General features: G+C 33.9%; 3 protein-coding genes across 5 annotated transcripts; 1 reads left to right on the forward strand and 2 right to left on the reverse strand.

Annotated features, from left to right (window-relative positions):
- Window positions 1–18,138: 18,138 nt before the first annotated feature.
- Window positions 18,139–19,959, forward strand: LOC127729589 (uncharacterized). Its single transcript, XM_052237403.1, has one exon. The coding sequence runs from the start codon at window positions 18,180–18,182 to the stop codon at window positions 19,842–19,844; it is 1,665 nt and encodes a 554-aa protein (XP_052093363.1). The 5' UTR covers window positions 18,139–18,179; the 3' UTR covers window positions 19,845–19,959.
- Window positions 19,960–31,360: 11,401 nt separating this feature from the next.
- Window positions 31,361–36,850, reverse strand: LOC127729590 (cytochrome P450 2C20-like). The gene is made up of 4 exons (XM_052237404.1): window positions 36,380–36,850; window positions 34,913–35,428; window positions 34,087–34,527; window positions 31,361–32,179 (listed from the first exon to the last, which is right to left on the reverse strand). Exons 1-4 carry the CDS (start codon window positions 36,705–36,707, stop codon window positions 32,001–32,003), a joined length of 1,464 nt encoding a protein of 487 aa, XP_052093364.1. The 5' UTR covers window positions 36,708–36,850; the 3' UTR covers window positions 31,361–32,000.
- Window positions 36,851–39,057: 2,207 nt separating this feature from the next.
- On the reverse strand, window positions 39,058–71,871 carry LOC127729591 (cytochrome P450 2U1-like). 3 transcript variants are annotated; one of them, XM_052237408.1, is made up of 4 exons: window positions 71,335–71,871; window positions 69,614–70,135; window positions 41,204–41,647; window positions 39,058–39,484 (listed from the first exon to the last, which is right to left on the reverse strand). In XM_052237408.1, the coding sequence occupies exons 1-4, from the start codon at window positions 71,474–71,476 to the stop codon at window positions 39,309–39,311; spliced, it is 1,284 nt and encodes a 427-aa protein (XP_052093368.1). In that variant the 5' UTR covers window positions 71,477–71,871; the 3' UTR covers window positions 39,058–39,308. The 3 variants fall into 3 exon arrangements, with proteins under 3 accessions (XP_052093368.1, XP_052093367.1, XP_052093365.1); XM_052237407.1 differs by lacking the exon at window positions 41,204–41,647 and adding an exon at window positions 67,076–67,519; XM_052237405.1 differs by lacking the exons at window positions 39,058–39,484; window positions 41,204–41,647 and adding exons at window positions 63,965–64,454; window positions 67,076–67,519.
- Between the last annotated feature and the right edge of the window lie 49,352 nt (window positions 71,872–121,223).

The raw sequence follows: 121,223 nt of genomic DNA on the forward strand, positions 1-121,223 counted from the left end.
AATGACATGGATCAAGATTGTATTATAGGTTGGTACTCAATATACCACTTGTAAAGTTTATATATTTGATACAAAAGTTTATATTTGTTTATATAAAAGTTATATTTAACTATAATGGAGCTAAGTTATGAATTGTCACTGCAAATATAGAGCTTGTGTTATGTCAGGGTTTTTTTTAAGCTTTATCCTATATGGCCGACTAGGGCACCATGCCGGCGCAATATGAAAATGTGAAAAAAATGTGTGATCAGCCTGGTGATGATTACTGGAAAATGAAATTCGGATATATGTCAACCAAATATGAGCACTCCAAAATGTTTATGACACCCTAAAACCACAGTAAACGGTACAATTTTCTTCCTCTGTGCAAAAGCAAACTTCGACCATTTAATATCCACAACAGGAAGTATCACACTTCGGTGAGACCATCGCACTTCAGAGTCCTACATATATATATATAACCAGTGTTTAAATGACTAAAGACAACATTTGATAAATGATAAATATCTTTATGAAAACATGCATTTATGTTATTTCACGCGTTAAATGCCCTTTTCAGGATTGGCACCCTGCCCCTTTTTGGCCCCAAATTCCGAAATTGTTTGGGCCATAACCACCAAAATCAATCCCAAACTTCCTTTTGAGGAATGGAACCTTGTGGTACAATTTCATACAGGTCCATACACTTATACTTAAGTTATTGTTCTGAAACAGGAAAAATGCTTGTTTTGCCCCCTTATTCCTAAACAGTTAGGACAATAACCCCCAAAATCAATCCAAACCTTCCTTTTGTGGTATGGAACCTTGTGGTTCAATTTCATAGAGATCCATACACTTATACTTAAGTTATTGTCTGGAAACCAAATGTTTTCGAACAATGACAATGACGACAATACAGGCTGATACCCAGTTGAAATTAAACAAAAGAAATGGAACTTTTTATTAGAGAAGGTAAAAAAGGCAAAGTTGGTATATTTGAATTTTTTACATCTGTTTCTATGGGATTTAAAAGTTTAATGTAGGTGCATAGTTTAGGATTGTATGCATCTTATATATACGTGCTTTTATTTAAATTATAGTATGGAGGTTCCAGATATTTGTAAACCTTTAAAGTAAAGACTATATTTTCACAAAACAGTCGATTGTGGTAGGTGCAAATACATGTGAATCTTTTTTGTGCATAAGTATCAATTCCGCAGAAAGATAAAAGATTGATCTTTTTAAAGCATTAGTTTGTGTATCTGTCTATTATTTTTATATATTTAGGCTACAGGTTGATATAATAACATTAAAAATTCACAGTACTAAAAATGAAATATATGGGTAAAGTGAAATACCTTTCTAATGAGTCATCACAACAGAGTAAGTGTGTTTGAATATTATAATCTTACTAGTAGAGAAATGAAGTACTTTTCTGATAATGATAAAAATCCAAATTATACTGGACTGCTCAAATCTCTTTAGGGAAAATGATGGACAAAGCAACAGAAACATAAGCATCAAGATTTTATCTGCATTAGAATTTTAGTGTCGCAGATATGTGTATAACATTCATAGAGCAAGATATGGGATGCTGTCTGATATGAAAAACAGGAAACAATAGGGTCTCTTAAATGAAAATGCCTTAGAATTTATCATAATGCTAACTTTCAACTATACCCCATTTTAGATTTTAATATTGAATGTCATTTTTTTTAAATCATTAAATAACAAAGCATATATTTTTATTTTAAAACATTTGAATTAAAATTTGAATCAGCTTAAGATAGGCAGGGCAAATATTTTTAATTTTGATATATATATACCTCACATGTATGAGTTCTTAAATGTTGGAAGAAATAACTAACAGAAAAAGACATTTTTATATGCTGTACATAGACAATATGTTTTTAAGAATTCTATGTTGTAATGTTACACTACCATGACTACTGTTGCAGGTTAGGGTGAAGGTTGGCGCCTGTTAAAACGTTTAAACCCGCTGCATTTGTTTGCACCTGTCCTAAGTCAGGAACCTGTTGTTCAGTGGTTTTGTTTGTTGATGTGTTTCATAAGTTTTTCTGGTTTCTCGTTTTTTTTATATAGATTAGATCGTTGGTTTTCCTGTTTTAATGGTTTACGCTAGTCATTTTGGGGGCCCTTTGTGGCTTGCTTTTCGGTGTGAGTCAGGGCTCCGTGTTGAAGGCCGTACTTTGACCTATGATGGTTTGCTTTTACAAATTGTGACTTGGATGGAGAGTTGTCTCATTGGCACTCATACCACTTTTTGTATCTATAGACCGTTGGTTTTCCTGTTTGAATTGTTATACACTAGTCATTTTGGAGCCTTTTATAGCTTGCTGTTCGGTGTGAGCCAAGGCTCCGTGTTGAAGGCCGTACTTTGACCTATAATTGTTAACTTTTTTACACATTGTGACTTGGGTGGAGAGTTGTCTCATTGACACTCATACCACATCTTCTTTGTTTCAATATATGATGTTTATACATGTATATAATTATATGGTGATGAACTATTTTTCAACATAATGGTGCATGGAAATTAAAATTATTGTTAACCTATACTTTAAGTGAGAAATGACTGATCTATAACATATATAAAGGAGGTGTGAAAACAAGATACAGATACAGATTTTCCGTTCGCTGATGTGCGATGATCTATTTGACGCATGATGACTAGTTTAAAATCTACAGCTGATGTGCAATTATTATGAAAATTATATTTGTTAAAAAGATAGTTTATAAGTTTGAATTCATTATTGTCCATAAAATACTGATGACATTTTGGTATCGTTGATATGTATGATTGTAAGTTTATAAGCCCATTATTAACTTACTCCCATGTTGAATATACATAAAATATTTGCGACTGGAATTTAAACATCAGCCGTCCATCATTCGGGTCAATTTCTAAACGATTGTATGAACAGTGGCTTATTTTTGTCAAAACCTATTTACAAAGTAAACTACAGCAATACAGTCATGAATGGAAATACGATGACTATTTATCGGGACTATTTTAAATAATAATAATTTATTTTATTAAAGTGTCACATACTTGTCTACAGATTTTTATACAGATTATATAAAATACATTGCACAACAATAAAATAAGACAAATACCCAGCCTAGACAGGCTTATGAGACACTATATATACAAATATATAACTATTTAACAAATGCAAATTGTAAAACGTAGTAAAATGTCAAAAATGTTTAAAATTATCCGAATTTTTCACAATTTTTTCATTAATTAAATAAAAAAAATAACTTAAAATAGAAATGACACAATTAAGTATGACGTAAAAAATAAATGATATGTGATAAATAAAATAAAAATGTTTTAAGGGGGTTATATAAACAGAGGGTGGCAAAGTGGGGACCTGAACACGGAAACACGTGAAATAAAAATCTAAAAAACGTTGCACGGAAAATAAAAATCGGGAAAAACGAAACACGAGAAATTAAATCGTAAATATTAAGGAAAAACGTACTAGAAGTTATTACTCAGCCGTTCTTGGAGATCATGCAGTCATTATTAATGGAGATGAAGACCCTGTGGTCACCTTTTAGCGTCCGCTAGTTGCATCTGATTTGAAAAAAAAAAAATATTATTCATAGTAATTTGATGGACTTTATTACATACCATACATATAAAATATAGAATTGTAAATATCCGAGGTGAATTTGAATTAGTCCCGGTTTACTTTTTAATCAAACGCGGGACAAGCACGAGCAATTTAAAGTACCCAAACACGAGAAAACAAGAAATAAAACGTCAAAACACGAAAACACGTGAAATAAAAAAGCCGAAAACGTTGCACGAAAATAACCCTTTACCACCTTCTAAACAGATTGCGAAGAATAAATTGAAGTTTATTTTAATTATTTTATTTTAAAGCCTCTCAATAAAATAGTAAATAAATAAAACATGAATAAAATGAATTAGAAAAATGAATAAATTAATTGTAACTTTGACTTTTACGGAAATATACAATCAAGCGTGTAGATTGCTTTTCAGTGCGCGACGTCTTCTTATCATATTATGCACCAAGGTAGATAACTCGTATTGTAATCCGACATTCTGTATTAAAAATACAAATTGATTAAAAAAAAAAGGATTATCCATGACCATAGCTCTGTGAAACAAATTAAACCTTAAGTCACTGTAAATGTCACAATTAATCAAAAAGTGTATCTCATCTTCTATAGCATTATTACAAATTCTTTCTTCTAAAGGTATCGGTGGTTTCGTATAACGACCCGTCTCGACAGACAAATGTAAAGTTCCACATCTAAGTTTACATAAATAAGTTCGTATGTGGCGTGGCAGTGCGTGGCATTGCCTTGCATTGCGTTAATAACATAGCGTTCAGGTTGAAGGTCCTTCTTGTAACGTCTATATAGTCTCAACTTGTTTCCATTCACATTCGAATTGTCAGTTCCAAAGTTTGGTAAACCACAACTGTTCATGTAATATTCGTAATTTACTTTTAATCACTTTAAAAAATAGTTCTTTGCTTATTCCGGGCTGCATTAAGTATTCTACAGACATGTTGCGAAACAATTTAACCACATTAAAGTTCCAGGATCTACGTTTTCGTTTCGACCATAGATGTATCTTATACAAAATACGAAAATTCAACGGGTAACATTCTCGATGATTTACTTAATTAACATGAAAATCTGCTTCTGGGAAACAAATTGACTTCTTCGTCGATGTGAACATGAAAAACATTGAAAATATAGTTGATGTAACCCATCGCACTTCAGCGTATCCACCGTCGCACTTCGGCGTAGCTATCAACAAGATAGCATCACAATGCCACCATCGCAATTCAGAGTGATCAAAAACGCACTGCACAGCGTCAAACCATCGCACATCAGCGTGACCATCGCGGTTCGGAATACCATCACGGTTCAGAGTCCTACATATATATATACAAGCTACAACATGAATGCAAATTACATAACTGAATTAGCCCAGATAGAAGTCTATCTTTCTACTTTTTATGCTGAAAAAATTATCAAAACCCTTGTTACACAAGGGTGGAGGAGAAAGGTCAACAAGTAACATACTTAATTATTCAATTTTAGTTGCCTAATGGAAGACCATAAGGTATAGAAATGATGAAAAAACTTTAAAAAAAGCACATTTAGTTTTTTTTCAGAATTCAAAAGCCATTTCAAACAATTCTGTTCAAACAAGAAAATTCAAATTAATATAAAATGACAACATGGACAATTAATACATTTAATATAAAATGATAATTTAATATTATAAAATCTCCCACCTCTCAAAAAACAACATCATAACTATATGATGGATGTTAAGTAAGTATATACTAAGTATTTCCAGTTTCACTCTTGTATCCAGATAATATCATTCTGTTTAAATGGCACGCCTCCGATTTCAGTTGTTAATCAGATTGAAATTCTATAAATAATCAGTTACAGTCAGGGCCGTAACTACCGTTGAGGCAGGGCAGCAACTGCCTCCCCTGAATTTTCTACACCAATTTTTTTTTTGAAGTAATAAAATGAAATATTGACAATATGTACACGAAGAACTTGAAATTATATGATAAACAACTTTACAGTTTTTAACAGTGTTATCATGATACCTGATATATCTGTCATTTTCGGGATTTTTGATCGAAAGTGAACCGGCGTTGGCTTAATTATTATCTTCTTGAAGTCTTCCCGGGAAAAAGTTGCAGTTTTAAAATTAAGTTACTAAGGTAAGTCAAACACATAACAGATAAACCATAATTATGATAAACAAGAAATGTTTCAAAGAGACAAAATCTACCAGACTGGAGTCAGTGAACTGTTCGCTCAGATCAAAACATATCCCTCAGACCAGCCTGCCATGAAATGGCCTTGCAATTCCCTATTTCAGTATTTGTCTTAGTTTTTTTTTTCGTGTGGCCGTATTCAGTATTTCCTATGTCGTACGAGAACACATATGAAACTTTGCTTTCGACAATTTTAAATAAAACTTAACAATTCACATTTATTTAGGGGCTCAATTAAGCAGAGGAATTTCCCTTTGTATTGTAAATCTTTTACGATATCGGAATTTCGTTACCGGCTGAATCAGCTGTAGGATCATTTTTTTTAACGTGTCTAGTCAGACAGTACGTCTCCCGATCGTACGAGAACATTATGGTCAATGCCTTAGTAGTTAAACACTCCCATTCGTCGTAGTTATATACATGTCTGTTCAGCTTTCAACAATATTTAAATTCAAGGTCCTCGATAAAAAAAAATATCTTGCGTTCTATGATCTTGCTTTATATGTTTTTTTAACTTACCAGTTTGATTTCTAACAAAAATATCTTTAAATAGTACAGATAATAATTATTTATGTTTGCAGTTATGTAGTTTAAACAGTCGAAATTGGAGACGTTTTTCGGTAAAACTACACGTAGCCGCGAAGACTCAGAAGAATCCACTCAACCTTCTTTATCCGATGCTCCTTCAACTTCAATATTAACGAACATTCAATCTACATCATCTAGTTCAGTCATTTCCTTTCCGTTTCACCATAAAGAAGATCCAATAAAATTCATCGACAAAACTCTTCCGGAAGACGAACGCAAACAAATTTTGGAGCATAAATGGGTACCGGACAATAAGTTTGAATATCCTGTGAACGATAAGGGCAGAAGGTATAACCTTAAATGGGAAGAAAAACGGCCATGGTTACGTTGTTCGCCATCAAATGACAGTGTATTCTGTGCCTGCTGTATTGCATTTCCGGTCGCCGTATCAGAAACACATCCAGAATTTGTAACAATTGGCTTTAGAGATTGGAAAAATGCCACAGGAGACAAACGAGGCGCACTAGAAAAACATTCAAAAAGAAATTTGAAAGTCATCAATTGTCCCAAATAAAAGAGTGAAATGTTTTTGATGACAGTCAAAGGAGAGAGTATCCCAGTCACAGAAAGCATCAGTAAAGCGTACCAGGAAAAGGTTCAGAGAAACCGAGCTTGCTTAATGTCAATAATCGATGTAGTTATCAGATTAGGACATAGGAACATTGCATTTCGTGGTAATTGGCTAAAAGATGAAGGAAAAGAAGACGGTAATTTTCAATACTTTATTGACTGGAAGGCAAATTTCGATGATGTCCTGAAGTTACATATGTCGACTGCACAGCACAAATATTTATCGCCAAAAGTTCAGAACGAATTTATTCATTTATGTGAACTTGAAATCCGTGATGCTATCAGAGATCGTTGTGGAGAGTCTGAATTTTTCAGTGTGATGCTCGACGAGACCACAGATCTGGCGGAAAAGGCACAGCTTTTGATTTGTGTAAGATACGTCAATAAGGAGAGAGATCGGTATCAGGTTAATGAAGATTTTTTAGGGTTTGTAGAAGTTGAGAGAACTGACGCAGAAACGATGTGTAATGCAGTTTTGCGCAATCTTGGATAGGAATGTGGTTTTGACTTGACGAAGTTGAGGGGACAGGGTTATGACGGCTGTGCCACAATGACTGGTGCGATATCTGGAGTTCAGAAAAGAATTCAAGATGCATGGCCGGAAGCTAAATATTTCGTACATTGCAATTCACATCGTCTTAATCTGGTAATAGTGAACACGTGTAATAAATTTGTTGAAGCTACAAATGCACTAACCATACTTGGTAAAATAACATGGTTCATATGTGGCGTGAGCAAACGGAAAGCCTATTTAATGAAAGAGGTTAAACAAGGGAACAAAGATTTAGATTTCGACTTACTCTATGACAATGAAGAAGCCCTGTTTGAAGCTGCAATGAGACAGACCTTGATGCCGAAACTATCAGAGACGAGATGGACGTCTAGGGTAGACACATTGTCTTGGCTTTTGGCTCACTATAAGTCTCTCCTAAATGTTCTTGAAAATGTACAGTCAAACTCTAAAGGTCAGGCCGCAGCAGATGCTTCTTCATATCATGCAGTGCTACTCAAATTCGATTTCATCCTTGTTACAGTAATGCTACAATACACCCTAGGCTATATCAGACCGTTGTCCATTCTGCTTCAGTCTGAGGCTTGTGATCCAGTTAAAGCTCATTAAGAGGCTACGAGTGGAGCGCATCAATCGCAACTGAAAATGAGATTGTACCAACAAAACCAAGAAGCACGCAACGGCAAAGGCACAGAACAAATGCTCCAGTCGAAAGCATTGAAGAGCATTACCGTGTAAACTACTTTCTACCGTTTATTGCCCATATCATTTCACATTTGGATTCGAGATTCCCGGAAGAGCTGAAGGCAATTTTCTATGGAAACTACCTTGTACCATCGCTTGTGGGAAAGATAAAAGACGAAGTGGTAACTGCAATGAAACAGGAATACTTGACTGACTTGCCATATCCAAATGATTTTGGACAAGAAGTTGATAGATGGGTGGCAAAATGTGATAGAGACAACTTGCAGTTAGTAACGACGCTTACAAGCGCCATTTCTTATGCGGACCCCGGCTTGTATCCAAATGTCCATGTGGTATTAAAGTTACTTCTGACTCTGCCGGTCGGCTCGTGTTCGTGTGAGAGATTTTTCTCTGCTCTCTGACGCTTGAAGACATGGTGCAGAGCTACAATGACAGAAGATCGGCTTTGTGGTTTGGCATTACTCCATGTACACCGTAATGACAATGTAGGGCAAGTCGAAGCAGAAGCAGTATCAAAAAGATGGGATTTGAGTGGAAACAAGAAGATTCACCTTGCGTTTACCGCCGATTAAAATTTCAATAAAACATTTTCAGAAGCCAAAATTGTATGTTTTTATCGAGGAAACATTTACCAATATTACAATATGGATATAAGAAGATGTGGTGTGAGTGCCAATGAGATAACTGTTACTCTCCATCCAAGTCACAATGTATTTAAAGTTAATAATCATAGGTCAAAGTACGGCCTTCAACACGGAGCCTTAGCTCACCCGAACAGCAATCTCAGTTTGTTTTGCATGTTTTGCATAAAAATTGCTTCCAGGTTCAAGCATTACTGATGAGTCTTTAAGTAAGGAAATCGAAGGAAAACGGGTCATTTTTAGCCATTTTATTGAGAAAAAAAAAATCGGCGGTCACAATGTATTTAATGTTAATAATTATATAGGTCAAAGTACGGCCTTCTACACGGAGCCGTGGCTCACCCCGAACAGCAATCTCAGTTTGTTTTTGCATAAAAATTGCTTCCAGGTTCAAGCAATACTGATGAGTCTTAAAGTAAGGAAATCGAAGGAAAACGGGTCATTTTTAGTCATTTTACTGGGAAAAAAATCGGCGGGGGGCTGCGCCACCCGCACCCCCTCTGTACGGGGCCTCAATCGGCGGCCCCCAAACCCCTGCCTCCCCTAAATTCGAACCCTAGTTACGGCCCTGACAGTGTTGATATAGGAAATTTCACATATTTTCTCTCCAAAAATCACATGGCTGCCAACAAATGTAAACACACAGCTTGCATGTGATCATGATTCCAGTCTGATTAAAATCAAACCTCTCACTTGATATGTCGCGCGTGGGCGATAGTAAATGAAAGGAATTGATTTGAATCAGACTGCCATGATTCTTTTCTAGTTCTTTGCACGATAACTGCTTTTATTAATTTAGTTTGGATATAGATATTAAGGTACAGTCAGGCATTTGCATTTATAGAATAGTTAACAATTTATCCTTGGTTCACCTTGTCTAACCATGCGTGAAAATGTACATAAATGCAACTGTCAGACTATGGAAAGCCAACGGGGTCAAAATTCTTAATTCGTAAATTGTCAATTGTGTTATTTCAAAATTCTTAATTCATAAATTGTCAATTGTGTAATTTCAAAATTCTTAATTCGTAGATTGTCAACTTTTCGTAAATTGTCAATTTGTAATAACATAAACGGTACCAATTGTTCTGCACCAGATGCGCATTTTGACAATCAATGTCTCTTCAGTGATGCTCGAGGCCAAAATATTTGAAAATCCAAAGCTTATTAAAAATATGAAGAGCTATAAACAAAAAAGGACCAAAACGTATAGCCAAAGCCAGTCAAGGAATCAGAGCTTTGCATGAGGGAGATACATTCCTTAATTTTAAATAATTTCCAAAATTTGTAACTTGTAACTGTGTAATTTCAAAATTCTTAATTCGTAAATTGTCAATTTGCCACTTGTAACTGTGTAATTTTGTATATTGAAAATCTGTATTTGCAAAATATTTAAGTGACGTGGTTATACAAATGAAGAATGACAAAATAAGAAATAGTATACGAATGTTAGATTTAATGAATTACAAAGTCGCAAATAAAGAATCTCAAAGTTACAAATGTTGAATTTCAAAGTTGCAAATACAGATTTTCAATATATGAATTTTGAAATTGCACAGTTACAAGTGGCAAATTGACAATTTACGAATAAGAATTTTGAAATTACACACTCTGTCAGTTACAAGTTACAAATTGACAATTTACGAATTAAGAATTTTGAAATTACACAGTGTACTTATTAGCTATTAGCGACAGGTAAACCTTTTCATGCTATTTTTCCTGTTCAGAAGATTACGATGCACGCGCAGTATTGACAAGGAATATTTATTACGCAATTACGGATCATAACAAAATGAACAAACTAAAATGTAATCGATCTTCAAAAAGGCATGGGCGCTATGAAAAAGACAAAAGGCGCCCTGGAAACTGTAAAAAGGGCACAGGTCGCTGCGCCGTCGAAAAACGGAGTGTCTATTGTTCCGGCTAGCCGGAAGAATAGTAAAAAATCTCTATTTTTTCCGCCATCCGTTGGCGGATGCGCAAGTGTTCAATATCAACAGAAGTGTCACGTGGCGCGGAAAGTGTCCCGGATGAGGTGTCGGATTTCAAACAATGTACGTTTTGAGAATTGGAGATCGTGATTTATATTTAAAGATGTCCTGGAGAAAATTAGAGAGAATGTGGCTGCTTTAAAACAAATATCTATAGGACAGACTCTAGAACAATAGCCATAGGCGGATCCAGGGGGAGGGGGGCGGGCCCCCTCTTTCGTGGAAAAAATTTGGTTCATTATATAGGGAATCACTGAAGCATGACTGTAGTTCTACTACAACGGAGATCAATGAATATGCACTTATATGCCTGGACTGGGAATAGTATACCAGGGTTGGGGTAAACCCCCCTTTTTTATTCTGTTATATGTATTATCTCAATAAAAAAAAATAATATGTTTTTGCTATCGTAAACACAATCTTAATTTACGGGCAGTTTACATGTGCCTACCCTTTTCTCTTATTTTTTATGTGTTAAAAATCATTTGACGACTTCATTGGAACCAAACTTCAATCAGAAACGATAAATTCATGATCTTTTTTAAGAATCATAGATCCATTGAAGCCATAAATCAGTGGTATGACTCCAAACCTTGCAGGAAATTCATAGGTAGAAAAATAGGAGAGGCATTTTTGCCTCCCGCCCCCTTTTCCCAAATTCTCAAAGAATAAAAAAAATATCTGAATATGCTGTATACTATGAAGTAATTTCATTTGCATTTTGATTTGTTTTAGTGAATGAATGGAAACTTTTTTTGCACAATTTTTTGTCAAATCTATTAGTGACTTCAAAAGTTGTATTTGCTGCATATCAATCGATCATGATATTCTTCTTTTTATCTCATTTGACAAGCTGTTTATATTTACGGGGAATCATAGAACAGCCAGTATAGAAAAATAAATCAAGTTTGTACTTGGAGAGTTTATTCCCATAATAATTCGGTTTTACTTTTTTTATACATTATTACTATTTTTCAGAACGTTTTATCTTGAGTTTATTATCAGTAACGTCCGCTCGGAGAACGTGCAATAAACGAATAGCCCAATTCATAGTGTTTGCATGTGAGGAAATTTGTTGCCACTACATTCTCCATTGGATGCTACAATAACCACTAACCAAGAACATATTCATTATTCATTGCTATGTATGGCCGGAATTATAGCACAATAGCAGAGAAAAGCTATTCTTCCGGGTGGCTGGAAGAATATCCAATGTCGTCTGAAAACGGCCTAGATGGATGGATCATCTGTATGAAATTGTACCACAAGGTTCCATACAAAAAAAAGAAGGTTGGGATTGATTTTGGGGGTTATGACCCTAAACGTTAAGGAAAAAGGGGCCAAAACAATACTTTTCTAATACTTTGTAAAAATTGCTTATTTCTTGACCAATTTCAAGGGGGTTTAATTCAAAGTCTTGAATTTTTTGTTGGGTTTCTTTAATATGCTGAATCTAATCGTGTATTTAGAATTTAAATATTGGCCCAGTTTTTGTTTGGTCCACGTTGAGGTCCAAAGGGTCCAAACATTAAACTTTGTTTGATTTCTTCAAAAATTTATTTATTGGAGTTCTTTGATATGCCGAATCTTACCATGTATTTAGATTTTTAATTTTTGGGCCCCGTTTTCAAATTGTTCCACATTAAGGTCCAAAGGGTAAAAAATTATACTTTGTTTGATTTCAACAAAAAATGAATTCTAGGGGTTCTTTGATATGCGGAATCTAAGCGTGTATTTAGTTTTTTGATTTTAGGTCTGGTTTTCTAATTGGTCCACATTAAGGTCCAAAGGGTCCAATATTAAAATTAGTTTTATTTTAACAAAAATTGAAGTCTTGGGGTTCTTTGATATGCTGAATCTAAACATGTATTTAGATTTTTGAATTTTGTCCCAGCTTTCTGCGGTTGTATCAAGCTGCGCCCTGCGGATCATTTTATTTTTCTTATTTTGTTTTTTTGACAGATTTCAGATATATTTTATTTCTGTTTTATCATGTTTATTAATTTCTGTAAAATCTATATGATCTACCTTGTGATCCCCCTTTTTGATAGATTAGAATTTATTTGACCTTTATTTTGTTGATTTGTCGTGTGTAACATCTATATGACTATCAAAACTTCTATGAGAAAACCCCATTTTTTGTTAGATTTACTTTATTTTTATCTGTAATACTAGTATTCATTTTTGTAACATCTCTCAGATCGACTTTCAGGAAAGCCTCTTTCTGTTAGATTTCCATCTAATTGATATGTATTTACTTGACCTATATGACACTTTATAAACTAATCTACCTACAAGGTGAGAGTATAAATCTGCTGTGTTAATCACCTCATTAGAGTAACAATATTCAATCTTTCTGTAAACAGAAGGTAGTATATGTCTCACTCTGTACTCATTTTATATAGACAATAATAGTGCATTGACTTGACAAATCAACATATATTATTAATCGAATATTTTTAAGGATTTGTGATTCGTTAAAACTTGATCACATGTACATTTGTATTTGCTCAGTTTGCACGCCAATACTGTTGTGTTTAGCTTTTCGTAGGTCAAAAACAGCATATTGCACGGGGCATACAGCATGTTACTAAAAATAGATTCTAGAAATCCCCAATTTTACATTGTTCATGCAATAGTTGTTGATTAATAATATAACAATTGTAGCCTTTGGTTGAGGTCAATACGATGTTATATCGACCCAGAGAAGCATATCGACCTCGGACTTCGTCCTCAGTCAATATGCTTCTCTTAGGTCGATATAACCTCGTATCGACCTCATACAAAGGCTATAATTGTATAATAAGGATGAGGCTTAGAAACGGGGAAATGCGAGGCTCTGTCGAGCTTTTTCCCTGTTTCGGGCCGAATCCTTATATCGTTGATATGTCAAGTCAATGCACTATTATTGTCTTTATACTGCAATCTAAAAAAAAACATTTTCAATTGTTGTTTAATGTGTTAATTTAATGTTATTATTTGATTTAAATGTTTGGAAACTTCCCCCTTTTATAAAAAGGCCTCATCTATTGCAGGCGGAGAAATATACAACACAATGAAATGTACATTACCAGAAGTCCATTACTAGACAGTCTAGTAATGGACTTCTGACATTACCTGTTGAAACCCGAAATCGATGGTGAACGAATTTGTTTGAGAATGAACTAAAATATCAACAATAAGCATAAAACATAATGATTTATAGTTTGCAAACCAAACATATTTACAAGTGAAATATGTTTTTTTTCTAAAAATTTCAAAAGAAATAAGTTTGAGTCGTTTTTTACATTGGAAACAAGAACAGGTTGAATAGGTCGTATGAATAATTAATTATAATTTCGGCAATTTCTATTTAAATATTCATGAGGAAAAGTGATATCAGGTCAGTGACTGTATTATTATAAACTTACTGTATATGACATAGAAATATACGATCAACGCATTTTGACTGCTCAAATAGAACGAGTGCAGTATAAAGACTGTTATGTATGCTGAAAGTTATAGCAAACATTTTACTGTTACAGTAATAAAGTAGAAAATGGCTACGAATTATTGAAAAATGTTTGCATTTACATGTAGGTCTGGGACTATTATACTGTATACTATGTCTCAGATGTAGGTCCACTTGGTGAAAACATTTAAATGCAGCAACAAGTAGAGTGGTAACAAAATCACAAACAAGTGTTAGTGTATATTGAAAACACTTATTTGATATGTTCGTATAAGAAACTACTGCATACAAATCTTGCACGGTGCTTTTCTTTTGCCCCAATTGGCATTTCAATTTAATGCGCCAATAAAAATCTTTCATTTACGCAACAAACCATATTTCATTTGCGCCAATAACACAGGTATAAATAGTGTAAATAATGGATCTATATTGATATTAATAATTATTTTACAACATAGTTTTGGTAGCATAATATAACATATGCACCATACATTACATTCATCAAAAATGACATTCAGCAATAAACAAAAATTAAAAACATTAAACACGGATAAGTTTTAGAAATATTTTGGGATACATCTATACGATTTGTCTCCGTTTTTAAATACATAAGATATCCTAAATGTTAGGTCCTATAAATTACAGACGTATTACCTCCTCTATTTGTCTCCGAATGAATTATGTTCATTTTTGTCACCTCGAACATGTAAACACCATACATTTTTATACCTTTAAGTGATTTCAGTTTTGTATGAGAAATGAATATGAACTCACATACTTCCCCTATGGGGGAATACTCTACAACATTTCTTATACGAACCTGCCTCGTATTCTAGATACAGCTTTAATAATAATTTTAACCTTTTCCATTACACAACAAGTGAGGAACAATACTAGATGCTTTTTAATTGACATTTCCACCAGTAAAACACTTCAACATACCAACTCATTGTTTGTGTCCACAATAATCAACTGGAACCATCTAGAGGACACAGTTGTGTGCGCAACAAGCGTTGAGAGATTTAAATCTGCTCTCACGAACCGTCAATAAATCGACGGTGCCTTCTCCTCGTTGTATAAAAGCTAGTATTGGTAGCTACATACATACAGATATAGATACAGATTATATTTTATCTGTAAATTGGCAAAAAACAGTATATTTGGCGCAAAACAGTATTTATATTTGGCGCAAAAACAGTATTTATAGTCAGCGCAAATGAAATACAACCCTGTGGCACAAATGAAATACTGCATTTTTGCATTTGCGAAAATATTTGAAAAATGCAGTTTTTCATTTGCGCCACAGGTTTTTTATTTCATTTGGGCCTATAATGGCATTTTAATTGACTACTTATGGCCTCAATTAAAAGTCTATTGTCTAATCTAATGTCTTTACAAATCAATAATCAAAACCCATTTAATATTTACCAGAAAATAATAGAAACAAAAACACTAGAAAACATTAGTTAATATGACATATATCAGATTTATATGATTTTCCAATCATATGTCCCCATTCAAAAGTATTAATCGTCAAAAAAAAGAGAGTTCCAACCCCCGGAACCTCCCCCCCCCCCCCCCCCCTCCCCCTGGATCCGCCACTGCATGAAAATGAAAACATAGGAAAACACCGTGATGCTTTTTTCATAGGTTATAAATATTTATACTTTGTAAGACAATCCAAACGCAACAAAAAAATTGAAAAACAGAGATATCCAAATCAGTTATTTTCGATTAATATTGATTTTTAAACACACGGGAATCTTTATCTCGGGGGCACTTCGACCTTTTTATGGTAGGGGTGAGCAGCTGAGACATCCAATACCCTACCCTTTTCATACATTTTGAATAACAAAATTAAATACTTTAGCTATCATATAATTTTTTACAGTAAGTATGCCTACATATAGCTATGATGGTTACACTAATTCATGGGGAGATAAATAGTTTTGACAAATATCTGAAGTATTTACGGCAGTGATTTTAATTGCATCAGTCTGTAAAAAATATCCATATCTGATTAGTTTCAGATTCAATCATCAACCTTGTCTTATATTTCACCTAAATTTCTCGACCTCATCAAATATCATGAAGCTTAAAATAGTGACCTATTCCAGCGGCTCATCCCTACCACTCATTACATAATAAGTGTCCCCCTTCACACACCCCAAGATCTTTAGGGTTTGGGCTGGGTTGGACGTTGGCTCTCCCTAGCTCTTCCTATCAAGATAGCAGACGTTGAAGAACAGAAGACCAACAAAATTAAAAGGGGAATATAAGAGGAGAATAAAAAAATACTCTCCGACGATAAAAGCAATTATGCATGTATGCTAACATATTTTAAGCAATGCATAGTTTCTATGAATGATTTTAAAGGAGAGTGAAGTATACATAATTAAATAAGACAGCAACCCAATTAAACATCAAACAAAACAATTTACTTCTAAAGTTCAACCTACGGTCTTCTACAAAGGGACATATCATGGCAATATTTTAAGTTTTTAATCCTCCCAAGTCTAGCTTTAATATATAGAATAGTTGTGAATATACATGTAAAAAAATATCTTAATAGCAAAAAATGAATTCAGATATTACTTAAAACCATGAGCATGTCAGGAACAGACTTCTAATATTTGTTTTGATGTTTATTGACTATTTATACTACATATGCTATATGAGAGAAAGAGAAATAAAAATAAAATTATAAATTTAAAAGACGAAAATACTGTTGGCATTTCTTTAAAAGATTATTCTAAATTGTATGTTTTCTACAAGAATTGTAAAACAAGTATAAACATAAATATACTATGATCATAAAACAAAAAGACATTAATATGTCAACATACTAACGGTCTCCCACAAAAAAATATGTCAATCCAGTATGATAATTAAGCTTTGAAGGGTACAATGTAAGTACGATAAGTACGACACCAAACATTATATGGTATAGTAAATAAATGTGAAGACATGTACAAGTGAAACAATTACAAACGATACAGGGTCAAACATGTATGCTTAATAACGTTTTTGGTCAAATTTGTTGATTATATTATGTGGATGGCCTCATAGTGAAATCTAAAATAGCATTGCAGAACTCATCACCTTCTTTATAACCAATGACATTATTATAATTTGATAAAGAATGGCGAAACTACTATGTTTTTAATTTCAGGCGCTTACAATAGGTCTTATATAACAAATTGCCCTTTTGAGTATTTTTTCTCAAAAAAGTATATTCAAGAAGTCCAATAAAACCAAATAATCTCAAAAGAGAACCATTTAATTGTAAGGATACTCATTATTCAACTATAGAAAAAGAGGCGTGGGGCATTCCACAATGCAGTTCAACTACAATGAATAGAAAAGATCTTCCACGACATCAAAAATGACCATACCTATGTAAAGCTTTACAATTTAAGGATCATTTTGAAAAGATCGATGTGAGAAACCGTTGGAAATATACGTTTTTGTGTTCTTACATGTTTAAATTTTACTACGTTTCACTATCTACACTTTTCGATGCCTATTATGAATGAAAAATGTTCAGGTTGAAGCGGCCATACTTTTTTAACACAAAGAAAAAAAACAAACAACTGATGAAAAAGTAAACGAACAACATAGCTGTTTGAAAAAAAAACTGAAAATCGATAAAAAGGTACAAACGCAGATGCTTAAGACATTCACAAAAAAAGAATTAGGTAAATCTAAAAAATTGTATTAGCCTTGTATAATTTTTGTAATCCACTACAATTTATATACAAGGCTATTCTGAAAGAATTAAACTACAAAGCGAAAACATTTTCCCCTTTCATCAGCTATGAGACGGCTAGCTTTTTAGAAAAGCTATTACTTATGAACTGCATTTAGGTCAATATATCAGTAACAAGGAAGTAAAATCCGGCAGACATATTAGATTTTTACAAATTAGTTATGGCCTGTGGAGATGGGCAGGTTCCAGTTTCCTGTAGTCTTTGTGAGGAGGACTCTAATATCAAATGGAAGTGCATAAACTGTGACATGTTTATGTGTGACAAATGTAAAGAGAAAATTCATGTGAAATTCAAATTTGCCAAGGACCACAAAGTTGTTTCTATACGGGAGGTAGGGCTTCATGACAAAGAAATAGATTTTTCCAATATAAGTTGTCAAAATCACACAGGTCAAAATTATGTTTTGTTTTGCAAGACATGTGACTGTTTAGTATGTCCACTATGCATCTCTGAAACCCATAATGGCCATGGTTTTGTAACCATCAGAGAGGGATATGAAATCCTGATAGGCAAATTAAAGACAAAAGGAAAGAATATCGGAACTTATATAGATGAATTGGAAAAAAGAAAAGCAGAAGTGAAGGATGTCAATAATGCCGAACTTTCCAAATTTGAAAACACTTTGAAGAAAATCAAGGATCAGAATATCCAGCTTAAGAAGAAAGTGGATCAACATACTAAAACAATGGAGACTGAACTTATTAAAAAGTGGGAAGACTTACATCGGTGTACTGAAAAAGAAGAAAAAGATGTGTCCCTCCTCATTAGTAGTCTGGCATCTAAAATGTCTGAGGTTGATGGTATCATCCAATCCATTGATGCCAAAAAAGTCTTTGTGGATGGTTTGGGGTTATCAAAATCAATAGAGAAAACTGTCACATCGCCTGGCACAAAGTTTGATTCTATTCCAACATTTCTTCCTGGACAATTAACTGCTTATAACATAGGTTCACTAGAAAATGTTTCTACTAAGGGTGAAATTAAAGCTTTTAAACGATTTGACACTGAAATCTCAGACGTTTTTTCAATGATAGCCTGTTCTGAAGGTACATTGTGGATTACAAACTTTAAAGTACTGCAAAAAGTTGAAATAGAAGGGAGGAGATTGAAGATAATTAATCAAAAAGAAATTAACATCTGGGATATAGCATGTACTCCATCAAAAGATCTCCTTTTGGCTGATGGTGGATCTATACTTAAGCAGATAAGTGACCAAACAGGTGAAGTGACCAAAACTAAGTATGAGGTAAAGGGTTTACATTTATCAGCTGTTTATGTGAACCAAGATGGAAAAGTCACTGTTAGTGCTTTTAATGGGAAATTAGTTTATCCAGCTGTTGGAAGACGGGTTGTGACCGTAATGGATGGAAGTGGGAAACATGAAACTATATTTGAATATGACAGACAAGGCAGGCCTATATTTTCACATGTTCTCAGCATAACCAGAACAAAGAATGGTAATATCTTTGTAGTGAACAAGTTATCTGCAGATCACAGTGGCAGAGTGGTAATTTTGAGTGAGGATGGGGATGTTCTGAATACCTTCAGTGGCAATTCAGAAGTTAACACAGACGAAATTCTTTTCCAACCATTGCGTGTATTCACTACTCCATCTGACAATATTATCATTTCCAACTTGACCCATAGCATTTTATATTTTCTAAATAATTCAGGAAATTATATTGGATGGCGTAACACAAAAAAAGTAGGAATAATATACCCACGCTCTTTCTGTAGTACAGAAGCTGGACATACTTATGTAGGATGTGTCACATCTGAAGACAGTAGTGACAATGCCAAAATATATGAAATTATTATTTCTTGATGGAAACATTTCAGTTCAACGAGGAAAGAGATATCTTTTTCAATAGTAGTAGAGACAGTGTCTGGCTTAGTAGTTGTTTCTGTCAGATTGTAAATAAATATGCTTTAAACGGGCATTAGCTGTCAAATTCATGTTCACCTATTTGACTCAAATTCTCGTATTTGATTTATAACATAATAAAACGTATATCCAAATTACAAAAAGTCTAAAATAAGCAATTAATGAAGCATGGACTCGATAATATGCATCAACATTTCATGTGTATTTTTGTCTAAACGTCATCTAATTAATCACCGAGACGACCCCCGAAGACTGCCGACGGTCATATAACCCGATGTAAACATAAATATAAATAGATAGGAAACACGTGCAATTGGATTTTTCTAGGTCTGTTTGATTTCATATTGAAGGTTAAAAAAATATGTTTATCATCGTTTTACCTGTATAAGAATGATTTTTTGTGGATCGAACCAGTCAACCAAATGGTTCATCCTTGTTTCACTTTCAATGTTGACATTCTTTTCTTTTTAATAGCTGAATACGTTGCGTAACCCATCTCCAGGTAAAGGGTTAAATTGAAGGTCACATGAATACGAATTCAATGAGGTCGAATTATTCACTTGCAAGTGAACAATTCATCAGCGATGTTTCTTAACTTATTTTGACAAAATTGAACCAAATTGGCTGCTTAAAGCGAATTATTATTTCACTATTTCACTTTCATTAATGATTGAACAAAAAAAAATCTTTTTTTTTTTATATCTCGTAGCTTATGCCCCTTTAAAACTATTTGTTTTTCGGTATGAATAAAACGAGATTTGGGGTTAACGTCAAAAAAGAAATCAACAAAATAAGTTCACCAAAACAAATCATTATAAGCTTGATCATCATAATTATGGTTGCTAAGGGATAGACAAGTTTCTCAACCATTTAAAAAGTTGTATCCTCAGAAGTTGCAATTTAAATGAGGAGTTCAGAGACATCAAGAGCAAAAAGAAAATAAGCATATATATTGACATTGACGTCTAAGAAATCCTCATGAATATAATTTTCTTAATCACCGAATTGATCCAAATTTGTCCTAGTGCATTCCTAGCAATAAATCCATTCAGTAATAGTTATACACCGAGGGATAGGTGTGTCTGGATAAGAAACCCCGACGGCCGGAGACCGGAGGGGTTTCTTATCCAGACACGCCGTATCCCGAGGTGTATAACTAACTTACACCCCATGCTAAACCCTATATTTCTTGAACATTGATTACTAAATGAAAAAGAATGGATATCTTATTTATTTACAATATCAAACCATGATTTATAAGAATGTTATTTAACATGAAACCCCACTAGTACCCTTACTTTGGCTCTCTTCGTTCAAACTTTGACAAGTGAGTAGGTTTTACAAATGTCAAAGTTGCTGTTTTGCATATTCCCGTTAAATCCTTGTGCTAATATGGATCAGCAGGTCAAGGTTGGCCGTTTCGTGCATTCTTATTACAAAAATACATCATGCTCCTTGTATGTAGTTGTCAATATGGACGGGTATAAGACGGACGACATTTTGAGTCAAGCGTTGGATATAGTAGACATGGTAGAAGAGACTAAAGATAAAGGCAATATTATAACTCAAAGTACTTACCTGTATCAGTTTGATGAAGGTAATCATAAATGTATTTTATATATTACGGTTTTATAACCCCCCTCTATTTTCAAGTATAAACAAACATTCATATTCGGACATACTGCGGATAGGTGTGTCTGGATTAGAAATCTGAGGATCGGACACGCTCAACATACAAAAATACAGATCGAATATTTAGGAACTCCCTTTTTTGTGAGGCAATCCAGGGATGGAGGTCCGGGAGTTAGAATCTCTGTTTATTTAAAGATCAATGCTTAATATTAGAGACATATGACAGCTAGGATCATTGGCGGATCTAGGGGGGAGGGCTCTGGGGGTTGGAACCTCCCCTTTTTGTGACGATCAATGCATTTGAATGGGGAAACATGGTTGGAACCCCCCTTTTTAACCTGGGTTGGGACCCCCCCCCCCCCCCTTCTTAAAAGTGGCTGAATCCACCCCTGGGGATCAAAAGTTTTATTTTCAAGCAAAGGAGTATTTAAAGGATTTTTTTTTTATTCAAAATAGATGCTTAATACTTTTTTCGCTATTTGAATTTCAAATATCGAAACAATTTTTAAGAAAAATTGAATTTCCTAAAATGTGGTTTTTTTTTTAATATCTTGAAACAACTTGTATTGAACACTATTAGTAATTTCTTTTGTTCATGCTTTTTAAAAAAAATAATCAATTTCTATTGTTATGAATAAAAATGGACTGTGTTTTCGGGATGTAGAAGCAGGGGTTTCCAGAAACCCCGCTCGTCACACCCTGTGGTCAAAATCCATTGTTCTTCGTTACAATAGATCTATTCAATTTACACTTGTTTCAGAAACAGAAACTATGAAGTATAACTATAGAACTGGGGTGTAAGTGTTGATATGGACCATCTAACATGACGATATGTATTCTATAGAATAGAACTAGTTTTGCATTATGGGAACTCTATAGTTTTTTGTCGAGCCTGCGACTTCTGTCGCAGAAAGTGAGACATAGGGATAGTGATCCGGCGGTGGCGGCGGCGGTGGCGTTAACTAACTACTTAAAAGCTTAACATTTCAGAAGGTAGAATACCTGGATGCTTCATACTTTGTATATAGATGCCTTATGTTATGAAGTTTCCGTCTGTCATATATTCATTATCCTTGATCTCATTTTCATGGTTCATGGTTCAGTGATTACTTGAAAAAAATTTTAAGATTGTTTGTAATGTTAATTTCTTAATATGAGTAATATGAGAACTATATTTGGTATGTGCGTACGCATGCCTGTTAGACAGTTTTCACTTGACCTCGACCTGATTTTATGGACCTGGGAACAAGGTTAAGTTTTCGTGGTCAAGACCATATCTCGGATACTATAAGCAATAGGTCAACTTTATTTGGTGTATGGAATGATTGTAAGGTGTACATGTTTGTCTGGTAGGTATCGTCTGACCTTGACCTCATTTTCATGGTTCATTGGTCAATGTTAAAGGGGCACTAGCTACGAGATATATAAAAAAATCTAAAGTATGATTTTTTTTTGTCCAATCATTAATGAAAGTGAAATAGTGAAATAATAATTTTGTAGCCAATATGGTTCAATTTTGTCAAATTAAGCTAAAAAACATTGATGATGAATTATTCACTTGCAAGTGAATATTCGACCTCATTGAATCCGTATTCATGTGAACTTTGATTTAACCCCTTAGCTAGAGATGAATAACGCACAAAGTGTGCGTGTTCGGTTATTTAAAGGAAAAGAATGTCAACATTGAAAGTGAAACAAAGGTAAATCATTTGATTGACTGATTCGATCCACAAAAAATCATTCTTATACAGGTAAAAACGATGATTAACATATATTTTTAATCTATAATGGCCCGAGAACACAGTTATTTCGTAGTGCATTTCTTTTAGACAGTAAATTCAAATTAAAAAAATCGCACCTGCTCTATCTCAAAAAGATTTTTACAGTGTAGTGTACTACTATTGATACAAATAATATCAAAATTATAGAAACTTCTACCAGCTCTAACTCAAAATATTGACAATTCTGTGTTAAGGGGGGCTAAAATTCAGTTTGACAGCTTCAGACATTCTAATTTTTGACCTTTTTTAACTGGACCAAATCACTACTTAACATAAAGATTCAGCACCCAAATTTTTTTAACATGTAATTTCATCCCCTTACTTAATATTTCATGCATAAAATATCAAGAAATAAATTGGGAAAGTGTATCAAAAAAAAATGCAAGTTATACACTGTTCACACTAGGGACTATATTCGTTGTCAACGAAAACCAAAGGACGATAACTGTGTCCTTGGACCTAATATGAAATTAAACAGACCTTGAAAAATCCAATTACACGAGTTATTTTTCTATTTATATCTATATTTATGTTTATATCGCTTATATGACCTTCGGAGGTCAACTCGATAGTTAATTAGATGGCGTCAAGACTAAAATACACACGAAACGAAGCTACATATTATCGAGCCCATGCCTGGTAAATTGTTTATTTTAGACTTTTTATAATTTGGATAAATGTTTTACATGGTTATAAATCAAATATGAGAATTTGAGTCAAATCAGTGAACATTAATTTGACAGCTAGTGCCCCTTTAAGTTTTCCTGGTTAATAGATATAGGAAGATGTGGTATGAGTGCCAATGAGACAACTCTCCATCCAAGTTACAATTTATAAAAGTAAACCATTATAGGTCAAGGTACGGCCTTCAACACGGAGCATTGGCTCACACCGAACAGCAAGCTATAAAGGGCCCCAACAAATTACTAGTGTAAAACCATTCAAACGGAAAAAAAGTTTGTTTCTTAGATACTATATGCAATAGGTCAACTATATTTGATCCATGGAATGATTGTAATGTGTACATGTCTGTCTGACAGGGTTTATCTGACCTTGACCTCATTTTCATGGTTCATTGGTCAATATAAAGTTTTCATGGTTTGGTCTGTTTCGTGTATACTATAAGCAATAAGTCAACTATATTCGGTGTATGGAATGATTGTAAGGTGTACATGTATTTCTGGCTTGGTTTATCTGACCTTTACCTCATTTTCTTGGATCATCTTAAGTTTATGTGAAACTTTATATTTAGGACTATCAACATATAATCAATGGTCAGTAAAGCAGGCGAGACATTTCAACGTGTGCACTCTTGTTGCAGTACTGATCAATCAAGATGTCATTTATGAGGTTGCTCAGAGACTGTATAATTTATTTTATGTGGTACTTTCAATTTGAGCATGGTGTAATGTTTAACACCAACTGTAAATTTATATTTAAAAGATATATGGAGTAGATTTGACCATTTTTACGAGAGTTGTGAGACTTTGACCATATTTTTATACGACCGCAAAATTTTTGCGGCCGTATAGTGTTATGGCGATGTCGTCGTCGTCACCTTCGTCGTCCGAAGACATTTAGTTTCCAGACAATAACTTGAGTATAAGTGTATGGATCTTTATGAAATTTTACCACAAAGTTCCATACCACAAAAGGTTGGGAGTGATTTAGGGGGTTATTGTCCTAACTGTTTAGGAATTTGAGGCCAAAAACAAGCATTTTTCTTGTTTCGGGACAATCTCTAGTGTTTAAGTGTATGGATCTCTATGAAATTACCACAAGATTCCATACCTCAAAAGGAAGATTGGGATTGATTTTGGTGGTTATGGCCCAAACCGTTTAGGAATTAGGGGACAAAAAGGGGCTTAAAAACAAGGATTTTCTGGATTCCGGACAATAACTTAGGAATTGGGGGACTAAAAGCAATACTTTCCTAATACTTTGTATAAATTGCTTATTTCTTGACTAATTTCAATATGGTTTAATTCAAAGTCTTGAATTTTTAGGGGTTCTTTAATATGCCGAATCTAACCGTGTATTTAGATATTTGAATTTGGGCCCCGTTTTTTTTAAATTGGTCCACATTGCGGTCCAAAGGGTCCGAAATTAAACTTTGTTTGATTTCATCAAATATTGAATTGTTGGGGTTCATTGATATGCCGAATCTAACCGTTAACTAGATTTTAGTCTCGCCTTGGCGAAGTCAAAAAGCGAGACATAGGTATGCTGTTTCCGGCGTCGACGGCGTAAACAATGTATTAGTTTGTGATTAGGTCAGTTTACGGGGAACCACTGGTGGTATGTCATTGATATTCGGTATGCAGTTGTATTAGCAATGGCACATCTCATTTCCATGGATATTATTTGGACCCACCCCTCAGTCACGGTCTATTGACTTTGAAACTTTTCCTTAGTTTACATGTATTAGTTTGTGATTAGGTCAATTTATGAGGAACCACTAGTGGTAGGTCAATGATATTTGGTATGCAGTTGTATAAGCATTAGCACATCTCATTTCCATGGAAATTAATTGGCCCCGCCCCCTCAGTCATGGTCTATTGTCTTTGAAACTTTTGTTTAGTTTACCGATGTATTAGTTTGTGATTAGGTCAGTTTATGGGGAACCACTAGAGGTAGGTCAATGATATTTAGTATGCAGTTGTATAACCATTGGCTCATCTCATTTCCATGGAAATTATTTGGTCCCACTCCTTCAGTCATGGTTCATTGACTTTGAATATTTTGCATAACTTACATGTTAAAGTATTGCTATTTTAATTTCAACATTTGCATTTTTTTACCAAAATAACAAAAAGGCGATACATATCTCTGTGTTAACAGTTTATTTATTTTGGGCCACATTAGGGTCCAAAGGGTCCAAAATTAAACTTTGTTTGATTTCAACATTTCTTGGGGTTCTTTGATATGCTGAATCTGACCGTGTATTTATTAGATTTTTGATTTTGGACCCGGTTTTCAAATTGGTCCACATTAAGGTCCAAGATCCAAAACTTAGTTTTACTTTAACAAAAATTGAAATCATTGGGTTCTTTGATATGCTGAATCTAACCGTGTATTTACACTTTGGACCCTGTTATCACATTGGTCCACATTGAGGTCCAAAGGGTCCAAAATTAAACTTTGTTTAAGACCACATTCATTCTGTGTCAGAAACCTATGCTATGTCAAATATTTAATCCCAATTCAAATTCAGAGCTGTATCAAGCTTGAATGTTGTTTCCATACTTGCCCCGACTGTTCAGTCTTGCGGTCGTATCAAGCTGCGCCCTGCGGAGCATTTTATTTTATTTTGTGGAGGAAACTGGATTATTCATGAGAACCACTGACCTTCTGTAAGAAAACTGTCAATAATTGTCAATTGAGAACTAAGTCATATACTGACCGACTTTAGAAACGCAACACTAGATTATTTTTTTTAATTCTCATTTTCAAATATGCAATTTTTGTTAAACAAATGTAGGAACATAAATTTCATTCATTACTTCATTGTCTACAAAAAAGTTTGCAGTTCGAAAGTTGAATTGATAACGTCATTTTTAATGTTCAAATCATGTGGTATGCACTGAAACCCCGGTTTCCCCCTTATCAATGGATGTGTCACCGTCGAAGGCAATGACTGCCTGTAACCAACGCCAAAATGATTGTCAGAAAGGTCAACCAATTCTGTTGGGCATGTTTTGAGTTCTGTTTTGTAGCTCCTGATTTTGCCTTTGTCCCACCCATTACAGTGTGTTTTGGTAATTATGCAGTTTAAACTTAGGGCTTTAAATGTTTTTCTGCAGTCGATTCTTTGGAATTTCAGTATGCGGGAAACATTTATGGCATGAATCTGTCTGCCATGGAATTCGGCGATTTGATTAGCAGTTGACATTGTGTAATCAGATTCTATTGACTTGGCCTACATATTGATCTGGTCATTAATGGTCATCAGCAAATCCCGTATGCCTGTATCGTTGTTGGAATGACAGTAAGACGAGTTTCTGACGTGAAATTGTCTGGTTACAGCACGTTCACGTTTTCCTGCCTGCAATATTCTTATGGGCTGATTCAGATTTGCATTGCTCAGTCTCGGCAATATAGAGATGCAACATTTTTTAACTGATTTAAATGTGGGTATGGATTAAAAGAATTGTTTCACGAAGTAAAAAATCCTTAAAAAATCATTTATGGGTTTCAAATTTCGCTTTAAGAAATTCGTGCGACTTCAATAATCCGGTATGTTCAATAACCTCAGGTAAGTCAGATATTGAATTTTTCAAAACAGAAAGAAGTATGGTAATCATGAATAGTAGTTATATGAGGATCAACCATGATTTGGTAAAAAAAATCAACAAAATGTGTGTTGCGTTTTTAAAGTCCGTCAGTATACCTTACTAGGAGAAGGGGAAAGAAATCTCCCAAAACTCGAGACCAAAACTGTGAAGTTAAAAAGAGCATCACCTTGGATACATAACATTCAGCATTATCTGCTACTTGAAATTCAGGGAAAGGGTTACAACTTGTTGAAGTAAGATTTAGTCTACCTCTGATCAAATATGTCTGTCATACAGGAAAGGGAGGTTTTATTAACTAGCATGATGAGTAATTTCACAGTTCCTACATGTATTTTGGCAGGTTTTCATCAACTCTCTTCATTTGCTTTGCCTCATTAGTTATCAAAAGAAACATGTTTTAAATGTAAACTACTTAAGGGATAAAATGCATTGGAAAGAAACAGGTATATATGTATATGTGTCAGTCATAAAATTGGAAAAAGTATGATTGTTTGAAGGCACTGAAAATGTATATTTTATGTGTGGTGAAGGGTTGAATTGGACTTTCTAGAAAGCTTATGGCTGTTCTGAGCTCAGATGTCTTATCAAACTTTATATGCATAGTAGGTGTCAGAAAAAAAATCTTCCAAAAGCTCCAGGTGGCATAAATGGGAACTAGGTAGACGTACATATGTCAATTGAATTGTATAAAAAAGTCCTGTTTGTTTTCTACATCAATTCAGCCAAACTGAAGCAAACATTGTAGGAATACAATTTGGAAGGTCCTTTAGATAAATATATTGTTTTTGATAATACACATGGCCATGCATAAGACGAAAAGATGTTTTAATGCCAATGTCTTCTTATTTTTTTCCCTATGAAGGATTGACTCTACAAAGCCATGCCTTTTCCAGCTTTCAAGAAATAATGATTATAAGACTCAAAAAGACACATCATTTTTGTCTCGCCTGCTTTGGAAGTCACAGAATGCGAGACATAGGGATTACATTCTGGTGGCGACGGCATAAACTATTTGCATAAAGCTTTATATATCAGAAGGTAGCAGATCTGGATGCATCATACCTTGTATGCAGATGCCTTGTGTTACAAAGTTATATTTTTATAAATGAAATTTACAACTATTATTTGTTATATATCGTTTTCAAACTCATGTTGATGTTGAAAAATTATTCTAATATGCACCAGATTTGTTGCTCTTTACTTGGTAATGTGTTTGCTGCATCTTTGTATGTCTTTGTGACAATCCTACTAATAGATTTTATACCAACTAAATTATTTCATTGATATGATAGTAAATGGTTCGATAATTTGTTCCAGTCCCGCAAGGCCTCCCAGCACGTGTGTTTTTGTCTGTATATCTCGTCTTGCTTTGAGATTAAAATACCATCTATTCCCAATAAAATGAGAAGAACAAAAACTTGAGCCACAAGGAATACAAATTTACATAAATCTATTCTATCAGATGTAGTATGTAGTAGCTTTCCGAAACTAGCTTCGTAGCGTACTTGATCTGTTTATCTCATTCGAAAATCGTTTCCAAAGTTACAGACCTCGGTACACATGCAAGAAGGGCGGAAGGAGTAAAAGCAGATATATATATGAAAACTGCCAATTTCATAAAATTTCCAAAACATTTTAAGAGTGAATCAACTGGTACAATATGTACATGTACATGATGTATACGATTACTAATTTTGAAAATCTGAAAATAATTGTTTCAAACAAAATATACATTATTTTGACCTTTTTAAATCGCCCCACACGAGTTTTTTCACCGGATTAATAGTTGCATGAGGAACACAGCAGGTGCCATCTTTGGAACAGGAAATGCTTAATACCCTTCCGGAGTACCTGATGACAGGAACAAAATTTCTAAGCTTATTTCGTTTTGCCTCAACACACAAGTGATAGACATTGAGCGGCACGACCTTTTGATATTGGTTTCTTTGAAAATTTATGTGAGGCTCAGTTATTTTTAGTTTATTATATAATACTATCTCCTCTATTTTCTTTCATTTCTATATATTCAATCTTATTAAATGAGAGAGAGAAAGGTTCTTCATTTCTGCATTCTTTAATTTTTGGACTATTTTTCTATATTATAAATTTTGCATGTTATTCTCTATTCTTAAAATTTTAGCACCCCGATATTCTCTTTTCTTTATTTTTTTGTCTAAATTTCTCTATTCTTTCTTTTTTTTAATATTAATTTTATTCTGTGCATTTTGCCCATTATTATCTTTTCTGTAAACCTTCATAAGTGAACATACTGGTCAATACATGTGTTGTTTCGGTGACATTTTAAAAATCGGATAATACATTTAGTTATGTAAATATTCGGTATGATCTAACAAAAATGTCATAACGTACTTTAAAAGGTTATTTACAGTTGAAATGAACATATTATGTATTATTAATAGCTGATGTAATCATTTCTAGCCAAATTTCATTTAAAATCTATTTTTTACTTCTAAATCTGAATAAAAGATTTAACAACAATAAAAACTTTTTATAGCTGACTATGCGGTATGGGCTTTGCTCATTGTTGAAAGCCGTACGGTGACCTATAGTTGTTAATTTCTGTGTCATTTAGTCTCTTGTGGAGAGTTGTCTCATTGGCAATCATACCACATCTTCTTTTTTTATATTTTCTTAAACTGTTATCATCACTTGATAATGTGTGTGGTAATAATGAATTGTAGTGTTTTTATTTGTACGTGCATTCATAGTTGAATGTCAGTTTTCTCTTGACAGAGTGGCTTCGACTGGAACATGATCACTCAATGCATTTCCCTTTTATATTTTCCCCTGGAGTAAGGGAGTAACCATTTGTTGTTGGTTTTATTTTTGTGGATAGGAGACGTGGTAACATTTCATGTTTTCTTCCTGAATACTCCGATTCATTCTCAATTTGGTACTTCGTAGTTTGTTGTTATTATTTTGGATGTAAGACGTATCCAATTCTTGGCCCTTCATTTTTTCTAGTTGTCTATGTTGTAAAATGTGCTCTCTTCATTTAATAAAAAAAAATGGATTTGACAACGCAAACTTTACTTCTTTTATTTTATCATGTTAATATACAAGTCCTCTACTGGTCTCGGATGACTGTATTGCATCACATGTGCGAGACGAGATTTTTTTTTATATATGTAGTGTATTACGTATATACATATATATATTTTTTTTTAAATCTAGTCTAGCACATGTATATTGCATTTGTAGATATGACCACTAATAATATATATAGGTTCCATTTTTCGTCCTTTTTTTCCATGTTGGTGATTTCATCGATCACCAAATTGGATTTATCAACGGATTTATGCTTATCGTGATCAACATTTGAATTGATGCTACTGTGGATTAAAAATTGCGTACCCTTCCAGATTTGCATCTGGGTTATGAATTTTGTTAGGGGTTCGTGTTTGTCTCTTGATCATTGTGTTGTATGCTTTGTTCGACTTCTGATTTTTTTTTATTGCTGCCTTATTATTATTTTTACTTTTTACTTTGTTATTGAACATGTTGGTATAAATAATTCTATTTACCTTGTCCATGATCGGCGACATTAGCAAAAAAAGAACTCTCAAAGGAAAGTTTCAGTGTATTGGATATTTACCATTTCGACATATATGCTATTGTACGCAAAAAGTATATGTGTTTATGCTTCGAAACGTGAATGAAAATATGATTACGCGAATAAATTGTATTGCACAAACACATGAAACTAAACACAAAAAACTACAAAATGTTTAAAAGAAAAAAGTTTACTTTAACTATAATCATGATAATATACAACTTCTAGTATATGAATATATGTACTAGTAATTAATAATTCTATAATTAGTCGCCTGCTAACTTCCAGGACTTAGTTTATCTATTAAGTTTCAAGTCTATGAACATGTAAAAATGAAAAAAAAAGCAGACATTAAACATTAAACATAAACATGAAGTAAAACTGTAATAAAAGGCTTATCCTTGAAAAAGTGGAAAAACTTGAACTTTTTTTTATCATGTGTGCACTGTACAAATTCTGGTTTGATTATGAATATTCTATGTACGTTTCAATATGATATAAAGTATATTAACCAACTAATCAACACCATAATAAGCTTTTGGGGCTACTTACAAACCCAAATAATTTCCACATGAGTTATTCCATCCAATTTGAATGTAAAACATCAAAATAAGTGCAAACACAACTTAGGTAGATGAAACATAGACATGTTAGAGAACTAATTGTGACTTTTTCTTTTATTGACTCCGTACTTGAAAGTTGAAAGAAATACCACAAATTACACAAATGTCAGACCATGCATGATGTATTACTATTTGTCATTTATACATTTGCATCAGCGGTCACGAAATTCGAAATCAATCCGACAAAGCCATCACCATGGAACACATCGCACATTAAATGGAAGCGGTCCGTGGGTAATGCCGAGACTTCCAACTGCTGTGGGTGGCTGTTCTCCCTGTGGAGGTAGGAACTTAAATTTTTGAACCATTGATGTTAAAAATAGAAACAATTCCATTCTGGCCAAAGATTCGCCCAAGCAAACACGTCTTCCTGTAAAAAAATGAAAGGAGATTTGTTTGAGAATTTTTCAGCGTCATTTATTCGTTATACATGACATCATCAATAGTAGTTTACACATGTAGATTTTTAATACTAGTAATCATGATTGATGACCAGTGCATATTTTAATTTACCATTATATTAGATTTTATATGATCATTGATGCAAAATGAAAACAACACGCTATAAATTTAATGCCTCCGAAGCGCTTTTCTGGATTTGTCTTCCATCCGGAACGCTCAAAGCCAAATATATGAAAGCCAAGGATGTATAAGAACCGAAACCACTGAAGAGCTATATGATCAAAAGGACCTAAATTTGCAAAATCCATCTAAGGTCAACTTTGCCTTTATAGTGAATTGAAACCTAGTTTCTTTTTTAATTTCAAAATTTATAAACGGACAATTTTAGAAAGGTTTTTTTTATAAATATCATGTCAGTACCTAAGTACCGATTACAGAGCTGATGATACCTTCGGGGACTGATTGTCCCCCAGCAGAGGTATCGAACCAATTGATATACGAACAAGAGAGAACAATATATTTATTATTTCATATTGATCTTTTATCAAAAATAAAAATATCCACAAGAGCTCAATGACTCAATGACATCAACTACTCCGAGTGTCATACTATACTATTAATTTCAGGGTAGGGACCTAGTACCAAACTAGTAATAATTCTACCGAAACTCTCAAATGTTAACTGGCGTCCTGAGATATAATTCTTTTGTTGCAATAAAATAATAAATGGTTGGTGAAGTTTTTTAAAAAGCTTAAACTTGTTAGTTCGAAGTCCACTGTTATAATATTTGGTAAAAAAAAATCGTATTAAGAATTTTTTCATTTCATATTAGGGCATTGCACGTTAAGCAATCTTAAACAATGCGACTTATATTTGCAGTGGTTTTGGTCGCTACATTCAATGACATATTCAGATTGCACCATTTTTTTCTCGGGTTCCACAGAGCAGAGTCTGTAGAAGTCCGTTAGAGTCGGATAGAGTTAAAAGGCCTAATATTGGTTTATTTGATTTAATAGTAATATAATGATATACTTATAATGTGATTTTTTATAAATATTAATAAGTGTACGTCAATTATCAACGGTATGCGTGGGTTTATGATACAATAACCCCGAATACCGGACTTCCCGATCACCGGTTATGGCGACCTTAGAGTTTGGTAAAGTTTTGTTGCTTAAAACAAGTATATATAGCTCTGATGTGAATATTCATAAAATTAAAAAAAAAAAACAAACCCAAAACACGTGATTTCATCATAGGTGCTTGAAGACAGGACTCTCTTTTGAGTCCCCATAGTCCCTCTCCCTTCATTATCATAAAACCTCGATTTTTGTATTAATTACACCTTATATAAGAATGCCGCGGTACTATGATAGTCTCTACTTATCCTCAAAATTATGCATAAAAATGTTTATGGATTACAGCTTACTAGTAAAAAAACAAATTTCACATCACCTGCATGTCCTGTGCAGAGAGTTTAAATCAAAATCTATTCGGTGTAATTAAACAGATATGTCATGTTATGGAGGGGTATTTGCGAAAAATACCAGTCTCGGGACCAAATTTCCCTCGCCTAGTGGCTCGGGAAATTTTACAGTCCCTTGACTGGTATTTTTCGCAAATACCCCTTCATAAAATGATATATCTGTTCAATATCACTTTAAAATTTGTACCATATGTATACCAATATACCATATTTTTACTCTAATTATGTAAGTTTAATATCAACGTGCCACTCGACTATCTAGCGCTATCGGTACAAATAATCTAGGATTTATGATAATGACGTGGGAGGGACTAAGGGGGGCTCAAAACAGGGTCCTGTCCTCAAGCACCTATGGATTTCATGTACGATCCTTTGTAAAGAGGACATACCTAAAGAAAATGGCATGATCTTATCCTGATTACAGTACTTTCCCTCGTTGTTAATGAATCTTGTAGGGTCAAACTTTTCTGGATTAGGAAAGTTGTTCTCGTCATTCTGGACAGAATCAAGCACAGGAATAACAATCGCTCCCTTCGGTATTCGTCGATTCTCCAGAACGAGATCCTCTGTGGCCATGTGGAACAGAGACAAAGGAACTATATTCCCCAATCTCTGGGTTTCAGTAATCACAGCATTACAGTATGGTAAATCAGTTTTGTCGGACAGAGTTGCCTGTCGATTTGATCCGACGACGTTTTCGATTTCTTCGTGCATTTTTTCTTGTATATCCATATTTTGCATCAGGAATAATACTGCCCATGTAATTGTCGTGGAAGTTGTCTCTGTTCCTGCGGCAAACAAGTCCAGTATGGTAAACTGCAGCTGGTCATCTATAAAAGATAATTTTGATATGTCTTCTATAATTGAAAAAATAAAATCTTTTTGTGTGGTTAACATGAAGTATGCATTCGATTTTATATCGGTTATATACGTGGAGTGTAAACTGAAAAATATGATAGCGCTTACCCTTTATGTCATATTTCTAGTTGATACTTTGTCAAATGAATATTTGTTTGTTTCATATATTGCCTCACGTGCACATGGATAGGATCTAAAGAATGAACACCTCCCTGTACTATTTTGTATGTACTGGTACTCATAATACACAGACAGAAAAAGGGATGAAATATTGCTATTTGTTCAAGGGATTCGATTGCACTTTATGCAACCTTTACACAATAGACAATAATCAAACCAATCCTCACGACTACAAACCTTCAAAATCAGTTCCCTCCTCCTCTTTGTGCTTCATCTCTTCTAACAAGAAAGCGTCAATAAAATCTCTTGCGTCGTTTTCATCCAATGTCTGCTTGTGTTCTTCTATTTCTTCTTTAACAGCTTGCTCCAGTATGGCTTTGTTCTTAAACGAACGGTTAATGAGGAACATATCACCAGGAACGTACTGTAGAAATGGAAGCATATCAACAAGTGGTGCATACGGATTTGAAATTTCCTCTCCAACAAGGTTCACCGCTTGAGTAAAACCTTCATCATCGTAACTGAAGGTCTTACCTACAGTTATAGAACATATAACATTAGACACACTTCTGTTGATTAGTCCAGCAAGTCCCATAGGTTTCCCATTTTCCTTTTCTAAAATTTCAATAAAATTTTTATTTTCTTCTAAAATCTTGGTTTCCATACTTCTCTTGCCAAAACCAAATGCTCTCAGAGCTGCCAGAGCGAAAGTCCTTTGTCCCTTCCATCGATGTCCATTGGAGGATACAATTCCTGAAAATATAGTAAAAAGCTCAATACATGGGGAAAATTTATACGACAAAAACCGCATCCGCTAGCACGTATTTGCAGTTCTTATTTTTATTGTCATGCCGAATCTGAAATTTAATCCAAAATTAAACGTAGTCTTTAACAGAAATAAAACAAAATTAATATACATTGTATCAAATCAAATTTAGCATGCGTAAGTTAACTTGAAGGGTGCTTAAATCTCGGACATGTCATTAACAATGATAAAAATGATCGAATGTTTGAATACATATTCATAAACAGGACATTCAAATCGTTCAACTTCATGCAACATTTTTGTTTGTTTTACAATAAAACCACACTACGCCATTTTGTTTTCATTAACAGCTGATTCTTCTTTCACAGGTCTCCACAAGAATGCTAAGTTATAAATAAAAGGATATATGAAGATAAACGCCAATGAGACAGCAACCGAACAGCAAAAACAACCAAAGACGTCTAGGTTGAAACATGCATACAGTCTTCAACAACAGACATTTGTCCATAAAATATATCAAGCTCTATTGAAATCAAGAAATCGTCCTGAACTATAAGTTGTAAAAGTTGTGATGTTAAATGACAAAAAACAATAAAAGATCTGTCATCAACACCAAATTCTCAAACTAAAAAATCATCCATTAAGGTATGACATACACGGGTCGCCTCTTCTAGCTTAGATTTACGCTTAATTTACGTATACTGACGGAAATCATTACGAGCTTCCGAAAGAAAGGAACATCTTTTCTAATTGCTTAGACAAAAACCGCCGCGACGAGCACATCATATTAAACAGTGATTACAAAGTTCAAATAGTAATTTAAATATTACGTTTCTAAGAAACAATCATGTATACTGTACAAATATAGTCGATATTTAGTTGTGTAATAAAATGACCAATAGCAGGATAATAAAATTATATCCAGGTATTCAACTTACCTCGCCGTTCTGACAACACCTTTATGCTGAAAGTATCTGGTCTGTCTGATAAAACGTCGGCATTTTTAACAAACGCCTCTTTGAGAAGATCATAACCATTGACAAATACAATCCAATAAGGTCCAAGAGACAAGCTGTACAAATCACCATATTGTTTTCTCAAATTTCTCGAAACTTTCAATAAATCTCCTCCGAATAAAGCAGGAATATTTCCAATCAGTGGAAGAGGCGTTGGTCCCGGGGGTAAATCGCCAGGTCTCTTAGATCGGATCCATAGGAAAGTTAAAAGAACTATTAAAATCACCAATGTCAAACTTACTCCGTCCATTTTTTTTTCTATCTGCTTTCTTGCAGTAATAAATTCAGCACAATATTTTACAAAATATTTAATATTCTTTTCCACGCATTTAGCTCAATTGAGGCTCGCGAAATTCCTTTGTTTGCAAGCTATTTTGTAAACAAAACTTGTAGGTCAATGAACACTAATGTGACCGACCACTCGATGTCAGCATGTAGTGGTCATTTAATACGGTCAGCTGGATATAATAATATCAAGGTCAAATATTTATGTCATTATGTAATGCCAGTCATGGTACACACACATCTGGACATAACTTTATCTACGACGTCGATCGTGTGAAACATAAGTAGCTGCCTTTTCATTGTTTGCTACTTATATTATATTAAGAACAGAAAGATAAATATCGTTTGATGAAATTAAATCAAAACAGATTAAATAGTTATGTGAATAAGAATTAAAAGAAAATCTCCAAACAAGAGGAACGACTAAACTATCGCATAATGATAATTATCGATCTTATCGTTGCAGAAGAAAACATTTATAAATATTTTTTTTAATCAATTTCTTATCACATTTGTCCCATGCTGAATTTTCATTTTATAATAACCTAATAAATGTTTTATACAACTATTTTAGATTGTATATGTTAATTTGAGGCGAGACATATTGTCTAGCATTTAAGAAAAGAAAAACAAAAACAAAAACAAAAATATTTTGTTTGTTCATATTTTTTGAAAATGTTAAATATTTATAATTTCTATTTATGAAATTTCATGTTATTGATATCAATCTGCATGATTGTCTGGGTTTTACACTACTAATAGATATCTTATCTGATCTTTTACTTATCTGTTAAAAGAAAACTGTAAAAAGTTGTTTCACATGTATAGTCGAGATTGGTAAGCACTTCACAGTAATAGTGTCTGGGTAGTAAAGTAAAATGGTTCAGGATCAAAGTTTTTTCTTTCTATCTTAATTTGTTTATTTGTTTATTTATTTTTTTGTTGTTGTTGTTTTTTTTTTTGGGAGGAGGGGGTGTGTGGCCGGGAAAGGGTATTTGAATACTTCATTGAATGGCTGTAACTGTAAAGTAAGGGGGTTAACAGTATCCCTGTTTGAATGTGTGGAATGTTTGTTTCATTTCTTACCTAAACGTTTTTCATAATAAAAAAAATAACCTACAAAATGCAAAAACCACCCGGGACACCCCGTCTCTTCAGTGATGTTAGGAATCGAAACGGTATTTGGAAGGCCATATAATTTACATCAATTTAGGATAGACTCTCTATCTCTATATATATATATTAGTCTAAAGATTGGGATTCCGTTGTGCAAATCTTTAGACATATATTTTTTTCCTTATCTGCGCTGTATCTAGATAGATATAAGAAGATGTGGTATGAGTGCCAATGAGACAACTCTCCATCCAAGTCACAATTTGTAAAAGTAAACCATTATAGGTCAAAGAACGACCTTCAACACGGAGCCTTGGCTCACACCGGACAGCAAGCTATAAAGGGCCCCAAAAATGACTAGTGAAAAGTGAAAAAACCATTCAAACAGGTCTATTCTAGACGATCCGGTACATATTAAATTTGCTGGTTGGTCCTTTTTATAGACTTCAATATATATATATATATATATATACAAGTCTAAATTGAAAACAACGTTCTATATATTGTTTTGCATGCACACGAATAAAAATTGCGGTTTTTATCCAACGCAATCATAGGTTTGAACGTTGTTTTCAATTTAGACTTGTTTATATTTTTTCGTTTAGGCTTGTATTATATTTGCCTTCGGGTTTATATGATCCGTTCATCCTATTTCGACTCTTCAAAATTCAGGAGTCAATCCCAAATTGAGGTAAATTATATGGCCTTCCAAATACCGTTTCGATTCCTAACATCACTGAAGAGACATTAATTGTCGAAATCCGGATATGGTGTACAAATTATTGCACCTCATGTTTGCGGTATACCATCTTTTCCGCAAGTTTATTGTTTTCTGTTTGGTATTTAATTAATATAATTAAGATCCATTGTGTTACATCTGTGATCCGTTTATTTGGCAATCGCCATGGCAGTCAGCAGGGTTTAAGAACATCCGTTGTTCGACCTGCTAGTCAAATGCGTTTTGTTAAAATATACTTTTTCACTTTTTTGGTCTTTTGGAAAATGTTGTTTGTGCTGTATTTAGACCCCTCTACAAAGAAATTTGTTTTGCATGCACACGAATAAAAATTGCGGTTTTTATCCAACGCAATCATAGGTTTGAACGTTGTTTTCAATTTAGACTTGTACATATATATTTATATATATATACATATCGTTTTATTAACACAATTTTACATATAAATGATAAAGAATTGTTCTAATGTTAACAGAAACATATGGTTTCAATATGTGAACCTACTCTTCTATTTTCAATGTTATACGCATACTAAGGAAAAGTCTGAGGTCACACATTTAGCTATATGTTAGCGCTAGAATTTCAATTTCGTTGCGTTCAAATTTTGTCTTCATTTTAATCTTGATGCATGTACATTCGGGAATGTGCTTTACCATACTAATTGTCTATCCTCAGTGATTAAATATACGGAAATTGTCACAAATATGCCTTCTTTTATTACCAGTCAACAAATCGTACAGAATAAGGTATCGGCGAATGTGTTGTTCCTACTTTTCCTACTATGTTGGGCGGTAGCTGTCCTACAGGTATGATTTTGTACCGAGTTACTATTGCTGTCAAAAATAAAAATAACTCCATTCTCGCTAGAGACTCGCCTAGACAAACCCGTCTACCTGCAAGGATAAACATCATCAATAGAAATTTTGTATAGCTATAGATTATACAAATATTTCTCATTGAACTTTATGAAGTTTGATTGGTACTATATGTAAGTAGTCTTACAAAAGTTTGACCAAACAATATATATATATATTTTTAGACAATTGCGCACTCTCCGGTCTTTTATGCCTTAGCCAACGATAACTATGATAGCTTAAATCCGTCAACAAAAAATCATAAATATGTTTAATTCCTGTATATATAAGATAAAAAAAGAAACAGCTCCATCCTAGGTAGAACCTCGCCTACAGTTTAAAAATAAAAATAAGTTCATTCATTTGAATCTGGGTTGTGCGTCAATAAGGCATCACCTCAACGACGCAAAGATCAAACTCGCTCATATATTCACCAGTCGTAATGCAATATTTACTCTAGCACAAGTTATGATTTTGTATTTGTGGTGATGCAAAGAAAGACAACCCAAGAGTTAAAAGTAAACAAAAAGTTTTGTAAGTTTGCCTAATACTCAACAAAGTTAGTTTGCTTCTTGGGACGGATCTTATATTGTTTATTGCTAATATCCGTCTACTAATTACATTATTAGTAAAAGGCTTCATTAATAATTTTTGTATAATTTGTTTATGCCTCCGTACGTTTAATATTTTTATAAATAAATATTGATTTGACTCTGGAGATCGTCTTGGTCTTCCTCGAATTGCCATCATTAAAAACTCCAAGATTTCTCCAGAACAACACAAATAGATGTTCTATTCAGATGAAATATATTATAAGCTATTTAGATGGGTTTCTTGACCAATGGGATTGTTGTCTTAGATATATATTTACGTCACATCCTTTGTCCACTGGCAAATATTACATGCATTTCATGTAGAGAACATATTAATGTGATATAACATCAACCCTGTTTTGTATTAGAATGACACGCTGAACTGAATTTGTAACGTGTTAGTTTACAGAATAAGAGTCTGCAGAAACACATGTCCAGTTTCGTTATTGATTTGTTTTTAGTATTGTTTCAGTACTTATTTCAGTAACTATTTTTGATATCGATTTAGTACTGTCTGTTTCTTTTCTGAATTAACACTGAAAAAAATGAACAAAAAATAGTAGCACTTAAAAACAATTGCAATATACACTAGTACAAAACAGTGATGACAAAAGTCAGTCTTAAAACATAACTAAAAAAAACAAAAAACAAATCGGTATTCAGTATTGAAAAAGGTTAGTAGTTGTACTTAATTAACATTGAGGTAGTACTGATATATAGTACTGAAAAATACGTATAGGAACAATGTAATGAAACTACAACAAAATGACAATAGAATTAAGCTAATAAAAGTGTCAATCTTTGGGGGAGGGGTGGGGGTCCGCTTTTCTCCTTCTATGTAGTAACGGAATCGGCAGAGTGGATCCGAGTGTAAAAGTGAAAACAGTACGGAAGAAACAGAAAATAACATAACATGTCTTTTACATAACAGTACTGTACAATCTACATCAGACTGCAAGTTTAGTCTTTGTATTGTAGTCTATCGTGGGTTTTTTGTTGTTGCGATATTTCGCTGTTGATTCATCAACACGTTTCCGTCTTTTGCTTTCTTTAATATCCTTAAATATAAGCATCATTTATAACACATTGCTTAATTGGTGTGTTTCATAAAGACAATATCAGGTTTTAGAATGATTATGCAATTATATATTATAAAGGAACATACCAAGGGAAAATGGCATAACATTCTCTCTCCTTTCGTTGAACTTTCCATTTTCATCTAAATATCTGCTTGGATCAAAACTATTGAAATCTAGAAACATATTCTCATCATGGAAGGTTGCGTTCATGTTGGGAACCACAATAGACCCTTTTGGTATTCTGTAATTATTTATCACATAATCTTCAGTGGCCGTATGAGGGAGAGAAAAGGGTATGATATTACCAAGACGTAATGTCTCGGTTATAACACTCTCACAGTACGGTAGGTTGTTTCTATCGGTAAGCAACGGCTGACGATTGGAACCAACAACTTCCGTCAATTCATTGCGCATCTTCTGTTGAACATCCGGGTTATTAACAAGAAAAATAATTGCCCATAGGATACCACTTGATGTCGTGTCAGTTCCAGCAGCAAATAGATCTAGTACAACGCCCTCTAGGTTGTCCTCTGTTTAAATATACATAATAAATATTAATTGTTATGATTGTATTTACAAATGATATCCTGGGCCCACTCCCATTTTAATTTATGACTTGTGTTTAACTCTAGAAAAGACATGAACTTTGTATTGAGTTATGGATCTAATCAAACGTTTCATAAAACAAATCAAAATATATATTTTATTTTTTTGCCGAAATGATTTAATTGTTACGGGAAAGATGATGTACCGATGACGATTTTACAATTTCATTCAATTGAGATCTAAATTAAATAATATTTTTTGCAATAAATCAACCTCATGCACTTAGTAAATGATAGGAATCACGTTAGTGCAATTTAAATGAAATCCTCTTATTTTTATGACAGCTAAATCATATAAAGCATTAACAATAAAATTTCTGAAAATAGAAGAAAGAAAGAATAAATATAAGAAAACAAAATAAGATAAAAGCAAAACTAACTCCTGACTAGAATGTAGATTTAATGAAACAACGAACTTTTTACGCTAAATGTTTTCAGTTAGTTTCGTAAATATTTGCATCATTGCCAGACAATATCGTTTCTATATCAATCTGTATCTACATTCAACTGACAGCTGAATTCTATCGAAAACTGTTTGTGTTGCATGATATGTTTTAAATTTAGAAGTATATACTGAACAGGGAATCCAACAGAGTTTCAAAGGTATAAAACCACTAATTCATAGCCCCATTGCTTTCTATGTTAAATTCTGCAATTTCAAGCATAAATGGCTACTTTATCTTAATTTCAAATAAAGTGGCAGTTATTTCATGTCTAAACTGTACCTTATGCTGACTTGTGCTGAAAAAATCAACATACCTTTAATTGCATATTAGAGCGTACTGGTTCCCGGAAGTTTGATAGTACAAAAACAGGAACTTCTGATCTGAACAACAGGCCAAATGAGCCCTCCTATTAAAATTTCCTAAACTTCTTTATTATTCAAATAAAACTTTCAACAAGGGTTCTACAGTGACCCCAAGTCCCCAACCTTTCATTTGATACTAAAACTACCCAAATATTTCCACTATTGACAAAGATGCAGCTATGCGTAGGAACTATTTTGCTTAAAATATGTACTACTTTCTTGTATGTTCTTTCCGACCGGGCCTGAATTAGTGGTTCTATACCTATAACAGCACCAACTTTGTTATATTGACTTCTGCTTGACTTTATTTCCTTCTATGATCTATTCTTAGCATAGAAAAACACATAAAGCTTTTGTCAAAACACTATATCACTGAATTCAAGCTCAAATTGGACTGGTATTAACATATGCGTTAAACAAAGAAAACTACATATGGATACTAATAGTGACAGATATGACACTTTTTCAATTTTTACCAGTTCTGATTTGTTAATATCTACTCAAATAACAGTGTTCTTACCTATATGTCTTATTTTTATCAGAGATTCTTCCTTGAATATAAATACAGTGGTCCAAACATAAAATATAATTGATAATTTTGTCCCCCCTTTTTTCTACATGTTGGAAAAGGAGAGTGATTTGGTAAAAAAAACCATACTTTTATGTATAAACATGGATCAACAAGAGCAATTTATGTATCTCCAAGCTAGACAACTTGCTAAAATGGTCATAAAATGCATTTCAAGTGAGATTTTGGAATTCCTATATAAGTATACACCAATAATCCTTGAAATAAATAATTCACCAAGAAACACAATAAAACATGAACACTCACTAGATAATATGACCAAAAACAATATTTATACTATAAACTAGTCATAATATACAAGTTTCATTGGTTTCAGTGTTAGATAATCCAAAAATTTTAATTTCAGGTAAAATCTTAACTGTGTGCATGCTAAATGACCAAAAAAGGCTAAAATACCTTCTTGTAGTAATTTGAGGGCTGTAATTTGACACTAAAATAATTGTTACATAAAAAAAATAATGTAACATGATTTCTGACAACAAATGTGACCAATTTTCACTGTAAAGGGTATGATTTCTAAAAATAGAATTTCACATGCCTGTCAGTAATAGGTATAAAACCACTAATTCATAGCCCCATTGCTTTCTATGTTAAATTCTGCAATTTCAAGCATAAATGGCTACTTTATCTTAATTTCAAATAAAGTGGCAGTTATTTCATGTCTAAACTGTACCTTATGCTGACTTGTGCTGAAAAAATCAACATACCTTTAATTGCATATTAGAGCGTACTGGTTCCCGGAAGTTTGATAGTACAAAAACAGGAACTTCTGATCTGAACAACAGGCCAAATGAGCCCTCCTATTAAAATTTCCTAAACTTCTTTATTATTCAAATAAAACTTTCAACAAGGGTTCTACAGTGACCCCAAGTCCCCAACCTTTCATTTGATACTAAAACTACCCAAATATTTCCACTATTGACAAAGATGCAGCTATGCGTAGGAACTATTTTGCTTAAAATATGTACTACTTTCTTGTATGTTCTTTCCGACCGGGCCTGAATTAGTGGTTCTATACCTATAACAGCACCAACTTTGTTATATTGACTTCTGCTTGACTTTATTTCCTTCTATGATCTATTCTTAGCATAGAAAAACACATAAAGCTTTTGTCAAAACACTATATCACTGAATTCAAGCTCAAATTGGACTGGTATTAACATATGCGTTAAACAAAGAAAACTACATATGGATACTAATAGTGACAGATATGACACTTTTTCAATTTTTACCAGTTCTGATTTGTTAATATCTACTCAAATAACAGTGTTCTTACCTATATGTCTTATTTTTATCAGAGATTCTTCCTTGAATATAAATACAGTGGTCCAAACATAAAATATAATTGATAATTTTGTCCCCCCTTTTTTCTACATGTTGGAAAAGGAGAGTGATTTGGTAAAAAAAACCATACTTTTATGTATAAACATGGATCAACAAGAGCAATTTATGTATCTCCAAGCTAGACAACTTGCTAAAATGGTCATAAAATGCATTTCAAGTGAGATTTTGGAATTCCTATATAAGTATACACCAATAATCCTTGAAATAAATAATTCACCAAGAAACACAATAAAACATGAACACTCACTAGATAATATGACCAAAAACAATATTTATACTATAAACTAGTCATAATATACAAGTTTCATTGGTTTCAGTGTTAGATAATCCAAAAATTTTAATTTCAGGTAAAATCTTAACTGTGTGCATGCTAAATGACCAAAAAAGGCTAAAATACCTTCTTGTAGTAATTTGAGGGCTGTAATTTGACACTAAAATAATTGTTACATAAAAAAAATAATGTAACATGATTTCTGACAACAAATGTGACCAATTTTCACTGTAAAGGGTATGATTTCTAAAAATAGAATTTCACATGCCTGTCAGTAATAGGTATAAAACCACTAATTCATAGCCCCATTGCTTTCTATGTTAAATTCTGCAATTTCAAGCATAAATGGCTACTTTATCTTAATTTCAAATAAAGTGGCAGTTATTTCATGTCTAAACTGTACCTTATGCTGACTTGTGCTGAAAAAATCAACATACCTTTAATTGCATATTAGAGCGTACTGGTTCCCGGAAGTTTGATAGTACAAAAACAGGAACTTCTGATCTGAACAACAGGCCAAATGAGCCCTCCTATTAAAATTTCCTAAACTTCTTTATTATTCAAATAAAACTTTCAACAAGGGTTCTACAGTGACCCCAAGTCCCCAACCTTTCATTTGATACTAAAACTACCCAAATATTTCCACTATTGACAAAGATGCAGCTATGCGTAGGAACTATTTTGCTTAAAATATGTACTACTTTCTTGTATGTTCTTTCCGACCGGGCCTGAATTAGTGGTTCTATACCTATAACAGCACCAACTTTGTTATATTGACTTCTGCTTGACTTTATTTCCTTCTATGATCTATTCTTAGCATAGAAAAACACATAAAGCTTTTGTCAAAACACTATATCACTGAATTCAAGCTCAAATTGGACTGGTATTAACATATGCGTTAAACAAAGAAAACTACATATGGATACTAATAGTGACAGATATGACACTTTTTCAATTTTTACCAGTTCTGATTTGTTAATATCTACTCAAATAACAGTGTTCTTACCTATATGTCTTATTTTTATCAGAGATTCTTCCTTGAATATAAATACAGTGGTCCAAACATAAAATATAATTGATAATTTTGTCCCCCCTTTTTTCTACATGTTGGAAAAGGAGAGTGATTTGGTAAAAAAAACCATACTTTTATGTATAAACATGGATCAACAAGAGCAATTTATGTATCTCCAAGCTAGACAACTTGCTAAAATGGTCATAAAATGCATTTCAAGTGAGATTTTGGAATTCCTATATAAGTATACACCAATAATCCTTGAAATAAATAATTCACCAAGAAACACAATAAAACATGAACACTCACTAGATAATATGACCAAAAACAATATTTATACTATAAACTAGTCATAATATACAAGTTTCATTGGTTTCAGTGTTAGATAATCCAAAAATTTTAATTTCAGGTAAAATCTTAACTGTGTGCATGCTAAATGACCAAAAAAGGCTAAAATACCTTCTTGTAGTAATTTGAGGGCTGTAATTTGACACTAAAATAATTGTTACATAAAAAAAATAATGTAACATGATTTCTGACAACAAATGTGACCAATTTTCACTGTAAAGGGTATGATTTCTAAAAATAGAATTTCACATGCCTGTCAGTAATAGGTATAAAACCACTAATTCATAGCCCCATTGCTTTCTATGTTAAATTCTGCAATTTCAAGCATAAATGGCTACTTTATCTTAATTTCAAATAAAGTGGCAGTTATTTCATGTCTAAACTGTACCTTATGCTGACTTGTGCTGAAAAAATCAACATACCTTTAATTGCATATTAGAGCGTACTGGTTCCCGGAAGTTTGATAGTACAAAAACAGGAACTTCTGATCTGAACAACAGGCCAAATGAGCCCTCCTATTAAAATTTCCTAAACTTCTTTATTATTCAAATAAAACTTTCAACAAGGGTTCTACAGTGACCCCAAGTCCCCAACCTTTCATTTGATACTAAAACTACCCAAATATTTCCACTATTGACAAAGATGCAGCTATGCGTAGGAACTATTTTGCTTAAAATATGTACTACTTTCTTGTATGTTCTTTCCGACCGGGCCTGAATTAGTGGTTCTATACCTATAACAGCACCAACTTTGTTATATTGACTTCTGCTTGACTTTATTTCCTTCTATGATCTATTCTTAGCATAGAAAAACACATAAAGCTTTTGTCAAAACACTATATCACTGAATTCAAGCTCAAATTGGACTGGTATTAACATATGCGTTAAACAAAGAAAACTACATATGGATACTAATAGTGACAGATATGACACTTTTTCAATTTTTACCAGTTCTGATTTGTTAATATCTACTCAAATAACAGTGTTCTTACCTATATGTCTTATTTTTATCAGAGATTCTTCCTTGAATATAAATACAGTGGTCCAAACATAAAATATAATTGATAATTTTGTCCCCCCTTTTTTCTACATGTTGGAAAAGGAGAGTGATTTGGTAAAAAAAACCATACTTTTATGTATAAACATGGATCAACAAGAGCAATTTATGTATCTCCAAGCTAGACAACTTGCTAAAATGGTCATAAAATGCATTTCAAGTGAGATTTTGGAATTCCTATATAAGTATACACCAATAATCCTTGAAATAAATAATTCACCAAGAAACACAATAAAACATGAACACTCACTAGATAATATGACCAAAAACAATATTTATACTATAAACTAGTCATAATATACAAGTTTCATTGGTTTCAGTGTTAGATAATCCAAAAATTTTAATTTCAGGTAAAATCTTAACTGTGTGCATGCTAAATGACCAAAAAAGGCTAAAATACCTTCTTGTAGTAATTTGAGGGCTGTAATTTGACACTAAAATAATTGTTACATAAAAAAAATAATGTAACATGATTTCTGACAACAAATGTGACCAATTTTCACTGTAAAGGGTATGATTTCTAAAAATAGAATTTCACATGCCTGTCAGTAATAGGTATAAAACCACTAATTCATAGCCCCATTGCTTTCTATGTTAAATTCTGCAATTTCAAGCATAAATGGCTACTTTATCTTAATTTCAAATAAAGTGGCAGTTATTTCATGTCTAAACTGTACCTTATGCTGACTTGTGCTGAAAAAATCAACATACCTTTAATTGCATATTAGAGCGTACTGGTTCCCGGAAGTTTGATAGTACAAAAACAGGAACTTCTGATCTGAACAACAGGCCAAATGAGCCCTCCTATTAAAATTTCCTAAACTTCTTTATTATTCAAATAAAACTTTCAACAAGGGTTCTACAGTGACCCCAAGTCCCCAACCTTTCATTTGATACTAAAACTACCCAAATATTTCCACTATTGACAAAGATGCAGCTATGCGTAGGAACTATTTTGCTTAAAATATGTACTACTTTCTTGTATGTTCTTTCCGACCGGGCCTGAATTAGTGGTTCTATACCTATAACAGCACCAACTTTGTTATATTGACTTCTGCTTGACTTTATTTCCTTCTATGATCTATTCTTAGCATAGAAAAACACATAAAGCTTTTGTCAAAACACTATATCACTGAATTCAAGCTCAAATTGGACTGGTATTAACATATGCGTTAAACAAAGAAAACTACATATGGATACTAATAGTGACAGATATGACACTTTTTCAATTTTTACCAGTTCTGATTTGTTAATATCTACTCAAATAACAGTGTTCTTACCTATATGTCTTATTTTTATCAGAGATTCTTCCTTGAATATAAATACAGTGGTCCAAACATAAAATATAATTGATAATTTTGTCCCCCCTTTTTTCTACATGTTGGAAAAGGAGAGTGATTTGGTAAAAAAAACCATACTTTTATGTATAAACATGGATCAACAAGAGCAATTTATGTATCTCCAAGCTAGACAACTTGCTAAAATGGTCATAAAATGCATTTCAAGTGAGATTTTGGAATTCCTATATAAGTATACACCAATAATCCTTGAAATAAATAATTCACCAAGAAACACAATAAAACATGAACACTCACTAGATAATATGACCAAAAACAATATTTATACTATAAACTAGTCATAATATACAAGTTTCATTGGTTTCAGTGTTAGATAATCCAAAAATTTTAATTTCAGGTAAAATCTTAACTGTGTGCATGCTAAATGACCAAAAAAGGCTAAAATACCTTCTTGTAGTAATTTGAGGGCTGTAATTTGACACTAAAATAATTGTTACATAAAAAAAATAATGTAACATGATTTCTGACAACAAATGTGACCAATTTTCACTGTAAAGGGTATGATTTCTAAAAATAGAATTTCACATGCCTGTCAGTAATAGGTATAAAACCACTAATTCATAGCCCCATTGCTTTCTATGTTAAATTCTGCAATTTCAAGCATAAATGGCTACTTTATCTTAATTTCAAATAAAGTGGCAGTTATTTCATGTCTAAACTGTACCTTATGCTGACTTGTGCTGAAAAAATCAACATACCTTTAATTGCATATTAGAGCGTACTGGTTCCCGGAAGTTTGATAGTACAAAAACAGGAACTTCTGATCTGAACAACAGGCCAAATGAGCCCTCCTATTAAAATTTCCTAAACTTCTTTATTATTCAAATAAAACTTTCAACAAGGGTTCTACAGTGACCCCAAGTCCCCAACCTTTCATTTGATACTAAAACTACCCAAATATTTCCACTATTGACAAAGATGCAGCTATGCGTAGGAACTATTTTGCTTAAAATATGTACTACTTTCTTGTATGTTCTTTCCGACCGGGCCTGAATTAGTGGTTCTATACCTATAACAGCACCAACTTTGTTATATTGACTTCTGCTTGACTTTATTTCCTTCTATGATCTATTCTTAGCATAGAAAAACACATAAAGCTTTTGTCAAAACACTATATCACTGAATTCAAGCTCAAATTGGACTGGTATTAACATATGCGTTAAACAAAGAAAACTACATATGGATACTAATAGTGACAGATATGACACTTTTTCAATTTTTACCAGTTCTGATTTGTTAATATCTACTCAAATAACAGTGTTCTTACCTATATGTCTTATTTTTATCAGAGATTCTTCCTTGAATATAAATACAGTGGTCCAAACATAAAATATAATTGATAATTTTGTCCCCCCTTTTTTCTACATGTTGGAAAAGGAGAGTGATTTGGTAAAAAAAACCATACTTTTATGTATAAACATGGATCAACAAGAGCAATTTATGTATCTCCAAGCTAGACAACTTGCTAAAATGGTCATAAAATGCATTTCAAGTGAGATTTTGGAATTCCTATATAAGTATACACCAATAATCCTTGAAATAAATAATTCACCAAGAAACACAATAAAACATGAACACTCACTAGATAATATGACCAAAAACAATATTTATACTATAAACTAGTCATAATATACAAGTTTCATTGGTTTCAGTGTTAGATAATCCAAAAATTTTAATTTCAGGTAAAATCTTAACTGTGTGCATGCTAAATGACCAAAAAAGGCTAAAATACCTTCTTGTAGTAATTTGAGGGCTGTAATTTGACACTAAAATAATTGTTACATAAAAAAAATAATGTAACATGATTTCTGACAACAAATGTGACCAATTTTCACTGTAAAGGGTATGATTTCTAAAAATAGAATTTCACATGCCTGTCAGTAATAGGTATAAAACCACTAATTCATAGCCCCATTGCTTTCTATGTTAAATTCTGCAATTTCAAGCATAAATGGCTACTTTATCTTAATTTCAAATAAAGTGGCAGTTATTTCATGTCTAAACTGTACCTTATGCTGACTTGTGCTGAAAAAATCAACATACCTTTAATTGCATATTAGAGCGTACTGGTTCCCGGAAGTTTGATAGTACAAAAACAGGAACTTCTGATCTGAACAACAGGCCAAATGAGCCCTCCTATTAAAATTTCCTAAACTTCTTTATTATTCAAATAAAACTTTCAACAAGGGTTCTACAGTGACCCCAAGTCCCCAACCTTTCATTTGATACTAAAACTACCCAAATATTTCCACTATTGACAAAGATGCAGCTATGCGTAGGAACTATTTTGCTTAAAATATGTACTACTTTCTTGTATGTTCTTTCCGACCGGGCCTGAATTAGTGGTTCTATACCTATAACAGCACCAACTTTGTTATATTGACTTCTGCTTGACTTTATTTCCTTCTATGATCTATTCTTAGCATAGAAAAACACATAAAGCTTTTGTCAAAACACTATATCACTGAATTCAAGCTCAAATTGGACTGGTATTAACATATGCGTTAAACAAAGAAAACTACATATGGATACTAATAGTGACAGATATGACACTTTTTCAATTTTTACCAGTTCTGATTTGTTAATATCTACTCAAATAACAGTGTTCTTACCTATATGTCTTATTTTTATCAGAGATTCTTCCTTGAATATAAATACAGTGGTCCAAACATAAAATATAATTGATAATTTTGTCCCCCCTTTTTTCTACATGTTGGAAAAGGAGAGTGATTTGGTAAAAAAAACCATACTTTTATGTATAAACATGGATCAACAAGAGCAATTTATGTATCTCCAAGCTAGACAACTTGCTAAAATGGTCATAAAATGCATTTCAAGTGAGATTTTGGAATTCCTATATAAGTATACACCAATAATCCTTGAAATAAATAATTCACCAAGAAACACAATAAAACATGAACACTCACTAGATAATATGACCAAAAACAATATTTATACTATAAACTAGTCATAATATACAAGTTTCATTGGTTTCAGTGTTAGATAATCCAAAAATTTTAATTTCAGGTAAAATCTTAACTGTGTGCATGCTAAATGACCAAAAAAGGCTAAAATACCTTCTTGTAGTAATTTGAGGGCTGTAATTTGACACTAAAATAATTGTTACATAAAAAAAATAATGTAACATGATTTCTGACAACAAATGTGACCAATTTTCACTGTAAAGGGTATGATTTCTAAAAATAGAATTTCACATGCCTGTCAGTAATAGGTATAAAACCACTAATTCATAGCCCCATTGCTTTCTATGTTAAATTCTGCAATTTCAAGCATAAATGGCTACTTTATCTTAATTTCAAATAAAGTGGCAGTTATTTCATGTCTAAACTGTACCTTATGCTGACTTGTGCTGAAAAAATCAACATACCTTTAATTGCATATTAGAGCGTACTGGTTCCCGGAAGTTTGATAGTACAAAAACAGGAACTTCTGATCTGAACAACAGGCCAAATGAGCCCTCCTATTAAAATTTCCTAAACTTCTTTATTATTCAAATAAAACTTTCAACAAGGGTTCTACAGTGACCCCAAGTCCCCAACCTTTCATTTGATACTAAAACTACCCAAATATTTCCACTATTGACAAAGATGCAGCTATGCGTAGGAACTATTTTGCTTAAAATATGTACTACTTTCTTGTATGTTCTTTCCGACCGGGCCTGAATTAGTGGTTCTATACCTATAACAGCACCAACTTTGTTATATTGACTTCTGCTTGACTTTATTTCCTTCTATGATCTATTCTTAGCATAGAAAAACACATAAAGCTTTTGTCAAAACACTATATCACTGAATTCAAGCTCAAATTGGACTGGTATTAACATATGCGTTAAACAAAGAAAACTACATATGGATACTAATAGTGACAGATATGACACTTTTTCAATTTTTACCAGTTCTGATTTGTTAATATCTACTCAAATAACAGTGTTCTTACCTATATGTCTTATTTTTATCAGAGATTCTTCCTTGAATATAAATACAGTGGTCCAAACATAAAATATAATTGATAATTTTGTCCCCCCTTTTTTCTACATGTTGGAAAAGGAGAGTGATTTGGTAAAAAAAACCATACTTTTATGTATAAACATGGATCAACAAGAGCAATTTATGTATCTCCAAGCTAGACAACTTGCTAAAATGGTCATAAAATGCATTTCAAGTGAGATTTTGGAATTCCTATATAAGTATACACCAATAATCCTTGAAATAAATAATTCACCAAGAAACACAATAAAACATGAACACTCACTAGATAATATGACCAAAAACAATATTTATACTATAAACTAGTCATAATATACAAGTTTCATTGGTTTCAGTGTTAGATAATCCAAAAATTTTAATTTCAGGTAAAATCTTAACTGTGTGCATGCTAAATGACCAAAAAAGGCTAAAATACCTTCTTGTAGTAATTTGAGGGCTGTAATTTGACACTAAAATAATTGTTACATAAAAAAAATAATGTAACATGATTTCTGACAACAAATGTGACCAATTTTCACTGTAAAGGGTATGATTTCTAAAAATAGAATTTCACATGCCTGTCAGTAATAGGTATAAAACCACTAATTCATAGCCCCATTGCTTTCTATGTTAAATTCTGCAATTTCAAGCATAAATGGCTACTTTATCTTAATTTCAAATAAAGTGGCAGTTATTTCATGTCTAAACTGTACCTTATGCTGACTTGTGCTGAAAAAATCAACATACCTTTAATTGCATATTAGAGCGTACTGGTTCCCGGAAGTTTGATAGTACAAAAACAGGAACTTCTGATCTGAACAACAGGCCAAATGAGCCCTCCTATTAAAATTTCCTAAACTTCTTTATTATTCAAATAAAACTTTCAACAAGGGTTCTACAGTGACCCCAAGTCCCCAACCTTTCATTTGATACTAAAACTACCCAAATATTTCCACTATTGACAAAGATGCAGCTATGCGTAGGAACTATTTTGCTTAAAATATGTACTACTTTCTTGTATGTTCTTTCCGACCGGGCCTGAATTAGTGGTTCTATACCTATAACAGCACCAACTTTGTTATATTGACTTCTGCTTGACTTTATTTCCTTCTATGATCTATTCTTAGCATAGAAAAACACATAAAGCTTTTGTCAAAACACTATATCACTGAATTCAAGCTCAAATTGGACTGGTATTAACATATGCGTTAAACAAAGAAAACTACATATGGATACTAATAGTGACAGATATGACACTTTTTCAATTTTTACCAGTTCTGATTTGTTAATATCTACTCAAATAACAGTGTTCTTACCTATATGTCTTATTTTTATCAGAGATTCTTCCTTGAATATAAATACAGTGGTCCAAACATAAAATATAATTGATAATTTTGTCCCCCCTTTTTTCTACATGTTGGAAAAGGAGAGTGATTTGGTAAAAAAAACCATACTTTTATGTATAAACATGGATCAACAAGAGCAATTTATGTATCTCCAAGCTAGACAACTTGCTAAAATGGTCATAAAATGCATTTCAAGTGAGATTTTGGAATTCCTATATAAGTATACACCAATAATCCTTGAAATAAATAATTCACCAAGAAACACAATAAAACATGAACACTCACTAGATAATATGACCAAAAACAATATTTATACTATAAACTAGTCATAATATACAAGTTTCATTGGTTTCAGTGTTAGATAATCCAAAAATTTTAATTTCAGGTAAAATCTTAACTGTGTGCATGCTAAATGACCAAAAAAGGCTAAAATACCTTCTTGTAGTAATTTGAGGGCTGTAATTTGACACTAAAATAATTGTTACATAAAAAAAATAATGTAACATGATTTCTGACAACAAATGTGACCAATTTTCACTGTAAAGGGTATGATTTCTAAAAATAGAATTTCACATGCCTGTCAGTAATAGGTATAAAACCACTAATTCATAGCCCCATTGCTTTCTATGTTAAATTCTGCAATTTCAAGCATAAATGGCTACTTTATCTTAATTTCAAATAAAGTGGCAGTTATTTCATGTCTAAACTGTACCTTATGCTGACTTGTGCTGAAAAAATCAACATACCTTTAATTGCATATTAGAGCGTACTGGTTCCCGGAAGTTTGATAGTACAAAAACAGGAACTTCTGATCTGAACAACAGGCCAAATGAGCCCTCCTATTAAAATTTCCTAAACTTCTTTATTATTCAAATAAAACTTTCAACAAGGGTTCTACAGTGACCCCAAGTCCCCAACCTTTCATTTGATACTAAAACTACCCAAATATTTCCACTATTGACAAAGATGCAGCTATGCGTAGGAACTATTTTGCTTAAAATATGTACTACTTTCTTGTATGTTCTTTCCGACCGGGCCTGAATTAGTGGTTCTATACCTATAACAGCACCAACTTTGTTATATTGACTTCTGCTTGACTTTATTTCCTTCTATGATCTATTCTTAGCATAGAAAAACACATAAAGCTTTTGTCAAAACACTATATCACTGAATTCAAGCTCAAATTGGACTGGTATTAACATATGCGTTAAACAAAGAAAACTACATATGGATACTAATAGTGACAGATATGACACTTTTTCAATTTTTACCAGTTCTGATTTGTTAATATCTACTCAAATAACAGTGTTCTTACCTATATGTCTTATTTTTATCAGAGATTCTTCCTTGAATATAAATACAGTGGTCCAAACATAAAATATAATTGATAATTTTGTCCCCCCTTTTTTCTACATGTTGGAAAAGGAGAGTGATTTGGTAAAAAAAACCATACTTTTATGTATAAACATGGATCAACAAGAGCAATTTATGTATCTCCAAGCTAGACAACTTGCTAAAATGGTCATAAAATGCATTTCAAGTGAGATTTTGGAATTCCTATATAAGTATACACCAATAATCCTTGAAATAAATAATTCACCAAGAAACACAATAAAACATGAACACTCACTAGATAATATGACCAAAAACAATATTTATACTATAAACTAGTCATAATATACAAGTTTCATTGGTTTCAGTGTTAGATAATCCAAAAATTTTAATTTCAGGTAAAATCTTAACTGTGTGCATGCTAAATGACCAAAAAAGGCTAAAATACCTTCTTGTAGTAATTTGAGGGCTGTAATTTGACACTAAAATAATTGTTACATAAAAAAAATAATGTAACATGATTTCTGACAACAAATGTGACCAATTTTCACTGTAAAGGGTATGATTTCTAAAAATAGAATTTCACATGCCTGTCAGTAATAGGTATAAAACCACTAATTCATAGCCCCATTGCTTTCTATGTTAAATTCTGCAATTTCAAGCATAAATGGCTACTTTATCTTAATTTCAAATAAAGTGGCAGTTATTTCATGTCTAAACTGTACCTTATGCTGACTTGTGCTGAAAAAATCAACATACCTTTAATTGCATATTAGAGCGTACTGGTTCCCGGAAGTTTGATAGTACAAAAACAGGAACTTCTGATCTGAACAACAGGCCAAATGAGCCCTCCTATTAAAATTTCCTAAACTTCTTTATTATTCAAATAAAACTTTCAACAAGGGTTCTACAGTGACCCCAAGTCCCCAACCTTTCATTTGATACTAAAACTACCCAAATATTTCCACTATTGACAAAGATGCAGCTATGCGTAGGAACTATTTTGCTTAAAATATGTACTACTTTCTTGTATGTTCTTTCCGACCGGGCCTGAATTAGTGGTTCTATACCTATAACAGCACCAACTTTGTTATATTGACTTCTGCTTGACTTTATTTCCTTCTATGATCTATTCTTAGCATAGAAAAACACATAAAGCTTTTGTCAAAACACTATATCACTGAATTCAAGCTCAAATTGGACTGGTATTAACATATGCGTTAAACAAAGAAAACTACATATGGATACTAATAGTGACAGATATGACACTTTTTCAATTTTTACCAGTTCTGATTTGTTAATATCTACTCAAATAACAGTGTTCTTACCTATATGTCTTATTTTTATCAGAGATTCTTCCTTGAATATAAATACAGTGGTCCAAACATAAAATATAATTGATAATTTTGTCCCCCCTTTTTTCTACATGTTGGAAAAGGAGAGTGATTTGGTAAAAAAAACCATACTTTTATGTATAAACATGGATCAACAAGAGCAATTTATGTATCTCCAAGCTAGACAACTTGCTAAAATGGTCATAAAATGCATTTCAAGTGAGATTTTGGAATTCCTATATAAGTATACACCAATAATCCTTGAAATAAATAATTCACCAAGAAACACAATAAAACATGAACACTCACTAGATAATATGACCAAAAACAATATTTATACTATAAACTAGTCATAATATACAAGTTTCATTGGTTTCAGTGTTAGATAATCCAAAAATTTTAATTTCAGGTAAAATCTTAACTGTGTGCATGCTAAATGACCAAAAAAGGCTAAAATACCTTCTTGTAGTAATTTGAGGGCTGTAATTTGACACTAAAATAATTGTTACATAAAAAAAATAATGTAACATGATTTCTGACAACAAATGTGACCAATTTTCACTGTAAAGGGTATGATTTCTAAAAATAGAATTTCACATGCCTGTCAGTAATAGGTATAAAACCACTAATTCATAGCCCCATTGCTTTCTATGTTAAATTCTGCAATTTCAAGCATAAATGGCTACTTTATCTTAATTTCAAATAAAGTGGCAGTTATTTCATGTCTAAACTGTACCTTATGCTGACTTGTGCTGAAAAAATCAACATACCTTTAATTGCATATTAGAGCGTACTGGTTCCCGGAAGTTTGATAGTACAAAAACAGGAACTTCTGATCTGAACAACAGGCCAAATGAGCCCTCCTATTAAAATTTCCTAAACTTCTTTATTATTCAAATAAAACTTTCAACAAGGGTTCTACAGTGACCCCAAGTCCCCAACCTTTCATTTGATACTAAAACTACCCAAATATTTCCACTATTGACAAAGATGCAGCTATGCGTAGGAACTATTTTGCTTAAAATATGTACTACTTTCTTGTATGTTCTTTCCGACCGGGCCTGAATTAGTGGTTCTATACCTTCAAAGAGACGCAAGGATTAGTTGTAAAACGAAGAAGAATCAGCCTAGGTCCTACAAATTAAATATTTGTACTTCCTTTTTTATCAATTTTTTTTTCTTCTTTCATGTATGTTCCTCGAAAGTGGATACCACTGATTGGATACCATTAATAAACAAAACAAAAATGTACATTTAAGGATGTTCGCTAGTTTTGTTTTTTACTTTTTGTAAAATTTCGGAATCCTTTGATTTTATCCACACGTAGAGCCATGAAAAATTTTACCCGCTAACCCCTCCTTTTTATTTCATAATTTGTTATTACATACCGTTTTAAAAGCTATTTTTGAAAATTTTATAAAATCATTGTTTCTGAAAAAAAAATGTTCCAATTTTAAATGTATGGAAAATCTAGAGAGAATCATTTCCCGCCAAATTTCATGATAATGAAAAAAGTATTTCAACTTATCAATAAGACGTATATGCTGATTTTCTACATATTTCATAGTTGGTGAACATTTAACCGAAGGTATAACTTTTATTCACGTAACTGAGGTAAGCTTATTGTTACCGAAAGTGTGTTCCTCGAAAATTGGATACCACTGATTGGATACCACTAAAAAACAAAAAAATGTACATTTAAGGATGCAAGACTCAAGGACTAGTTGTAAAACGAATAGGAAACGGCTTTGGTCCTACAAATTAAGATTTTTTATTCCTTCTTTATCATTTTGTTTTATCTTCTTTCATGTGTGTTCCTCGAAAGTGGATATATACCACTGATTGGATACCACTAATAATTAAACAAAACAAAAAATAAACAAAAAAAACTTTCGGAAAAAATGCTCTTCAGTCCACATCCCTATTATCCTACATTCGATGCAGCGCTTTATTCTGAATTCATGGTATCTGCGCTTAATATGTATATCGATCATAATCTAGTTAGAACATTAAATTAAGCATACCTGAGAATTGTATTTTGTTTTCACGCGTGTGATTTTGCCATTCCAATAGATAAGCGTCTATGAAATCTCGCAAGTCATCTTCGTCAAACGTACGTTTATGTTCCTCAATAATGTTGGCCATCTGGACTTTTAAGTCTTTAACAATATTGATACATTTTTGTGTTCCAAACACATCGTAAATGTAGCTAACATAATGTAGATACGGAATCCAATTAACCATAGGTAGAAAAGGATTAGACAAAAATTCTTCTAAGTCTTTGATAAGTTTCTGAAAAACCTTGTCATCGTAGTTAAATCTCTTGCCAAATACGATGGAACAAATTACATTCGAGACAGCTTCTCTGATATTAGTTTCAATATTAACAGGAAGTCCTTTTTTGGTTTCCAAAACTTCCATGAAAAATGCCACCTCTTCGAGAATTTTTGATTCCATATTTCGTTTACCAAATCCAAAATGCCTCAAAGCGTTAATCGTAAAAGTTCTTTGAGCTTTCCATAAAGCACCATTCGAGGCAGCAATCCCTATATAGAAGAGATTTGATTGCTAGCCTTTTGGTATACTATTTATTAATCTTATTGTTATATATGCATGCAAATACTAGCTAGAAGTAACAAATATAAATATAAACAATTACACAATAGAATTGAATACATAAAATCAAAACGAATTAGAAAAAAACATGTCATAAAGCTCATATAATAAATTCATTCATTCATCACTATGACATGGTATTAAATTGGTCGATACATACATTTTATCATTCCGCAAGGTCATGTTTTCTAAGACTGTTGATAACGTATTTACACTAAACCCATTTGATACTAGTTGATGCTTTAATCAGGATATTACAACGTAATTGTAATTGACTTTGAACTAACTTTCAGTAACTGCGAGAATTCGTTACTTTTTAGTCTGTTTGTGCTTTGTGTCGATCAGTTGAGTCAATCCTTTTTCAACTGATTGTAATAGTTTGTTCTTATGTTATGCTGTTATATACACCATTGTCCCAGATTAGAGGACGGCTGGGCACTCACAATCACGTTGGAACCCACATCATTCTGCATTTGCCTGTCCCAAGTCAGGATACTGTAATTCAGTGGTTGCTGTTGGTTACTGTCTATCATATGCTTTACGTTTATTATTTTGAACATAAACCCATCCCTTTTAGTTAGCTTTAAAAGTCCTCGGTAGGATAAAATGTAAAACAATTCAAACGAAAACAACCAACATCGGCCTGATTTAGGACAAAACAATAAACGTAAAACAAATATGAAAGACAGACTACAACCATTGAATAACTGCAGGCTCCTGAAATGGGACAAGCACATCTAGACTGTTTTGACTGTATTGTTTTGGCCTTTTCAATTTAAAAAAAAAAACATTTATTTGTTTGGATTTTAAAATGTTTGGTCTCGAGCGTACATAACACAAGTTATTCTAGAACCACGTGTCGTGCACGCGCACGAAACATGGTGTCACATCTTTTGATATTGGTGTTCAGGTGTCTGCCCCGGAGGGATGTCAGGTCATAAGTTGAAGATAAAATAAAACTGACCTTTGCCGCCCTGAATTTTCGTGAAGAAAAAAACATCTGGCCGATCAGAAAATATATCTGCATGTTTAACAAAGGCTTCGTGGAGTGTGTGTGTATCATTGATAAAAACAGCCCAATATGGTCCTAATGACAGGCTGTAAATCCGTCCATACTTTTGTGATAGTTGTCTTGTTATTGTTAATAAGTTTCCTCCAAATAAACACAACAAATTCCCAATTAAGGGCAGCGGTGTTGGCCCTGGTGGTAAGTCCGACGGACGACGAGACCGTTTCCATAAAAATATGGCTGTCAATATAAAAAGAAAAACTAGAAGAATCCATCTATCGGTTAGTTTTACAGCAATGTCATCCATAACCTTGAGTATTTGTATTTATATAGATGTAAACTTGTGGTTATAACATAGGTAAACTTAGGTTGTAGGGTTAAATTTTGACAACCTTTTCACCTGCCAAATCATAGTGTATCGGTCATTCACCAAGTGCAAGGCGTATATTATATTTACAAAAGTTGTATGAAATAATTATCAATTGCCATTAGTAGTTGCACAATTCTGTATTTACGATATTCAGAAAAAAAAAAAAAAAAAAAAGAAAAGCCTAAGGTGTATAAATACATGGAAAGCTTCACCAAATAAAAAGACCAGAAAAAGAAAAGTGATGTCAATATTGAAAGTTACAAACAACTCTATATCACCTTAGAATGAATAGAAATTTACATGATACGTCCTTGTCACTTCCGAAAAATTAATCATAGGACGATTAATGTTGACAAAATACAGATGAAAGATATTTTAACCTTTTAATCTTTCTATATAATTACAATATGTAAAATATTTATCAAATTGATTGTTGTTTGTTTAACGTCCAGTGGCAAATATTTCATGCATGTTCAGGACTAAAATATGTTTGTGATTTACAATGTAAATTGAAATAACAGATGTACGGACGATTATGAAACACCTTTCAGTTTCGTCAAGGTCATAACTGAAGTATAGAGGTGAAATAAATTACTGAAAATAGGAAAATGAAGAGGAATTAGGGATATTCGCCACATTTGTTTTTGATTTTTTGACAGATATTTGAAACCCTCTATTTTTATCCATGTAGTGCCAATAGGAATTTCGGCAACTAACCCCTACTTTTCTTCTCATACTTTATTACATATAGTTTTAAAATAGAATTGAGAATGGAAATGAGGAATGTGTCAAGGAGAAAACAACCCGACCAAAGAGCAGAAAACAGCCCAAGGCCACCAATAGGTTTTCAGCACACGAGAAAATCCCGCACCCGGAGGCGGGCTTCATCTGGCCTCTAAACAAAAAATGTGTACTAGTTCAGTGAAAATGGACGTCACACTAAACTCCGAAACATATAAATGAACTAAAATTAAAAAAAAAACATACAAGACTAACAAAGGCCAGAGGCTTCTGACTTGGGACAGGCGCAAAAATGCGGCTGGGTTAAACATGTTTTGTGAGATCTAAACCCTCCCTCTATACCTCTAGCCAATGTAGAATAAACAAACAAACAGCAATACGCACAGTAAACTCAGTTTAAAAGAAGTCTGAGTCCGATGTCAGAATAGGTAACAGAAGAAACTAAGCAAAATAACAACGATACATAAATTAACAAAGGACTACTAGCAGTTACTGACATGCCAGCTCCAGACCTCAATTAAGCTGATTGAAAGATTATGTCTTCGTCATATGAAAATCAAGCACAATCCCTCCCGATAGGGGTTTAGTATCATACCATCATAAAATATATGAGAAGAACATAATCCGAATCTGGCCAACAACTGGTTTTAGAATAAATGTGTTTTATTCTGATGCAAAGACCCTATGAGTGAATCAATATTAATTCCAAAATATGCCATCTTTGATGACCTGACAACATTAACGTAACTATATCCCTTCTGAATAAGTCTGGTTAAAGGTTTAGTTAGCTTTTGAGGCGAATGACGACATGTTTGTGCTTTGTATAGAATATTACCATAAAAGATTAGATGTGACATACCTGAACGTATAAGATGTCTGTATGTTGATTTATATTTACGAATGATGTCCTTGTACCGATTATAATATTTAGTAACTGTTTTGACTAGTTTGTGATATCGAAAACCCTGGTGTAATAATTTTTCAGTAATACAGATATTTCTTTCGTTAAAATCAAATACGGTGCTACATACACGAGCGAATTAAACAAATTGAGATATATAAACACCATTAGATGGTGACAAGGGAACGTCACCATCTAAAAGTGGATAATTAACAATAGGAAATGAAAAATCATCTCTTTTATCGTAAATTTTTGTATTACGCATCCCGTTAAAGATATAGATATCAAGATCCAGGAAAGGGCAGTGTTCATTGTTAGTATTGGCTTTATTTAAAGTCAGTTCAGCAGAATAAATCTCTTTTGTGTACATACTGAAGTCGTCATTATAGAGAGCCAATATATCATCCAAATATCTAAAAGTGTTATTAAATTTTTGTATCAGATGTTGTTTCGATGAACCTTTGCTGATTTTAGTCATAAATTGTAACTCATAACAATACAAAAACAGGTCCACAATAAGTGGTGCACAATTAGTCCCCATTGAAATTCCGATAACTTGACGATATACGGAATCTCCATAGCGAACAAAAATGTTTTCTAGTAAAAATTCAAGGGCAGTTATCGTATCATAGCAGGTCCAATTGACATAGTTCTTTTGTTTGTTGTTACTAAAAAATGACCTAAAAGAGTACGAACATATATATTCGCATTTTGACTTTTTAAATGCCCATTTTATTAGATATGTGAATTTTTTCTTAATGAGATTATGAGGCAAAGTGGTATATAGGGTAAAAAAATCAAAACTTTGAACAGATTCGAAATCACCAATATAAGCATGCAATTTATCAAGTACTTCCAACGAATTTTTGACACTCCAAAAGTAATTAATTCCAATATTTTCAAATCCCTTATTGAACAATTTATTACCAGTTTTTTATTGTACCAAGTGTAGTAGTAAGTAGAATATACAGATTAGTAGCGGAACAATGGTTTGAAGACAAAATAAATCTATACTTGTAAGGTGTTTTGTGCGGTTTCGGAAGCAAGTACATAGTTGAAACTTTCATTGTATTTGGTTATGCTTGTAAAGAGGTAGCTAAAAGTTTATGTTTGTTACAGATGTCATTTTCCAAAAATGATATTATTGGCGGCCTTATCAGCCGCTACAAAAACAAATTCCTTGGCGAGTTCTTTTAGCTTATGTTTGATACGAGAAATAGGGCTAATATGGATGTTGTTATAGGAGTAAAATAATCTTTAAAATGTTTAATACGAATATCAATTATGTTCATTACTGAATTAAAAAAAAAAAAAGAATCAAAGGATTTTTCGTCAGCTTTTTCTCGTTTTATCCATTTCGTGCAGTAAGTACGGAGTGAGTCGTGGATGATGTTACGACACTCATTCAAATTAATAATTGTTCTGTCTATGAAGAAATAATATCGAAAATGTGGTGCACCACATTTTTATGGTAATTTGGAATGGACAGAAAAATATAACAGTCATTCCCAATAATTTAATTCTAAACTCCATTTTTACGGAGTAAATGATAAAAAAAAACGTTGATAACGTCATGGTCACATGACAAAATTATGTTTATGAGCTGCTTGACAAAAAAAAAACTTTCAGCCAATCAGAAGACGTGTTACATCCAAAATTAAATTATACTGAAATGGTACTTAAATTTATTTACATAATATAAATACATAAAATAAAACAGAAACTTGTAGCAGTATCTATGAAAATTTTAGATCAAATTTCCCTACTCATATAATTGCAAACTGAAATCAATTACCCAAAGACAACAACAATGACAATACACATATTTATATTTTGTTTTATTAATCCAAGATTTCATATACAAACGAGAAAAAAAGTGTTTTAATCTTATCAGAAAATTTGGTTTCAATATGTACACTCATTCCTTTATCAATTATGTAATACGCATAATGTAAGGACTGAGGTCACAAATTTAGTAATAGGTCAGCGTTAGAATTTTAATTTCTTAGGATCTAAATTTCATCTTCAGTTTAAGTCTTTATGTATGTACATTAAGGAATGTCTTTTACCGTACCAATTTATTTTTATTCTCAGCGATTAAATAATGGAAATTGTCGCCGATATCCTGTCTTTTATTACCAATCAACAAATCGTACAGAGTAGGGTGTCGGCGAATGCGTTGTTCCTACTTTTCCGTCTACCTTGGGCGGTAGTTGTCCTACTGGCATGATTTTGTATCGAGTTACTATTGCTGTCAAATATAAAAACAACTCCATCCTCGCTAGAGACTCACCTAGACAAACCCGTCTACCTGTCGGGATAAACATGATCAATAAAACTTTTGTATAGCTATAGATAATACAAATATTTCTCATTGAACTTTATGAAGTTTGATTGATACTTTATATTTGATTGTAGCCCTACGAAATTTGACCAAACAATAGTTTTTTTTAAGATAATTGCGCACTCTCCGGTCATTGAGACCTTATCCAATGATAACAATGATAGCTTGGTAGCGTCAACAAAACGACATAAAATGTTGAATTCCTGTATATATAAGGTATGACTTTACACCGAGTCATAATGCTGCCATTAAAAACAGTTCCATCCAAGGTAGAACCTCACCAACAATTTGTTTAATAAAAACAATTCTGTTTTTTAATCATTTTTGTATAATTTGTTTATTCCTCCGTACGTGTAATATTTTTTGCAAATTATAGATATTGATTTGACGTTGGAGATCGTCTTGGTCTTCCTCGAAAGAGCCAGCAAAAACTACAATATTTCTCCAGAACAACACAAATAAATGTTCTATTCAAAGGAAGTAACTTAGTAACTTTTAACATTGCTTTGTTGCCAAATGTAATTGTTGTCGTCTATATACATTCACGTCACTCCCTTTGTCCACTTGCAAATATTACATGCATTTCATGCCTTGTTCACACGTACATTTTAGTTGCGTTCACACATTTTTCTTTTTTTTAATTCGAATCGAATTCCAATTGGCTAATTCGCATTATCCAATTCGCATTAGGAATGCGTTTTCGTTAATGCGGATTAGTTAATTCGCTTCAATTCGAATTAAACTGTGTTGTGGACACTTTCTAAATTGTACTTAGAATATTTTCATTATTTCTTGATTCTTTAAAATTAAAACAACGTAACACTAATAATTCGTGTCCGCGAAAATATCATACGTGAAAACCATAATGACGTCATATGCAACGTCATTACTGCCTCACGAACATTTCAACATTTGTATGTAAACAGACAGTGCACAATGATCAAAATTTGCCCAAAATACAAACATGTTAGACATTAAAATTTAGAGTCAACAAATCTAATGAATCATTATCGTTAGCTTGGTAAGATATTCATTTTTAAAGTTTCTGAAAAGTACTATATGAATATCAATTCAGTTGATATTGAGCGCTATCGAGAAAGAGCAAAATTCAACATTTTACTAACAAAAGTCACTTAAAAGAGCTCCGTGTGACATCAAGTATGTATTGATCGATCAACGCCATACAATCATTTTACAAAAATTTCGTGGAAAGTGTGTTAAATGTTTCAATTCAGTTCAAACAGCTAACCAGGGGAGAGTATTAAACCATCTCCGTTACGTTGTTGTTTTTTGTAAGGAGGTGGGAGTTACTTTGGGTACTTTTATATAAACATCTATATTTCAGGCTGACAGAATCACAACGTTAAGAATATTACAGCCTTTTGAGATCCTGCCTTTTTATTTCAAATTTCAAAATTATTGAAATGAGATAGGAAAATTATTCCAATAAATGCCATATCAGATCAAGAGAGCATGTTTGGGCTTTTAAATGGTTGTTTTGTTTTAATTTTAATTAATATGTTGATAATGCGAATTAATTAAAAGTTAACACAGTAAAGCGAATTTGACGCGCATTGTAATTCGTATTAATATTATTTACGTTCGGACGAAAAACATTTCAAATGCTAAATAAACTAATTCGAATTAGCTAATGCAAATCGAATTCGAATAACGTGTGAACTCAGCATCAGGTAGAGAACATGTTAATGTGATATTAACATCAACCCTGTTTTGTATTAGAATGACACGATTAGCTGAATTTTTAACGTGTTAGTTCTCAGAATAATTATCTGCAGAAACACATGTCCAGTGTCGTTATTTAATTGTTTTTTGTATTGTTTTAGAACAAACAATTTTTGATATCGGTTAAGTACTGTCTGTTTCTTTTATAAATTAACACTGACAAAATTGAAAAAAAAATAATAGTAGCACTTAAAAAGACATGCAAAATACAAAACAGTGCTGGCAAAAATCAGTCTTAAAACATAACAAAAAAAAAACCCAGTATACTGTAATGATTGATTGATTGATTGATTGATTGGCGTTCAAATCCCATTTCATCACTATTGTGCATTTGTTGGCGGTTAGTTCTTATTGGTGAAGGAAGCCGGAGTGCCCGGAGAAAACCACCCAACTTTGGCAGGAAAATTAACAATCCTAGTCAATTAAGATTGGCGTCGAGCGCACCTGCCATGTGCAGTGGGATTCAGTATTGAAAGATGGGTCCACTTTTTACCCTTCTATGTAGGAACGAAATCAGCCTTGTTGAGACAAGTTTAAGCAATACGGAAGAAACAGAAAATAACATAACATGTCTTTTATATCACTGTACAATAAATGGTATATGTTTAATAGACCGTAAAATGCACATCAGACTGCAAGTTTAGTCTTAGTATTGTAGTCTTTTGTGTTTTTTCTTTTGTGATATTCAAATAGCTGTTGATTTAGCAACACGATTCCTTCTTTTGCTTTTATTAACACCTTTAAATATTAGCATCATAAATAGCGCATTTTTAATTGGTGTGTTTCATAAGGAAAATCCCCGGTTTTTGAATGATTATGCAATTATGTATTATAAAGAAACATACCAAGGGAAAATGGCATAACATTCTCTCTCCTTTCGTTGAACTTTCCATTTTCATCTAAATACCTGCTTGGATCAAAATCATTGGAATCTAGAAACATATTCTCATCATGGAAGGTTGCGTTCATGTTGGGAACCACAATAGACCCTTTTTGTATTTTGTAATTATTTATCACAAAATCTTCAGTGGCCGTATGAGGGAGTGAAAAGGGTACAATATTACCAAGACGTAATGTCTCGGTTATAACACTCTCACAGTATGGTAGGTTGTTTCTATCGGTAAGCAACGGTTGACGATTGGAACCAACAACTTCCGTCAATTCATTGCGCATCTTCTGTTGAACATCCGGGTTATTAACAAGAAAAATAATTGCCCATAGGATACCGCTTGATGTTGTCTCAGTTCCAGCACCAAACAGATCTAGTACAACGGCCTCTAGGTTGTCCTCTGTATAAATATACATAATAACATATCATTTGTTATGATTGTATTTACAAATGAAATCCCCCACTTCCATTTTAATTTATAATTTGTTTTTAATTTTAAAAGAGACGTGCACTTTGTGTTGAGTTATAGTGGATCTAATCACTCAAACGTTTCACGAAACAAATCAAATTTATATATCTTAATTTTTCGCCAAGATTGTTTAATTGTTATGTGTAAAGATGATGTACTGATGACGGCTGAAATCTAAATTTAATAATATCTTCTTGCAATAAATCAACTTCATGCATGTAGGATATGATAGGAATCACGTTATTGCATGCAATTTACATTTAGTCTTCTTATTTTGACGATGACAGCAAAATTATATAAAGTATTAGCAATAAAAGAAACACGAAGGACTTGCACATTTGTGAAAAAACAAAACTAACTCCAGACTAGAATGTCGACTGTTTGATGAAACAACGAACTTTTTACGGTAATTGTTTTCAGTTAGTTTCGCAAATATGTGCATCATTGAAAGACAATATCGTTTCTATATCAATTTGAATCTACATTCAACTGACAGCTGAATGCTGTTGAAAACTGTTTGGTGTTGCACGATATGTTTTAACTTTAGAAATAAATACTGAACAAGGAATCTAATAGAGTTTCAAAGAGACGCAAGTACTAGTTGTAAAACGAATAGGAAACAGGTTAAGTTAATATACAAGTTAAAGATTTTGCTTCTTATTTTATCATTTTGTTTTATTTAGGTCTTTCCACTTTTCCGTGGAAAGACCTAATGGTTTTCTTCTGATTATTATTATTATTTTTTTTCTTCCGCCTAATTTGTCACTTGCGTAGTTTTGTTGTTTCATAAGATGTCTCTTAGATATTTGGAATATGATATCGTATAGTTTATACGCTTTTAAAACTGACAACCGGGTAACCAAATACCTTACGTTGTAAGAGTTATCTCCCCAAACACTGTTTTCTTGTGGCCACTACTCCTTCGCAACCGTAAAAGATTACAACAAATTTATTTTACCAAATTGCTCGTTACATCTACAGGATTAGGATTTTTATTTTGACCGAAGCTATCCGGAGACTCCATATGAGAGTTATTCCCCCTTATGTATTTGATATAAGTGATATGCGTTTCTAACTGGTAAACCATAAGTGACATTGGCCTAGGGTCTTTGGATTTGAGGTCCTTGGTCCAAAAAAAAGAAAATTAGGTCAAGGTCAAAGGTCAAGGTCATATTCTAAATTTTGATTTTGGCTTATTCTTACTTTTTTTCAAAAACCGTATAACATATCGACATCTTATTTTTACTAAATTGTTAGTTGCGATATGTCGAAACTTATAAATTTTGGTTGAAAGGGTGCGTAGAAAATAAATGGGAGTTTTCGCCCATCTTATATTTAGAATTATGCGTTAAGTGGTATAATTCATTAACCAAACATATTAAAGACCTAGGGTCTTTTGATTTGAGGTCCTTGGTTTGTGACCTTGAAATCGAAGTCAAGGTCATAGGTTGATAGGACGTTCTAGACTTTGACCTTTGCTTTAAATTCATATTTATACATCATAAAGCCATAGGAACTGAAATTTTAGATTTTTAATATTTTAATATCAAAATAGATCTTTACTGGTGAAAAGACCTTCAATTGTTCTGTGAACAATTGATTTTTAATTTCTTTTATGTGTGTTTCTCGAAATGGGATATCACTGATTGGATACCACTAATAAACAAAACAAAAAGGATGTAGTCATGTCAGGTTCAGAAATTTTTGCAAGATGTTCGGATTCCTTGGGGTTTTCCCTACGATACAGGGTAAATTATTTTGCCCCATATCACACACTTTTCTCCTCATAAAAGACTTCAAAAGCTCATAAAAGGATTTGCTACATTTTTCATAGTTTGTGAAAATGTAATCAACGGTATCAATTTTATTTACGAAATCAAGGTATAAGCTTATCATAACCGACTGCTTTTCAGTCCACATCCTTATTTTCCTACATTCGTTGCAGCGCTTTATTCTGAATTCATGATATATTTGTTTAATATGTAAATCGATCATTATCTAGCTAGAACATTAATTTAAACATACCTGAGAATTGTATTTTGTTTTCACGCGTGTGATTTTGCCACTCCAATAGATAAGCGTCTATGAAATCTCGCAAGTCATCTTCGTCAAAAGTACGTTTATGTTCCTCAATAATGTTGGCAATCTGGACTTTTAAGTCTTTAATAATATTGATACATTTTTGTGTCCCAAACACATCGTAAATGTAGCTAACATAATGTAGATACGGAATCCAATTAACCATAGGTAGAAAAGGGTTAGAAAAAAATTCTTCTAAGTCTTTCATAAGTTTCTGAAAAATCTTGTCATCGTAGTTAAATCTCTTGCCAAATACGATGGAACAAACTACATTCGAGACAGCTTCTCTGACATTAGTTTCAATATTAACAGGACTTCCTTTCTTGCTTTCTAAAACTTCCATAAGAAATGCCACCTCTTCGAGAATTTTTGATTCCATATTTCGTTTACCAAATCCAAAATGCCTCAAAGCGTTTATCGTAAAAGTTCTCTGAGCTTTCCATGAAGCACCACTCCGAGCACTAATCCCTACATAGAAGAGATTTCATTGCTAACATTTTTGTATAATATTTTTTAATCTTATTGTCAAATATGCATGCAAATACTAGCTAGAAGTAACAAATATAAATAGAAACAATTGCACAATAGAATCAAAAACATACAATTAAAACAACTTAGAAAACCCATGTCATAAGCTCATATAATAAATTCATTCATTTATCACTATGACATGATATTAGATTGGTCCATACTTCCATTTTATCATTGCACAAGGTCGTGTTTTCTAAGACTGTTGAGGGGCCTGATGGGTTATTTTCGTTCTTCGTGATCGTCGCATTTTCGCTATCGTGATCCGTTTTTCTACAGATTTTTTTTTTATATTTTCGTGATCCGTGATCATGGAAATTTATTTTCTGTGAATCGTGATTGACAAAAATCAACTCGTGAATCGTGATGAGACCCCCCCCCCCCCCCCCATCAGGCCCTCACTGTTTATAACGTATTTACACTTAACCCATGTGATACTGATTGATACTTTAATCAGGATATTTCTTCGTGATCGCAATTGACTTTGAACTAGCTTTCAGTAACTGCGGGAATTCGTTACTTTTATTTTTTAGTCTTCTTGTATCGATCAATTGAGTCAATCGTTTATCAACTGATTGTAACAGTTTTTTCTTATGTTGTGCACCACTTTTCCAGATTGAGGGACGGTTGGGTATCGCAACCTTGTTGAAACTTTCATTCTGCATGTGCCTGACCGAAGTCAGAATACTGTAATTCAATGGTTGCCGTTGGTTGCTGTTTGTCACATGTGTTTTGTTTATTGGTTTGTTCATACACCGATTCCTTATAGTTAGCGGTAACAGTCCCCGTCATGATAAAATGTGAAACAATTCAAACGAAAAAAAAAAACAATCGACCTAATTTATGACAAAACAATAGATATAAAAACAAATATAAAAGACTGCTACAACAACTGAATAACAGGCTCCTGAAAAGGGATAAGCCCATCTAGACCGTTTTGACTGTACTATTTCGACCCTATCAATTTAACAAACATTTATTCTTTTGGATTTCAAAATGTTTGGTCTCGAGCGTACCTAAAGCAGGTTATTCTAGAACCAAGTGTCGTGCACACGCAAAAAAATGGTGTCATATCTTTTGGTTTTAGAGTTCTGGTGTCTTCCCCGGAGGGATGTGAGATACTAGTATATAAAACTAACCTTTGCCGCCCAGAATTTTCGTGAAGAAAAATACATCCGGCCGATCAGTAAATATATCCGCATGTTTAACAAAGGCTTCATGAAGTGTGCGTGTATCATTAATAAAAACAGCCCAATATGGTCCTAATGACAAACTGTACATCCGTCCATACTTTTGTGATAGTTGTCTTGTTATTGTTAAAGTCTCCTCCAAATAAACACAACAAATTCCCAATCAAGGGCAGCGGTGTTGGTCCTGGTGGTAAGTCCGAGGGACGACGAGACCGTTTCCATAAAAATATGGCTGTCAAAATAAAAATAAAAACCAGAAGAATCCATGTATCGGTTAGTTTTACAACAATGTCATCCATAACCTTGAGTGTTTTCATTAGACGTGTTACGAAAAGGTATATACTCGACCCTGGGGTTGACAAATTAGACTTTAAACGTGGGGTCTGTGTCAAAACATTGATTGTCGATTAAAACAGATAAAAATTCAATTTGCTTGATGGTGACCAGATATCCTACACACTTCTTTTGTTCATTTGAATTTATATTGATTAGAAAGATTTTTATATGATATTATTGCTTATGATTATAGGACGGGAAAGGTGTGCGGGGGGAAGGGGGTTAATGGTAATTCAAGTATGCACTTCTAGATTTGACTTAACCTCGTCCTGGAAATGCATGAAATATTTGTCACTGGACATACAACAAACAACAATAAATCGATCTCTACTAAACCCGCACAAAGCTCCACAGTCTGGTCTTGTTGATTTTGAGTTTGAAAGTTTTTAAGCGTATAAAAGCGTGTTCAACATCTACCCAAAATCCCGAACGATAGTAGCAAGTTCACATTTTTTACTTTATATTCCTTCTGCTCTTGGTATACATGTAGCTCTAAGTTTAGGATGCTATAGAAGGTAACGAGAAGAGAACGACATGCGGTATATTTTATTACCCAAAATAACAAAATGCTGGGGGAAATCTAAATCCATACCTGGTCAATTGAAGGCAGTAAATACTGTTGAGCATTATCCTGTTGTCCTATGAAACTACTGCGTGTGAATTTTTCCAAAAATAATGTACATGATTGCTATATAATGTCCATAAAAACATGAGTAAAAATATATGCAATGCCGGTATCTGGGATAAAATTGTGCCCGAGGCTCCGTGTGTGGTCTGTTAATGGCATGACAATTGCTAACGCTGTGGGTATTTAATGCCACCAGCCAAGTAGTTGTCGCAATATTTCTACGGTCGACTATGAAGTAGTTAGTGTATATATTTCACAAAGAACCAGCAACATTTTACATAAAAATAATATAAGGGAAAATAAGCCTTTCCTGAGTAAGCATTAACAGATTATTATACTATAAAATCATTCCCAAGGTCTAATAAGGGCAATCGAGGCTATAGAGGTGTCATGTTGGTCATATACATGATATGAACAATTGCCAAAAATTCAAAGTTTCAAACTCCGAAAAAAAGACAAACTATATCCAAAATAAATCCATAAAATGAGTTGCACATTTTCTATGTATATGAATACCGCGGCATTTTACAAAGTTTAGAAGCTCCTAGGTTAGGAGTTTTGTTACTCAAAATGACGGGTAGCCTCTTCTGCCGATCGCTTGCACGTCCGCGCGCCAGCCAGCTGGACTTTTATCATATTATGAAATAAGTCGGTTCTGCATAGTTTGCAACATGTCCAAAAGTTCTGGCCTCAGGTAAACACACTGTCCGTCGCTGTTGATTTTGAAAACTCCAAAAACTAAAAATAGCGAGTAAATATTAATTTGATTTAAATAAGGGTTGGTGGGAGGGTGCGGGAATTGTTTCTCTCATCTATTACTTCTTTTTATCGGCTTTCCTTCTCTCTTTTTCTTCTGGATTTTATATCCTTTCTGCAATACTCTTGCTTCCTGTCAGTGTTCCAAAAGGAAGAAATATTATGGGAGTCATCATTTTTATTCCTCGAGGGATTTTTGTTATGGACTTTTTGTTCCATTATTAATATTTACAATGAAATGTCCATAATAAAGAGACCAAAGGGACGTCTATTATAAGGAACAAATATACATTGACATCAGTACTATGCAGTTTAAACACAAGATTTCAATTGGAATACAGGTAGTTTAAATTTTTAAATCATTTTTGTGTTTTGATACGATACCCCCATTTAAAGTCTAATTTGTCAACCTCAGCGTCGAGTATATACTATTGCCGAACACGTCTACTTATATGGACCATGTATAGTTGTAAACTTGTGATCATGACAAAGCCAAAGGTAAATTTAGATTGTATTGTTAGATTTTTACACAACTTTTTTACGTGCCAAATCATAGTGTATCGGTCATTTACCATGTGCAAGGCGTATATTATATCTTTAAAAGTTGTATGATATAATTATCCTTTACCATTAATAAATACACAATTCTGTATGTACGATATTCAGAGTAAAAAATAAAGAAAAGCCTAAGGTACATGTATATAAATACATGGACGCTTCACATTAAGATAAAGAGACCCGAAAAAGAAAAGTAATATCAATATTTCCCGAGGAAGTTACAAACAGTTCTTTATCGCCTTAGAATTATTAGAAGTTCACATGATATGTCCTTGTCACTTCAGGAAAATTAATCATAGGACGGATAATGTTGACAAAATACTGTTATGCCGTCCACCCCCCTTTTTGAACGTAACTGGCTGTGTTCTTATTAAGTACAAATAATAATACGGGGTATAGGTCTGTGAGATGATATGATATGCAAATGAGTCTATTTGATATGATGATTGTACTAATATTGATTGTCATGTTGGGAAATAAGGTGTTTCTTTTGGTACAAAATTAATGTTGGCCAGACGAAGTCTGAAAACTTTATGTGGTCATTCCTAAATTTGGAATACTAGTAACTGCTTGATTTGAGTAAAATAATAGTTTGTCACTTAAATATAAATTATCCTGGCTAATTTTCGGATTGATGAGTTAATTCTATTGTGTTACAAGTGGTGTTATGACTGGAATTTTCTCGCGGTGACAAATTTGCAAGTTTGTCCAACGAAGTGCCGGTACCTATATTTCTGTTGTGTTATTTGGGATATTAACCTTTTTACCTGTGTTCTTAAGTTATTCTGCATGTGTAAAAACCTTCGTGATTAATAAATATGTTTGTTCTCATTGAATTTAAACTGGAAATCATCTTTATTTACATCAAACTTCCAATGTTTACATTTTAATTTGCCATTTCGGGAATTTTCCTAAACAGAGAGATGGCTGCTTATTGGTTCAACCTAGGTAAAAGCGTCTGTGATTGGCTGACAGTCGAATAAAACTAAAGAGGTCAGCTACGGAGGGCAGTGATTGTTTGTGGTATGAAACTGAAAGTTACGAAGCGCCAAATTACAAAATGTCCGAGAATTTAAGTCAGATAGCAAAAGTAAGGAAATTGCACCTAGTTTAATATTAAAATTACTATAGCAAATACGCAAATATTTATAAGTATAACGGAGACGAGTTGATAACATTGTCTAGGTGTAAAACTGTTGGGTGACAAACTTGGGTGCAACTATTCGGTGACTTTTCTAGGTGTAAAACTGTTGGGTGACAGGTTTGTGTGCAAATACTTGGTGACAAATTAAGGTTGAATTTCGTTGTGATCGATCTTGGTGCAAATAGTTGGTGACAATTTAAGGTATAAATCGTACCAATATTTTAATTATTAATGGTATAGACGTCTTTGAGACAATAATAGCAAGTAATTTAATGCTGATAGTGATTTGAAATAGATGTGGTTGAAATTAAGGCTACATACGAATTGTATAGGTGTTCTTTTAAGGCACATTTGAAAACCTGTTCGAGCTTTACGCTACCTGTAGTTTGGAAATTACTTGTAGTTAACGGAGTGCTGACTCTAGATTTATATATATAGATAGACATATATATATATATATAAATTAAATAAGTAAGACCAACCATACCGGGGACCTGACCAGACCAATGTCGGAGCCTGTCCAGCCATCTACTCCACGTTTATTATTATAAAATAAATCATCAAAACTGTTATATTTCATGCCTTTTATTTCTCAAGTATACCTAACATATATAGACCTCTAGACTCTAGGTTAAACAAAGCTGTAAAGTGTGTTGGTTCAACGGTACTCCAATTAGACGTCGGCCTTACATTTTACAGTTGTAAATAATACCAGTTTAGAAATCCTTTTTCAATGTAACCTGTGATCCCTGGTTGCCGACTCTAACACCAGGGAGGCAGCGTTATATTTGGTGGCAGCGGTGGGATCCATTTATAGAGTCTGTTAGAGTTTGTACACTTAAACAAATTAACTATAAAACCAAGAATAATACTAGTAATAAAAATGGATGATTCAAACGTTGTTACGTTTGGCCCACATCTCAATGAGATTGGCGATGAAGCAGATGCAACTATGCATGAAAGTTTATAAGAGAAACAAAGTTCTGAAATTTTTAGAACAACGGAGAGAATGCTGGCAGAGGCACGTGCAGAAATGAAACTTCGGATGGACCACTGTTTTTCCGATTTTTCAAAGGATATGAATCAGATATTTGCCAAATTTGAAGGGCAAGCTATGGAAAGTAGATCCACTCCAGTTTTAGGTCGGGGAATTGAAACTCCAGCAAATAATCTGGAACACATAATCAGGCATGACAGAACTGATAAATATAACAGTCATATTCCAGATATCCGACGGTCAAAACCTGATATTTCTTACAAAACAAAACCACAAATATATGACGGCTCGGATGATTTGGAGGAATATTTGACCCAATTTAATTTATTGGCAGAACTAAATGTTTGGGACCCTAAGACTAAAGTCTTACTTTTGGCAAGTAGTTTATCTGGAAGTGCTCGGGCTATATTAAATGAAATAACAGACGAGAGACAACACAATTTTGAGTGTTTGGTAAATGCTATGAAAAGTCGGTTCGGTTCAATAAATAGATCAGAAGTCTTTAGGGCTGAGTTGCAAACAAGGGTTAGATTGAGAAATGAAACACTGCCAGAGCTTGCTCAAGCTATACACGTAGGGCTTACCCGGGAACTACGTCTCTAGTTAGGGACACCTTGGCCCTAGATTACTTCATTGATGCAATTCCCGAAACTGATATACGTCTCCGATTGAGAGAGGTCGGACCAAAAACAATTTGAGAGGCAGAAAATATTGCCGCTCGACTAGAAGCTCTGAGGTTGGCAGATAAGCAAAAGGGGAGGCCAATAAGAACGGTTGATGTGGTCGATTCTAAGGATGACAGTTTACAATCTGACCTGAGAGAGTTATAAAAGAACGGGGTAAAAACATTGCAAAATGAAGTTAGCTTTATTAAAAGAAATAGCAATGGTCAGCAATTCAAAGGGTGAAATTTTCATAGAAATAACAATGGTCAGCAATTCAGAGGGGGGAATTATCAAAGAAATAACAATAATAGTTTTGAACGTTCCCAAAATCAGAGAAATCAAAACAATTGTAATTTCGAAAACCAGCAAACTCAATATAATAGGACTCAAAATGAAAATTTTGACCACAATGGAGGTGCTTTCCAGAGGTCCGAAAACGAGCAAATGTCGGGAGTGCGGGTCAACCCCCGACAACAGTAAGAGGACCCTATACAGTAATTTCTAATGAAGCTTGGGGTCAACAAAATGGTTGTTTTGTTTTGGGTGTAATAAATTCATTGTCTGTTCCAATGCTCATAGATTCTGGAGCTAGTGTATCAATTTTAAGGAAAGACATTTACGAAAGTATTCCTACGGAATTAAGACCCCAATTTACTCCTGTTCGCATGAACCTTCTTACCGCGACATAATTTATTGGTAAAGTAGATTTGGAAGTTAAGCTAGGAGATTATGAATGTAAACATGAAATTAAAGATTTAGCTATTATAGGTACAGATTGTATGAGTAGATTTCATATTGATATATTGTTTACTAAGGGCAGTTTAAGAATAGGAAAACATTTTATTCCATGTTTTACAAATCAAGGCAAAGTGTCTTGTTCTAAGGTATTTATAGCGGAGACAGTTGAGGTCCCACCACATAGTGAGATGATGATAAAAGGTCATTCCTTTGGTCGTATAAGATATACAGTGGGAATTGTAGAGTCAAATGAAGACTTCATTGAGAAAAGGGGGCTTCTTTTAGCTAGGTCTGTATTACAACAAAACTCAAATACTATACCTTTACGAGTCATCAATGTTAGTGAAAAACCAATAAAAGTGTACAAGAATACATTTGCTGGTTTGTTTGAACCAGTTGAAGTACACCATGTGGTATCGATGGATAACCCTAAACACTCGGTGAATTGTTTAAAGCTTTCACAAGAAAAAGTGATACCAGATCATTTGGTTGAAGTATTAAGAAAGGGATCCGAGGGTCTCAATCCTAAAAAAAGAGAACAATTGAAGGATTTTTTATGTTCATATCAGGATGTATTTTCAAAATCCTCCGCAGATATCGGTTACACGGATCTGATAAAACATAAGATACATACAGGGGATGCAAAGCAAATAAAGCAAATACCTTATAGGCTACCTTTGGCAAAACTTGAAGCTGCCCAGGTAGAAATAGAAACTATGGCTTCCCGAGGCATCATTGAACCCTCAAGCAGTGCTTGGTGTTCACCAGTAGTGATGGTCACAAAAACGGACAAGAGTATCAGGTTCTGTTGCGATTTTAGAAAATTAAATTCTATTACTCTAAATGATTGTCAGCCATTGCCTCGAATAGATGATACCCTAGACGCTTTGAGTGAAAACAAATGATTTTCTACTCTTGATATGAGGTCAGGTTATTGGCAATGCGGTCTGGAGGAGAGCGACCGTGAGAAAACTGCTTTTGCTATCCCCGGAAGTGGTTTATGGCAGTTTGAAGTTTTGTGTTTTGGACTTAGTGGGGCACCGGCCACCTTTGAACGGTTAGTGGAAAGAATATTTTCTGGCCTAACCTGGAAGATCTGTCTGGTTTATCTAGACGATATAATCGTGTATTCAAAAGATTTTGGGGAACATCTTCGTAACTTGGGGGAGGTTTGTGAACGCTTGAGGCAAAACAATTTAAAACTACATCCAGGAAAATGTGTTTTGACACGGAGTGAAGTTACGTTCTTAGGTCATAGGGTGACTCAAGATGGTATATGCACGGACGAGGCAAAAATTAGCGCGGTGCGCGATTGGCCTATACCTTAGAACGTCAAAGACACACGAAGATTTATAGGATTTTGTTCCTATTACAGGCGTTTCGTCAAAAATTTTGCTACGATTGCAGAACCCTTACATAAATTAACTGAAAAAGGTAGCAAATTTATTTGGACGGATGCTTGTCAAGAGGCATTTGATGCACTTAAAGAATTGTTAGTAACTGCCACAGTGCTTGGTTACCCTTTAAACACGGGAGAGTTCACTCTTGACTGTGACGCTAGTTTTTATGCCGTGTTATCTCAGAAACAAGATGGTACTGAAAAACCCATTGCTTATTATAGCAAAACATTTTCAAAATGTGAGAAAAACTACTGTGTGACTCGTAAAGAACTTCTTGCAATTGTACTTGCAGTGAAAAAATTTCCATCACTACCTTTATGGTCGTCTGTTTATCGTACGTAGTAACCATGGGTCACTCCGGTGGTTGATGAATTCTAAAAATCCGGAGGGTCAACTTGCTCGTTGGTTAGAAGTTCTCGGTGGATACAATTTTACCATAATACATAGGCCTGGGCGAATTCACTGTAATGCTGATGCCTTGGGCCGACGACCTAGTCCAGAAAGTTGCCCTCATTGTTCCAGAAAGAAAACTCAAGCAAACATATCTGTTGTCGGAGTTATAGCTCAAGACACAGAAACAGAAGTTGCTGTTGAGCAGTTGAAGAACTCCCAGTCACAGGGGCAAGAAGGCGAAAGTTTGGGAAAGAAATCACACGTGTTAACTGATAACATACACAAGGATGCATTTAACGATGTTAAATGCGTGTATGATAACACGTTTGTTGAGTCAAATCAAAGTACACATATCGAAGCATTATCAGTTAAAGAGTGCATGTGTACTAAGTCAGATAACGCAACGCTTCTGGTGGACAACCGAACAAAGGGCTCATTTCAAGATCTGCCTTCAGATACGATACTAAGACCAGCACGAGAAATATCAACCGATGTTTGTTGGTCTGAGTTGATCCATACAGATCAAAGTGACCCTGAAGTAAGAGCGGTTCAGACCAGAAGCATGGGAAAAACAAAGTTTGAGCTCAACGGTGATCAAAGTTTTTCTTTCGAGTATGACGACTTAAACAAAAGAATTGACTTACAAAATGCACAAGAACAAGACAGTACGTTGACAATTATTCGTAAATTGGTTGACAGTTCGTCTAGCCTAGTAGGTCAGACATTTCAAAATTTAGCCCAGAGGTAAAATTCTATTGGAATCGGATTGATTCCTTTGAAATCAAGAATGGACTTTTGTATAAGAAATGGGAGAGTGACGATGGGCATACTGTTTCATAGCAAATAGTAATACCTGATAATTTGATAGAGGTCATCTTTAAACATTTACACGACAGCGCTGTGGGTGGTGGTCATCTTGGGGCTAAGAAGACTTTGAGCAAAGTTCGACAGCGATACTTTTGGTTTGGTTTGAGAAAATTTGTTGAACGCTGGTGTCACAAATGTGATGTATGTGCAAGTAGGAAGTCGCCTGTTTGTAAACCGAAAGCCCCGATGCGCAAGTACAGTGTCGGTGCCCCGCTTGAAAGATTGTCAGTAGATATAATGGGTCCCCTCCCAATTTCTGATCATGGAAATAAATATGTGTTAGTGATTGGTGATTATTTCACCAAGTTTGTTCATGCGATTCCTATCCAGAATCAAGAGGCAGAAACGTTTGCAAGAACCTTTGTTGATAGCTTTGTAGCAATTTTTGGCGTCCCTATGCAAGCCCATACCGACCAAGGAGCAAACTTTGAGTCGAGGTTGTTTGAAGAACTTTGTAAAGTTCTTGACATTAATAAAACTCGGACGACGGTTATGAGACCTCAGTCCCGATGGTATGACCGAGCGTTATATGAGGACGATTGTCAACATGTTGGCATCGTTCGTGTCTGAACACCAAAAGAACTGGGACCAATATATCCCTTTAATAACGACGGCCTATCGTTCATCAGAACATGAGACCACATGGGTTTCTCCGTTTCAAATGATGTTCGGCCGGGACATTAATCTACCGGTCGACCTTGTCTTGGGTAGACCTTTAAATAAATTAGATGATTCAAATAGTCAACCAGATCATCATTTAACCAAGTTAGAGAAAGCTCTAGCCCTGGTCCACGAATTGGCTAGAAGAAATATGAACATCTCATGTGACTCAATGAAGAAGTCTTATGATCATAAAATTCATCATACTCAATATCATGTTGGTGACCATGCCTGGTATTATCAATATCATCGGAAAGTAGGTAAAAATCCTAAACTTCAGAGACCTTGGCATGGCCCATATGTTGTTATCAGTCGTCTAAATGATATTCTGTACAGAATTAAATTGAACACAAAAAGTCAAGCTAAGGTTCTTCATCACGATAAATTGAAACCGTACATCGATGACAGCAAACCAACATGGTTTCCATAGCTTACTAATTAAAGTTGACTGTTTAGTTGAATGTTTGAGTCTAGATGAAACGTTATAGTTTCACAACAAAGAAATAATTTTAAATTGACTGACTAGCTAGTATAGATTTTTGTCAGTTATGATTATATTGTAATTGAGTTATGCAACTATTATTGATTTGCCATTATATATTGAAAACTGTAGTATATGTTTGTTAATACGTATGTGTATGAAACTGATGTGGACGAGTGAAAGAAGAGGCATTATTGAAGTTTCTTATTTTCTTACGATGCATCTTAAAAGTTTATGCTTATATTCTGAAGGGAACCCAAGTTATTACCTGTTCAATACTGATTACAGTCTCATGACTGATAGTAGTAGTATATATTCAAAATTCTGCTCACTCATAGTTTAAACCAGGTTGATCTTTCTTTTGCAGAGCAAGTGGATGTGTGTCATCTGTGACGGTTTGTCTTTTGATAAGAGGTGGAGTGCTGAAAGTCACGTCATGGAGCGGCACAGTGATTTTGGGTGGAAGTAAAATTGAGAATGGAAATGGGGTATGTGTCAAAGAGACAACAACCCGACCATAGAGCAGACAACAATCGAAGGCCACAAATGGGTCTTCAATGCAGCGAGAAACTCCCGCACCCGGAGGCGTCCTTCAGCTGGCCCCTTAACACATATGTATACTAGTTCAGTGATAATGGACGTCATACTAAACTCCAAATTATACACAAGAAACTAAAATTAAGACTACAAAGGCCAGAGGCTCCTGACTTGGGACAGGCGCAAAAATGCGGCGGGGTTAAACAAGTTTTATTAGATCCCAACCCTCCCCCTATACCTTTACCCAACGTAGAAAAAACAAACGTACAACAGTACGCACAGTAAAACTCATTTAAAGAGCAGTCCGAGTCCGATGTCAGAATAAGAAACAAAAGAAAATAAACAAAATGACAATAATACATAAATAACAACAGACTACTAGCAGTTACTGACATACCAGCTCCAGACCTCAATTAAACTGATTGAAAGATTATGTCTTCATCATATGAATATCAGGCACAATCCCTCCTGTTAGGGGTTAAGTATTATACCATCATAAAATATATGAGAAGAACATAACCCGTGTCATGCCAACAACTGGTTTTAGAATAAATATGTTTAATTCCAATGCAAAGACCCTATAAGTGAATCAATATTAAATCCAAAATATGCAATCTTTAATGACCTGACAACAGTATCGTAACTATATGCCTTCTGAATAAGTCTGTTTAAAGGCTTTGTTGGTTTTTGAGGTGAATACTAACATTTTTATGCTTTGTAAAGAATATTACCATAAAAGATTGAATGTGAAATACCCGAACGTATAAGATGTCTGCAAGTTGAGTTATATTTATGAATGATGTCCTTATACCGATGATCAAATTTAGTAAATGTTTTTGACTAGTTTATGATATCGTAAACCCTGGTGTAATAATTTTTCAGTAATACTTAAATTTCTCTCGCTAAAATCTTATACGTTGTTACATACACGAGCGAATTGTATAAGTTGAGATATATAAACACCATAAGATGGTGACAAGGGAACGTCATCATCTAAAAATGGATAATTAACGATAGGAAATGAAAAATCATCTCTTTTATCATAAATTTTTGTGTTAAGCTTCCCATTAATGATATAGATATCAAGATGACCGGATTGCAAGAAACTGTTTCCAAGACGAAGTGTACCACATGGCTGTTCAGTAGCTGAGAGAGAGATGATCTGTTTTGACAACAAGACGGGTTTACGAGGAAGGGATGCAGAAGTGGCTTTAGAAAAGTTCCGAAGGGACGTTTTGAGTTCCAAACTTAGGCATGTAGTAGAGGATGGGAAGGAAATTCCTATCCAACGGAGAAGAAGCTATGCCACCTCCGAGAGAAGCGTACAATCTTGTAGAACAGATGTCACAAAGTTACAGAAACCGAGAGAGAGTGACGCACACTACTGTAACAACAGCCCATGAAAAGGCCGTGAAATGTCTGTGAAATATCACAGGGCCGTGAAAACCCCGTGAAAATACCCCGTGACTTTTGTAAAAAAAATATTTCTAAAGGCCGTGAAAAATATTTGATGTTAGAAAAAGACCGTGAAATGTCAATATCCCGTGAAAAGGCCGTGATAATTTGTTCTTTCATGCTTAATAAAAAAATATCACGGCCTTTTCACTGGTTGTTGAAACCAGTGAAAAGGCCGTGATATTTTTTCATGTCAATTTTTTCTTATCCTAATTCAGATTTAAAACATCCCATGTAATTATTGTAATATGGTCTAATTATTTCCACTCACATTTTTCTAAATATCCTATAAACTTTTCATTATAAATATATGTCTGTTTAAATATAATATTATTATATGCAATACTGCTGTACAGGACTGACTTTTAAATGGAACCATTCATTGTTTTGTATTTTGTATTTAAAGAAAAGTATTTTGCTTCTCGTCTGTACATTATGATTAACAATGTAAACATTAATTTTAATTGGAACCGAAACATGTAAAAACGAGAACTTCCCGGAATATCAGACCGTATCCGGATTCGTGTTTCTTTTAGAGTAATTGTAACATTTCCGCAATTTGGAAATTTGAAAGACGCCGAAGGTCGATTAATATTTACTTTAAGGATGCAAAACGAGTGACAGCAAGTTTGAGGTAAGTTAAGTTATTAATATTTTATTCTTTTATGCATCATATCACCAAAATGTTGAAGACGTTTGTGAGCATTTCCATTGAACTGATTTTCACTGAATTTGCAGAAACCGCGAAAACATGCATGTGATATATTCACTTATATTTGAGTCAGTTGCCCTTGATTCTTTAATCATTTCGGTTAATGTTTTCTAAGACTTACCGGATCCTTTAAATACGATTACGGTTTTGTTTTGTTTATGTATTTGGGGAAAAAAGGGGGGGGGGGGGTACTTTTTCCCACACTGGCCACATAAAAAAAATGACATTTATGTACAGTACACTACGTAGACATAGACATAGATAATTGGAAATGATTATAATAGAAATTAGTATCTCTGAAATGGAGTTCACTCTGATAATCAGAGGTGTAACACGCTTACAATGTGTCGGGAGCTATTTAAGTATTTTCTGACTTGGCCGTAGGGACACAGAGTTCAAAAGGGATTAATTAGAGGCGTAGCAGGGAAAGTATTTAATATTTGTACGGCAAAATGTCCTTTCTGAAGGGTTTGTGCCATATCATAAGAATAATTGGTATGGCAATGAGGTGTTTAAAAAATAATTGGTATGGCGAATGTGCCTGCAGTAAAAGTTGCTACGCCCCTGGCCCCCTGTAAAATAAATAGCTGTGACTCATTACGGCCACTTAATCTAGACAAGTTTGGCTTTAGCCATACATATTATTACTTCAAAGAAACATTTAAATTTAATAGTCTGTCTTAAAATTGTCTGTAGACTTTAAAAAAAGTCTAAAAAAATAATATAAGTTGACAATACAGAACTTCGTTAACTAATGATGCCATATTGGATAGGGGGCAGATTTTCTGGAAAATGGTATGAAAATATGGGAAAACCTATGCATGTTTCCAAGTGGCTGTTCTGTTTCAATGATGTTTTTTAGTATTTTTCATACCATTTTCACCTCCAGTATGAAAATCTGCCCCCTGGCTATTCAAAATGGGGTCATTAACCGTGAAGTCCTGTTTTGCGTGGAATAATATTGTAGCTGATTTAAGTACATGTATGTACATAAATACCAAAAATTAATTTGAATATATAAATAGTTTTTTTATATATATGTATAATATATGTAATGTTTCTTTATTTATTCTAGTAATGAAGAGCAAAAGGATATAGCAGTCTTTATATAAAATAGTTCAGGAATCCAGTTGGAAAGAAGAGCTTTTCAGTTAAAAGTATTTCCTGGGAATAAACAGGAACTTCTATAAATGTTTTTCTGGAATAGTTATTCAAAAAGGCAGTGAAGTGAAGGATTACATTAGACAAATATTGCTGAAGTGGTAAAATCAGACCCAAGAGATGTACAAAATTTCTACAATACATGTTACAGCTGACTTTAGCTACTTAATCACATTGACATTTGTGTGCTTTTATGTTTTCTTTACATAATTACTACAGTTCTATTAAAATTAATATTTTTATTCTTTGTCACAATTATTACTAAAAAAAATACAGCATTTTAGTATGGTTTTTCATAGTCTCACTTGCATTGTACTTAAATAAGTTGTCTGTAGATGTTTACACTAGGTTTTCAGGCATTTCACTTCACTTGATTGAAACAGCATTTAAATGTTTTGTTAAATTATGGCCTGAAAATACATTTAACATTTTACAGGAGTTTTCACAATCAGTGAATGGCTGTTTATCACAGTAGTACATGTACATTTCACGGTCTTTTCACAATGGGCACATAATTTATCACGACCTTTTCACGGTGTACATTTTTGTTTTTCACAGGGTTTCTACGGTCTCTTTATCCAAGTTTTCAGTTGGCACCTTTTCACAGCCTTTTCACGACAAATAAAGGCATATACTGTACTCTATCTACATTTCACGGTCTTTTCACAATGGGCACATAATGCATTATCACGACTTTTTCACGGTGTACATTTTTTTTCACAGGGTTTCTACGGTCTTTTCACCCAAGTTTTCAGGTGGCACCTCTTCACAACCTTTTCACAAACTTTTCACAGCCTTTTCACGACAGTCATTCCACGGCATTGTCACGGATAAGTTTCACGGCCCACCGTAAATTAACCGTGACAAACACTGTAAAAATCGCCAGCATTTTTACGGACATTTTCACGGCCAATCTACGGGGCATTGTTCCAGTAGTGGCAAGAGACCTTTTAGATAAAAAAAGACAAGAGAGAGAGAGGAAGACAAAGAAAATTCTCCCAGACCATTTGAACCACCTAAACCAAAGAAAACTAAGAGGGTGGAAAGCAAAGAAGACAAGTTGAAAAAAAATTAAATCAATCCTAAAAGACTTGTCGAGCGAGATAGGCGAGAATCTCAGTGTTAGTCTTGAAACTGGAGATGAAAATCAACATGAAATAGAGCTCCGTGTAACCGAGAATGAGGTGAAAACATTAAAACAGTCAGAGAATAAATCCAGAACTTTAGTAAAAACATCCCTTCCTAAATCTTCCTTTTCATCTGGTTCAACCTCTTCAAACCAGTTCGACCTCATCTTCTTCCTCTTCAGCATCTGTCAAGTCTCGAAAGAAATCTGAGATCAATGTAAGTCCACAGGTCCCTGTTGCCACTACAAATGATGAGCAGAGTACGTGGACTGTTGTTGTTTCCTCCAGCACTGAGGAAATAGATACCTACCTGAAGTCCTTGCAAGAGTGCCAGGAAAGCATGATCATCCTCAACATCGGTGGTGTCAAGTTTTAGACCAGCAAGCCAACCATGAGAGCGGGTCTATCTTCCGTATTTGCTCTCATGCTCCAACCGCATAGCGCATTTCGGCCTTGCAAAAATGTGTATAGCTTTGATCGGGACCCATCACATTTCAAAATTATTCTTAAGTACTTGAGAAACAATTGCCTAGTAGAAAAACGATGCTTACATAGGGAACACTACTATCTAAATGAACTTGCTCAAGAGGCAAAATTTTACAAACTGATAGGCCTAAAGACAATAGCGGACGAGAGATTGCATGACCTTTGTGCATGTAGGTTCAAAAACTGAATGATGGACTGTACAAACTGTATGATGGACTTAACTTGGATGTTATGGACTTTCAGAATGATTGTTGGCGTGTTGTAAAAATTGATATATTTATTATCTAGTTAGTAAATTTTGAGCCCAATTTAAGTTTTTTTTTTGTTATACTTACCTCTAAAGAAAAATAAATCAAAGTCATGAAGTACTGTAATCACTGTCCCTGGTGCCTGGTAAAAGTGATTTGAATGTTTGTTGAATAACTTATGTATTGCCTAACTTTAGTTCCTATCGGTAGGAATCAAATCAAGCCACCTATTTGGGGACCAAATTCTGAAGGATGGGGGCAATGTAATGCCGTCCATCCCCCTTTTTGAACGTAACTGACTGTGTTGTTATTAAGTACAAATAATAATACGGGGTATAGGTCTGTGAGATGATATGATATGCAAATGAGTCTATTTGATATGATGATTGTACTAATATTGATTGTCATGTTGGGAAATAAGGTGTTTCTTTTGGTACAAAATCAATGTTGGCCAGACGAAGTTTGAAAACTGTATGTGGTCATTCCTAAATTTGGAATAACTGCTTGATTTGGGTAAAATAATAGTTTGTACCTTAAATATATATTATCCTGGCTAATTTTTGGATTGATGAGTTAATTCTATTGAGTTACAAGTGGTGTTATGACTGGAATTTTCTCGCGGTGACAAATTTGCAAGTTTGTCCAACGGAGTTCCGGTACCTATATTTCTGTTGTGTTATTTGAGATATTAACCTTTTTACCTGTGTTCTTAAGTTATTCTGCATGTGTAAAAACCTTCGTGATTAATAAATATGTTTGTTCGCATTGAATTTAAATTGGAAATCATCTTTATTTACATCAAACTTCCAATGTTTACATTTTAATTTGCCATTTCGGGAATTTCCCTCAACAGAGAGATGGCTGCTGATTGGTTCAACCTATGTAAAAGCGTCTGTGATTGGCTGACAGTCGAATAAAACCAAAAAGATCAACTACGGAGGGCAGTGATTGTTTGTGGTTTGAAACTGAAAGTTACGAAGCGCCAAATTACAAATGTTCGAGAATTTAAGTCAGATAGCAAAAGTAAGGAAATTGCATCTAGTTTAATATTAAAATTACTATAGCAAATACGCAAATATTTATAAGTATAACGGAGACTATCCTGGTTCCCGGTACTACGTTCCAGGTATTAGCTTATAGTATATGTGTAACATACTGAATATTGCGATCGGGAACCAGTCTAAACGGAGACGAGTTGGTGACATTGTCTAGGTGTAAAACTGTTGATGAGTTTATTTGGGTGACAACCTTGGGTGCAAATAATCGGTGACAAGTTTGGGTGCAAATATTCGGTGACTTTTCTAGGTGTAAAATTGTTGGATGACAAGTTTGGGTGCAAATACTTGGTGACAAATTTTGGTGCAAATATACGGTGACAAATTAAGGTGGAATTTCGTTGTGATCGATCTTGGTGCAGTAGGTGGTGACAATTTAAGGTGTAAATTGTACCAATATTTTACGTATAAATGGTATAGACGTCTTTGAGACAATAATAGCAAGTAAGTTAATGCTGATAGTGATTTGAAATAGATGTGGTTGAAATCAAGGCTACATACGAATTGTATAGGTGTTCTTTTAAGGCACATTTGAAAACCTGTTCGAGCTTTACGCTACCTGTAGTTTGGAAATTACTTGTAGTTAACGGAGTGCTGACTCTAGATTTATATATATAGATAGACATATATATATATATATATAAATTAAATAAGTAAGACCAACCATACCGGGGACCTGACCAGACCAATGACGGAGCCTGTCCAGCCATCTACTCCACGTTTATTATTATATAATAAATCATCAAAACTGTTATATTTCATGCCTTTTATTTCTCAAGTATACCTAACATATATAGACCTCTAGACTCTAGGTTAAACAAAGCTGTAAAGTGTGTTTGTTCAACGGTACTCCAATTAGACGTCGGCCTTACATTTTACAGTTGTAAATAATACCAGTTTAGAAATCCTTTTTCAATGTAACCTGTGATCCCTGGTTGCCGACTCTAACACCAGGGAGGCAGCGTTATATTTGGTGGCAGCGGTGGGATCCATTTATAGAGTCTGTTAGAGTTTGTACACTTAAACAAATTAACTATAAAACCAAGAATAATACTAGTAATAAAAATGGACGATTCAAACGTTGTTACGTTTGGCCCACATCTCAATGAGATTGGCGATGAAGCAGATGCAACTATGCATGAAAGTTTATAAGAGAAACAAAGTTCTGAAATTTTTAGAACAACGGAGAGAATGCTGGCAGAGGCACGTGCAGAAATGAAACTTCGGATGGACCACTGTTTTTCCGATTTTTCAAAGGATATGAATCAGATATTTGCCAAATTTGAAGGGCAAGCTATGGAAAGTAGATCCACTCCAGTTTTAGGTCGGGGAATTGAAACTCCAGCAAATAGTCTGGAACACATAATCAGGCATGACAGAACTGATAAATATAACAGTCATATTCCAGATATCCGACGGTCAAAACCTGATATTTCTTACAAAACAAAACCACAAATATATGACGGCTCGGATGATTTGGAGGAGTATTTGACCCAATTTAATTTATTGGCAGAACTAAATGATTGGGACCCTAAGACTAAAGCCTTACTTTTGGCAAGTAGTTTATCTGGAAGTGCTCGGGCTATATTAAATGAAATAACAGACGAGAGACAACACAATTTTGAGTGTTTGGTAAATGATATGAAAAGTCGGTTCGGTTCAATAAATAGATCAGAAGTCTTTAGGGCTGAGTTGCAAACAAGGGTTAGATTGAGAAATGAAACACTGCCAGAGCTTGTTCAAGCTATAAAAAAAAACTTACACGTAGGGCTTACCCGGGAACTACGTCTCTAGTTAGGGACACCTTGGCCCTAGATTACTTCATTGATGCAATTCCCGAAACTGATATACGTCTCCGATTGAGAGAGGTCGGACCAAAAACAATTTGAGAGGCAGAAAATATTGCCGCTCGACTAGAAGCTCTGAGGTTGGCAGATAAGCAAAAGGGGAGGCCAATAAGAACGGTTGATGTGGTCGATTCTAAGGATGACAGTTTACAATCTGACCTGAGAGAGTTATAAAAGAACGGGGTAAAAACATTGCAAAATGAAGTTAGCTTTATTAAAAGAAATAGCAATGGTCAGCAATTCAAAGGGTGAAATTTTCATAGAAATAACAATGGTCAGCAATTCAGAGGGGGGAATTATCAAAGAAATAACAATAATAGTTTTGAACGTTCCCAAAATCAGAGAAATCAAAACAATTGTAATTTCGAAAACCAGCAAACTCAATATAATAGGACTCAAAATGAAAAATTTTGACCACAATGGAGGTGCTTTCCAGAGGTCCGAAAACGAGCAAATGTCGGGAGTGCGGGTCAACCCCCGACAACAGTAAGAGGACCCTATACAGTAATTTCTAATGAAGCTTGGGGTCAACAAAATGGTTGTTTTGTTTTGGGTGTAATAAATTCATTGTCTGTTCCAATGCTCATAGATTCTGGAGCTAGTGTATCAATTTTAAGGAAAGACATTTACGAAAGTATTCCTACGGAATTAAGACCCCAATTTACTCCTGTTCGCATGAACCTTCTTACCGCGACATAATTTATTGGTAAAGTAGATTTGGAAGTTAAGCTAGGAGATTATGAATGTAAACATGAAATTAAAGATTTAGCTATTATAGGTACAGATTGTATGAGTAGATTTCATATTGATTTATTGTTTACTAAGGGCAGTTTAAGAATAGGAAATAATTTTATTCCATGTTTTACAAATCAAGGCAAAGTGTCTTGTTGTAAGGTATTTATAGCGGAGACAGTTGAGGTCCCACCACATAGTGAGATGATGATAAAAGGTCATTCCTTTGGTCGTATAAGATATACAGTGGGAATTGTAGAGTCAAATGAAGACTTCATTGAGAAAAGGGGGCTTCTTTTAGCTAGGTCTGTATTACAACAAAACTCAAATACTATACCTTTACGAGTCATCAATGTGAGTGAAAAACCAATAAAAGTGTACAAGAATACATTTGCTGGTTTGTTTGAACCAGTTAAAGTACACCATGTGGTATCGATGGATAACCCTAAACACTCGGTGAATTGTTTAAAGCTTTCACAAGAAAAAGTGATACCAGATCATTTGGTTGAAGTATTAAGAAAGGGATCCGAGGGTCTCAATCCTAAAAAAAGAGAACAATTGAAGGATTTTTTATGTTCATATCAGGATGTATTTTCAAAATCCTCCGCAGATATCGGTTACACGGATCTGATAAAACATAAGATACATACAGGGGATGCAAAGCAAATAAAGCAAATACCTTATAGGCTACCTTTGGCAAAACTTGAAGCTGCCCAGGTAGAAATAGAAACTATGGCTTCCCGAGGCATCATTGAACCCTCAAGCAGTGCTTTGTGAACGCTTGAGGCAAAACAATTTAAAACTACATCCAGGAAAATGTGTTTTGACACGGAGTGAAGTTACGTTCTTAGGTCATAGGGTGACTCAAGATGGTATATGCACAGACGAGGCAAAAATTAGCGCGGTGCGCGATTGGCCTATACCTTAGAACGTCAAAGACACACGAAGATTTATAGGATTTTGTTCCTATTACAGGCGTTTCGTCAAAAATTTTGCTACGATTGCAGAACCCTTACATAAATTAACTGAAAAAGGTAGCAAATTTATTTGGACGGATGCTTGTCAAGAGGCATTTGATACACTTAAAGAATTGTTAGTAACTGCCACAGTGCTTGGTTACCCTTTAAACACGGGAGAGTTCACTCTTGACTGTGACGCTAGTTTTTATGCCGTGTTATCTCAGAAACAAGATGGTACTGAAAAACCCATTGCTTATTATAGCAAAACATTTTCAAAATGTGAGAAAAACTACTGTGTGACTCGTAAAGAACTTCTTGCAATTGTACTTGCAGTGAAAAAATTTCCATCACTACCTTTATGGTCGCCTGTTTATCGTACGTAGTAACCATGGGTCACTCCGGTGGTTGATGAATTCTAAAAATCCGGAGGGTCAACTTGCTCGTTGGTTAGAAGTTCTCGGTGGATACAATTTTACCATAATACATAGGCCTGGGCGAATTCACTGTAATGCTGATGCCTTGGGCCGACGACCTAGTCCAGAAAGTTGCCCTCATTGTTCCAGAAAGAAAACTCAAGCAAACATATCTGTTGTCGGAGTTATAGCTCAAGACACAGAAACAGAAGTTGCTGTTGAGCAGTTGAAGAACTCCCAGTCACAGGGGCAAGAAGGCGAAAGTTTGGGAAAGAAATCACACGTGTTAACTGATAACATACACAAGGATGCATTTAACGATGTTAAATGCGTGTATGATAACACGTTTGTTGAGTCAAATCAAAGTACACATATCGAAGCATTATCAGTTAAAGAGTGCATGTGTACTAAGTCAGATAACGCAACGCTTCTGGTGGACAACCGAACAAAGGGCTCATTTCAAGATCTGCCTTCAGATACGATACTAAGACCAGCACGAGAAATATCAACCGATGTTTGTTGGTCTGAGTTGATCCATACAGATCAAAGTGACCCTGAAGTAAGAGCGGTTCAGACCAGAAGCATGGGAAAAACAAAGTTTGTGCTCAACGGTGATCAAAGTTTTTCTTTCGAGTATGACGACTTAAACAAAAGAATTGACTTACAAAATGCACAAGAACAAGACAGTACGTTGACAATTATTCGTAAATTGGTTGACAGTTCGTCTAGCCTAGTAGGTCAGACATTTCAAAATTTAGCCCAGAGGTAAAATTCTATTGGAATCGGATTGATTCCTTTGAAATCAAGAATGGACTTTTGTATAAGAAATGGGAGAGTGACGATGGGCATACTGTTTCATAGCAAATAGTAATACCTGATAATTTGAAAGAGGTCATCTTTAAACATTTACACGACAGCGCTGTGGGTGGTGGTCATCTTGGGGTTAAGAAGACTTTGAGCAAAGTTCGACAGCGATACTTTTGGTTTGGTTTGAGAAAATTTGTTGAACGCTGGTTTCACAAATGTGATGTATGTGCAAGTAGGAAGTCGCCTGTTTGTAAACCGAAAGCCCCGATGCGCAAGTACAGTGTCGGTGCCCCGCTTGAAAGATTGTCAATAGATATAATGGGTCCCCTCCCAATTTCTGATCATGGAAATAAATATGTGTTAGTGATTGGTGATTATTTCACCAAGTTTGTTCATGCGATTCCTATCCAGAATCAAGAGGCAGAAACGGTTGCAAGAACCTTTGTTGATAGCTTTGTAGCAATTTTTGGCGTCCCTATGCAAGTCCATACCGACCAAGGAGCAAACTTTGAGTCGAGGTTGTTTGAAGAACTTTGTAAAGTTCTTGACATTGATAAAACTCGGACGACGGTTATGAGACCTCAGTCCCGATGGTATGACCGAGCGTTATATGAGGACGATTGTCAACATGTTGGCATCGTTCGTGTCTGAACACCAAAAGAACTGGGACCAATATATCCCTTTAATAATGATGGCCTATCGTTCATCAGAACATGAGACCACAGGAGTTTCTCCGTTTCAAATGATGTTCGGCCGGGACATTAATCTACCGGTCGACCTTGTCTTGGGTAGACCTTTAAATAAATTAGATGATTCAAATAGTCAACCAGATCATCATTTAACCAAGTTAGAGAAAACTCTAGCCCTGGTCCACGAATTGGCTAGAAGAAATATGAACATCTCATGTGACTCAATGAAGAAGTCTTATGATCATAAAATTCATCATACTCAATATCATGTTGGTGACCATGCCTGGTATTATCAATATCATCGGAAAGTAGGTAAAAATCCTAAACTTCAGAGACCTTGGCATGGCCCATATGTTGTTATCAGTCGTCTAAATGATATTCTGTACAGAATTAAATTGAACACAAAAAGTCAAGCTAAGGTTGTTTATCACGATAAATTGAAACCGTACATCGATGACAGCAAACCAACATGGTTTCCATAGCTTACTAATTAAAGTTGACTGTTTAGTTGAATGTTTGAGTCTAGATGAAACGTTATAGTTTCACAACAAAGAAATAATTTTAAATTGACTGACTAGCTAGTATAGATTTTTGTCAGTTATGATTATATTGTAATTGAGTTATGCAACTATTATTGATTTGCCATTATATATTGAAAACTGTAGTATATGTTTGTTAATACGTATGTGTATGAAACTGATGTGGACGAGTGAAAGAAGAGGCATTATTGAAGTTTCTTATTTTCTTACGATGCATCTTAAAAGTTTATGCTTATATTCTGAAGGGAACCCAAGTTATTACCTGTTCAATACTGATTACAGTCTCATGACTGATAGTAGTAGTATATATTCAAAATTCTGCTCACTCATAGTTTAAACCAGGTTGATCTTTCTTTTGCAGAGCAAGTGGATGTGTGTCATCTGTGACGGTTTGTCTTTTGATAAGAGGTGGAGTGCTGAAAGGCACGTCATGGAGCGGCACAGTGATTTTGGGTGGAAGTAAAATTGAGAATGGAAATGGGGTATGTGTCAAAGAGACAACAACCCGACCATAGAGCAGACAACAATCGAAGGCCACAAATGGGTCTTCAATGCAGCGAGAAACTCCCGCACCCGGAGGCGTCCTTCAGCTGGCCCCTTAACACATATGTATACTAGTTCAGTGATAATGGACGTCATACTAAACTCCAAATTATACACAAGAAACTAAAATTAAGACTACAAAGGCCAGAGGCTCCTGACTTGGGACAGGCGCAAAAATGCGGCGGGGTTAAACAAGTTTTTTTTAGATCCCAACCCTCCCCCTATACCTTTACCCAACGTAGAAAAAACAAACGTACAACAGTACGCACAGTAAAACTCATTTTAAGAGCAGTCCGAGTCCGATGTCAGAATAACAAACAAAAGAAAATAAACAAAATGACAATAATACATAAATAACACCAGACTACTAGCAGTTACTGACATACCAGCTCCAGACCTCAATTAAACTGATTGAAAGATTATGTCTTCATCATATGAATATCAGGCACAATCCCTCCTGTTAGGGGTTAAGTATTATACCATCATAAAATATATGAGAAGAACATAACCCGTGTCATGCCAACAACTGGTTTTAGAATAAATATGTTTAATTCCAATGCAAAGACCCTATAAGTGAATCAATATTAAAGCCAAAATATGCAATCTTTAATGACCTGACAACAGTATCGTAACTATATGCCTTCTGAATAAGTCTGTTTAAAGGTTTTGTTAGTTTTTGAGGTGAATACTAACATTTTTATGCTTTGTAAAGAATATTACCATAAAAGATTGAATGTGAAATACCCGAACGTATAAGATGTCTGCAAGTTGAGTTATATTTATGAATGATGTCCTTATACCGATGATCAAATTTAGTAAATGTTTTTGACTAGTTTATGATATCGTAAACCCTGGTGTAATAATTTTTCAGTAATACTTAAATTTCTCTCGCTAAAATCTTATACGTTGTTACATACACGAGCGAATTGTACAAGTTGAGATATATAAACACCATAAGATGGTGACAAGGGAACGTCATCATCTAAAAATGGATAATTAACGATAGGAAATGAAAAATCATCTCTTTTATCATAAATTTTTGTGTTAAGCTTCCCATTAATGATATAGATATCAAGATGCCCGGATTGCAAGAAACTGTTTCCAAGACGAAGTGTACCACATGGCTGTTCAGTAGCTGAGAGAGAGATGATCTGTTTTGACAACAAGACGGGTTTACGAGGAAGGGATGCAGAAGTGGCTTTAGAAAAGTTCCGAAGGGAAGTTTTGAGTTCCAAACTTAGGCATGTAGCAGAGGATGGGAAGGAAATTCCTATCCAACGGAGAAGAAGCTATGCCACCTCCGAGAGAAGCGTACAAGCTTGTAGAACAGATGTCACAAAGTTACAGAAACCGAGAGAGAGTGACGCACACTACTGTAACAACAGCCCATGAAAAGGCCGTGAAATGTCTGTGAAATATCACAGGGCCGTGAAAACCCCGTGAAAATACCCCGTGACTTTTGTAAAAAAAATATTTCTAAAGGCCGTGATAATTTGTTCTTTCATGCTTAATAAAAAATATCACGGCCTTTTCACTGGTTGTTGAAACCAGTGAAAAGGCCGTGATATTTTTTCATGTCAATTTTTTCTTATCCTAATTCAGATTTAAAACATCCCATGTAATTATTGTAATATGGTCTAATTATTTCCACTCACATTTTTCTAAATATCCTATAAACTTTTCATTATAAATATATGTCTGTTTAAATATTATTATATGCAATACTGCTGTACAGGACTGACTTTTAAATGGAACCATTCATTGTTTTGTATTTTGTATTTAAAGAAAAGTATTTTGCTTCTCGTCTGTACATTATTATTAACAATGTAAACATTAATTTTAATTGGAACCGAAACATGTAAAAACGAGAACTTCCCGGAATATCAGACCGTATCCGGATTCGTGTTTCTTTTAGAGTAATTGTAACATTTCCGCAATTTGGAAATTTGAAAGACGCCGAAGGTTGATTAATATTTACTTTAAAGATGCAAAACGAGTGACAGCAAGTTTGAGGTAAGTTAAGTTATTAATATTTTATTCTTTTATGCATCATATCACCAAAATGTTGAAGACGTTTGTGAGCATTTCCATTGAACTGATTTTCACTGAATTTGCAGAAACCGCGAAAACATGCATGTGATATATTCACTTATATTTGAGTCAGTTGCCCTTGATTCTTTAATCATTTCGGTTAATGTTTTCTAAGACTTACCGGATCCTTTGAATACGATTACGGATTTGTTTTGTTTATGTATTTGGGGAAAAAAAAGGGGGGGAACTTTTTTCACACTGGCCACATAAAAAAAATGACATTTATGTACAGTACACTACGTAGACATAGACATAGATAATTGGAAATGATTATAATAGAAATTAGTATCTCTGAAATGGAGTTCACTCTGATAATCAGAGGTGTAACACGCTTTGAATGTGTCGGGAGCTATTTAAGTATTTTCTGACTTGGCCGTAGGGACACAGAGTTCAAAAGGGATTAATTAGAGGCGTAGCAGGGAAAGTATTTAATATTTGTACGGCAAAATGTCCTTTCTGAAGGGTTTGTGCCATATCATAAGAATAATTGGTATGGCAATGAGGTGTTTAAAAAATAATTGGTATGGCGAATGTGCCTGCAGTAAAAGTTGCTACGCCCCTGGCCCCCTGTAAAATAAATAGCTGTGACTCATTACGGCCACTTAATCTAGACAAGTTTGGCTTTAGCCATACATATTATTACTTCAAAGAAACATTTAAATTTAATAGTCTGTCTTAAAATTGTCTGTAGACTTTAACAAAAATCTAAAAAAATAATATAAGTTGACAATACAGAACTTCGTTAACTAATGATGCCATATTGGATAGGGGGCAGATTTTCTGGAAAATGGTATGAAAATATGGGAAAACCTATGCATGTTTCCAAGTGGCTGTTCTGTTTCAATGATGTTTTTTAGTATTTTTCATACCATTTTCACCTCCAGTATGAAAATCTGCCCCCTGGCTATTCAAAATGGGGTCATTAACCGTGAAGTCCTGTTTTGCGTGGAATAATATTGTAGCTGTTTTAAGTACATGTATGTACATAAATACCAAAAATTAATTTGAATATATAAATAGTTTTTTTATATATATGTATAATATATGTAATGTTTCTTTATTTATTCTAGTAATGAAGAGCAAAAGGATATAGCAGTCTTTATATAAAATAGTTCAGGAATCCAGTTGGAAAGAAGAGCTTTTCAGTTAAAAGTATTTCCTGGGAATAAACAGGAACTTCTATAAATGTTTTTCTGGAATAGTTATTCAAAAAGGCAGTGAAGTGAAGGATTACATTAGACAAATATTGCTGAAGTGGTAAAATCAGACCCAAGAGATGTACAAAATTTCTACAATACATGTTACAGCTGACTTTAGCTACTTAATCACATTGACATTTGTGTGCTTTTATGTTTTCTTTACATAATTACTACAGTTCTATTAAAATTAATATTTTTATTCTTTGTCACAATTATTACTAAAAAAAATACAGCATTTTAGTATGGTTTTTCATAGTCTCACTTGCATTGTACTTAAATAAGTTGTCTGTAGATGTTTACACTAGGCTTTCAGGCATTTCACTTCACTTGATTGAAACAGCATTTAAATGTTTTGTTAAATTATGGCCTGAAAATACATTTAACATTTTACAGGAGTTTTCACAATCAGTGAATGGCTGTTTATCACAGTAGTACATGTACATTTCACGGTCTTTTCACAATGGGCACATAATTTATCACGACCTTTTCACGGTGTACATTTTTGTTTTTCACAGGGTTTCTACGGTCTCTTTATCCAAGTTTTCAGTTGGCACCTTTTCACAGCCTTTTCACGACAAATAAAGGCATATACTGTACTCTATCTACATTTCACGGTCTTTTCACAATGGGCACATAATGCATTATCACGACTTTTTCACGGTGTACATTTTTTTCACAGGGTTTCTACGGTCTTTTCACCCAAGTTTTCAGGTGGCACTCTTCACAACCTTTTCACAAACTTTTCACAGCCTTTTCACGACAGTCATTCCACGGCATTGTCACGGATAAGTTTCACGGCCCACCGTAAATTAACCGTGACAAACACTGTAAAAATCGCCAGCATTTTTACGGACATTTTCACGGCCAATCTACGGGGCATTGTTCCAGTAGTGGCAAGAGACCTTTTAGATAAAAAAAGACAAGAGAGAGAGAGGAAGACAAAGAAAATTCTCCCAGACCATTTGAACCACCTAAACCAAAGAAAACTAAGAGGGTGGAAAGCAAAGAAGACAAGTTGAAAAAAAATAAAATCAATCCTAAAAGACTTGTCGAGCGAGATAGGCGAAAATCTCAGTGTTAGTCTTGAAACTGGAGATGAAAATCAACATGAAATAGAGCTCCGTGTAACCGAGAATGAGGTGAAAACATTAGAACAGTCAGAGAATCCAGAACTTTAGTAAAAACATCCCTTCCTAAATCTTCCTTTTCATCTGGTTCAACCTCTTCAAACCAGTTCGACCTCATCTTCTTCCTCTTCAGCATCTGTCAAGTCTCGAAAGAAATCTGAGATCAATGTAAGTCCACAGGTCCCTGTTGCCACTACAAATGATGAGCAGAGTACGAGGACTGTTGTTGTTTCCTCCAGCACTGAGGAAATAGATACCTACCTGAAGTCCTTGCAAGAGTGCCAGGAAAGCATGATCATCCTCAACATCGGTGGTGTCAAGTTTTAGACCAGCAAGCCAACCATGAGAGCGGGTCTATCTTCCGTATTTGCTCTCATGCTCCAACCGCATAGCGCATTTAGGCCTTGCAAAAATGTGTATAGCTTTGATCGGGACCCATCACATTTCAAAATTATTCTTAAGTACTTGAGAAACAATTGCCTAGTAGAAAAACGATGCTTACCTAGGGAACACCACTATCTAAATGAACTTGCTCAAGAGGCAAAATTTTACAAACTGATAGGCCTAAAGACAATAGCGGACGAGAGATTGCATGACCTTTGTGCATGTAGGTTCAAAAACTGAATGATGGACTGTACAAACTGTATGATGGACTTAACTTGGATGTTATGGACTTTCAGAATGATTGTTGGCGTGTTGTAAAAATTGATATATTTATTATCTAGTTAGTAAATTTTGAGCCCAATTTACTTAAGTTTTTTTTTGTTATACTTACCTCTAAAGAAAAATAAATCAAAGTCATGAAGTACTGTAATCACTGTCCCTGGTGCCTGGTAAAAGTGATTTGAATGTTTGTTGAATAACTTATGTATTGCCTAACTTTAGTTACTATCGGTGGGAATCAAATCAAGCCACCTATTTGGGGACCAAATTCTGAAGGATGGGGGCAATGTAATGCCGTCCATCCCCCTTTTTGAACGTAACTGACTGTGTTGTTATTAAGTACAAATAATAATACGGGGTATAGGTCTGTGAGATGATATGATATGCAAATGAGTCTATTTGATATGATGATTGTACTAATATTGATTGTCATGTTGGGAAATAAGGTGTTTCTTTTGGTACAAAATCAATGTTGGCCAGACGAAGTTTGAAAACTGTATGTGGTCATTCCTAAATTTGGAATAACTACTTGATTTGGGTAAAATAATAGTTTGTACCTTAAATATATATTATCCTGGCTAATTTTTGGATTGATGAGTTAATTCTATTGTGTTACAAGTGGTGTTATGACTGGAATTTTCTCGCGGTGACAAATTTGCAAGTTTGTCCAACGGAGTTCCGGTACCTATATTTCTGTTGTGTTATTTGAGATATTAACCTTTTTACCTGTGTTCTTAAGTTATTCTGCATGTGTAAAAACCTTCGTGATTAATAAATATGTTTGTTCTCATTGAATTTAAATTGGAAATCATCTTTATTTACATCAAACTTCCAATGTTTACATTTTAATTTGCCATTTCGGGAATTTCCCTCAACAGAGAGATGGCTGCTGATTGGTTCAACCTATGTAAAAGCGTCTGTGATTGGCTGACAGTCGAATAAAACCAAAAAGATCAACTACGGAGGGCAGTGATTGTTTGTGGTTTGAAACTGAAAGTTACGAAGCGCCAAATTACAAATGTTCGAGAATATAAGTCAGATAGCAAAAGTAAGGAAATTGCATCTAGTTTAATATTAAAATTACTATAGCAAATACGCAAATATTTATAAGTATAACGGAGACTATCCTGGTTCCCGGTACTACGTTCCAGGTATTAGCTTATAGCCATACGCTGTCACGAGGTATATTGGTATATGTGTAACATACTGAATATTGCGATCGGGAACCAGTCTAAACGGAGACGAGTTGGTGACATTGTCTAGGTGTAAAACTGTTGATGAGTTTATTTGGGTGACAAACTTGGGTGCAAATAATCGGTGACAAGTTTTGGTGCAAATATTCGGTGACTTTTCTAGGTGTAAAATTGTTGGATGACAAGTTTGGGTGCAAATACTTGGTGACAAATTTTGGTGCAAATATACGGTGACAAATTAAGGTGGAATTTCGTTGTGATCGATCTTGGTGCAATAGTTGGTGACAATTTAAGGTGTAAATTGTACCAATATTTTACGTATAAATGGTATAGACGTCTTTGAGACAATAATAGCAAGTAATTTAATGCTGATAGTGATTTGAAATAGATGTGGTTGAAATTAAGGCTACATACGAATTGTATAGGTGTTCTTTTAAGGCACATTTGAAGACCTGTTCGAGCTTTACGCTACCTGTAGTTTGGAAATTACTTGTAGTTAACGGAGTGCTGACTCTAGATTTATATATATAGATAGACATATATATATATATATATAAATTAAAAAAGTAAGACCAACCATACCGGGAACCTGACCAGACCAATGACGGAGCCTGTCCAGCCATCTACTCCACGTTTATTTTTATAAAATAAATCATCAAAACTGTTATATTTCATGTCTTTTATTTCTCAGGTATACCTAACATATAGAGACCTCTAGACTCTAGGTTAAACAAAGCTGTAAAGTGTGTTGGTTCAACGGTACTCCAATTAGACGTCGGGCCTTACATTTTACAGTTGTAAATAATACCATTTTAGAAATCCCTTTTCAATGTAACCTGTGATCCCTGGTGGCCGACTCTAACACCAGGGAGGCAGCGTTATAATACCAATAAAAGATATTGTATCTGAAAGATCGGAGCAAGACTTGATTATTCAGATGGTATTTTAATAATGACTACGAAATATACAATTGGTATCGCCGTAGCGACGTAACGTAATAAGTTAGTCCCGAAGGTTTGTGCGTAACGTTCCCGGAATATTCGAAGATATTACATTATCCCTATAATCCTTCTACAAAATTACAATATTTAAAATATTTATCATTTGATTGTTGTTTGCTCAACCTGCAATGGCAAATATTTCATGTATGTTCAGGACGAGAAAAATGTTTGTGGTCTACACTGCAAATTGAAATAACAGTTGTATGGACGATGATGAAACACACCTTTCAGTTTTGTCAAGGTCAAAACAAAGTTAAGAGGTGAAACAAATTACTGGAAATAGGAAAATGAAGAGGAATTAAGCAGATTTGACGGTAGCTTGAATTTGTCTCGTTTACTATGATCATTTCTTTGTTGCACACAGTAAGACGAAGTTCAACATAAACTTGATCTAGCAAGCCAAACCTTTACCTTTTCCTTCCTTTTAAATCTTTTTAAAGAGATGTCTTATACTAATTCATCAAAATGAATTTTAATGCAACATAACCCAATAATAATTAATTACTTATTACATCCTAGTTAAAATAACTAATGAAAAATTCTTTACAAGAGACAACACTATCTTATATAACTCATGCATATTTTATTCCAATTTCCAAAAGGGGCCTCGGTGGTCTAGTGGTCTAAGTAGTCAAACTACTGTATCACTAGCTTTCTTTGGTCGAGCTATGCCATTCCTCGTCGGCTTTGTCTGCTATAAAGGATGATAATGTTACCAACCATGTCACCACATCAATTTTTCATTTTATTATATACGCCTAGAGTAAAACATGTAACATATTTAACGACAATTTATATATCCTTGTATGATTTTTAAATTTTGGTTCATTTATATGTTTCGGAGTTTAGTGTGACGTACATTTTCGCTGAACTAGTATACATTTTCTTAGGGGCCAGCTGAAGCCCGCCTCCAGGTGCAGGATATCCTTGCTGTGTTGAAGACCCATTGGTGGCCTTGGTCGCTTGTTGATAGTTTGTCTCATTGGCTACATTGTATCATGCCATATATCATTATATCTGTAAATGTCAAAATAAATGGGGAATGTGTCCATGGGACACAGATGATGCCCCCGCTTGCATACAACGTTATAAAGGGACATAACTCGAGAACGGTAAAAGTGACGATCTGAGTTTTGTGTTAATAAGCTTTGTGCATAAGTTTCATAACATTTGGTGGTGGCAAACTAAAGTTAGAGAACAGAAACCAATTTCGGGACGTTCGGACGGACGTACGGACGGACGTACAGACGGACAAGTGTAAAACTTAATGCCCCCTCCGCTACGGCGGGGGCATAATTAATTGACATCTCACTGTACTTTGTTCTGAAAGGGGCGGTGGAAGGGGGTGTCATCCCGAATCCAAAAAAACCTAATCCCGACGTCCCAAAAAAGGTCCTTTCGCCCCTCTTCTGAGTACTCACTAAAACACAGGTAGATAAGACTTCGAAATACAGCTAACAAGTCAAAAAGGGTGCAATCTTTACTCCCAACATCTAGACAAAAGTGGTTACGTAAAATTTAACACTGATTGATATTGTCTCTGGTGGAGTTCTATGACGAAAATACATTCTCCCAAACAAAACATCCGGAAAAACATAGGCGACATTTTAATGGTAATTTCCAATAGAGAAATTTAAAATGCTACTTACACGCATCTAGACAGTTTCGAATTGACCCGAGGAACGTGAATCGTGTTGTAATTTTATTTTCTTTAAGAAATTCGCTGTTATGAACAAAATATTTGCACTTATTAAAAAGATAATCGCGATTTATTTGGTGGACAGCAGAGTTTGAGCCAGACTATAGTCCCAGAGGGCATCATAAGCTTGATAAATACTCTGATACCGACATGATTTTAACGTACCATTTGTAAATTCTCCGTTGACAACTTTATTCATTTTTAAGTAACTAAGGATTAAGCTCTCTCGGGAATAGTTAATCTTAGCTAGGTTAGACTGTTATTTTACTATGCATTGTCCTATGTGTAGCTCCTCACATATGAAAATATGTATCGTCCTAACCTTAAAATGTTTGGGTTTGACCGTTTCAGATCTAACTGAAACCAAAAAAGTACTTCAGACACATCAAATTTATATAAAATAGTTCAAATAAGTTTTAAATGTTCAAATATTTTGCCTTCGGGTACACTTAAGAGATATTTCTTGGCGAAAGGTTCATCTAACACAAAAATATTAGTACCGTTGATGTTATAAAGTGTTATTATAATTTTTTTAGCACGGATTGGATACCACTGCTCGTAGATTGTACCCCGGAGGGTATAATCAGATGAATAGTCAATGCTTCAGTTCTGAGATGATTTACAACATATCTGTCTCAAAACTTGCCGAAGATAAACTCAGGGGTGATGAAGAAACTAAATTTCCAACTTCCTCAGGAAAAGTTGATCTTGGATGGATTTGGCTATTTTTCAAGTACTCTGTGGGCATATAGATCAACTTATTTTCATTAACTTTCAAATGTTTGTGTTGTGTTGAAGGTTTATCCAGAAAAGAGCTTCAGATGCAACCCATTTATGAAGTGTAATTTTATTTGTCGATAGCGCTGCTAACATTAAGAAACATAATTACTTTTGACATAATGACATGTACCCAATACGCATTTGAATGACACATTGGCGAATAACCGTATTGCTGCTGTCAGCCATGACTATATCACGATAAATATGTTTTATTACAAACTCTACCGCATCCTTAGTACAGCATGTACTGTTACGTTTAGTTTTGCAGAATCGTATCATAATCATAAATCAATACGATAAGTTTTCAAATTTTGAGACAAAATTCTCAACCCGTGTACAATGTATCAGATATTCGGCATAGCTTCACCTAAGCCTCAGTCACACATTCAGGATTTTACTGCCGTCCTTGATAGGACGATTCCCGATTAAAATTTGTCAAAAGTCTGATAAAGATCCTTGATTCGTGTTTAGAAATTCAAAACAATTGCAAAGTATTTTTTTTTGTTAAATCACGATATTGTTCAAGAAGCGTCCCGATTATCCCTGTTCTCAATCCGATTTGCATCTTTTACGTGTTAAAACAAGACCAAATATGTCCAGACAGCGTCCTTATTATCCCGAATGCGACCCGGCAAATATCAAACACTGACCATGCAGACAATGAACTGAAAGAGTTGGAAGGCATTCGGCAACATCTATAGACGCAGTCTGGACTCAGTCATTAAGACGACAATAAAAAATGTCTCAAGATCATGCCCGTGCCACAGGACACCGTCCAGACAACACAGGACATTTTGATATGATAGATCAGAATCTGTCACTACATTGTCACGATTGTAATCCGAATAGACAAAAGTGACTGAGTTTCCCGAAAGTTGCGAGATGCACATAACTGTCGGGAGTGCTTGACGGGCCTCACCAGACCATTTCCGATCCATAGGACTCTGTTACGAACAATTAAGACCGCGTTCAGACAATGTAGGACATTCCAGATCATTGAAGATAGTATAACAAACTTTTTCACTTTTCGTGCCGTAGCGCTGTCTGATCTCAAACGAGAGACATAACTTAAGAACGCAGCATTAACCGCAAAATTTTTTCTTAAAAGAGAAAACAAATAAAAATTATACCGAAAATAAACAGCATAATTTGATCAAATCTATAGTGAAGAATATGCTCTGAAACAAAACTAAACACACAAAAGTTTTTGAATAACAAGTATTCTGAGAGTATTGCATGGCAATGCATAGTCCCCTTTCGGTTAAGAATTCATTGTTCAATGCTAACTTGATCTACAACTTTGCATGGTGTAAACTATATAACAAATAGCAAGTCAATATGTGAATTTTCTAGGTCCAAGGACCATAACTCTGCACAAAATCATCAGACCGGATCACATTCAAACTTGACCTGTAACTTGTCATGATAAAACTATATATTAATAATTAAATGTATATCTTCAAGCATGACAAAAAAAAGTGCGGAAAACTGATTATTTGAGTGAATTTTCCACGTCCAAGGACCAAAACTCTGAACAAAATCATCAGACCAAAACATAATTCTAACTTGATCTGTAACTTGTCATGATAAAAGTACATACCAAATTTCAAATCAATATCTTCAAGAACGAAGTAAAAAAGTGTGGAAAACTAATTTGCCGGACTGACGGATGGACAGACAGACGGACAGAGTGCAAACCTAAAGTACTCTTCGACTTCGTCGGTAGGGGACTACTTAACGTCGTATAAAAGAATGTTTGCAGTTATTTAAGAAATGACTGTAATATTTTTCCCTGTCTATGAAGAAACAACATCAAAAATGTGGTGCACACTAAATAACCCGCCAAGCGTTTTTTTTTAAATTTTGAATAGACAGACAAAATATTACAGTCATTCCTTATAATTTAATTCTTAATTCCATATTTAAGGATTAAATCAGGGCAAAGAAACGTTGATGACGTCATGGTTACATGACAAAATTATGTCTATGTGAGCTGATAGAAAAACATCTTTCAGCAAATCTGAAGATGTGTTACATCTTAAACTAATTTATACTGAAATGGACCTAAAAGTACTTTACATAATATAAATACATAAAAAAAAACATAAACTCGCATGCAATATCTATGAAAATTTTAGATCAAATTTCCCTACTCATATAATTGGGAACTGAAATCAGTTACTCGAAGACAACAACAACAATACACACATTTATATTTTGTTTTATTAACCCAATATTTCATATACAAATGAGAAAAAAAGGGTTCTTATCTTAAAAGAAAAATATGGTATCAAGATGTGCACTTACTCCTTTATCTTTAATGTAATACGCATAAAGTAAAGTCTGAGGTCACAAATTTAATAATTTGTAAGCGTTAGAATTTTAATTTTGTAGGGTCCAAATTTCGCCTTCAATTTAAATCGTGATGTATAGGCATTGAGGAATATACTTTACCGTTCCAATTTTCTATCCTCAGCGATTAAATAACGGAAATTGTCGCCGATATATGTTCTTTTACTACCAGTCAACAAATCGTAAAAATAGGGTGTCGGCGAATGTGTTGTTCCTACTTTTCCTTCTATGTTGGGCGGTAGCTGTCCTACTGGGATTTTGAACCAAGTTACTATTGCTGTCAAATATAAAAACAACTCTATCCTCGTCTAGACAAACCAGTCTACCTGCCGGGATAAACATGATCAATAATACTTTTGTAAAGCTATAGATAATACAAATATTTCTCATTGAATTTTATGAAGTTTGATCGGTTATTACCGTACTTTATATAATATACTCATCATAGATACCAGGATTGAAATTTTGTATTTGTCCAGACGCGCGTTTTTTCTACAAATCACTCATCAGTGACGCTCGAATAAAAAAAAGTTAAACAGGCCAAATAAAGTACGAAGTAAAAGAGCACTGAGGACCAAAAATTCCTAAATGTTTTGCCAAATATTTGATTGTAGCCGTACAAAAGTTTGACCAAACAATAGTTTTTTTTAGATAATTGCGCACCCTCCGGTCCTTTAGACCTTAGCCAATGATAACAATGATAGCTTGGTATCGTCAAAAAAAGACATAAAATTTTGAATTCCTGTATATATAAGGTATGACTTTACACCGAGTTATAATGCTGCCATTAAAAAACAGTTCAATCCAAGGTAGAACCTCACCGACAGTTTGTTTGAAAAAAATGTTCTGTCCTGTCCATTCATTTGAATCTGGGTTATGCGTTAATTAGGCATCACCTCAACGACGCATAGATCACACTGGTTTCATAATGCAGTTATGATTTTTTTTGTGGTCAAAAGAAAGACAACCCAAGAGCTAAAAGTAAAAAAAAAAGTTTGTTTGCTTCTTGAGATGGATCTTATATTGTTTATTGCTAATACTTTTATTGCATTATCCGTCTACTAATTACAATATTAGTAAAAGGCTTTATTAATCATTTTTGTATAATTTGTTTATGCCTCCGTACGTGTAATATTTTTGCAAATTATAGATATTGATTTGACGCTGGAGATCGTCTTGGTCTTCCTCGAAAGTGCCATCAAAAACTCTAATATTTCTCCAGAACAACACAAATAAAATTAATGTTATATTCAAATGACATAACTTAGTATCATTTAACATTGTTTTTCTTGCCCAATGTAATTGTTGTCGTCTATATAAATTCACGTCACACCTTTTGTCCATTTGCAAATATTACATGCATTTCATGCCTTGTTCACACGTACATTTGGGTCGAATTGAATTCGAATAACTTGCGAATCGAATTCGCTAATTGCGTTCACACATTTTTCTTTTTTTAATTCGAATCGAATTCGAATTGGCTAATTCGCATTATCCAATTCGCATTAGGAATGCGTTTTCGTCAATACGGATTAGTTAATTCGCTTCATTTCGAATTAAACTGTGTTGTGGACATTTTCTAAATTGAACTTCGAATTACCCCAAAAAGAGTTTGGACGGACATCTTAAAAGAATATTATCATTATTTCTTGATTCTTTGAAATTAAAAACGTAACACTAATAATTCGTGTCCGCAAAAATATCATACGCGAAAACCATAATGACGTCATTTGCATACTTCATTACTGCCTCACAAACATTTCAACATCTGTATCACAATGTTTTTATATCTTAGTAACTATGAGATCGAATTATCAAGATTAGGGTCTTCTGTTGTTGGGAATTTATCAAGGCATAGGAAAAAAACATCTTTGTTCCAGGCATATGAAATTAGTTGCACCGGACGCTCGTGCCGAAATATTTGAAATAGATCATTGGAGAAAAGGGCAGACAATGTTCGTAATATTCGGAAAATGTTCAGATGTTTATTATTAGTTTTATTAGTTTGCATGAACTAATGTAAACAGACAGTGCACAATGATCAAAATTTGCCCTAAATACAAACATGTTAGACATTTGAATTTAGAGTCAACAAATCTGATGAATCATTATAGTTAGCTTGGTAGAATTTTTATTGTTAAAGTTTCTGAAAAGTACTATATGAAAATCACAACTTCAATCCAGTCGATATTGAGCGCTATCGAGAAAGAGCAGAATTCAACATTTTACTGACAAATTAAAGTCACTTATAAGAGCCCCGTGTGACATCAAGTATGTATTGATCGATGAACGCCATACAAAAATTTCACAAAAATATCGTGGAAAGTTTATTAAATGTTTCAATTCAATCAGGGGAGAGTATTAAACCATCTCCGTTACTTTGTTGTTTTTGAGAGGGGAAAATTACTTTGCGTACTATTATATAAACATCTATATTTCAGGATGGTTTTTATATTCTTTAATGCAAAAAAAAAAAAAAGGCTGAAAGAATCACACGGTTAAAAATATTACAGCCTTTTGAGATCCTCCCTTTTTTTTCAAATTTGATCTTAGCGCCCTCCATAATAATCAAATGGTCGTTCACTAAAGAAAAGGTTTTTTAAGAAGTGATAAATCTGGGCATTATTTCAAAAACAAATCAAAAGGTTTTTTTTTCATTTAACAATGATTTGTGGAAAATAACAGGAAAAAAAAATAGTCTTGGAAAAAATGGGGAAGCAATAACCCTGTTATTGAAATGAGAAGAAAAGTGATTTCCATAAATGCCATATCAGACCAAGAGAGTAAGTTTGGAAATGTTATTGGCTTTTAAATGGTTGTTTTAATCATACTTAATTTATTGATAATGCGAATTATTTAAAAGTTAACGCAGTAAAGCGAATTTGACGCGCATTGCAATTCATATTAGGATTATTAGGATTTATGTTCGGCCGTAAAACGTTTCGAATGTGAAATAAACTAATTCGAATTAGTTAATACGAATCGAATTCGAATTACGTGTAAACTCAGCACCAGGTAGAGAACATTTTAATGTGATATTAACATCAACCCTGTTTTGTATTGAATGACTCGCTGAGCTGAATTTGTTAGTTCCCAGAACAATTGTCTGCAGAAACATATGACCAGTTTCATTATTTAATTGGTTTTTTTTTGTATTGTTTCAGAACTAACTATTTTTGATATCGATTAGGTACTTTCTGTTTGTTTTATAAATTAACTCTGAAAAAAAATAGTAGCACTGAAAAAAGACATGAAAAATACAAAAGAGTGCTGGCAAAAATCAGTTTTAAAACATAACTGAATAAAAACCAACCGGTATTCAGTAATGATTGATTGATTGATTGATTGATTGGCGTTTAAAGCCCCTTTCAGCACTATTGTGCAATTTTGTGGTGGTTAGTTTTTATTGGTGAAGGAAGCCGGAGGGCCCGGAAAAAACCATCCACCTTCGGTAAAAAAACTAACAATCCTAGTCAATTAAGATAGGAATCGAGCGCACCTGCCACGTGCGGTGGAATTCAGTATTGAAAAAAGGTTAGTAGTTGTTATGAATCAACATTGAATTAGTAGTAAAATAGTACTGAAAAATGCGTATAGGAACAAATAAACGGATCACCAGATGTAACAAAATGGATCTTATTTATAAATTTAATACCAAACAGAAAACAATAAACTTGCGGAAAAGATGGTATACCGCAAACAAAAGGTGCAAAAATTAGTACACCATATCCGGATTTCGACAATTAAATGTTTCTTCAGTGATGTTAGGAATCGAAACGGTATTTGGAAGGTCATATAATTTACCTCAATTTAAGATAGACTCTTGAATTTTGAAGAGTCGAAATAGGATGAACGGATCATACAAACCCGAAGGCAAATATAATAAAAGCCCAAACGAAAAAATATAAAGAAGTCTAAATTGAAAACAATGTTCAAACCTATGATTGCGTTGGATAAAAACCGCAATTTTTATACGTGTGCATGCAAAACAAATTTCTTGGTAGAGGGGTCTAAATACAGCACAAACAACATTTTCCAGAATACCAAAAAAGTGAAAAAGTACATTTTAACAAAACGCGTTTGACTAGCAGGTCGAACAACGGATGATCTTAAACCCTGCTGACTGCCATCGACGATTGCCCAATAAACGGATCACCAGATGTAACAAAATGGATCTTAATTATAGATTTAATACCAAACAGAAAACAATAAACTTGCGGAAAAGATGGTATACCGCAAACAAAAGGTGCAAAAATTAGTACACCATATCCGGATTTCGACAATTAAATGTTTCTTCAGTGATGTTAGGAATCGAAACGGTATTTGGAAGGTCATATAATTTACCTCAATTTAAGATAGACTCTTGAATTTTGAAGAGTCGAAATAGGATGAACGGATCATATAAACCCGAAGGCAAATATAATACAAGCCCAAACGAAAAAATATAAACAAGTCTAAATTGAAAACAATGTTCAAACCTATGATTGCGTTGGATAAAAACCGCAATTTTTATACGTGTGCATGCAAAACAAATTTCTTGGTAGAGGGGTCTAAATACAGCACAAACAACATTTTCCAAAAGACCAAAAAAGTGAAAAAGTACATTTTAACAAAACGCATTTGACTAGCAGATCGAACAACGGATGATCTTAAACCCTGCTGACTGCCATTGACGATTGCCAAATAAACGGATCACCAGATGTAACAAAATGGATCTTAATTATCAATTTAATACCAAACAGAAAACAAAAGATGGTATACCGCAAACAAAAGGTGCAAACATTAGTACACCATATCCGGATTTCGACAATTTATGTGTCTTCAGTGATGTTAGAAATCGAAAACTTTAAGGTATTTTGAAGGCCATATAATTTACCTCAATTTAAGATAGACTCTTGAAATTTGAAGAGTCGAAATAGGATGAACGGATCATATAAACCCGAAGGCAAATATAATACAAGCCCAAACGAAAAAATATAAACAAGTCTAAATTGAAAACAATGTTCAAACCTATGATTGCGTTGGATAAAAACCGCAATTTTTATACGTGTACATGCAAAACAAATTTCTTGGTAGAGGGGTCTAAGTACAGCACAAACAACATTTTCCAAAAAACTAAAAAAAGTGAAAAAGTACATTTTAACAAAACGCATTTGACTAGCAGGTCGAACAACGGATGTTCTTAAACCCTGCTGACTGCCATTGACGATTGCCAAATAAACGGATCACCAGATGTAACAAAATGGATCTTAATTATCAATTTAATACCAAACAGAAAACAATAAACTTGCGGAAAAGATGGTATACCGCAAACAAAAGGTGCAAAAATTAGTACACCATATCCGGATTTCGACAATTAAATGTTTCTTCAGTGATGTTAGGAATCGAAACGGTATTTGGAAGGTCATATAATTTACCTCAATTTAAGATAGACTCTTGAATTTTGAAGAGTCGAAATAGGATGAACGGATCATAGAAACCCGAAGGCAAATATAATAAAAGCCCAAACGAAAAAATATAAAGAAGTCTAAATTGAAAACAATGTTCAAACCTATGATTGCGTTGGATAAAAACCGCAATTTTTATACGTGTACATGCAAAACAAATTTCTTGGTAGAGGGGTCTAAATACAGCACAAACAACATTTTCCAAAAGACCAAAAAAGTGAAAAAGTACATTTTAACAAAACGCATTTGACTAGCAGGTCGAACAACGGATGTTCTTAAACCCTGCTGAATGCCATTGACGATTGCCAAATAAACGGATCACCAGATGTAACAAAATGGATCATAATTATCAATTTAATACCAAACAGAAAACAATAAACTTGCGGAAAAGATAGCATACCGCAAACAAAAGGTGCAAAAATTAGTACACCATATCCGGATTTCGACAATTAAATGTTTCTTCAGTGATGTTAGGAATCGAAACGGTATTTGGAAGGTCATATAATTTACCTCAATTTAAGATAGACTCTTGAATTTTGAAGAGTCGAAATAGGATGAACGGATCATATAAACCCGAAGGCAAATATAATACAAGCCCAAACGAAAAAATATAAACAAGTCTAAATTGAAAACAATGTTCAAACCTATGATTGCGTTGAATAAAAACCGCAATTTTTATACGTGTGCATGCAAAACAAATTTCTTGGTAGAGGGGTCTAAGTACAGCACAAACAACATTTTCCAAAAGACGAAAAAAGTGAAAAAGTACATTTTAACAAAACGCATTTGACTAGCAGGTCGAACAACGGATGTTCTTAAACCCTGCTGACTGCCATTGACGATTGCCAAATAAACGGATCACCAGATGTAACAAAATAGATCTTAATTATCAATTTAATACCAAACAGAAAACAATAAACTTGCGGAAAAGATGGTATACCGCAAACAAAAGGTGCAAAAATTAGTACACCATATCCGGATTTCGACAATTAAATGTTTCTTCAGTGATGTTAGGAATCGAAACGGTATTTGGAAGGTCATATAATTTACCTCAATTTAAGATAGACTCTTGAATTTTGAAGAGTCGAAATAGGATGAACGGATCATATAAACCCGAAGGCAAATATAATACAAGCCCAAACGAAAAAATATAAACAAGTCTAAATTGAAAACAATGTTCAAACCTATGATTGCGTTGAATAAAAACCGGAATTTTTATACGTGTGCATGCAAAACAAATTTCTTGGTAGAGGGGTCTAAGTACAGCACAAACAACATTTTCCAAAAGACGAAAAAAGTGAAAAAGTACATTTTAACAAAACGCATTTGACTAGCAGGTCAAACAACGGATGTTCTTAAACCCTGCTGACTGCCATTGACGATTGCCAAATAAACGGATCACCAGATGTAACAAAATGGATCTTAATTATAGATTTAATACCAAACAGAAAACAATAAACTTGCGGAAAAGATGGTATACCGCAAACAAAAGGTGCAAAAATTAGTACACCATATCCGGATTTCGACAATTAAATGTTTCTTCAGTGATGTTAGGAATCGAAACGGTATTTGGAAGGTCATATAATTTACCTCAATTTAAGATAGACTCTTGAATTTTAAAGAGTCGAAATAGGATGAACGGATCATACAAACCCGAAGGCAAATATAATACAAGCCCAAACGAAAAAATATAAAGAAATCTAAATTGAAAACAATGTTCAAACCTATGATTGCGTTGGATAAAAACCGCAATTTTTATACGTGTGCATGCAAAACAAATTTCTTGGTAGAGGGGTCTAAATACAGCACAAACAACATTTTCCAAAAGACCAAAAAAGTGAAAAAGTACATTTTAACAAAACGCATTTGACTAGCAGATCGAACAACGGATGTTCTTAAACCCTGCTGACTGCCATTGACGATTGCCAAATAAACGGATCACCAGATGTAACAAAATGGATCTTAATTATAGATTTAATACCAAACAGAAAACAATAAACTTGCGGAAAAGATGGTATACCGCAAACAAAAGGTGCAAAAATTAGTACACCATATCCGGATTTCGACAATTAAATGTTTCTTCAGTGATGTTAGGAATCGAAACGGTATTTGGAAGGTCATATAATTTACCTCAATTTAAGATAGACTCTTGAATTTTGAAGAGTCGAAATAGGATGAACGGATCATATAAACCCGAAGGCACATATAATAAAAGCCCAAACGAAAAAATATAAACAAGTCTAAATTGAAAACAATGTTCAAACCTATGATTGCGTTGGATAAAAACCGCAATTTTTGTACGTGTGCATGCAAAACAAATTTCTTGGTAGAGGGGTCTAAATACAGCACAAACAACATTTTCCAAAAGACCAAAAAAGTGAAAAAGTACATTTTAACAAAACGCATTTGACTAGCAGGTCGAACAACGGATGTTCTTAAACCCTGCTGACTGCCATTGACGATTACCAAATAAACGGATCACCAGATGTAACAAAATGGATCTTAATTATCAATTTAATACCAAACAGAAAACAATAGATGGTATACCGCAAACAAAAGGTGCAAACATTAGTACACCATATCCGGATTTCGACAATTCATATCTCTTCAGTGATGTTAGGAATCGAAAACTTTAAGGTATTTGGAAGGCCATATAATTTGCCTCAATTTAAGATAGACTCTTGAATTTTGAAGAGTCGAAATAGGATGAACGGATCATATAAACACGAAGGCAATATAATACAAGCCCAAACGAAAAAATATAAACAAGTCTAAATTGAAAACAATGTTCAAACCTATGATTGCGTTGAATAAAAACCGCAATTTTTATACGTGTGCATGCAAAACAAATTTCTTGGTAGAGGGGTCTAAGTACAGCACAAACAACATTTTCCAAAAGACCAAAAAAGTGAAAAAGTACATTTTAACAAAACGCATTTGACTAGCAGGTCAAACAACGGATGTTCTTAAGCCCTGCTGACTGCCATTGACGATTGCCAAATAAACGGATCACCAGATGTAACAAAATGGATCTTAATTATAGATTTAATACCAAACAGAAAACAATAAACTTGCGGAAAAGATGGTATACCGCAAACAAAAGGTGCAAAAATTAGTGCACCATATCCGGATTTCGACAATTAAATGTTTCTTCAGTGATGTTAGGAATCGAAACGGTATTGGAAGGTCATATAATTTACCTCAATTTAAGATAGACTCTTGAATTTTAAAGAGTCGAAATAGGATGAACGGATCATATAAACCCGAAGGCAAATATAATACAAGCCCAAACGAAAAAATATAAACAAGTCTAAATTGAAAACAATGTTCAAACCTATGATTGCGTTGGATAAAAACCGCAATTTTTATACGTGTGCATGCAAAACAAATTTCTTGGTAGAGGGGTCTAAATACAGCACAAACAACATTTTCCAAAAGACCAAAAAAAGTGAAAAAGTACATTTTAACAAAACGCATTTGACTTGCAGGTCAAACAACGGATGTTCTTAAACCCTGCTGAATGCCATTGACGATTGTCAAATAAACGGATCACCAGATGTAACAAAATGGATCTTAGTTATCAATTTAATACCAAACAGAAAACAATAGATGGTATACCGCGAACAAAAGGTGCAAAAATTAGTACACCATATCCGGATTTCGACAATTAATGTCTCTTCAGTGATGTTAGGAATCGAAAACTTTAAGATATTTGGAAGGCCATATAATTTATTTCAATTTAAGATAGACTCTTGAATTTTGAAGAGTCGAAATAGGATGAACGGATCATATAAACCCTAAGGCAAATATAGTACAAGCCCGAACCAAAAAAAAAAACAAGTCTAAATTGAAAACAATGTTCAAACCTATGATTGCGTTGGATAAAAACCGCAATTTTCATACGTGTGCATGCAAAACAAATTTCGTGGTAGAGGGGTCTAAATACAACACAAACAACATTTTCCAAAAGACCAAAAAAGTGAAAAAGTACATTTTAACAAAACGCATTTGACTAGCAGGTCGAAAAACGGATGTTCTTAAACCCTGCTGACTGCCATTGACGATTTCCAAATAAACGGATCACAAGATGTAACAAAATGGATCTTAATTATCAATTTAATACCAAACAGAAAACAATAGATGGTATACCGCAAACAAAAGGTGCAAACATTAGTACACCATATCCGGATTTCGACAATTAATATCTCTTCAATGATGTTAGGAATCGAAAACTTTAAGGTATTTGGAAGGCCATATAATTTACCTCAATTTAAGATAGACTCTTGAATTTTGAAGAGTCGAAATAGGATGAACGGATCATATAAACCCGAAGGCAAATATAATACAAGCCCAAACGAAAAAATATAAACAAGTCTAAATTGAAAACAATGTTCAAACCTATGATTGCGTTGGATAAAAACCGCAATTTTTATACGCGTGCATGCAAAACAAATTTCTTGGTAGAGGGGTCTAAATACAGCACAAACAACATTTTCCAAAAGACCAAAAAAGTGAAAAAGTACATTTTAACAAAACGCATTTGACTTGCAGGTCAAACAACGGATGTTCTTAAACCCTGCTGAATGCCATTGACGATTGCCAAATAAACGGATCACCAGATGTAACAAAATGGATCTTAATTATAGATTTAATACCAAACAGAAAACAATAAACTTGCGGAAAAGATGGTATACCGCAAACAAAAGGTGCAAAAATTAGTACACAATATCCGGATTTCGACAATTAAATGTTTCTTCAGTGATGTTAGGAATCGAAACGGTATTTGGAAGGTCATATAATTTACCTCAATTTAAGATAGACTCTTGAATTTTGAAGAGTCGAAATAGGATGAACGGATCATATAAACCCCAAGGCAAATATAATACAAGCCCAAACGAAAAAATATAAACAAGTCTAAATTGAAAACAATGTTCAAACCTATGATTGCGTTGGATAAAAACCGCAATTTTTATACGTGTGCATGCAAAACAAATTTCTTGGTAGAGGGGTCTAAATACAGCACAAACAACATTTTCCAAAAGACCAAAAAAGTGAAAAAGTACATTTTAACAAAACGCATTTGACTAGCAGGTCGAACAACGGATGTTCTTAAACCCTGCTGACTGCCATTGACGATTGCCAAATAAACGGATCACCAAATGAAACAAAATGGATCTTAGTTATCAATTTAATACCAAACAGAAAACAATAGATGGTATACCGCAAACAAAAGGTGCAAACATTAGTACTCCATATCCGGATTTCGACAATTAATGTCTTTTCAATGATGTTAGGAATCGAAAACTTTAAGGAATTTGGAAGGCCATATAATTTACCTCAATTTAAGATAGACTCTTGAATTTTGAAGAGTCGAAATAGGATGAACGGATCATATAAACCCTAAAGCAAATATAGTACAAACCCGAACCAAAAAAAAAAAAAAAAACAAGTCTAAATTGAAAACAACGTTCATACCTATGATTGCGTTGGATAAAAACCGCAATTTTCATACGTGTGCATGCAAAACAAATTTCGTGGTAGAGGGGTCTAAATACAACACAAACAACATTTTCCAAAAGACCAAAAAAGTGAAAAAGTATATTTTAACAAAACGCACTTGACTAGCAGGTCGAACAACGGTATTCTTAAACCCTGCTGACTGCCATTGACGATTGCCAAATAAACGGATCACCAGATGTAACAAAATGGATTTAAATTATAAATTTAATACCAAACAGAAAACAATAACATTGCGGAAAAGATATTGATATAGATATATTCATAAATAGAGGCAATTGAGCTGTGTAGTACTGGAATATCCAAGGCAAACTTATCATATGAGTTCTCTGTATGATTGAATGATTCAAACTATGATCCATGTGAAAAATATCAAGTTAAAAAAAGGATTTTTTTTTCATCGTCCGGAACTCTTTTTACAAACCAAATCCTATGCATTGAATAAATGGTATGTTACTCTTAAATGATCACAACGTGGGGGTATTTTTTCTCCTAAGATATTTTGTGAATTAACCCTAGCTATCGACTATAAGTTTTTACAATGAAAATTCAAATGTGCAAATGTATTTTTTAATTATTTAATGATATTTGCTCTGAACATTTATTATTCTCTCAAATGAAACTGTTGTGTGTGCTGATATCAAGAATATTTCAAACAAATTCCTTTAAAGTTTCTAAAAAAAAGTTTCATTTTTACAGCGGATGACCTTGAGAGGTCATTCCGGTGTTATGTTGCCGCAGAAATGTTTTGCGTTTTTGATTGATAAGCGAACGTATTTCGTATAAATACGCGGATATTATCGAGTGCAAAATAAGCAATAGTTATCCCATGAGGACGCGGTGTGTCAGTGTAAGATCATACCGATGGCCGGAGGCCTTAGGGTGATCTTACACTGACACACCAAGTCCGAATGGGATAACTATTTAACATCCCAGCTGTTCTAGATAAAAAAAAACATTTACGCTTCATAAAATGTAGTTTAGAACGCCACACAACCATTGTAATATACTTTATATATTACTATATAGTATATATCCTTTATGAGCCCTGGACACATTGTTTAAATATGTTGAATTAACAGAGAGTTTGTATCAGTCTTCCTGGTGTAGGGGTATGAATCGTGGGTCTATATGCTAAAAGTTTTAAGTTCGAATCCCAGCAAAGACACTGGATTTTTTCTACATAAATGTTGATAATTAGTCTTTTCCGTATAAATAATTCGAAGTTTTATTTTGGATTTGACATTCCCGCCAAAATGTGATAGAACAAAAAAAAGCATGCAAAACAAAGAAACTCAAGCTAGGGTGATCTGGTAGGGGTGATCCGGCTCAGATCACCCATGGTAGAACAAAGGAGCTTGAATGTAACATTCCTTATCGTTTGTTATCAATTCATTTCTTTAATGAATACTCATGAAATTATTTTTTAAGAACATAAATAAATAATATAAGAAAATCTTTTGTCGTGAGAATATATATATATATAAAAGTAAAAAAAAATCATTAATATCTATGCACACGTACCGAAAAATTGTGTTTGCGGATGAATATGTCATTTATATCATGTGTATTGAATAATAGCAAAGATCGGATGATCTAAAAATAATTCCTTTATCTTGATCTCTAATCAGGTCAATCAGTAAATGCCCGGATATCATACAAACATTGCAAGTCAGGAAGTATGGCGTATGAATGATGTTAAATCGTAACGTTATTTCATTAATTGAGTCTAATTTGATGGATGCTGTTCAGGTGAAACATAAGTCTGAAGGTGTAAAACATTGTTGTTAAATGGGACATGTAACAGTGACACCCGATACAGACATCGTGATGAGTTGAAGGATGTTTTTTTCATTCTTTTTGCCGAGCCTATAACTCAAAAGGGTGAAATGTGAAAGATTGATTAAGGCATGTGGGAGACTCAAGGAGGATTTCAATGTAGACAAGATCAATTGTTGTACTTACATGTGCAGTAAACACTTCGTCGGTGGTAAAGGATCAACTGACATTCATCTCAACCCGATGTCTGCACTGTTACACAATGACGAACAGGTATTTCTATCATCAATGTTTACATTTTTTATCAGTACATTATATACGTGCTGTATGTAAGAATTCTTGCTTTAAATTTGAAATTGATTAAAAAAACTTATAGTCCGTTTTTGTGAAAATTGTATCCTGATCAATATATAATTTAAACATGACTTTATTTATTATTCATCGTTGTTAATCTCACACTGCTTGTACACAAACTTGTGTATATTTTGTACACCTGAATCAAATAAGAGAAGGACGAAAGATACCAGAGGGACAGTCAAACTCATAGATCGAAAACAAACTGACAACGTCATGGCCAAAAATAAAAAGACAAACAGACAAATAATAGTAAATATGAGACAACATAGAAAACTAAAGACTAAGCAACACGAACCCCACGAATATAAGATTGTGAATGGGATTATTTTTCATAACAGCTGAAAGGCTACAAATTAATTTAATGCTATTATACATGTTATAGTTTAGAATATTATTGCACAATGTTCGCATATACTAAATGAACCTGAAACCATTGATCAAGTGAAAGGAAACAAATAAATATGGTACAGAAAAAGTAAACTTTACTTTCTTTTCCAGACTCGCCGGTTCCAAAGCAAAAGAAAAGCACCGACACAAAGAAGCAAACCTATTAAGGTTCCAAAAAAAAAGAAGTCTCCACAGCAGCAGAATGTCTCCTTCAGTTATAAAATCAACTGGTACCTGAGCATGAATCTTCATCCAGTGTAGCTTTGGATCCTTAGGTATTTAATTTCATGATAAAGACATTTTAATATTGTTTTGAACTATAATTTCTCTTTTCTTCATATACGTGATATGTATAATATAATATAAGACTTCTTATTATGTTAGCTTTGCCAAAAACTGATCTATCTATAATATTTATAATGTTTAAACCATTAATATTATTATTTTATATTATTACTTTTTGTTTTCCACATGCATGTAGGCGTTCAAGTTAATTTTGTTAATTTTTTTTTTAGTCTAAAGTTGCTTGTAGTTGTACAGAAAGTTTGACTGTCGGATGAGAAAGGGAACACAAAAAGATAGCTTATCGACAGAATATAAAGAAGTTAAAACTATTTATGAGAATAATTTTCTAATTGCCAAAATTGAAAACATGCTTTTGAAGAACGATATTAAGTTAATTAGGTGTGATGACAAATGTGATTCATCTAAAAGTACACCTCTGTCACTCCATAGTATTAAAGATGATGATTTTAAAATGAAGCTATGTACTGGATTATTCTATGATCAGCTTTGAGTTTCAATTGAATTCCTTGGTGATAGTGTAAATAACCTTAAATACTGGGATGGTACAAATACAAAAGAAAACAGTAAGAAATCCTCTCGGAAACTTTCACCAGAAGACGAACTTTTCCTTACACTGGTTCGATTCAGGAGGGGCTACGGTGTTGACACAAAGGCTAATTTTTTTGGAATTTCTACGTCTTCAGTGAGTGTGATTTTCACCACATGGATGCAACTTTTATATTGCTATTTTACTTCCTATTGTAGTATAATAATTCCAGAAAGACAACATTTCAGGAATAATTTTCCACCATTTTCTACAAAAGAAGATGCCTGTACCAAGTTAGGAATATGACAGTTGTTATCCATTCGTTTAATTTAATGTGTTTGAGCTTTCCGTTTTGAATTTTCCTCGGAGTTCGGAATTTTTGTGATTTTACTTTTTACTTCGTGTATCTAAAACATTTAAGAATATAAGCTGTACAAATGATGGCCCAGAATTTGTTGTGCCGATGCCAATTGCAAGAGAT

Source organism: Mytilus californianus, unplaced genomic scaffold (genome assembly GCF_021869535.1).
Source record: "Mytilus californianus isolate M0D057914Y unplaced genomic scaffold, xbMytCali1.0.p SCAF_2, whole genome shotgun sequence".
NCBI lineage: Eukaryota > Metazoa > Mollusca > Bivalvia > Mytilida > Mytilidae > Mytilus > Mytilus californianus.

Coding starts and splice junctions, on each gene's coding strand:
- LOC127729589 (XM_052237403.1), top strand. CDS start 18,180: ATGGCCTGTGGAGATGGGCAGGTTCCAGTTTCCTGTAGTCTTTGTGAG.
- LOC127729590 (XM_052237404.1), bottom strand. CDS start 36,707: ATGGACGGAGTAAGTTTGACATTGGTGATTTTAATAGTTCTTTTAACT. Junction 35,429..36,379: donor GGTGTTGTCAGAACGGCGAG/GTAAGTTGAATA, acceptor CTATATTTTCAG/GAATTGTATCCTCCAATGGA. Junction 32,180..34,086: donor GATCATGCCATTTTCTTTAG/GTATGTCCTCTT, acceptor ATTTTTTTACAG/GAAGACGTGTTTGCTTGGGC.
- LOC127729591 (XM_052237408.1), bottom strand. CDS start 71,476: ATGTACAGTTTGTCATTAGGACCATATTGGGCTGTTTTTATTAATGAT. Junction 41,648..69,613: donor AAACAAAATACAATTCTCAG/GTATGTTTAAAT, acceptor ATATTTAAACAG/AGGACAACCTAGAGGGCGTT. Junction 39,485..41,203: donor TGTTATGCCATTTTCCCTTG/GTATGTTCCTTT, acceptor TTATCCTTGCAG/GTAGACGGGTTTGTCTAGGC.